The sequence below is a fragment of the Musca autumnalis genome, unplaced genomic scaffold (assembly GCF_047663935.1).
Source record: "Musca autumnalis isolate F117 unplaced genomic scaffold, ASM4766393v1 scaffold_3, whole genome shotgun sequence".
In the NCBI taxonomy this organism is placed as follows: Eukaryota; Metazoa; Arthropoda; class Insecta; order Diptera; family Muscidae; genus Musca; species Musca autumnalis.
In genome coordinates, this window is record NW_027411866.1 from 158,172,881 (window position 1) to 158,298,196 (window position 125,316).

At 36.6% G+C, this 125,316-nt stretch overlaps 3 protein-coding genes and 4 long non-coding RNA genes across 8 annotated transcripts in view; 3 read left to right on the forward strand and 4 right to left on the reverse strand.

The window, feature by feature from the left end:
- Nucleotides 1-13,229: 13,229 nt before the first annotated feature.
- On the forward strand, nucleotides 13,230-17,986 carry LOC141398002 (PHD finger protein 12). The gene is made up of 6 exons (XM_073975088.1): nucleotides 13,230-13,457; nucleotides 13,646-13,836; nucleotides 13,983-14,437; nucleotides 15,182-15,441; nucleotides 15,519-17,194; nucleotides 17,264-17,986. Exons 1-6 carry the CDS (start codon nucleotides 13,410-13,412, stop codon nucleotides 17,436-17,438), a joined length of 2,805 nt encoding a protein of 934 aa, XP_073831189.1. The 5' UTR covers nucleotides 13,230-13,409; the 3' UTR covers nucleotides 17,439-17,986.
- A 15,001-nt stretch (nucleotides 17,987-32,987) lies between these two features.
- Nucleotides 32,988-88,371, reverse strand: LOC141398009 (transcription factor grauzone-like). Its single transcript, XM_073975112.1, has 5 exons — nucleotides 88,174-88,371; nucleotides 85,800-86,178; nucleotides 38,086-38,422; nucleotides 37,791-38,021; nucleotides 32,988-34,441 (listed from the first exon to the last, which is right to left on the reverse strand). Exons 1-5 carry the CDS (start codon nucleotides 88,288-88,290, stop codon nucleotides 33,955-33,957), a joined length of 1,551 nt encoding a protein of 516 aa, XP_073831213.1. The 5' UTR covers nucleotides 88,291-88,371; the 3' UTR covers nucleotides 32,988-33,954.
- Nucleotides 88,372-99,546: 11,175 nt separating this feature from the next.
- On the reverse strand, nucleotides 99,547-100,954 carry LOC141398014 (uncharacterized). The gene is made up of 2 exons (XR_012411586.1): nucleotides 100,712-100,954; nucleotides 99,547-100,645 (listed from the first exon to the last, which is right to left on the reverse strand). It is a non-coding gene; the product is annotated as an uncharacterized lncRNA (long non-coding RNA).
- A 1,965-nt stretch (nucleotides 100,955-102,919) lies between these two features.
- On the forward strand, nucleotides 102,920-104,325 carry LOC141398016 (uncharacterized). The gene is made up of 2 exons (XR_012411587.1): nucleotides 102,920-103,160; nucleotides 103,227-104,325. It is a non-coding gene; the product is annotated as an uncharacterized lncRNA (long non-coding RNA).
- Nucleotides 104,326-112,750: 8,425 nt separating this feature from the next.
- Nucleotides 112,751-113,569, reverse strand: LOC141398017 (uncharacterized). The gene is made up of 2 exons (XR_012411588.1): nucleotides 112,986-113,569; nucleotides 112,751-112,929 (listed from the first exon to the last, which is right to left on the reverse strand). It is a non-coding gene; the product is annotated as an uncharacterized lncRNA (long non-coding RNA).
- Nucleotides 113,570-113,988: 419 nt separating this feature from the next.
- LOC141398019 (uncharacterized) lies at nucleotides 113,989-115,299 on the forward strand. Its single transcript, XR_012411590.1, has 2 exons — nucleotides 113,989-114,236; nucleotides 114,318-115,299. It is a non-coding gene; the product is annotated as an uncharacterized lncRNA (long non-coding RNA).
- Nucleotides 115,300-118,361: 3,062 nt separating this feature from the next.
- Nucleotides 118,362-125,316, reverse strand: part of LOC141398008 (uncharacterized) — a 9,341-nt gene continuing 2,386 nt past the window's right edge. The window contains exons 4-6 of one of the 2 annotated variants that reach the window (XM_073975110.1): nucleotides 125,192-125,316; nucleotides 124,927-125,130; nucleotides 118,362-119,084 (exon numbers count right to left, since the gene is read on the reverse strand). The exon at nucleotides 125,192-125,316 is cut by the window's right edge and continues 233 nt beyond it. In XM_073975110.1, the coding sequence (XP_073831211.1) occupies nucleotides 118,472-119,084; nucleotides 124,927-125,130; nucleotides 125,192-125,316 (942 nt within the window). In that variant the 3' untranslated portion in view covers nucleotides 118,362-118,471. Of the gene's footprint in view, nucleotides 119,085-119,262; nucleotides 119,915-124,926; nucleotides 125,131-125,191 lie in introns of those variants that run through there. The other variant, XM_073975111.1, reaches the window with a different exon arrangement.

Sequence of the window (125,316 nt, forward strand, 5' to 3'; positions counted from 1 at the left end):
ATCTTCCTGAGATTAGCCAGATCTTTCGACCACCAGACCGGTTGACATCTTCTGCCTGGGCAAGTGAGTGGGCAGGCGGTCTCATAGCTGTCCACCAAAACCTCTGTCACGTGATTCACTGCACTATTAACCTCTGTGGTGTTTGGGGGTATCGTGACACTCCCAGCTTGGAGCTTACTAGTTCATTGAATTTGTTCCAGTCGGTTTTCCGTGGATTTCTAAATGGTGGCTGTCGAATGCCATTAACAGAGACTTGGAAGAATATCTTCCGATGATCCGAAAAGGAGCATTCTTCCGATACCCTCCAGTCACTAATAATAGATTCGTCTTTATTAGTGAGGGTTATGTCTATAACCTCCCCCCTGATTCTATTTTGAAAAGTGTATTCATTTCCCCTGTTGCATATTCTGAGATTATATTTTAAGATAAAATCGAATACGGACTCACCTCTGGCATTTGTGTCTCTGCTGTCCCAGTGGAAATGGTGAGCATTGGCATCACATCCTAGGATGATGAGGCAAGTGCTACCCATCTCCTTGACAAGCTTCTCCACGTCATTACCCGGTGGGTCAGGGCTCTCGAATGGCATGTAAATGGACGAGAATATGGTGGCTCCATGGGAGCTGCATTCCATCCTTACAGCCGTAATATCACCTCCGCTGAAATTAGAGAGGAATATTAGTTTAAGACTCTTCTTAGCAACTACACAGGTTCTTACCTTGTCCCCGTTGGATGTGGCGAAGGTGGTGTAGTTGCTATCGTTTAAACCAGCAACCTTATTCTTGTATAAATAAGGCTCCTGGATTAAGACGATGTCAACTTCAGACTTCTTGAGGGCTAGAAGAAGTTCAGCAGCAGCCGCTTTGCAGTGATGCAGATTAATCTGCATTATGCGAAGCGGCTGCTGCCTCCGTTCCTCCACTACTTTCGTCCTAGGCGGAATCTGATCCATCCTAGACCAAAGAGTAGTTTGCCCTCACGAGTCCTTAAGTACTCTTGCCCCTGAGTGTCTATTGACACCCTGATGGCAACACCTCCATTTTCCGGATTGTGGCTGACCAGATTCCATGTGCTGGTCCGGAGATTGGGGTTTTGTCTGCCGAGTATGGTCAGTATGCGCGCGGGGTCCACAGGTGGAGGTGGCACCCAAGCTGACAACACCCTTCTGAAAGGGACCTCGTTGACCCCAACAATGGGTACTTTACACGATATGTTTTTTACATATGAGTTGTCACTTTGCATATACATTTTGTATGGCAGAAGTGACAACTCATATGTAAAAAACATACCGTGTAAAGTACCCCTTAGTGACGGAAATATGTAGGGATCTACAACCCGGCTTGCTTTAGGGATCTCTAAGAACAAAATGTAACGAACGGGGAGGAGAGACTTTTTATGGAAAATACCATTTATGCTTAATTAATTCATTTTTAATTGTTTCTTTCCAAAAGTAGTTTCTTCTTTATTTTGAGATTCTTGTTCCTTTTCGTTTCGGACTTTTTTTCAAATTCCAAGAAGCGAGATTTGATTGATTTCATTCTATGTCAGATTTAGAACAGACAAGGGAACTTTTAAAATAGCAATGTCGTCGAAGTGTAATTGTGGTGATATATAGTCACTGATTACCTCCAAACCCACCGATAGTCCAGATTGTCGTAAGATAGCAGCATGGCCGTAGTCGAAGTTACGCCATGAATTTAACTCCTTGAGTCGGAGAGCACTCTTTGCTGCCAACTCCTGTACCACGAGATTCATCGGATGAAGATCCAGTAATACATTGAGAGCAGCCTGTGGAGTGCTTTTCATGGCACCGGTAATTAGGAGAGATGCCGCTCTTTGAACGACATTAATCTTACGGAGAAGGGATGTCTTACTCAAAGCATTCCACCATACCAATGCACCATAAGTCAGAATGGGGCGAACTATGGCCGTAAAAATCCAGTGTATGACCTGTGGTTTCAAACCCCAACTCTTACCAATAGAGTTCTTGCAAGAATAAAGGGCTATAAGTCCTCTCTTGGCACGTTCCTCGACATTCCTTTTCCACGTTAGTTGGTGGTCCAGGATAATGCCAAGGTACTTGGCCTCTAGGGAGAGCTTTAGGGCCACTCCATCCAGCGTTGGTAGGGTGAATGGTTTGACTTTTCTCTTGTTCGTAAATAGAACCAGCTCTGTCTTAGATGGGTTCACCCCAAGTCCATTGTTGTGTGCCCATCTTGATAATTTGTCCAGAGCTCCTTGCATGAGTTCCGATAGCGTTTGTGGGAACTTCCCGGTGATCATTATGACCACGTCATCAGCATAAGCTACAGTCTTTATACGTAGTTGGTCAAATTCCTTAAGTATTTCGTTAATCACCAGGAGCCACCGCAGTGGTGATAATACACCTCCTTGTGGTGTGCCCCTGGTGACAGACTTCCGAATGGAGGTCTCACCGATATTTGAATTGATTATCCTGCCGCTAAGCATTCCATCGATCCAATTGATCAGTGTAATGGAAACACCTAAGTTCAAACGCTGCTAACGTATAGTTTGAGCCCATCATATTCCTCTCGATTAAACCAACGACTTCATTAAGTGCAGTCTCCACCGATCTGCCTTTGATGTAGGCGTGTTGGGCAGGACTAATAACACTGTTTCCAAGTTTGGACCTTATTCCTAGGTCAAGCAATCTTTCTAACGTTTTCAATAGAAAGGAAGATAGGCTGATTGGTCTGTAGTCTTTGGGAAGCGTGTGACTTGACTTCCCCGCTTTGGGGATGTATGTCACCGTGACCTCCCTCCACAGAACCGGTGTGAACGATAGACGTAGACAGGCCCTATAAATATGATCCAGGTGTGGTATCAACACCTCCAATGCATTTTGTAGCATAGCAGGGAAGATACTATCTGGACCAGGTGATTTAAAGGGCTTAAAAGTGTTTATCGCCCAAGCTATCTTAGTGTGACTTATGATCTCCTCGATGACACTCACTTCCCCTGTGGCTTGGTTACACATTGGTGGATCGGCTGAGCGATCTGGTGCATCCATGCAGTTGGGAAAGTGGGTTTTGGCCAGGAGATCCAGAGTTTCTAGACCGGAGTTAGTCCATGTGCCATCATCCCGCTTGATACTGCCGATGGATTTAGGGTCCTTCGACAGTACTCTACGAAACCTGGCTACATCCTTTACTCCCTCTATAGACTCGCTAAAGCAGACCCAAGATCTGCGTTTAGCCTTCTTTATTTCGCTGTTGTACTTATTGAAAGATACCTTGTAGTTCTCCCAATCTGTGGACAACTTCGTTTTGTTGGCTTTATTGTAGAGCCTTCTGCTAATCTTCCTGAGATTAGCCAGATCTTTCGACCACCAGACCGGTTGACATCTTCTGCCTGGGTAAGTGAGTGGGCAGGCGGTCTCATAGCTGTCCACCAAAACCTCTGTCACGTGATTCACTGCACTATTAACCTCTGTGGTGTTTGGGGGTATCGTGACACTCCCAGCTTGGAGCTTACTAGTTCATTGAATTTGTTCCAGTCGGTTTTCCGTGGATTTCTAAATGGTGGCTGTCGAATGCCATTAACAGAGACTTGGAAGAATATCTTCCGATGATCCGAAAAGGAGCATTCTTCCGATACCCTCCAGTCACTGATAATAGATTCGTCTTTATTAGTGAGGGTTATGTCTATAACCTCCCCCCTGATTCTATTTTGAAAAGTGTATTCATTTCCCCTGTTGCATATTCTGAGATTATATTTTAAGATAAAATCGAATACGGACTCACCTCTGGCATTTGTGTCTCTGCTGTCCCAGTGGAAATGGTGAGCATTGGCATCACATCCTAGGATGATGAGGCAAGTGCTACCCATCTCCTTGACAAGCTTCTCCACGTCATTACCCGGTGGGTCAGCGCTCTCGAATGGCATGTAAATGGACGAGAATATGGTGGCTCCATGGGAGCTGCATTCCATCCTTACAGCCGTAATATCACCTCCGCTGAAATTAGAGAGGAATATTAGTTTAAGACTCTTCTTAGCAACTACACAGGTTCTTACCTTGTCCCCGTTGGATGTGGCGAAGGTGGTGTAGTTGCTATCGTTTAAACCAGCAACCTTATTCTTGTATAAATAAGGCTCCTGGATTAAGACGATGTCAACTTCAGACTTCTTGAGGGCTAGAAGAAGTTCAGCAGCAGCCGCTTTGCAGTGATGCAGATTAATCTGCATTATGCGAAGCGGCTGCTGCCTCCGTTCCTCCACTACTTTCGTCCTAGGCGGAATCTGATCCATCCTAGACCAAAGAGTAGTTTGCCCTCACGAGTCCTTAAGTACTCTTGCCCTGAGTGTCTATTGACACCCTGATGGCAACACCTCCATTTTCCGGATTGTGGCTGACCAGATTCCATGTGCTGGTCCGGAGATTGGGGTTTTGTCTGCCGAGTATGGTCAGTATGCGCGCGGGGTCCACAGGTGGAGGTGGCACCCAAGCTGACAACACCCTTCTGAAAGGGACCTCGTTGACCCCAACAATGGGTACTTTACACGATATGTTTTTTACATATGAGTTGTCACTTTGCATATACATTTTGTATGGCAGAAGTGACAACTCATATGTAAAAAACATACCGTGTAAAGTACCCCTTAGTGACGGAAATATGTAGGGATCTACAACCCGGCTTGCTTTAGGGATCTCTAAGAACAAAATGTAACGAACGGGGAGGAGAGACTTTTTATGGAAAATACCATTTATGCTTAATTAATTTATTTTTAATTGTTTCTTTCCAAAAGTAGTTTCTTCTTTATTTTGAGATTCTTGTTCCTTTTCGTTTCGGACTTTTTTTCAAATTCCAAGAAGCGAGATTTGATTGATTTCATTCTATGTCAGATTTAGAACAGACAAGGGAACTTTTAAAATAGCAATGTCGTCGAAGTGTAATTGTGGTGATATATAGTCACTGATTACCTCCAAACCCACCGATAGTCCAGATTGTCGTAAGATAGCAGCATGGCCGTAGTCGAAGTTACGCCATGAATTTAACTCCTTGAGTCGGAGAGCACTCTTTGCTGCCAACTCCTGTACCACGAGATTCATCGGATGAAGATCCAGTAATACATTGAGAGCAGCCTGTGGAGTGCTTTTCATGGCACCGGTAATTAGGAGAGATGCCGCTCTTTGAACGACATTAATCTTACGGAGAAGGGATGTCTTACTCAAAGCATTCCACCATACCAATGCACCATAAGTTAGAATGGGGCGAACTATGGCCGTAAAAATCCAGTGTATGACCTGTGGTTTCAAACCCCAACTCTTACCAATAGAGTTCTTGCAAGAATAAAGGGCTATAAGTCCTCTCTTGGCACGTTCCTCGACATTCCTTTTCCACGTTAGTTGGTGGTCCAGGATAATGCCAAGGTACTTGGCCTCTAGGGAGAGCTTTAGGGCCACTCCATCCAGCGTTGGTAGGGTGAATGGTTTGACTTTTCTCTTGTTCGTAAATAGAACCAGCTCTGTCTTAGATGGGTTCACCCCAAGTCCATTGTTGTGTGCCCATCTTGATAATTTGTCCAGAGCTCCTTGCATGAGTTCCGATAGCGTTTGTGGGAACTTCCCGGTGATCATTATGACCACGTCATCAGCATAAGCTACAGTCTTTATACGTAGTTGGTCAAATTCCTTAAGTATTTCGTTAATCACCAGGAGCCACCGCAGTGGTGATAATACACCTCCTTGTGGTGTGCCCCTGGTGACAGACTTCCGAATGGAGGTCTCACCGATATTTGAATTGATTATCCTGCCGCTAAGCATTCCATCGATCCAATTGATCAGTGTAATGGAAACACCTAAGTTCAAACGCTGCTAACGTATAGTTTGAGCCCATCATATTCCTCTCGATTAAACCAACGACTTCATTAAGTGCAGTCTCCACCGATCTGCCTTTGATGTAGGCGTGTTGGGCAGGACTAATAACACTGTTTCCAAGTTTGGACCTTATTCCTAGGTCAAGCAATCTTTCTAACGTTTTCAATAGAAAGGAAGATAGGCTGATTGGTCTGTAGTCTTTGGGAAGCGTGTGACTTGACTTCCCCGCTTTGGGGATGTATGTCACCGTGACCTCCCTCCACAGAACCGGTGTGAACGATAGACGTAGACAGGCCCTATAAATATGATCCAGGTGTGGTATCAACACCTCCAATGCATTTTGTAGCATAGCAGGGAAGATACTATCTGGACCAGGTGATTTAAAGGGCTTAAAAGTGTTTATCGCCCAAGCTATCTTAGTGTGACTTATGATCTCCTCGATGACACTCACTTCCCCTGTGGCTTGGTTACACATTGGTGGATCGGCTGAGCGATCTGGTGCATCCATGCAGTTGGGAAAGTGGGTTTTGGCCAGGAGATCCAGAGTTTCTAGACCGGAGTTAGTCCATGTGCCATCATCCCGCTTGATACTGCCGATGGATTTAGGGTCCTTCGACAGTACTCTACGAAACCTGGCTACATCCTTTACTCCCTCTATAGACTCGCTAAAGCAGACCCAAGATCTGCGTTTAGCCTTCTTTATTTCGCTGTTGTACTTATTGAAAGATACCTTGTAGTTCTCCCAATCTGTGGACAACTTCGTTTTGTTGGCTTTATTGTAGAGCCTTCTGCTAATCTTCCTGAGATTAGCCAGATCTTTCGACCACCAGACCGGTTGACATCTTCTGCCTGGGCAAGTGAGTGGGCAGGCGGTCTCATAGCTGTCCACCAAAACCTCTGTCACGTGATTCACTGCACTATTAACCTCTGTGGTGTTTGGGGGTATCGTGACACTCCCAGCTTGGAGCTTACTAGTTCATTGAATTTGTTCCAGTCGGTTTTCCGTGGATTTCTAAATGGTGGCTGTCGAATGCCATTAACAGAGACTTGGAAGAATATCTTCCGATGATCCGAAAAGGAGCATTCTTCCGATACCCTCCAGTCACTAATAATAGATTCGTCTTTATTAGTGAGGGTTATGTCTATAACCTCCCCCCTGATTCTATTTTGAAAAGTGTATTCATTTCCCCTGTTGCATATTCTGAGATTATATTTTAAGATAAAATCGAATACGGACTCACCTCTGGCATTTGTGTCTCTGCTGTCCCAGTGGAAATGGTGAGCATTGGCATCACATCCTAGGATGATGAGGCAAGTGCTACCCATCTCCTTGACAAGCTTCTCCACGTCATTACCCGGTGGGTCAGGGCTCTCGAATGGCATGTAAATGGACGAGAATATGGTGGCTCCATGGGAGCTGCATTCCATCCTTACAGCCGTAATATCACCTCCGCTGAAATTAGAGAGGAATATTAGTTTAAGACTCTTCTTAGCAACTACACAGGTTCTTACCTTGTCCCCGTTGGATGTGGCGAAGGTGGTGTAGTTGCTATCGTTTAAACCAGCAACCTTATTCTTGTATAAATAAGGCTCCTGGATTAAGACGATGTCAACTTCAGACTTCTTGAGGGCTAGAAGAAGTTCAGCAGCAGCCGCTTTGCAGTGATGCAGATTAATCTGCATTATGCGAAGCGGCTGCTGCCTCCGTTCCTCCACTACTTTCGTCCTAGGCGGAATCTGATCCATCCTAGACCAAAGAGTAGTTTGCCCTCACGAGTCCTTAAGTACTCTTGCCCCTGAGTGTCTATTGACACCCTGATGGCAACACCTCCATTTTCCGGATTGTGGCTGACCAGATTCCATGTGCTGGTCCGGAGATTGGGGTTTTGTCTGCCGAGTATGGTCAGTATGCGCGCGGGGTCCACAGGTGGAGGTGGCACCCAAGCTGACAACACCCTTCTGAAAGGGACCTCGTTGACCCCAACAATGGGTACTTTACACGATATGTTTTTTACATATGAGTTGTCACTTTGCATATACATTTTGTATGGCAGAAGTGACAACTCATATGTAAAAAACATACCGTGTAAAGTACCCCTTAGTGACGGAAATATGTAGGGATCTACAACCCGGCTTGCTTTAGGGATCTCTAAGAACAAAATGTAACGAACGGGGAGGAGAGACTTTTTATGGAAAATACCATTTATGCTTAATTAATTTATTTTTAATTGTTTCTTTCCAAAAGTAGTTTCTTCTTTATTTTGAGATTCTTGTTCCTTTTCGTTTCGGACTTTTTTTCAAATTCCAAGAAGCGAGATTTGATTGATTTCATTCTATGTCAGATTTAGAACAGACAAGGGAACTTTTAAAATAGCAATGTGTGCAGTCCGATTCTATTTTTAGCTCGATGGTTGGGACTTCATATAATACCAATTGTTTAGAAGTTTTAGTTGTTTGATATGCAGGAAATGTAAGACAACATCACGACGACAGTTCTAACAACTTTGGTCTGTTCCAGAAACTGCAAGAATCTACTTATTTTTACTACGATAACAATTTTTCCTTTATGTTATCGGAAAAAATAGTAAAAATTAGTAGATTTTTGCAGTACTGGAACATACCAAAATGAAAATAAACAGGTGCGTAAATAAAAACACAAACATCATCTCTATTGGATCGATGGAATGGGTACAAATGCTGATGAAAAGATCGGATCTTTCACGACTTCCTTTGCATTGCTTCAAATCCTAATGAAAAGATCGGATCTTTCACGACTTCCTTTGAACCAATGCAAAAGATGACATGAAATCACGTCATCGCAAAGAACCCCTTCCGTCAAATTTTGCTGGGACGGCATGTGTAGGAAAATATAATAGATTTTCAACATAAGAAGTGTGTGTTCCCGTAAAAAATGCATAGATTGTAAAATGGCAAAGGAGTAAGAAAACTTAAAGAGCTGGGAGCAGATCATAAATTGCCTCACATATCATTAATATTATTCCTTTAATAATGAGGTGAAAACTTCTCTCTATCAATTACAAAAATTTACAAATATTTGTTACTAGTCTTTAATAAAGCTATAAAATAAAAAATATAAATTGTGTTTTTATTTGTATAACATTAAAAGAACGGCGGAGTTTTACACAAAATGATATTTGAACGAACGATTCATCCAAAGGAGCGATTTAAATAAAAAGAACATTTGAGTTAAATGTCAAACGAACGAAGGAACTATATGGAACGAAGGAACGATATTATGTCATGTTCACACGAGTGTTTCAATTACGTTGTTCGCCTGTCGAACGACGCACAGTGGTTCAGAATCGTTTTTTCCTGGTCAAAATTCTGTAACTTTTGAACGGATAGAGATATTTTCATAATTCTTTTTTTGTTAGACGGATAACACAATCAGCTTTCAGACGAATTATAAGCGGTCAAATTCGGTCTGGTAGTTGCAGAGAAATACAAGGTCAAATTTAAACTTTTTTAGTTTTTTAACTATTTTTCATCAAAATATGAGTGTTTTTGTGGTTTTTATATCTTCCTATGTATTAAAGATGATCAAACAACAACAAATAAACAAAATATTTACCAAAACAACTAAAAAAAAAACATTCGAAAAAATTTCGAAAAAATTTTTTTCAAATATTTGTAAAAAAAATTTTACCAAAAAAATTTAAATTTTTTCAAAAATTAAAAAAATTCTCCATGGTTTTAATAAAACTTATATAACTCGTATAAAAACTCATATACTCAAAAAAGTTGTAATTTGTGTCAAAAAAACTGTAATTCATATGGAAACAGTATAGAAAAACACACATTTTTACCCATGTAATTTCAATAAATTGAAAAAAGTGTTAAACGGACGGAACGGGACGGGTACAAAAGTATATATGGGCTGGAAGAGGAGACTTTTGGGCATCTTTCTGTGAAAACAGAACTTTGTTCTATGTTGTTCCACAAAAGTTCTAGTCCACTAAATTTGGAATTTAATAAAATTTAGTACCCGAGGAAAAATAAAATAGATCATGTTGTGTAAACGCTGTGGTAATTTACTAAAACGATTTTTAAAGGTCACAATCCTACCTACCTTATAAAAGAACAATGAACACAATAACTGTTATAGTTTCAGAGAAATAGCTTCGTATTTCTCTAGAAATTTGCAAAAATGACGTATTTCCCAAAAATGGGGAAAATGCTCGTCTTTAGGGGCACGCCACGCCCACACCTTCCAATATTTGGGCCTAACTTTTTGGTTTCCTTAGTTTCAATATGTTTACTATCGAATCCCATATAGAAACTAAATATCTTTGACAAAACAAAATTTTGATTTTTGACCAGGAAAATCGATTCCTGAACCATTGTGCGACGTACACGAATTAACCCGTTTCCACGACAACATTCGTAATTAACAGAAACATAAACAAAATTTTCTTCATTTTTGTTTCCTTGTTTTCACGAAAATTTGAACCGCAAACACATAAAATATACATTAAATGAATAGGAAAAGCAATAGACTTTCCTTCAAATGTAACTTCTATATTTAACTACACACATTTCATTCATTTTTTCCATAAATTCTGAATAATTTTGTATTTTCAATATATTTTTATATGTTTCTGTTTTCAAAATCAAAGAGACATGTCAAAACAATGTTTGTGTATACAGACTTTCAGTTATTTGTTTCCTTTTTGTTTCTGATTTTTTACGCGATTTTGAACTAATGGACAAGAAATGTGTGTGGAATTAAGAAGGAAACACAACCATCTTCCTTCTGCATCTATATAAAATGTTTAGTTCATTAATTTTGATTCATCTTTTTCCTTTGTTCTAAAAATTTTCGTGTTTTCAACAAATTTTTCAATTTTGAATTAAGACATGTCATAATTAATTTTTTCGATAAATTCTCTCATTTGTTAGGGATGGGACATACTTTTTCGTCGTTCAGAGAGTATTTCTAATCGAACAACGTAGAAAAATCGTCGTTCGTTCATAGAATTTTGTGTGGGGAAATAAGTAATTTATTCGTAGTTATGGGTCGAACAACGAATAGAGAACGAACGACGTACCGTGGAAACGGGCTATTAAGGAACTAGTTCCTTTTGATAAAAGGAACGAGAAAGATCGAACCGTTCAGTGAACTAGGTTGCCCAACTCTAATGTGAACTAAAGGAACTATATAAAAGAAAGAGCTGGGGCTCAATTCTGTTTCTATGAAAATGTGAAATGAAAACTTTTATAAAGGGAAAAACTGTCAAATGAAAAAAATTATAAAGGAAATATTTTTCATTTCATATTTTCATAGAACAAGAATCCAGCCCCTGGATATAGTTCCAATAGTTCCTCATTCGGAATAGTTCCTTGGAACTAGTTCGTTCCGGAACTACACAACTCTAGTTCTTAAGGGCTGTTTACACCATCTATCAATGTCGTATGAGATGTCAAATTTTCTACCTGCGAATGTTGTACACATAGTGTGACCACCATGAAAATTTTCATCTATCAAAATGATTTGGCAACTCATATGTACATTTTTCATTTAGGGAGCGCTCTATTTGATACGGCATTCTCGTATGTAAACATAAATTTATCAGCTGTTTTCTGGCTTTCTCAAAAACAAATTGAAAAACAAAATCGTTTAAAAAAGAAAATGGAAAGTTATGTATATTTAAATATTTAGAAAAGTAAATAAAAGGTGTTTATAATGTTATTTTCAGATCGATTGGTCGAAAGAAGCAGTCTTGGATATGATTGCTTTGTGGCAAAAACATGAACGCCTCTATAACCCCAAAAACCTATTCTACCACAACAAACATGTTAGATATTCATTTCCCTTCAACCATTAAACCAATTAAAATTTGCGAAAATTTGCAACTCAACAATAAATATAAACAATGACAAAAACAGCTGTTTTTATATTTATAGGTTATGTCATACGAAAATAACACTTATAGGTATGAACGCACAAATTGAAAGTTGTGTGGATGACGTCAATTTTGACAAACATAGAGAATGTCGAATGGGTGAAAGAAATGATAGCTCATATCACATTGATAGATGGTGTAAACAGCCCTTTAGATCGAGTTTCCCACTACAGCAACTTCAAAAAATTACTTTAGTATGGAATACTCGAAAGACAGAAAACTTTAGCTAATAGTACGCTTAGACTTATAAATCCACTCGATTTCCAATGTCAATTCCACTGGATTTTAGTTTACACATATTCTATGGTCCCGGGCCACACTAGAATAATTTCTCTGAAATTTTAACATGAAATTATGAGTCTCTAGATTGAGTTCCATAGTAGAGTAAAATCATGAAATTGCTGTAATGGGGAATTTGGCCTACGAACACCTAATTTCATGAAATTTTTTTATGAAATTTACTCTAGTATGGACCGGGACATGGGATTGACAGTTTCTAAAGGGCTGTTTACACCATCTATCAATGTCATATGAGCTGCCATTTCTTTCACCCATTCGACATTCTCTATGTTTGTCAAAATTGACGTCATCCATACAATTTTCAATTTGTGCGTTCATACCTGCAAGTGTTATTTTCGTATGACATAACCTAAAAATATAAAAACAGCTGTTTTTGTCATTATTTACATTTATTGTTGAGTTGCAATTTTGCGCAAATTTTAATTTTGGTTGAAGGAAACTGAATTGGTGTTTGGAGTTATAGAGGCATTCATGTTTTTGCCACCAATCATTTCAAAGACTGCTTCTTTCGACCAATCGATCTGAAAATAACATTATAAACGCCATTTATTTACTTTACTGAATATTTAAATATACATACCTTTCCATTTTCTTTTTTAAAAGATTTTGTTTTTCATTTTTTGTTTGAGAATGTCAGAAAACAGCTGATAAATTTATGTTTACATACGAGAATGCCGTATCAAATAGAGCGCTCCCTAAATGAAAAAATTACATATGAGTTGCCAAATCATTTTGATAGATGAAAATTTTCATAGTGGTTACACTATGTGTACAACATTCGCAGGTAGAAAATTTGGCATCTCATACGACATTGATAGATGGTGTAAACAACCCTTAATTAAACCATGCAACTAAAGCATAGTACACACGATCCAACAAAACTGACAGTCATCGAGGTCTATTTCGTTAATATCAAAGTCTAGCTGAACAATTACTTTCCTAATCACTAAATTATACCTTAAATGTTGTATTTCAATCATTTTTAGCTAACAAAAAGTTTTTATTTGCCAGAAAATTACCGTAAAAGTACGTTGACTGTCAGTTTTGTTGGACCGTGTGTACTATGCTTAATCATTCTTTCTAATACATCAAAAAGGCGTTCAAAATGTACTATGTCAATCATCCAATAAATCTGAACATAATGTGAAGCCCCCTTGCATTATGTTAGAAATTATAGCGGTTTCCGTCTAAAAACAACATGATTGAACACACTGAACAGTAATGTCAAACAAAATATCAACCAACGACGTCCAAGAGTCCTTCACTCTGATATATTTATTGTCGTTAATAGAAATAACCAACGATTATTTATTAAATTGTTAATAGAGAAATAACGTTTGGGAACAATGTCTAAAATGGAGAATATTCCTAATGCTGAATTAAGCATTATGGAGGTAAGTGAAGCCAATAGTAACACAGTAAAGTGAAAGCCTAGGTCTTGGCCAGTAATTCAACTGTGCTGTGTTGCAATGAGAGAAAAAAGTGGGAAAAGTGTGTACAGCTTTCAAGTGAATAAGTTTTGCAGATACCTAAAACAATTGGAATTGATGAAGTCTTAACCATATCTTTTAATATTCCATAGCAAATACAAGTTTTAATAAGACCACCGCCAACAGATGAAGAAAAATTAGGTGTACGACCGACGGCCACAAAACATCCATACTATAAGAGACCTGGACGTGGTCATAATCATGATTTGTGTGATGCATGCGAAGAAGGTGGTGACCTATTGTGTTGTGATCGTTGTCCCTCCAGTTTCCATTTGCAATGCCAGTAAGTAATGCGCAATCAGCGCTATAATGTTTTGTTTGTGCATGGTCGGTAATGATAATTCTTGCTTAGCACAATTGTTTGCCATGTACCACTCATAGATATATGTATGTATAAGACATAACCTTAAATTATGAACTGTGTTACAGTGATCCACCACTTACGGAAGATGATATACCCAGTGGACAGTGGTTATGTCATAATTGTCGCATGACATTAAAAACAGCACCATCGAATTCTTCAAAATCTAGTTCTGTGGAACGTACATCAACAACATCAGCAGCAGCTGTACAGGCCGCGGCTGCAGTAGCAGCCAATTCAAGACCTAATACTCCTTCCGCTGGCGGTGATTTGGAGTCTATACCTTTGAAAATACGTCATTTACGTAAACGTAGTAGTAGTCGTGCCTCGTTTTGCAGCGATTTAAGTAGTACCGAAAAATACTTATCAAAATTACCAGTAGGTATACAGCGAGCATTGGATCCTAATAAGAAACCCACACCATTGGATGAGCTAATCAAGGCAGCTAGTATATTAAATCCAAAACAATTTGAGCTGCCCAGAGAATTGGAGATTCATACACAATTTCCAGGCAATGATAAAAGTAAGTAAAAATTAAAATAATTATTATTATTATTGTGAAATCAGTTAGCTTCCGAGCAAGTGTAATTCTGGTAACTTTGTAAATTTTTGCTACGATGAATAGGATTAAAAAATTGGAAATATCAAACCACGTGCTATGGCAAGATATTAAAATGATTTGGAGAAATCTTGGCATCTAAACGAGTATAAAAATCACTCATGTCGAAGTTGTTTTTAAAATGTTATCTTTCTCAATCTTGAAAGCATTACAACATAAAGTCTTTTATGTTATTTTAGCTTTAAGTCCGTACCTCCCAAAATATGAAAATTTAGTTTCAAAACCATATTGTAAAAAGAATAGTTGCAATTCATTCTAATTGTTAATAAGGCCCTAAACTGAACCTATTCCGTACTATATAAAAGTCATATATTTTAGTAAATATCCAAATACTAGTTTCACCCACTATGAAGATCGAAGATTTATATACTTTGTAGATATTCAATTTAAAAAATCAGATTAAAACTAAATTATATAAACTACCGTTTATATCGCTATCTATTACGTTGAAGAGCTTGTTGGGCGAATAGGTACTTTTATTTTATAAACTACCGTTTATATCGCTATCTATTACGTTGAAGAGCTTGTTGGTCGAATAGGTACTTTTATTTTGGAATTTGAAGAAAAGTTACTCTGGGGAAGGATGTAGTTATTTGCCATTTCTGAAGAGAAATTTTTGAAACCTAAATTTCTCACTTTATTTTGCAGTTGAACCCATTCGTAAAAATGGCAATAATCATAAAAAGCCAAACTATCGAAGAAATACCAAACCCTTTGAATTGGATTCGCAGGGTTTGGTACCGCTACCAGCAAAAACATGTTTTTATTGTCATCGGTCGTGTAAAAAAGCCCCATTGGTAGCCTGTGATTATTGTCCCTTGTTTTTTCATCAAGATTGTTTGGATCCTCCAATGACGGCACTACCAACTGGATTATGGATGTGCCCAAATCATGTGGAAAACTTTATAGTAAGTTGAAACTTGAATCAAATGCATGATTAATTTGTTAACTAAGATCAACTGTCTTCTTTGTGTGTTTCCTGCAGGACAATAATTTATTGTCCAGTATTTCTGCTACAGAACGTGTACGCCTGTGGGATAAATTTTCACAGCCCTTCGATCATGAGGCAGTTAAAATGGACTTTTTTCGTCGGGTCCACATGAAAAATCCACCATTCCGTATTAAAGTACCCGTCAAGTCCAGAGAGACAATTGAAGTGCCGCCAATGGTAAAATATCACTATGAAAATCCACCTCCCTTGTTGCCCTCCTTGAGAGAAACTCTGCGCTATGACATTGTGAAAAGACGCAAATGTTTACCTAGTTCTCCAGAGGTTATATCAAAAGAAAGTGTTGCTGAATCCTTGGTTAAGGATTTGGAGGCGTTGAAGACAGCCAAGGCTAAATTTAGAGAAATTCAAAAGGAATTGGGTCGTGTGGAAGAGTTGAGTAGCAGCAGTAGCAGTGATAGTGAAGAAGAAGAACAAGAGGAAAAAGGGAATAAGACAACAAACGCTGAAAAGTCGTCACATGAGGATAAAACAACGCCATCCGCTGAGTCCATTGAAAAATCCGAAAAATCAGACAAAGATAATGAAGGTTCACAAGATGAAGAGGGGGCAATTGACAAATCTGCCAACAGCAAAACATCACAAAAATCGAAACGCACAAAAAGAAATTCAACAAGCCAATCCCAAACGTTGTCAAGTCTAAAGGAACCAGAAATAAAAACCGAAATTGAAACAATACCTGAAGAAACATATGAAAAGCCATCCCAACCTATTGTAGTCCCTACAGAGGATCACATAAAAAGTGAACCTCTCAATCAAAGTGCAGAAGATTCAGATGATGAAACAAAATATGATCCCCAAATTGATTCTGAACTTCAATATTTAGATGTGGATCTTATAAAGAAGTTGGCCTATCAGCGTTTGCAGCAACTAGTGCAAGATCATCCAGAAATTGTGGGTCAATATCAAAATCGAACTGCAGCAAAACGTATACGAGAGCTGACACAAACGCCGGCAGATCAACCAGCCGCTCCCGTACCATCAGCCATTCTCTCACCAACTGATGTTAGGCGTTTGAGTATAATGTTTACCGGGGAGACATCGTCGATATTGGCCCAACCCAATTCCGCTTCTGAAGATATACCTCAACTGCATCCCGCTTTAGCCACCGCTGCTGCCATTGTGGCTGCCGATGAAGAGGAACAGAAGTACACACCACGAGTCTATACGGAACAAGAGAAGGCCCATGAAATTGCCAGTAGACTTGAATTAAAGTTATTGCGAAGAAAAATACGTGCCAGAGCGGTGCTTACCCCACTGGGTGACATTCTTGAAGATAATCGTTGGTTTAGCAACATTGAATTGCATTCTTCATTCTTTATGCGCTACCGTAGTATCAACATTGGCTATGGTGATTCAAATATGGGAGTAGATGTCAACCTTTCGGTTATTGGTTATTGTCGTCGTGTATCCCCTAAGCATGCCACCATTTTTTATGATGATTTTTCCAAAACTTATGAATTGATCAATTACTCTGAATATGGTACAGAGGTTAATGGTCAATTATATTCCTGCGATTTTACTGAACCAAGTCCCACACCTGCTAAGAAACTAAAAGCGGAAGATGTTGAACTACAACGAAAGGTACAAGCCATACTGGACAAGAGAAGAGGTATACAACGGCATTATTTTGTACCGGATACTACAGCTAGGTATGTCTTAAAAATATTGGAATTTTTACTCTTGTGGATTTTATTATAAATCTTTTGTTCTTGTTATAGAATGGCCCCACCACCAAAACCGGACTGTAAATGTTCACCCTATGATGAAACACCCATGATAAAGGGTGCCTGGGAGGGAAGTGCCATTTTGCAGCATGGCTCTCTTATGCGTTTTGGTTGCTTGGCATTTGTCTTCTCAATACCTAAAATTGATACCTACAATGGTCAAGGATAAAAGCTCAAACCATCCTCGCTCGCTCCTCACCCACATCTCTCTACTTTTAACAAAATCATCTCACACACAAAAGTACAACAAAACAAAATTTTAAATAATTTTGTTGTTATTTTTTGGTTATTCTTGTTTTTTTCTGATGATAATATTTTAATGATTTTAAGCAACAATCATTTGTAAGTAGTTTTAATATGATTTTTTTGCTCTGTTCATGATTGATGATAACATGATTTTAGAATTGTTTTTTAAAAACTATTTAGTAGCGTTAGTTTTAATATATGGAAAAGGACAACAACAATTGTAGTTGGTATACAGTCACATGATACTGTATCCATGTTAGGATTTAAATGTATATACATAGATTTACTTATATACATGCTTATATGTACATAACAACATTTATATGTAGAATACATAACCTCCAAAATAAATAAATATTTTGGATATCACCATGATTAATTTCATTACTAATTTCACATTATTTAGAATAATGTTGTATTTAATTGATGATATCATTAATGAAAAATAAAATTTTAAGATTTTTGAAAATATGTACATATTTTTAATATATGGATGGGATCTAATATCAAATGGTTCTGCAAAGTTTAAATATCAAACAAGTTAGTGTTTTTTTGTGTGTTTTTTTTTTTTAATTTAATTATTAATCGAGCTGTATGATCGGGGATACATTAAAAAAATTTATATCTAGCGAAGTCCTAGACAAACCAAACACTATGGGACGAACGTATCGTAACGTAAATTTTCGTTATTTGGAGCCCCTATTTATATGTACAATATTGCAAATTTGCATTTGTGAATTTTTCTTGTTTAATATGGGTGACTTCCGAATCGTCAGTTGTTTTGTATTCGTGCATGAAACAAGGGGCTATTAGATCGAGTTCCCCACTACTGCAATTTCATTTTTTCATTTCATTTTCATTTATTATAAATATCAATACATAGGAAGCCTTATAAGGCCAATTAATAATGCATTGTACAGAAAATTCTATGCTAAAGTTGTAATTAAATAACTAAATAATCCATATATTTCATAAGAATTTATATAAACTCATTTTATATATTAGGCTCCCCAGCCAGATGAACATTGCTTAAAAATAAAAGACAATATGATGGTCCTATGGCAGCTAGCTAGCTCAAAATGTGAAAAAACTTCTTATCAATTTATTGGGATCAAACGACCATTAATGTAACCTAAGAGTTTGTCTCTGAACGAGTTATATGAGTACGAAAATAATTTAAGAGGGGTAGGCAAATAATTCCAAAAACGATAAACTCGAACAAAGAATGATTGTTCATAGATAACCGAATGAACCAAAGGGATATCGATTTGAATATTGCGAGTCGAGTTGATGAATGAAAATTCATTAACAAGAACTACAGGAGAAGACGTTTTCATAATTTTATAGAATTGTAGAACCAAGCGGAGGTTAATATAATCACGAAATGAACACCCCAGAAAAGTATATGCACATTGCAATGCACGGGTATGCTCATGCAATTTAATACCAAACACATAGCGTATAACTTTTCTGAAAATTCTTTCTATTCTATCAATACAAAATGACCATGTTCCAGAATAAATTTCAATTCCATAATTCATAAGGGACATTAATAGGGACTGAGCTAAATGGCATCTCACATGTCTCGGAGTATATACCCTTAAGCAATACAGCCTTCTTAAAATGAGACATACCTTATTACCAAGGTGGTCAATATGATCTTCAAAATTAAGATATGAATCAATAATAACACCCAGGCATCTAAGGGAGTGTACAACTTCTATCGGCTGGTCATTTATAAACAACTGATGGCACGGAAAACATCGATTTCGGGGATGAAAAATAATGGCCTTAGTTTTAAAATGATTAATTACAAGACTATTAGTAGTCATCAAGTTTGCAATAAAACCAAGGTGATCATTAATACAATTTTGAGTAGTGTGCGATGTAAACAGGAGATAAATGTCATCAGCATAGACATATGGTTGACAATGGGTATTTTGCATACTCGAAATAACGTCATTAAGATATACTAAAAAAAGAATAGGCCCCAATACGGACCCTTGAGGTACTCCCGAAGTAACCTCTCGAATTGATGAATTAATACCATTAAGAGAAACATATAGAGATCTGTCAGATAGGTAAGAATAAACCAGTCTGCAGGCGGTTTTGGAAAAATTAAAACCACTCTGAAGTTTTGATACGAGAGAGCAATGATTCAGACTATCAAACGCCTTAGACAAATCCAGTGAAACCAAAGTGCAGCTATTATGGGTATTTAATTGTTTTCTAACTGAGTCTGTCAAAGCCAATAACGCTGATATGGTGCTGTGGTTTCGTCGAAAGGCAAATTGGTTCGGATGAAAAAGAGAGAATTTATCACAATGTTCCAGAATTTGTGCTTTCATCAGATTTTCCAAAACTTTTGACATAACGGGAAGTATTTCATAAAATTACTATAGTATGGGACTCGATTTAAGAACCCCTAGTTTCATGCACGAAAACAAAGCAACTGACAATTCGGAATCAGCCCTATATTTCTTTCAAGCCAAGCAGGCTAAGTATCTTGTAAATTATTGGTTTGTTCCTTTACTTTTAAAAATGGTAACAGTTGTGAACTGCTATCATATAAATTGTATGATTTTTAAAGAAAAACGGAGAGTTTACAGACAACTTTCTGTAACAATTTGTACAAATTATAGTAAACTTTTTAGTAACGGGACAGACCTTATATTAGGGTTAGTGATTTTATCGCAAGTTTAATGCCGCCATCTATCTCGTCATAGAAATACTTCATGTACATTTGTAGTGGTTGGAGTCTGTGATATTTAGTTAGTATTGCCTTTTATCTCCAGATGGCAGGCTTCATAAGAATCCTTCATTTTTAGACTGGGTACAAATTTAATCAACTATTTCGAGTCATTTTTGCTAACATTTTGCTTATATTCCTCGACGGCGGGTACTTCGACATCATCCACCACACCACACGGTGAGATGCAATAGATTCCAGGAGCGGGTGCATCTCAAATGTTGCTCTGGGGCCTAATTACGACATTCGATTCGATAGAGAATTTGCTCGTGAATGAAAAAAAATCGAGCTATGAACACCTTTGTGCTCTCCAAAGAACACTAAGAAGGTAGACGGTAAAAAAATTTGTTTATTTTAAAGCAAAAACTAAAAACAAAATTATTAACGAAAAATGCTTCTTAAAAATTAAAAATATACTTTTCAATGCCAGAATGCGATTATTATATTTTTACAAAGTGGAATCTATTTCGGGTCACTATTACTTTTAATTTTTCACAATTTTCTATAATTTTATAGAATTTTCATGTTTTCATTTCATTTTACGAGAAACTTGCCGCACAACAACTTGTTTGTAATATTTTTGGTTTGTTCCTTTACTTTTGAAAATGGCAAAACCGGCAAAAGTAGTTAAAGTTGTAAACTGCTCCCATATGAATTGTATGGTGTCTGAAGTAAAGGAACGCTTTTCGAGTAAAAAGTGGTAAAACTTGAAGATTCTTGCATGTAAAGGAACGGAGCTTTGTGTTTACCATATGTTTCACCGTTCGATAACCGTATGTATCGATAACTTTTTTAAATAATTTCGATCGTACAAGGGAATCCAAATTTGTCTTCGAACAAAAACTCGCTCGATAACGGATGCGAGAATTAGGCCCCAGGTCTGTCAAATGGGCTGATATCCGTATCGTCAGTTGCTTTACAAATGACTGAAAATCTGCGAAGTATTATGTTTCTTAAAGCCGTTGTACTTAACAACTGCGAAGCTACGTGTTTCAAAACGTCAAAAATACGCATTTTTAACGCAGGTAAAAAGCAAACATGTATCATTTTTATTTCTGATATATTTAGTTGCATTTTCGAGGAACAATGCATGAGTTATTAATCCGATCGGATTTTATGTCTTTACGAATTTTCGTTGTTTTATATAATAGAGTTAAGTGAATTTTAAAAGGTCGGCTTTATAGCACTTTGTGGTTACGAAGTCTTTTTCTGCGAAGAAATCGTATATTTAGGAATAAATCCTTGATAATTAAAACACTTGGGATGCCAAGCGAGAACTTAACACCGCCATTTTGTCAATTTTTTTAAGCCCGTAGTCATGAATTTAATGGGAATTTATGTCTGTGCTGTGAGACGTCCGAAGACAAACTGCAAATGAAATATTTTGACGAAGTTTAAAGAACACTTGGAAAACGTTCATTTCACCAGACCACTCGATTTCATCACCTCTGAACGACTCGTGTCGCAATCATCACCAAATCCCGTTCAAATGTTCCGTTATATTTCGCTTATTTACCTTTATAATACATATTTTGTATAAACAGCGCTGATTTCACATGGACATATAAATGGCACACTTTATTTAAATTGCTTATGCCCGTAATTTCTAGCCCTAGGTAACCGGGTAAGTAGCTACCTATTAGTTATCTTTACCTACGCGTTTGGTAATTTCTACGTGTCATTTACCGAGGCGTGTAAATTTTGAAAACATGTGGTAACATTGATGATTTTCATTCATGATGTTTTACAATTTTTAACACATTGGCAACGATCAACCAGACAAAATCCTTGGTATAAGTAACACGGCCGTTTTCGACCCAGTAACGTTACCTATGGATTGAAATTATGACATTTTGCTTACACGGGGGATATCTATGAACTCATAGATAACTACGCGTAGAAATTACGGGCATTAACCCAGATAAAGCCACTGGTCGTTTAACCCAGATATGCCCACTGTCCATATGGACACACAAAATTCTTGCTAATTTTATATGTTATGTTTATCAAAGTACCGTTTATTTTGGTGATATACTCAGTACACATCTGTAGCTCTTGGGATATTATGTGATTCCATTATTTTGAGCTACTATTTTTGAGTTTTGAGGTCTAGTTCATCGAAGTTGCCACCTATCGCTTAGTTTTTACAATGATTTGCGTTATGACCGATTAATTATTGGGCAGTTTTACAACGAAAACATACACGATGTGGAGCCTACTACGAAAAAATTTTAACTAGATGCCGAAAAGGTTCTTTGGACTATATGTCAAATGTTTTGCGTCCCATAACTCCCAGTTATATGATAAAAACCTGTGTCCAAAAGTGGCCTCAAAAAACACTTTTTTCAAAAAAAAAATTAAAAAACATATAAACATACAGTTATTATTTCACATTTGCTTCTAAAATAATATAAAAATACTTTTAAAATGATCACGATCAAGCAATGGGTATATCTGGGTTAAACGCCTCAAAAAATGGTTGCAAAAATTGACGTTAAACTCTGTTTTTTCGAATACTTTTGTGGTTTTTTTGCATTTTGTTATAGTATTGTCTGTTATCTCTCATTTCACGCTTATAAAGCTTTATTTGACCTACGCATTTCCACGCAATCGGCCTAGAACCCTAGCTATTCAAAAATCGACTTTGTTGTAATTTTCGACTTTTGATGAAAAATTTAAATATGCGATAAAAGCTTACCCCCTGTTTTTGTAACTTATTTTTGTTCGTTCGTCTATATTCGTTATAATTTAGGCATCCATAGCTCAGCCCACAGATGACATACAGACTTAATTTTTCGTAGATGAGTTCCATATATGGTTAAGAATTCCTCATTTAAAAATCAGCGCTCTACATTTGCGCTAAGGCGAGTAAATCGATTTACAAAATTTGACAGTTCGTGTGAGAAGAATCCATTTTTTTTACAAAAACAGGGGGTTAATCATAAATGTAAAACCATGTTTATATTATAGCCTTTTGCAGGGTTAACCTTCTTCATGAGGATTTGTTTGACGTATATGTAATGGAATTGACATTTAAAACCAAGTGGGTTTGTTAAATCCGGTTATATATAAACGTACTATTAGAATCGTAAAAAGTCAGGGATTTGTTAGTAATATATTAAGAGTATTTTCTCAATCAAAAACCAAGGGATTGGCATATAAGGATACACCTATTGGCCTGTTCCCGTACTTTATAAAGTGGTAAAAGTCGTAAAAGTTGTAAAAGTCGTAAACGATTTTCATATAAATTTTGTGTACGGGAACGCAAAATGTGTAAAAAGTGGTAAAAATTGTAAAAACTTTTTAGTTCTGGAACAGAGCTTATATTACCCTCCAACGTTTTTGGCACTTTTAAAAGAAGGCCAGGTTCAAGGAAAACTATACGTTTTAAAGAAAAAAGTTATTTATTAAAAATGCCTAAAAAGTCTCAAAAATTTAATTTTCATAAAAAATTTTAAGTTTTCTCGCAAAAAATTTCTCGTTGCTAAGTGGGTCAAATCCGTGTTCATTTCTTTCAAATCACCTGTTATATTTGTAGGAAGTTGGAAAGTGAGGTTAGGTTAGGTTTAGGATGCGCAGCTGCCGTGCTGGCAGCCACTCCACTCGGAGACCTTGAGGTCCATTGTGATCATCCTGACTATTGAGGTATATGTGTTGTATATGGTGTGATGTGATATGATGTGATGGGAATGTAAGTCGGCTATGGATGAAGTAATTGCGGATCCGGCTATATGGTTATGTGTGCAAATAAATGGTGATGATGTGAAGTAGAAGTGTGATGTGATGTGATGTTTGTTATGGATGAGGCTGTATGATGTTACGTGTCTATAGATGATGATGTACGGTGATGGGTATATGGTGATTTGTGCATACGGTGATGGTGGTGTGCAAGAGACATGAGCTGTGATGTATATTCTGGGTATATGGTGATTTGTTCATACGGTGATGATGGTGTGCAAAAGACATGGCTGTGATGTATATTCTGGGTTAATTGTTGATTTGTGCATACTGTGATCATGGTGTGCAAGAGACATGGCTGTGATGTGTGTTCTGAATGGTGCTTTTTTTTGCCTGCAGATGGTGTTACAGGGGCTGTTGATGATGATGATGAAGTTAGCTGTATGGGAGAAGGTGTATTAGGTTGGAAAGACGGGAAAGGAGGGAAGTGGAGAGTGATGAGACGAGAGAGAGAGAGAAATAAAAAGAATGAGTGAATGTAGAGGAAAATACCAGATTTAGAAGAGGATTGATTATAAAAAGAGTATATATAAGACTACTCAAAGCCTATGTTGATCTGCCCCAGAGCCAATTTAAGCTCTTGCAGTAAGCTAACAGGACTATAGGGTCAATGGAGGAGAAGAAAGAGAGAGATTCAATCACATGCGCATCAAAAAGTTTATGTCTTTTGACCATCAGTCTAGGACACCTACACAGAAGGTGCTCGATTGTCTCAGTCTCCTCCTCATCCTCGCATAACCTACAATACTCAATGTTGTTGTCCTCCCACTTACAAGTCATAGATCTTATTCGGCAATGGCCAGTTATGACCCCTGTAACGATTCTGATTTCTGACTTGCAAAGTGAAAGAAGGGACGCTGTTCTACGCCCTGAGATTGCCGGCCAGATTGACTTAGATACCCTGCATCCAGGTATATCTTGCCAAATTCTTACGGTTTTCCCTGCGTAGAACTGCCTGAGTTTGCCGAGGAAGTAGCAGAGCGGTGGCTTTACGCAGTCCTCCACCCGTAGGTCCGAGGATTTGGAGCCACGCCTCGCCAATTCATCAGCTATCTCATTACTCTCAACATCACAGTGCCCTGGTACCCAACAAAAATTGACGTCCAAATTGCATGTTTTAAGAAAAGACCTATAGTTTTGAACAATCCTAGATTTGATGGTGTAGGATCCAAGCGCCTTTAAGGCAGCCTGGCTGTCCACGTAAATGGTTGATGTTATACCTGCATTGTGCGTCATTTCCTCTAGTAGCTCTAAAGCTTTTAAAACAGCAAAAACCTCGGCCTGAAAGACACTGCAGTCGTCGCTAAGTTTATATGAGCGGCTAATATTCAACTCTTCACAGTACACACCAGCTCCCGTACCATCTTCCATTTTTGAACCGTCGCACTGTGGTCCCAGCCTGCGACAAAAATGCAAAAATCGATGTCTACAAATTATGATTGTAACTATTCAAATCTATCGTAGACACATCAAATTTTAGTATTCCGGCTTTCTTTTTACAACTTCTAACCATACTAGCTAAAGCAGAGCCACAGAAGTGAACATTTCCATTTGAAGAAATTGAGACATTGAAATTTCCTTTAACGTAGTGACAAAAACGTAATGTGTAAAATTACTATAGTAAGAAATGGAAGTTAAAGTTGATGGTATTTTTATTATTTTTAATTGATAACATAATAAAATTGTATCTTTATTTTGTAGTAAAATTGATCCCTTTTGAAATGTATTGTTGTGAGTGGTTATTTATTTAATATTGTGAAAAGAAATAGACTTTTAGTACCTTGGATCCTCGCGGATCCTCACGTTATTTTTATTTAAATGTTCGTCTAAGTGTCCAGAATTAGGAAAAAAGTATCTCGTCTGCCGAAAGTTGCCGAGCGGTATTCAGTTTTCATTATACTGAGTATACTCGGAGTTTTGTGAATGTTTAGTATAGGGTTTTTGGGCGTTTTCAAGCAATCGGTGTTATTGTTTTGCATTTTGTTTCGATCTTATTTTATAAAAAAAATGATGTTTTTAGGGTTACAGTATGAATGTGTGTTTTCACATTTGTATATTTTTGAAATATGGTGTTCAAAAAACTTTGTCAATGCCAGCATGGGACAGACGGTATTCGAAGAAATTATGGCAAACCTTCAGGTGGATGTTGCGGGATATGATTTCTCTAAGATGTCAGATCGTATACACTATCTCTGCAAAGGAATTTTAAAAAATCTGGATACAGAACAAGAGAACAAAAAAATTTATAAGCATCATGCAAATTGGCTTGCCTGCCGTAGATTTAAGCTCCACACAAAAAAATTAAACAACGTAGAATGGTTAAATTGGCAAGCAGGAACATATGGGGGTCTTGTTTACTGTTTATATATCCTGGTACATTTTAGTCTATCTGGGAACTCTCCTAATCGAGATATCCTGTAGCTAGTATTTATTGTAATTTATAGTAGTAATCCTCCCGACTAAAAAATCAAATAAAACATCTTAGTTTCCAGATATTCCCTGTTTGAGACAATGTCCTGTTTACATATAATATAATCTGGTACGCCCTTGGTCCATATGTTAACCCACCTAGTAAGAATATTCTGTGCCTCATTTTGTTGATACTTGTTACCAGTTAATCTTTGTCAAGAATAAAATTCATAAAATGTCATGATTTTTACAAACGTTTTTGTAGGAAATTTAGGCCAAATACTTTAATATGCCAAATATCGGGGGTTAACATGATATAGGACTATACCAAAATGTGCACATATATTGATGAATTTTAATAAGAATGTATGATACAGATTACAAACTCGAAATGTCAAATTGCAATACAATCAGTTGGAAAATATGTCCAAAATCGTTAAATTATAAAAAACGGGAGGTACGTCTATATGGGGGATATACCAAAACTTGGACTTCTATAGACCATAGACATACTCAAAATGTTTGATACCACCAAAGAACACAAAATGTCCAATTACAGCGAATTCACTTCGAAAATATAGCCAAAATCGTGAAATTAATAAAAAACTGAAAGTACCGTTATGTGGGATCTATACCTATGAGTGGACCAATACTGACGATTTTTGGGGAAAATTATCTTCTAGTCACTACGAGTTAACGGTCAAATTTTCAAATCGATATCTTGATTAGAAATATTTTTGTCGCTCTCTCCCATACAAGCTAAACCACAGTGCGTCGGTAAAAATGGGTAGACGATCGGGCAGTGGTCTGTCCTGCTCCCAAGCACTTCTGTCAGGGATAAACACATTCACTTTGTGAAAGTCCAGGAATGGTGAAATATAGTCAGTATCACCCCCTCTGTCACATAGTCCAATCTGGCTGTCTATCCGTTTCAGAATACTAGCATGTTCAAGCTCTGACCAACGCCACTGATTTATCTCCTTAAGCCTCAAGGCACTCCTGGATGCTTGGTACTGTGTCAGAATGTCCAGTGTTTGGAAATTCAAAACAGCATTCAGGGCTGCCTGCCTCATTTATCTTCCTCTTCTTGGTGAATAGTACCAACTCCGTTTTTGCCGGGTTCACACCAAGACCATTGTTGTATGCCCAGCGTGAGAGTTTGACCGGACCACCTTGCATAAGTTCAGACATCGTAGATAAATATAGTTGAAATTCGATTATCACTGAATCGATTATCCGGGAACCTCCATTATCCGTGATAGAAAAGAAATGTTGGACTTTTTGCATTTCTTCTATTTTTCGTTATAAACTTCATTACCAGGGAGTAAAAACACATTTTTCAATTAATTTGATTAAGCAAACAAAAGGTAAACAAACGATAACTGGAAATTATCCCGTACTACACAATTTTAATACTTACGGTATCACAAAAACCATGGGACAAACTCAATTCAGATGAATCTGATGATGATGATATTATGTATCCTTCTAAAATATGGTGGATTACCGTAACAAATATATTAAAATTTGCAGATTTTCATATTATTGTACAATATTATGCCATTTTTACCTAAAAATATGTTCAAAAACTGCAAAAAAGCATTGCCTCCATTATCCGGGAAAATCGATTATCCGTAATGCCTCCGGTCCCGACCATCACGGATAATCGAGGTCCGACTGTATTTCCCACTTATTAGGATTACTACATCGTCTGCATATGCAACTACCCGAGTTCCGAGTCTTTCAAATTCCTTAAGTATCCAGTTAACCACCAGAAGCCAAAGTAGGGGAGATAGAACTCCCCCCTGTGGAGTGCCTCTGGTGACCGACTTACTGACGGAACTCTTCCCAATACTTGAATTTATAAGCTTACTTTCCAGCATGCTATCAATCCAATTAGTAAGGATAGAGGGGACACCAAGTGACTCTAGAGCAGAATGAATGGATTCGAGTTTCACATTATTAAAGCCACCTTCGATATCTAGGAAGGCAGCTAGGGTGGAACTCGAACCATCCAAATTATTTTCTATACAACTCACAACGTTATGCAGCGCTGTTTCTGTCGATTTCCCTTTGGTATAAGCATGTTGTGAACTGCTTATGATGTCATCATTCATGTATGATCTAATTTCCAAGTCTAGTAACCTTTCCAAAGTTTTTAGAAGAAAGGAAGAAAGGCTTATCGGTCTATAGTCCTTAGGTAACGAATGACTTGGCTTCCCTGCTTTGGGAATGTAGGTCACAGTTACCACTTTCCATAGTGCCGGTATGTGCGAAAGTAGAATGCAGGCCCTAAAGATCCTTCACAGTATGGTTACCAAACTAGTCGGTGCATTCTGAAGCATCGCTGGAATTATACCATCAGGTCCAGGAGACTTGTAGGGCTGAAAAGTACTAATCGCCCATGAAACTCTGTGATCACTTATTAGCTCGTCAACAAGGACCGAATCCTCCCAGGTGTAAGTCCTGCTCAAAGCCAAATGGAAATGGATCTCTGCTAACAGGTCAAGAGTCTCCGAAGCGGAGTTAGTCCAGGTACCGTCGTTTCGCATAATGCTCCCAATGGGTTTTGGGTCCTTTGAGATCACCTTGCGGAACCTCGCTGCTGCACTAACCTCCTCTACGGCCTCGCTAAAGTTTATCCATGAGTTTCTTTTGGCCTTCCTAATCTCACTCTTGTACTTGTTAAAGGCATCTCTGTAAAGATCCCAATCGGTACTGAGTTTAGATTTACTAGCCTTGTTATATGTTTTCCTACTGTTGTTCCTAAGTTTGGCCAAATCTTTGTTCCACCAAACTGGTTGAGCTCTCCTACTAGGATATGTTAATGGGCAGGTCTTTTCATACCACCCTCGAAGAATACCTGTGAGACCTTCAACCTGTCTATCAATTTCCTCCGCTGTGTGGGGCTCAGGAAGCTCACGCAGACTTGAAGAAACGAGAGAGTTGTAGTTTTCCCAGTTGGCTCTTCTTGGATTGCGATGAGGCGTTTGCCTTTTACTACTATAGCAGACTCGAAAGTGTATCGCTCTATGGTCCGAAAAGGAACACTCCTTCGATACTCTCCAGTCTGCTATAAAAGTATCCTCCATATTTGTAAGGGTAATATCAATGACTTCCTCCCTTACCCTATTCTGGAAGGTGGCAGTGTTTCCCCTATTACATACTCGCAAATTATTAACTAAAATAAAGTCGAATATGGACTCACCTCGCATATTGGTGTCACTGCTTCCCCAGTGGAAGTGATGAGCATTTGCATCACAGCCCATCACCAGTTTGCAACTGCCCATGGTCTCCTCCACCAGTTTGCGCACCAATCTGTTCGGCGGGTCAGGTGTCTCGTACGGCATGTAGACCGAGGCTAGCACTAAGGCCCTTTCGGTATCCTCATTTAGCCTCACTACAGTCGTATCGCTGTAATTGTAGAGTTGAATAGGATTAAGACTTTTCTTGGCTACAATACAGGTTCTTACCTTATCCTCACTGGATGCATAGAAAACAGAGTAGCGACTATCGTTTAGTCCAGAGACCCTATTTTTGTATAAATAGGGTTCCTGGACTAAAGCGATGTCTATTTCGGTTTCTGTGAGGGAGAGCAGGAGTTCGGCAGCCGCAGCCTTGCAATGATGCAAATTAATTTGCACCACGCGAAGGCCATGCTGCCGAACCTCCTTACTGCAACTGCGGAATCCGGAACCGAAGTCCTCCAGATCCGAAGTACAGTACTCCCTCACAGTTCCTAATATATCTCGCGCTCTCGTTGTCCATTGTGAATTTCATCACGGTTCCTCCACCATTCTTGAAGGACTTCACCAGCCTCCAGCTGTCCGTCAGAAGACCTCTGTTCTGCTACCTGATCATTTTCAGAACATCCGCCAAGTCTGATTCCGGCGGTGGCACCCATGTCGTGGCTGCGATCCTACGAGGTATCTCGCCCACAGGAACCGCGGATAGCCTACAGCCGTCCCATAGTGCACCGGAGTCCTCAATCGTTTGGATGAGGAATTTCTTAGATTCCTCATCCTGACAATTTAGAATCCTGATGCCCATATGGACGACTGCCCTGCCAAATTCCTGACATCTACCTCGTCTGAGGTAATCACCTTCCTCAGAAGAGTTTCCACCAGGAGCCAGTGGTCGTCGTCGATCATGCCGTCCGGATCAGATCTATCGATGATCGCAACCTGGAGGTCATCCGGGGCGATCATCTTAGCGGGTCTTGTTGGATCCCGCGTCCTCTCACCTGAAGGTTGTGGGGGTTTCAAACCTTGGCCGACTTGGGTGGTCTTCCCTGTTTGAGCCCTTTGAACCGTCTGGTGGGCGGGCCGAGTGACTGTTTGTCCGATTTTTCGCGGTCCTCTTAGCAATCGGATGTGGGTCCTCAGAAGATCTAACCCTCTTGACGCATTCCTGCGCAGATGTCTTCGATTTCCCACCCTGCTTTGAGGTTGATGGACCATCGGACGTGCCAGTTACTATCCTCCCAGCTGTACCAACGCCTTTTCTCACAGCGTCAGAAGGGCACGACTTACCAGGGGCAGGCGATCCTACAGTGGTCTGTGAGCCAGTCCTCTGTACAATCGGAGCTCCTGGTAACTCTCCGCTCTTCTTTGCCCCTGCAGAGCCAGAGGCAGTCGCCGACGAACCAGCCGAAGTAGGAGACACTCTGTGCGGTTGGTTGCTTTGCGTCGGTCCCTCTTTCCGCGCCAGATTCGAATCGGGTTTTGCCCGATCCGCTATCTTAGGGGCCGAGGGTATCGGGTCGCTAGACCCTACCACAGACACCGAGGTTGTCCGCAAAGGGTTCGAGCTGCCCGAAACTCCCGGTTTTCCTACGTTGCCTGGAAACGCTGCCTTCATCACAGCCGTTGGGCTGGAGACTGCTTCGTTTCCAGGGGTTGGAAGTTGGTCGATCGGAAGGAAGATCTTCTCGGCGTGAGGACATTTGCGCTCAAAACGCCTCACAAATCGAAGCTTCAATCCGATCTCCCGAAATTGCGCTTGAGTTACCTCAGCGGGATTCACGCCTATAAGCGCTTGCAGTAATAAATAGCCCTTTTATAGTTATATTTATCTTTCCTCTGTCTGGGCCCGCTCGGCTTGGCTGCCGAGGACAAGGAGTCTGCTGTCAGTTCCTCCTCTTCATCTCCTTTTACCAAGGCATCTTGCCTAGACAGGGAGGGCTTGTCGGTAACGACCGACGCTTTTTCCCCTGAGGGAGTAGGTCTCTCCACTGCTGGAACTATACCCCCTTGAGTGGCTGAAGGAGTTACCTCCTTGGACGATTGAGATGGAATGATTGTGACATCCATCTCGTCGTCCGTCAGAGGGAAGTCCTCCCAGTCCCACGGCGGGGGGCTCTCCTGGCTCAGTCGGAGAGTCTCATTCTCCTCCAGGCGACCGAGCAATTCCCTGCTCTGAGTATGTATGGCGTCGCTGACTACGTCCATTGTCAAAGTCGTCGTTTCGTCGTCCCCGCCCATGGATGGGGTCATTACTGCACTGGGTGCATCATTGTCAGTTGTCGTAGCCGGGGTCGATATCGAGGGTTGGTTGAGGTTTGTTGTTTTTTGGGGGTTTGTTATAAAATTCGAATTATCCATAGAAAATTTGATTAATGGGGGAGATGAGGACAGTCATGGCATAGCCCTCCTCTACCATGACTAGGGCGCTAACTACTCGCTGAGGTGCCCGAGGTGCCCTTTTAAACTGTCCTGCCATATGTGTCTACACAAATAACTTCAATAGATTTTGCTCTTGGAGATAGAGCAAGAGCGGGATTAAACAGAAAAACAAACTTACAAACATATCATATGATGTTACAACAAAAACAGTTGTTTTCTATGCCCACCTTTCATTTATATAATAAAAATAATTATTTTAAGAATTATCGTTCTTTATTTATAAATAAATAATGATAATTGTTATTCTTTTCCAGCATTCAATAGAAACTTTTCTTTGGAATGCCTAATTTCGAAAAATACTAAATTTTTACACGTACAAATAATTAGATTCGGTTTAATTCTCCTGCATCGGTGGTGTTTTAAGCTTCATCGTATGTGGATCTAAATTATAACGTTCCATTTTCTTTCGCCACCATTCATCGGGATGTTGACGTTTAACGTGAGCATACATATTGGCGCGTGAACGTGATTCTTTGCCACAATGCGGACATGCATACAATTGGGCACCGGTGTGTGTGGCCATACCCAGCAAAATGTTCGATGCCAAAGATGACATTCAATCATGGGTGCAAGTGATCTAGCATGTCATCTTTTTAGCATCTTCATCGATGAATTTTATATGAGCGTGGACCCCAAAAGATGACGTTCTTTTCTGGATCCTAAGCATGTCATTTTAACCAATGCGTTGACATGTCATTTCCACCAATGTTTTGGCATGTCATTTCCACCAATGATTTGACATGTCATTTTCGCCAATGCTTTGACACGTCATTTTCACCCATGCTTTGACATGTCATTTTAATCTATGCTTTGCCATGTCGTTTTCACCAACCCCTTGGCATGAAATTTTCATGTCTGGTTTGGAAAATGGAAATGCTGTATTGAAATATGATTTTCATGACAAACAAAACTCTTTATTAATTCAAACGAATTCATGAAATAGCTACAATTAATTTATCAGTTTAGTTTTTCAAAAGTTTACATCCAAAATTGCAATGTAATCACCACCGCTGCAACGCAAAAGATTACTTCCTCCGTTCTCCGCAACTGATATTCTTTCATATTACAAAAGGTTTTTTCAATTATCTTCCCATCACCAGTTCAGATTTCGACATGGACTCCAAATGCACTCCTTTAAGTATTTTTATTTCGTAAATTACTTTTATTTTATAATTTTGTTATTTTATAACAACATGGTAATTTATACTCTTTTGTTTAGTGACGGAAATATGTAGGGATCTACAACCCGGCTTGCTTTAGGGATCTCTAAGAACAAAATGTAACGAACGGGGAGGAGAGACTTTTTATGGAAAATACCATTTATGCTTAATTAATTTATTTTTAATTGTTTCTTTCCAAAAGTAGTTTCTTCTTTATTTTCAGATTCTTGTTCCTTTTCGTTTCGGATTTTTTTTTTCAAATTCCAAGAAGCGAGATTTGATTGATTTCATTCTATGTCAGATTTAGAACAGACAAGGGAACTTTTAAAATAACAATGTGTGCAGTCCGATTCTATTTTTAGCTCGATGGTTGGGACTTCATATAATACCAATTGTTTAGAAGTTTTAGTTGTTTGATATGCAGGAAATGTAAGACAACATCACGACGACAGTTCTAACAACTTTGGTCTGTTCCAGAAACTGCAAGAATCTACTTATTTTTACTACGATAACAATTGTTCCTTTATGTTATCGGAAAAAATAGTAAAAATTAGTAGATTTTTGCAGTACGGGAACATACCAAAATGAAAATAAACAGGTGTATAAATAAAAATACAAACATCATCTCTATTGGATCGATGGAATGGGTACAAATGCTGATGAAAAGATCGGATCTTTCACGACTTCCTTTGCATTGGTTCAAATCCTAATGAAAAGATCGGATCTTTCACGACTTCCTTTGAACCAATGCAAAAGATGACATGAAATCACGTCATCGCAAAGAACCCCTTCCGTCAAATTTTGCTGGGTATGTTCGTCCAGATTACGTTTCTCACGAAATACTTTGTCACATAAAGTACACGGCAGGTTCTTCTCCATCTCATGCCAATATTGGACGTGTTTCTTCCAACTACGTTGTGTTGTGAAATTACGACCACATATATCACATGATTTCGGCCGTTCCTCATGTCGCATACGATGTAAACGTAAACTATCATAGTTTTTATAAAATTTATGACATATTGCACATTGGACAGGTGGCTGTACGATTCCATCATGTGTTGCATAATGCTTCTTAAACGATTCTTTACATTTGAATTTTTTACCACAAATTTCACAAATATGATAATAGGTATCATTGTGTTCCGAATCAATGTGTTGACGTAGCTCTTGTTCTGTTTCAAATCTGTAAGAATTAAAACAAAATGTTAAAAATGGGATAGATATTTGATAAAGCAATGTAAGGTTGAATCGCAAAGTCTATATAAGGACGGTCAGTTAGACTACTTTTCACAATAAGCTTAGATTTTACGCTATTGTGATTTGAGTTTCCTTATACTCTCTTTTTATTTATACTATCACTGTTATGTTCTTACGGAGGTGGTCGATTGAATGAAAGACGATGTTTAAACATAACAATCAATTCATTTATTGAATAAAACTTTAAGTTGTTTTATGAGTTGAAATAAAGTATTAATTATGAAGAACAATGAAATATGACGAAATATGTACAGATGAGATGTCTATTAATTGGTGGTTGCAAAGTAACTGACTGACTGTGTACTGACAATGAGTAGAGAGAGATAATAACTTAAAACTACTGATGCATGCAACACTGCTATGATGCTGCCAGATTGTTGCATTTTATGTGGTAGTACTAGGGTTACCCTAATATCTCCCCTTTTAAGTTTGAACCTGGGTTCTGGATATTACTTCAACTGGTTGTCTTCTGTGGATGATTCTGGTTGATATGCTGTAGAATCTGTATACGGCAATTTAATGTTGAATTCTCGAAGTAATATGTCCAAAGGTGATAATTTGTTTGATGAAGCAGAAGTATCGCCTATTTTTGTTTGAAGTTGATCTGCATGTACCTTGATGCGACTTCCGTGTTTGGAATTATACTGACTTTCCTTTTTCTGATTTCTGTCCATGACTGATGAACATAGATTTTTATGAACGTTGAATACGTTGTGAGTTTTTCTTCTTGAAGATGCTTTTGCGGTCGCTCCTTCCTCTTCCCTTTTTTTGAGTGCCGTTTTGACATGTCTATTTGGGCTGTAATGAAAGTGAGCATTGAGTACTTGATAAACATTGTTAAATGACTTAGTTCCTGTGAACTTGATCTGATGACACCATTTCGCTATTGGAATATCCCATAGATTAAATTTCTCAATCCAATCTATGCCTAGGACATTTAATGATTCCAAATTTGAAATGTAACAATCCACAATTTTTGATTTTCCTGCAACTGACACTTCTATTGGAAAAAGTTTTGCAAAAAATGTGAGTTTATTGCCACCTGCATCTTCGGCGCTGTCTGTGGTTTCAAATGCATCCGGCTTTCCGATTCTTTTCCACGTTGATTTGGAAATTATGGTAATGTCTGATGCCGTGTCCAACTGTAGTTTCACTTGTTTTGAATTAATACTCACTGTGACATATTTTCTTAATTCCTTGAAGTGTACTTGCTTTGTTGACAATATAGTTTTTGTATTGAATTTTGATTTATTCTTCTTGAAATTCTGATGAGTCACACTGTTCTTCTTAGAATTTTGGTCGTGATTGGTTTTGCTCTGTTGAGGTTTGTTGTTGTTGTGTTTTGATTTGCTCTGCCTGTGCATGCTGTTGCAAAAACCATCTTTGTGACCAATCTGTTGACATTTGGTACACTTGTGCTTGGAGTAGGGGCAATGTTTTGCATAATGCATATCTCCACAATACCAACATGCTGTTTTTGGTATCTTTTGTTTTTGTTGAGGCTTACCAATTTTGTTGCACTGTTTTTGACTTCCCTCAATTAGTGCTGTGTCACTTTTCAAATCCAAAATGCTTTGTGTTTCATCAACTAGCTTTTCTAGGTTGACTACTTCCTTACTTTCATTGAGATGCCGTAATAAACGGATTCTGATGTCACTGTCTTGTGATGATTTAAGACCAAGTATGAATATTAAACACTTGAACTGGTCTATAGTTAAGTCATCCAGTTTAAAAAGTTCACACTGAAGATTGACACGACTGGCGTATTCTTTAAAATCTTCATTTTCCATCTTTGTAATTTGGAGACACTTATAACGTAGACTTACTTGTGTTTCTGTTCTGCCAAATAGTCTTGTAAGATGCTTGATTGTGTCTGCCAATGAAAGTTCTTGAGGTTGTTTTGGTAACACGAAATTCTTGAATCGTTCATGAATGTGATTGGACATTTTTCTCCACAAAAGTCCTACTTTGTCTGCATCGTCCAGTGCACTTGCTTCCCTTTCGAAGATGTGTTTGAAACGATTGTACCACGATTCAAATAATAAACCACTGTCAGGCTCATAGTGAAAATCCGTCATGGAATTAGCTAAAGATTCCATGAGGTGGGCTTTTGCCACTGATGATTCACCTGGAATTGATGATGAAACTGTGTTTGCACCTTGTTGTTGTCCAGCGATGAATTGTGTGAGTTTATTTAGTAATTCCTGTTGTTGCGCAAATTGTTCCTGCTGCTTAGCTATTTGCTCTTGCTGCTGTGCAAGTAATTTTACAATATTCGCTTGTTCCGACATGTCTAGATTTTTCTAGTGTCTGTGTTTTCAGCCGTTACAATTTTGTTAGAGACGCTGCCGTCGTATGTCTGTATGTGTGTACAGCAAAAATGATGAAATTCCAACGTTGTAGTGGTGTGTGTGTTGAGCTGAAAAAATTTATGTATATGTGAGAATGCAAACTGTTGTTTGTGTGAGTGTTGATCGCTGAAGATTTCTTGAAAATTCTTGTTAGAATATTCCTGATGAACTTGCGCCTGTGCGTTTTGATGTTTTCCTTGAAAATCTTCCTGCCACAACTGTTATTGTGTGCGATGTCTTGATGTTATTACGCAGCCTTGTTGAAACTTATATTTGTTCCAAAATCCTCGTCGCCAAATTGTTATGTTCTTACGGAGGTGGTCGATTGAATGAAAGACGATGTTTAAACATAACAATCAATTCATTTATTGAATAAAACTTTAAGTTGTTTTATGAGTTGAAATAAAGTATTAATTATGAAGAACAATGAAATATGACGAAATATGTACAGATGAGATGTCTATTAATTGGTGGTTGCAAAGTAACTGACTGACTGTGTACTGACAATGAGTAGAGAGAGATAATAACTTAAAACTACTGATGCATGCAACACTGCTATGATGCTGCCAGATTGTTGCATTTTATGTGGTAGTACTAGGGTTACCCTAATAATCACAATAAAGTATTTTGACAGCCAACGTAATAATCAAGCTTTTTCGCCGACTTTACATAGATCTTGGTTGAATCTATAAGTTTACAAGAAAGTCGCAAATCTGTTTAACCAGAAAAGAACTTTGGTGTTATTGTAACAGTTCTCCTTTAGATATAGAATGAACTGAGATAGCGTGTGAAAGAATTTCTACTCTACTCAGGTCATGAGAAAGCAAAACTAATGTATTTTCCCCCGGGCCTTTCCATCATCTGATTAAATCGATTTCAAGCTTCACTTGGTGTACACTATTTCCACGTATAATTAATACCTACTTCTTATTACTGCACACCAGACACTCCACACTTTTCGCACCATCCTTTTCCTCGATGTTATGTTTTTTAACATGAGTAGTGTATGCCTTAAAATTACGAAATTGCCTAGAACAATGGGGGCACTCATGATATTCAATAGCGGTAGTAAGCGACGGTTTGCTGGGATGTTCATTTAGGATATGTTTTGCCAAATCTTTTAGGTCATCCAGAACTTCATAGCATTGTTTACATCTGCAGAAGAAGAGATAAATTAAATTAAATTGTTTTAACGAAAATATATATTTGAATAACTTACTTAATTTTGCCGGAATTCTCATGCCACAGCAAATGATCAGCCAACGGCCTTTGTTTTTCAAACACCGTATTACAACATTTCATATAAGGACTTCGTGTATGGGCTATTAGAAAATGTTCTCTCAAATCTTTCCATGTATTAACTTCAACCTGACAGATATCACATTTCAATTCGATGCAGCTAGCGATTATTTGTTGTGCTGATAAATATTTCTTTCGTCTCGTTTTCTTTTCAAGATTCCTTGGTCCCTTAGTGGTGCCACTTTTTTCTTTCCTTCCTTTAGATTTTTTGGTTGTTTTCTTTTTACTTTTCCGCAGGTTTATTAGTGGCAAATCATCTGAAAAGAAACGGATTTTTTTTATCAATTTTAACGTGACATTGAGTGTGTCTTTTTAGGGAAGCCAACGTAAAAGCACTCCGAAGGTCTGCGGTTCGATCCCTGACCAGAACAACTATATTTTCGGCGGTGGCAAATCCCCACACCCGAATGTTGGCTTGTATTTGTATTTTCAGCTATGAAAAAAACGTCTATACAAGTGGTGTCGTAAGACACGCCGTTGTTGTTTAGTGTCAAGATCGTGACACCCGACCATGTCTAATGCCATCGTATTTTGACGTTGTACAGTGATAAACTAAGCAGTTCCATACCTTTTGCAATTTTAATTTAAATTCGAGGAAATAGTGGATTTCATGTGTGGGAAGAATATTCTGGTCGTGGTGATGCAGGAAACCAAGTTCAACAAGTGCGGCTTATATCTTTGTGATGGTTACAACGAACTGAGGAAGAATCACACCAGAATATCGTAAGCCCAATATTAGCCCGATTTTGGAAGGCCATATACGACCAATGGGGGAATACTCCACTCAAGCAATCGAAAATGATATTGAATCTTCAACAATAAACTAAACAAACAAAAAACAGCCGAGGCACGGGCGAATGGAGCTTTGTTAAAAACAAAAAAAAAAAAAAAAACAAAATTCCAATAACAACCTCACAGGCAACTGTGTTGGTGTTCTTTTCAACTCACAGAATTCTAAGAATTCTTAGTTGATACGTGCTGACATGTTGCAAAATATTTTGATTTTGGTGTTTCTTTGGAAAAGCCAAAAAGTGAGTGTGATTCTCATTCATATGCGAATACTAGACACTTAAAGAGTTCAGTTTTTCGCTAAAAAGGCATAATTTCAAAAACTGAGAAGCCAATTGATAATTCCCTTCGCCGGGATGAAATCATGATATTGGTAGCGATCAGTAAAAATTTTGCAACACTGTCAGTTCGTTTTGAAAAACATTACTCTGTGTAATAGAGGGTAATAAATGAAGTTGAGCCAATGGGGGAATACTCCACTCAAGCAATCGAAAATTAATAATTAATTTCATTTTATTTGTTTACGATAGGCAATTTGGCCTCGAGAAATTACTCGCAAATTTATGCTCAATTACTCGATAACGAATGTTGCATCCCAACTTTGAGTACTCAGGTCGAAACAACTCGATATCGAATCACATAATTAGGCCCCTGAATTGTTTTTGATGATCGAAGAACTTCTCGACCAAAAATTATGGACATATGTCCACGTTTTAAAGCGGTACCACCTGACGACGTTTTTAGCTACATTTTGGCAATTAAGGTTCGAAGTAATCAACAAACTTCTCCAAAGTCCATGTTTGGTTTAGCTTTTAAGTAATTTCGAAGATTTTATCTACGTTATTTGTCTAAATTTGCTGTCAATTGGAATTTACGGTTCAAAGTATGTACATGGTGCTCTTGAACAAATTTTAAATGGAAGGTGCTTACACCTGAGAAGTTTTTGCGGATTCTGAAACTACAATGTTCATAGATGAGAAAAATAAAAAAAAAATCGCCGCAGCGCTTTTTGAATAAATCGCTCAAAGTTCACATTTTTAGGGTTTTTAGGTTTTCACAATTTTACTTGGAAACCACAAGTCCTATCGAAATGGAACTAAAGAATGTTGTAGCGGTGAAATTTCTCTACAAGATTGTCTTTTACGATATTTTCATAGGTATTACCGTTTTTGAGATATAGAAGTTCAAATTGGGACAATTCATTGTCTCCTTATAAAACAATGTCATGACTGCAATTTCCCAACTTAAACGTATATATCTCAAAAATGGTACAACCTAGGAAAATATACGAAAGCGAATCTTGTAGAGAATTTTCACAGCTATAAGATTTTCTCTAGTCATATTTCGATAAGACTTACCGTTTTCCAGCAAATCGTGAAAACCTAACAAAAAACCTAAAACTGTGACCTGAACTGCAATATCTCAAAAATTGCAAAACCTAGGAACAAATCATAACGGTCAATCCTCTAGAGAATTTTCATCACTACATTTTCTTTAGCCCAATATCGATAGTACTTGCGGTTTCCAAGCAAAATCGCGAAAAGAATGTGAACTTTGACCGCGATTTATTTAAAAATCCCTCTTGCGATTTTTTCTTTCTTTTTGCATTTTTCTCATCTACTAACATTGCTGTTTAAGACTCCGCAAAAACTTCCCGGCTATAAGAGGTTTTTATACGATACAGTCAGTGCATTGTCTCAATTTGAACTTCTATATCTAAAAAATGGTAAAACCTACGAAAATAGGTGTGTACGATAACTTTCCCAGCAATAATTACTCAGTCAGTTCCAGCAACCTCTCTCAGTGAATTTTACTCTCTCAAGCAAGAAAAATTGCAGAAAGTTATCGAACAGCATTTTGCAAAAACTTGCAAGATAGTCAGCTGTTTGCGAAAATGTATGAAATTTGTTTTTGTTTCTTTTGATATTTTAAACCCAACGGGACAAAAACATAAATTTTAAAATTGCAGTTTACTTATTTAATGCTTTAATCCTATCCACAACGCTTTTGAATCTAAAATGTAAAAGTAGAATGTTCTTGGTCAAAAATAGTTGTGTCATTTTACTTTTTCAGTAATAATTATTCAGTAACTTCTTTTCAGAGAGTAAGAGAGATTTTACTCTTTGATACGAAAATAGAGAAAAAAGTAAAAAGACAGCATTTAGTAAACTTTAGCAAGGTAACAGTTGATTACCAAAACGAAAACACTGGCGCCAATGTAGGAAAGAAAAACTAACTCTAAAGCAATGAAAAACTTCTTCAATTTTCAGCAAAATAAACTAAAAATAATTAATATATTAATAAAACAATCAATAAATATAGCTGAATCGTAATATTTATAGTATTTTTCCACAAAAATAAGATAAACATTGAGCAGCTGACCATTAGCAGATGATTAAAAAACAGCTGATCGAACTTGCTAAATGTTGCTGGGAAAAATTCTTTCAGCAACTTTTAGCAATTTCTCAGCAAGCAACTGTCAAAATTGTTCTCTCACTTCGCTCTCTTTTACTGAACTTTTGTGTAAAAAGACAGTATTGAATAACATTTCGTAATAATTATTACAAATTATCACGTAAAAAGACACACCTAATGTTAACATTTCGAGTTGTTTACATTGAACAGGTGATTAAAAGTCAGCTGGTCAGCTGGGAAAATTTGTCCCGCAAAAATTTGCAAGTTCTCAGTCACAAATCTCTCCAAACTCGCTCTCTTTTGCTGGATAATTTTGTTATCGAACAACATTCAGTAAAAATTTGTACGAATTTGTACAAATTTTTAGGTTATCGTACAGACCTAATATCATAAATGTCAATCTTTTAGAGAATTTTCACAGCTACGCTATTTTCTCTAATCTCATTTCGATAGGACTAGCGGTTTCCGTAAGCCACTTTAGGCCGCCATCAGACCATCTGCTTTTTCACATGTATGACATCAGCTGTACCCAAAGTGACAAGATACATGTGAAAAAGCAGGGGGGGTTACTCTGTATTGCGATGCGTTTTCGTTTGGTATTTTGTTAACGCAAGATATTTGCATTAACGCACGATTTTGACATACGCTTTTGTATTACAGATTGCGGCGATGCCAGAAAGGAAAAAGGAACAAAAATGGTTGCGAAAGGACATATGAAAACGAATTAGAGACTCATTTAATTTCCTTACGCATCGCAATAGAGAGTAACCCCCCAGATGGTCTGATGGCCGCCTTAGCACATATAAGTTTTTTGGGCCTTATGCTTTTTAATTCATGTGTTTTCTTGCACTCAGTATTTTTTCCACCGCCACAAAAAAAAAAAAAAAAAAAAAAAAAAAAAAAAAAAACACTTACGACGCATCAAGACCGTTGCTTGTGCGTAAAAAGTAAACTAAGTGGTGTGCTTCCACTTGATGACAATTGTAATTTTATTTATTTTATTTGTTTGGAAAGGTTTAGCCCGCATATAACAATATTGTCCGATTTCAGATTATAAAAATTTATCAAATTGGCTGTAATTTATGGACATTGGCCCATGTCGTTGTATAGCCCCCATAAAACGGTATAGCCCGATATCAGATATTTTCAAGTTGACCGAATTAGCTAAAATTAGGTATTTGGGTTCCCAATTGTCAGAAAATTTAAAAGAAAGTCATTATTCCATATTAGTTAAGAATATTCCATGATGGAGGGTAAACAAGTTCGGTCCAGCCGAACTTAACGCTTTTTTACTTGTTCTATTTCCAATAAAGCCAAAGACATGTTAAATAATTGTTAAACAAAATTCATTTATTTATTATTTTTTAACATAAAAGTAAAAAAATAACCATACATTTATTCATAATTTCTCTTTATCAACTTAAGCGGTAATTGTACATACATATATCAAGAATTAAGATTTATAACTATAAATACAGTCAACCAAAAAAGTCTACATACACCCTATAAATCTCGAGTTTTAAGGGTAAGGAAACATTTTTATGAAAATCCAAGTTCATAGTTCTATTTCATATCCCTAATAAACAATATTACATCCCCCCATACCAAGTGCGGATATTATTCGAATGTTCGGCACAACTTTCGAAAACGATATCACTGTCGAAGGATTGGCAAATGTTTTTCGGGTGTACACAAGCACGTTGTTCTTTTGTTCGTCAAAAGTTTAAAAACGATATCATTTTCGAACATTTTGCGAATGTTTTTTCTTCACAAGAAAAAATGTTACGAGAAACATTTTTTACTTCGGAATTTTTTAAGTTTTAAAAAATTATTTTATGTAGTTCGTAAAAAATTCCCATTTACTTTTTTCAAATATTTTCGATATAAATGTTACGTATAATATTAAGAAGAAGTGATGATAAACACAAAAGGATACAAATACAAGACAACAATGTTTATAAACAGTTACACGCATTAAATCGCAAACATTACAAAGATGAAAAGGTACATAACAGAAATATCAACAGACGTCAGGTAAAGTTAAACATGTCATGTCCGCCAAAAATGCTTTTTCGGCACTATCGTAAAAACTATCATCTTTCCTTCACTAATAATATTATTGACGATATTCGAATTCGAAAATTTTCCTGCCACAAACTGAGCGACGGATGAATCGTTTTCAATTCGTTCTCGTGTGTCGTTTTCGAACAAAATATCCGCAAAACTATCGAAAAACATTCGAAAACGGATCGCTTGCGATAGCAATGGTATGGGGGGATACAACAAAAATATATTCCATAATACGAATAACGGTAAATTCTATAAAAATTAAAAAAATAATAGGGAAAAAGTGTACATACACCCAATGAAATATTAAGATTACCGTAAAATTTATGGAATAAGCAATACAAATTTTACATTTTATTGCTTTATCGAATCTCTCTGGTTGTCTATGATATATTTTAGACAAAATAGGAACATATTTGTACTTTAATTGTCGTTATTTAAGGTCAGACTTCGCGTATAGCTCGTTGAGGCGGACCCTTGCAGATTTCTTTGAGTTTTTCAGTCTAGTAGTTTATGAAACCTCAGGAAATACAGTGGGACTAATTATTTTGAGATCCTAGAGCGCTTTGAAGTTGTTCTTATGGATAATATATGCTCCTGAGCTTCGCTAAATATGCGAATTCCTGAGTTTTTCATAAATTTTATAGTTTTCACAGCTTTCCAAGGGTCAAATTACAAGCAAGAACCTTTTAATTACCGTGTAATACATTTTTGGACCTTAACTCAATCAGAAATGTACAACTTTATTATACAAACCCGCTCCTAAAGTTTTCAAAGTATCAAAATAAAAGCACCACCAAAGAATGCATGACATTTGTATGAAATTTTCACTGTTACCTAGGATGCCCTCGTATTATGATTGTTAGGGTCACTTGAAGCGCTAAAAATGTCGGATACTTTTACATTGCTGATTCAAGGGATGCTCGAGGATTGTACCAGACCTTATTACAAGGTAATTCGAAGGCTTCTGCATGTAATTTGCCCCTTGGAATGTTGTGAAAGCAATAAAATTTATGAAAAACTCAGGAATTCACATATTTAGCGAAGCTCAGGAGCATATATTATCCATAAGAACAACTTCAAAGCGCTCTAGGATCTCAAAATAATTAGTCCCATTGTATTTCCTGAGGTTTCATAAACTACCAGACTGAAAAACTCAAAGAAATCTGCAAGGGTCCGCCTTAACGAGCTATACGCGAAGTCTGACATTAAATAACGGAAATTAATCCACAAATATGTTCCTATTTTGTCTGAAATATATCATAGACATCCAGAGAGATTCGATGAAGCAATAAAATGTAAAATTTGTATTGCTTATTCCATAAATTTTACGCTAATCTTAATATTTTATTGGGTGTATGTACACTTTCTCCCTATTAATTTTTTAATTTTTGTAGAATTTACCGTTATTCGTATTATGAAATATATTTTTGTTGTATGTAATATTGTTTAATAGGGATATGAGACAGAACTATGTACTTGGATTTTCATAAAAATGCTTCCTTACCCTTAAAACCCAAGATTTATAGGGTGTATGTAGACTTTTTTGCTTGGCTGTATTTGTGAATCATATAGTAGAGGCGAAATATTATTTAAGCAATACTCAATGTTATGCTTTAGTGCTCCAGTTCATATTTTGCTTCTACAGAGCTATGCCAACTAAAGAAGTAAATGTCGCCTGTTTGGCGCTATTTATATCCATTTGTAGTTTTCCTAGAAATTCTCGCACACATCGCAATATGCACCAACTTCACTTCAATTTTGCCTCTTTCAATTTCCTATATAGCCGACGATATGTTGAATAGGATACACATTTTTCTTTCAACTGCTTGTAGTCCTGATACAATTTTTGCAAGTTCACTTTTTTAGCAGCTGAATAATGATGATAATTACGATTTTGGGAAATCAATGATTTATTGGCAAAATACGATTTGATGTGAGCCACGACATCCGCTGTTAGAATATTGTCTTTATTCAAGTTTTTCGATGATTTACCACGTTGATCTTCGAGATCGGCATTTGTCAACATTTTCCTTTGTACAGTACGTATAAATCCCTCCGTTTCGTCGTAAACATTGAGAAAACATTTCTTACATACAGATATTGTGGAGTCGCCAATGAATAGCTTGAATTTAAAAACATTATTGCGCAGTATTTTGTACTCGTAATCTAATTTTTTTGATTTCTTTGGCATCTTTTCCATTCGTAGAATCATATATTGAACACGCGAGGAATATCTTTCTAAATTCCAATATTCCGCGAAAAGTAATCGTCGATCGCTATCATGGATCTTTTGCCTGCACATCATACGACAGTCAGATAATTCTTTGCTCTGTCTGTTTGTTACTTTCTTACCACTTTTGTTGGCAGATATACTATAACAATGTTTTATTTTCATTTGGGATGGTATTTTTGCATTGATGGGCATGAGAAGACTTGTTTCACCTGCAAGTTAAAACATATTTTTGTTTAATAAGAGGCCGCAGATGTTTTAGTAGCATTTGCAACACTTTTGACTTTAGAAACAAGTGAAAAAGTACAAAATCGGACTGGGCCGAACTTTTTATAACCTCCACCACAAAATATTCAGAATTAATATGGAAAGGAATATTTAGTTTCCTTTCCTGTCTATAATTTTACATGAAGATGTTTTTCGGCCAGGATACCCCAAATGAATAAATTAGGTCAGAAAATTTATCTCAAAATGTCTTCATTCCGTCGGTACCTTTATATTGGTGCTATAACAAAGTGTGGAGCTATGTAGACAAATTCCTCAAAACACCTAAAATTGAGAGGTATAGTTATATACGGGCTATACGAGTACTAAAACTTGGACATGGTGTAGATGTTTTTCGACTACTCGGAACCTCAAATGTTTAATTAGTTGTAGTTAAGTAAAAAAATGTTGCTAAAATCCTTAAAATACCTAAAATCGGGAGGTACCGTTATATGGTGGCTATACCAAAATTTGGATCTATGTTGAAAATTTTTAGTGGAGAAGTGCTGTAACCAATGGGAACCTCAAATGTCAAATTACGGACAATTGGACATCGAAGTTTCCATAGTAATTTATATGGGACCCAGGGCGAATTTTCACAAAATCGATCTACAGATCAATCCAATCGATTAACAAATTTTACCAGTTCTTTGTTGTGGCTAAAAAACTAACCCTACAAAAATTTTTGAAAATCGGATCGGTTTTTAATATTAGCTATATATGTATATGGCTACATGGCACGTGTTAACATACATATTCCGACTGTGCTCAAACTTTGGCAATCTTAAAATCTAACAAAACTAAAGACTTAAGGCCTCCACTCACCTGTCAGTCATGCTGTCCGGCCGATGAAACCTTTTTGTATGTGTGTGCATGACAAGTGTGTAGCCGAGCCTTCAGTCAATTCTCGAAATCTTGAAATTTTCCTCCAGAAATGAATTAGTTTTACATTTTTCTTTGTTCCTTCACAAACTTTATTGTTTTTGTAGATTGAAGATCACCCAGACTGATGGTGTTCATTTTCAAATCAAAACTATTTTGATTTTCATCAGTCTTAAAAAACACACATACATTCTCAAATTTTCGAAAATTTACACATACTATCACAAATGCTGTCGGGCAGACTGATAGGTGAGTGGAGGCCTTTAAGGGGGTGCCACCTAAAGGAGGACGTAGGGTACCTTGTTGCAATCCCTGCTTAGGCGGCGCTATATCAGTGAGTCATAACAGATGGCACCCAACGTGAGGACCGAATCCGCGACCGAATGCGGGCCGGATGGTCAAATCTAGTGCCGCTTCAGGTTCATTATGACCATATCTATTAGTGAGTTTATTTTAGGAGACAATGGTGGTTGTGTCTTCGAACCGAATTTCATGAAATTTTTAGAAAATGTTCAGGAATACTTCCTGGAGAATATGTTACATATATATTTCTTGATGAATTTCGGAGGGTCTATTATTGTTTAAAAACGCGCTATAATTGCAAAACTTATGAACCCATCAGTTTGCAAATTGATTTGCGAGACAACGGCGGTTGTTTACCGGATCAAATGTTCTGGTACTGGTTGTGTACCGGTTCAAATGTTCTGGTACCGAAGTCCCAAACACGGTCACTTTTTCAATATGTTATATAGCATTTCCAAATTAAATGAAATCTTTTCCAAACCTGTATTTTTATTGAAAGAAAAAAAGCCAGACTATTTTGAAAAGAAAAAGAAATAAAAAATTATATGGGTTTCAGCACAAACTTTTAAAAGTGGGGGTATTGCTGTTGATCTGTAACATAATTTGAAGTCATCCTTTAACGTTTCCACAATGTAAATTACGGCATCCTTTGGCAATCGAAAATACACCTTAAACCTAAAATAATTTACTGACTATACAGATCTTTCCCACATGAGCTTCTAATTACAGTACATATGACAATTCCAATGGATTCGACTTGCCCCTCAAATATAGATGCCATGTCCTGTACATTTTCTTAATCATGAAAAAATAATTCCACTGAACTTATCATTTTAAAATAGTTTTTTTTGCGAATTGTGCCTTTTGGATTTAATAGAGTTCACAAGTTTGAAAAAACACTGATCGATAACACGTTTATCGACAACCCAGTTGGGTTGACACCAATGATACAACATTTCATCTCAGTTGTGCTGACAATTGACAACGCAATTCAAGTTTAGTGGCAATGCATAATCGACCCCTTATTTTTATTAAAAGGTTTTTATGAAATTGTATTAGATAGGGTTTTTGTGATTGATTCAATATATTGGAAGTTTTTGCGACTTACGGCTTATTGTTATAAAATAAATATGTAATGTTTTTTTATTAAAAATATGTTTTTTATTAATTTAAAACAATTAATATAAGTATAAATGAGAAATGTATGTATGTTGAGAATGTAGAGAATGTAATAAAAACTATGACAATCGAATGGAATAGACTTCTTTAGATACTGGGAGTGTTCCCATTTTTTTTAATTTGTTGCAATTACTTCTTCTTTATTATATAAGCACGTCAGAGTAATGTTCTTATCATACTTCCTGAAGTTATTTGGAATTGCATTTTTTAGTTTCTAACAATATTTTTCTAGAAATTGTTTTGTTTACAGTATTTTTAATTCGTTTTAATGCAGTTCTGAATTGACCCAAAAATTCTTCGTATGTAAGTCCTTCGGTTTTAACAGCATCTGTAAAGAAAAAATCGATAAGAGTTAGTTCCGTTACAAAGTTCCAAAGATTATAATGTACCTACCATAGAAACTGCACAAAAAATTGGCATATTGTTTTAACGATTTTTTGTTCTTTATGCCATCCAAATTGTATGCCATTATAATTTCTCTACCGAGAATTTTATCTACATTTTTAACTGAATTTTTCAGAATTTTCGTCATGACGGCAACCTATAAAATAATAAAAAATTGTTTTTACTTTTGAAACCCTTTTAGTAATTTAAAAATTAATATGGACTTACTATTTCTTCTCTTTTTTCAGTCTGTAAATTATTTTCCAACTCCTTTAACTTTTCTTCGCAAGAAATTGGGAACATCGTCTGAGAGGTTTCATATATTCCTAAGTTTCGCCGAAGTAAAACATTATGCTCCGCTAATATGTTTACCAGCTGCTCTTGTCGTGCAAAGATCGCACTCACTTGGTGTTTTATAGTTGAAATGTTTTGTTTAATGTTACCTATGTTTGATTTTTATATTATTTAAAATATGTGCATATTATGATGTATGTATGTATGTATAAAAAATATTTGTATATACTAAGGTATTTGTGACACCACTGCAAGTTAAAACTATTACATATGCCGGCGAACTACTCATCATAACATGATCAACGGAGGGTGACGTAGGGGATGAATGATACCAAGCAACGGTCTTGACCGGCTTTAACATGGCAAAGCCCAGGATTTATCTTGGTCCCTCTTTCATCTCAAGTGGACACTGACCTCCCCGTGGTGTCACCTGGGGAACTGCCTTTAACATGTGTCGCGCGTTCACCCATAAGAACGTTAAAAACTTGGGTTTGGGCGTCGGGTTAGTAACCCTCCCCTAGAAAAAACATCCTACTATGAAAAAACGAAAGAAAAGAAAAACAAACCCCTCTAAAGTTGACGAACCCCGCAAACGTTTTAAGGACCATGATCTGCGAATCTGCACCTGGAATGTTCGCATCTTTATAGAGAAGGTGCAGTCTTCGCATTGGCAGACGTACTTGAAAAGTACAAGGCCGATATTACTGCCATACAGGAAATACGATGGATTGGGAAAGGCGTCACAACAACACCTACAGGTGACGCACTGTATTATAGCTGCCATTACGCAAAGCATGAGTTTGGTTGTGGATTCGTAGTTAGTCGGAGACTAAAACATCTGGTATCCAGCTTCACCCCAGTGAATGAAAGACTTGCTGCAATTCGAATAAAAGCTAAATTCTTCAACATCAGCTTTATTTGCGCTCATGCTCCCACTGAGGAAAAGGACGAACAGACCAAAGATATATTTTACGAGCGCTTAGAAGAAACATATGACCGTTGCCCTGCCCATGACATTAAAATCATTCTAGGCGATTTTAATGCCAAAATTGGAAAAGAGAATATCTTTGGCCCAAAAGTCGGGAAATTCAGTCTCCACAGTGAAGCATCTGACAATGGTATGAGGCTGATAGACTTTGCAGCTGCAAAAAACATGGTAGTTAGCAGTACCAGATTTAATCATCTCGATATTCATAACGGCACCTGGCTGTCTCCAGATCAAAGAACAAGTAATCAAATTGATCATGTTGTAATAGATGGAAGACATTCATCCAGCGTGTTGGATGTACGATCGTTCCGAGGCGCAAACATTGATTCGGACCACTACCTTGTTGCAGCAAAGGTACGTACCCGTCTAAACGTTGCAAATAAAGCACGAACAGACACAACGCGGAAGTTGGACATCGATAGGCTGCAAACACAACAGATAGCCACAGCATATTCCACTCAACTAGCCCAATTGCTTAACGCGAGCACTCCTTGTCCCGATAACATAACAACACAATGGCAACATATTGCCCACTCCATGCAAACAGCCGCAAAATCCATACTTGGATTCCAGCGACCTCCACAAAGGAATTCATGGTATGACCAGAAGTGTCGTGCTGCTACCGAAGAGAAAAATGCGGCATATAGGGCTACTTTACAATCAGTAGCAACGCGTAGCGCACGAGAGAGATATCGGGAGAAAAGGAGAGAAGAGAAACGTCTTTTCCGCAAGAAAAAGATAGAAATGGAAAAGCGGGAGTGTGAAAAAATCGAGATGTACAGGAGCCAGAATGAAGTCCGAAAATTCTACCAAAGAGTGAAACATCAAACAGGTGGCTTTGGTACAGGCACATCCTCCTGTAGAGACCAGCAAGGTAATCTGGTAACAGATACAGATAGCGTGCTCAGGATATGGAAGGAACATTTCTCCAATCTGGTGGTATCCAATAGTAGCGAAGACGATGATACCACAGATCCAATCCCAGAAGATGGTATAGAATGTATACCGCCCGGCCAAGATGAGGTAAAAACAGCAATCAACCGGCTGAAGAATAACAAAGCAGCAGGAGCCGATGGCTTACCAGCCGAGCTGTTTAAAACCGGAGGCGACGCGCTGATAAGGCGTATGCATCAGCTAGTTAGCACCATCTGGCAGGAAGAACGCGTACCCGACGATTGGAACCTGAGCATCCTATGTCCCGTCCACAAGAAAGGAGATAAGACTGTATGCTCCAACTATAGGGGCATAAGCCTTCTCCCTATTGCCTATAAGATAGTGTCAGGGATATTGTGCGAACGACTAAAGCCAATGGTCAACGAAATAATTGGACCATACCAATGTGGCTTTAGACCTGGCAAGTCCACCATTGACCAGATATTTACCCTGCGGCAAATCCTAGAGAAGACCCAAGAGATGCAGATCGACACATTTCACCTTTTTGTCGATTATAAAGCAGCATTCGACAGTCCCCTCCGATCAAAAGTATTCCACGCAATGTCTGAATTTGGTATCCCCGCAAAGCTCATCCGGCTTTGTAAGATGACTTTAACTGATACTAGGTCCTCAGTTAAAATTGGAAAGAACCTCTCCGAAGAATTTTGTACCAAAAGAGGTTTCAGACAAGGAGGCAGCCTTTCGTGTGACCTATTCAACATTTTGCTGGAAAAGGTAATACGAGATGCAAATGTCAAAAGAAATGGCACAATTTACACCAATAGCCACATGTTACTTGCCTATGCTGATGACATAGACATCATGGGACGATCAGTAAAGGAAGTAACTGATAACTTTAGGAAGGTGGAAGCAGAATCTGCGAAAGTGGGTCTGGCGGTAAACGGCGAAAAGACCAAATTGATGGTGTCGACGCGCAAAGCGTCCATAGAGCTCGGACCAACCGTAGAAGTTGGTACCTATAATTTTGAGGTAGTTAAAGACTTCGTCTACCTCGGCACTGCCATAAACACAACAAACAACATCAGTTGTGAAATAAGAAGAAGAATTGTATTGGCCAACAGATGCTACTATGGATTAGGTAAGCAATTTAAAAACAAAGCCACATCTCGTCAAACAAAAATAACACTATACAAAACGCTGATACTACCCGTGCTAATGTATGGCTCCGAAGCATGGGTACTTGCGCAAGCAGATAAGGCAGTGCTTGGTGTGTTTGAGAGGAAAATTCTTCGAAAGATCTACGGGCCGATTTGCGTTGACGGTGAATATCGACGTCGTATGAACCACGAGCTATACATATAAGCTGTACAAAGACATGAATATAGTTAAACGTATCGAGATGCAACGATTGCGTTGGCTAGGCCATATCATGAGAATGAGCGATGATGAACCCGCTAAAAAGGCGTATGAATACATGCCACATGGCGGTGCACGCAGAATCGGCAGGCCTAAGCTTCGATGGAGCATACAACTGGATGAAGAAATGAAAAGGCGCGGTATTCCAAAAAGTCAAGCGAAAAACAGAGAGGAATGGAGATCTTTTCTTAGTTCGGTCTATGGAACAAATGTTCTGTAATGGGCCAACTAAGTAAGTAAGTAAGTAACATGATCAACGGATCGTTGCCACAAACTCTATACTAACATGTTCCCCTGGTTTTAGTCAAACTATCGACATGGGACCACAACGATGGTTTTGGAGTGAACCCATTTTCACGAACAAGACAAGAAATAAACCATACACCTTACCAATTCTGGATGGACCAATTTATAGACAGTTTAAAGGAAAAATCCGACCACACCCACTTTTTTAAATATGTTATATCTCTGAAACTACTGAGTCGATTTTCCTGAAATTTTCAGGTAGTATACCAGGCTACATATTTTGTTAAATTTCGGAGGGGGCGGGGCACCTACCCAATTTTTAAAAAAACGTTATTTTGAAAAGAAAAAAAAAATAAATTTGCGAGGCAACGGTGGTTGAATCACGCCCACTTTTTTAAATATGTTATATGTATCTCTGAAACTAAGCCGATTTTCCTGAAATTTTTAGAGAGTATACCGGGATGACCCCTATTGAAAATAGGTTACATATTTTGTTGAATTTCGGAGGCAGAAGGGGGCGGGGAACCTCCCCAAGACCCAATTTTTAAAAAACTGTATTTTTAAAAAGGTTACGAGCGTGTCGGTTAGAAAATAAATTTGCGAGGCAACGGTGGTTGAATCTCCGACCGTAGGTACCTATTTAGGGCCTAAAGATCCGACCACGCCCATTTCTTTAAATATGTTATATCTCTGACACTATTGAACCGAATTTCCTGAAAATTTCAGAGAATGTACAGGGATGACCCCTGGTAAAAATGGGCAATATATTTTGTTGAATTTCGGAGGGCTAGTGACCTCCCATAGGCCATATTTTTTAAAAACGCTATTTTTGTAAAACTTTCGGACGTATCGGTTTGAAAATGAATTTGCAATGTTGGTTGTGTCTCCCACCCTAAATCCTAATTTGGGAGCTATAGGTCCGACCATGCCTTTTTTGTGCCTCCGACCCTAGGCACTTATTTGTGACCACGCCCACTTTTTTTAATATGTTATATCTTCAAAAATTTGGAACCTATTTCCATGTCATTTTCAGATGATGTAAAGGGATGACCCTTGGTGGAAATATGCTACATATTTTGTGGAATTTCGGAGGAGCGGGTTATCCCCGTGCCCTATTTTTTAAATGTGCTATATATGTAAAACTTACGAACGTTACCCGGGTCTAAAGACCCGACAACTCACACTTTCTTCAATATCTTACAAATCAATCATGGTTCTCTTGAAGCAACTTTAAATCGAAGGTGCTTAAACCTGGGAAGTTTTTGCGGATTCTGAAACTACAATGTTCATAGATGAGAAAAATCGAGAAACAAAAAAATCGCCGGAGCGCTTTTTAAATAAATCGCGATTCAAATTGAAATTTTTAAGGGGTTTTTAGGGTTTCACGATTTTACTTGGAAACCGCAAGTCCTATCGAAATGGGAGAAAAGAAAAAGTTGTGGCTATGGACATTTTCTACAAGATCGACCTTCATGACAATTTCGTAGGTTTCACCGTTATTGAGATATAGAAGTTCAAATTGGGACAATGCATTGACTGTGTAGCTTCCTTATAAAACAATGTCATGGCTGCAATTTCTCAACTTAAATTGATATATCACGAAAATGGTACAACCTAGAAAAGAAATTACGAAAGCCAATCTTGTAGAGAATTTTCACAGCCAAAATATTCTCTCTAGTCCCATTTCTATAAGACTTGCCGTTTTCAAGCAAATCGTGAAAATTTAACAAAAAGGCTAAAAATGTGGACCTGGATCATAACGGTGAATTCTCTAGAGAATTTTCACAGCTACAACATTTTTTTTAGCCCCATTTCGATAGGACGTGCGGTTTCCAAGCTAAATCGTGAAAACCTAAAATAAACCTAAAAATGTGAATTTTGACCACGATTTATTTAAAAATCCCATCTGCGATTTTTTCTTGTTTTTGGATTTTTCTCATCTAGAACATTGCTGTTTCAGAATCCGCAAAAACTTTCCAGGTGTAAGCGGTTTTTCACTTACGAGTTAGTTAAGGTGCACCCTGCATGACATTGTTTTATAAGGAGGCGATACAGTCAGTACATTGTCCCAATTTGAGTTTCTTACTTACTTACATAGCTGGTCCATTACAGAACATTTGTTCCATAGGCCGAACTAAGAAAAGATCTTCATTCCTCTCTATTTGTTGGTTCGCACTCTGGAATACCGCGCCTTTTCATCTCATCATCCACTTGTTTGCGCCATCTATTCCTTGGCCTGCCAATTCTGCGTGCACCGCCAAGCGGTCCGTATTTATACGCCTTTTTAGCGGGTTCATCATCGCTCATTCTTATGATATGGCCTAGCCAACGCAATCGCTGCATCTCGATACGTTTAACAATATTGATGTCGTTGTATAGCAGATACAGCTCGTGGTTCATGCGACGTCGATATTCACCGTCAACGCAGATTGGTCCGTAGATCTTTCGAAGAATTTTTCTCTCAAACACACCAAGCACTGCCATGTCTGCTTGCGCAAGTACCCATGCTTCGGAGCCATACATCAGCACGGGTGGTATCAGTGTTTTGTAGAGCGTTATTTTTGTTTGACGAGATGTGGCTTTGTTTTTAAACTGCTTACTTAAACCAAAGTAGCATCTGTTGGCCAATACAATTCTTCTTTTTATTTCACAACTAATGTCGTTTGTGGTGTTTACGGAGGTGCCGAGGTAGACGAAGTCTTTTACTACCTCAATATTATAGGAACCAAATTCCACAGTCGGTCCGAGCTCAATGGACGCATTGCGCGTCGACACAATCAACTTGGTCTTCTCACCGTTTACCGCCAGACCCACTTTAGCAGGTTCTCCTTCGACCTTTATAAAGGTATCAGTTACTTCATTTACTGATCGGCCCATTATGTCTATATCATCAGCATAAGCAAGTAACATGTGACTATTGGTGTAGATTGTGCCACTTCTTTTGACGTTTACCTCTCGTATAACCTTTTCTAGCAGGATGTTGAAGAGATCACACGAAAGGCTGTCTCCTTGTCTGAAACCTATTTTGGTACCAAACTCTTCGGAGAGGTTCTTTCCTATTTTAACTGAGGACCTCGTGTCAGTTAAAGTCATTTTACAAAGGCGGATGAGCTTTGCGGCTTGGAGTACCTTTGAACGCAGCGGGCTGTCGAAGGCTGCTTTATAATCGACAAAAAGGTGGTAGGTGTCGATCTGCATCTCTTGGGTCTTCTCCAGGATTTGCCGCAGGGTAAATATCTGGTCAATGGTGGACTTGCCAGGTCTAAAGCCGCATTGGTAGGGTCCAATTATCTCGTTGACCATAGGCTTTAGTCGTTCGCACAATATCCCTGACACGATCTTGTAGGCAATAGGGAGTAGACTTATGCCCCTATAGTTAGAGCATACAGTCTTATCTCCCTTTTTGTGGACGGGGCACAGGATACTCAGGTTCCAATTGTCGGGTATTCGTTCTTCCTGCCAGATGGTACTAAGTGATGAATACACCTTATCAGCCCGTCGCCTCCGGTTTTAAACAGCTCGGCTGATAAGCCATCGGCTCCTGCTGCTATATTATTCTTCAGCCGGTTGATTGCTGTTTTTACCTCATCTTGGCCGGGCGGTATACATTCTATACCATCTTCTGGGATTGGATCTGTGGTATCATCGTCTTCGCTTCTATTGGATACCAGCAGATTGGAGAAATGTTCTTTCCATATCCTGAGCACGATATCTGTAACTATTACTTGTTTACCTTGCTGGTCTCTACAGGAGGATGTGCCTGTACCAAAGCCATCTGTTTGTGTTTCACTCATTGGTAGAATTTTCGGACTTCATTCTGGCTCCTGTACGTATCGATTTTTTCACACTCCCGCTTTTCCATTTCTCTCTTTTTCTAGCGGAAAAGACGTTTCTCTTCTCTCCTTTTCTCCCGATATCTCTCTCGTGCGCTACGCGTTGCTACTGATTGTAAAGTAGCCCTATATGCCACATTTTTCTCTTCGGTAGCAGCACGACACTCCTGGTCATACCATGAATTCCTTTGTGGAGGTCTCTGGTATCCAAGTATTGATTTTGCTGCTGTTTGCATGGAGTGGACAATATTTTGCCATTGTGTTGTTATGTTATCGGGACAAGCAGTGCTTTCATTATGCAATTGGGCTAGTTGAGTGGAATATGCTGTGGCTATCTATTGTGTTTGCAGCCTATCGATGTCCAACTTCCGCGTTGTGACTGTTCGTGCTTTATTTCCAACGTTTAGACGGGTACGTGCCTTTGCTGCAACAAGGTAGTGGTCCGAATCAATGTTTGCACCTCGGAACGATTGTACATCCAACACGCTCGAAGAATGTCTTCCATCTATCACAACATGATCAATTTGATTACTTGTTCTTTGATCTGGAGACAGCCAGGTGCCCTTATGAATATCGAGATTATTAAATCTGGTACTGCTAACTACCATGTTTTTTGCAGCTGCAAAGTCTATCAGCCACATACCATTGTCAGATGTTTCGACGTGGAGACTGAATTTCCCGACTGTTGGGCCAAAGATATTCTCCTTTCCAATTTTGGCATTAAAATCGCCTAGAATGATTTTGATGTCATGGGCAGGGCATCGGTCATATGTTTCTTCTAAGCGCTCGTAAAATATATCTTTGGTCTGTTCGTCCTTTTCCTCAGTGGGAGCATGAGCGCAAATAAAGCTGATGTTGAAGAATTTAGCTTTTATTCGAATTGCAGCAAGTCTTTCATTCACTGGGGTGAAGCTGGATACCAGATGTTTTAGTCTCCGACTAACTACGAATCCACAACCAAACTCATGCTTTACGTAATGGCAGCTATAATACAGTGCGTCACCTTTAGGTGTTGTTGTGACACCTTTCCCAATCCATCGTATTTCCTGTATGGCAGTAATATCGGCCTTGTACTTTTCAAGTACGTCTGCCAATGCGAAGATTGCACCTTCTCTATACAGAGTGCGAACATTCCAGGTGCAGATCATGGTCCTTAAAACGTTTGCGGGGTTCGTCAACTTTAGAGGGGTTTGTTTTTCTTTTCTTTCGTTTTTTCATAGTAGGCTTTTTTTCTAGGGGATGGTTACTAACCCGACGCCCAAACCCAAGTTTTTAACGTTCTTATGGGTGTTAAAGACAGTCCTCCAGGTGACACCACGGGGAGGTCAGTGCCCACTTAGGATGAAAGAGGGACGAAGATAAATCCTGGGCTTTGGCATGTTAAAACCGGTCAGGACAGGTTTGAATTTCTATATCTCAAAAATGGTAAAACCTACAATTAAGGTCAATCTTGTAGAGAATTTTCACTGCTACCACATTTGCTCCAATCCCATTTCGATAGGACTTGCGGTTTCCAAGCAAAATCGTGAAAATCGAAAAAACCCATACAAATTTCAACTCATCTATGAACATTGTAGTTTCAGAATCCGCAAAAACTTCCCAGATGTAAGCACCTTCCATTTAAAGTTGCTTCAAGAGCACCGTGCAATGAAAATACCAGATGTTATGCATAACGAAGCTTTGGTTTAATTGGGAAGCAAAAGTTTGGATTAAAAGACAACATATCGTATTCATTACGTATATAAGATGGTGGAATGATGACACAGTCGGGCCTTAGGTAGCCACTGGACATTCATTTGATTGAAGGGCACACATGCAATATTACAAATTCATTAGAAGATGCTGTAAATATTTTTGGACGACTTATAGTAAATTAGATATAAAGCCCAATCATAAATATCAAGTCCCCTGAGTTTCTCACTTTCTCCTTTATGTTGAAACGACAGAAAGACAAAATTCACGGGAAGTTTACGAGGGCGGGTCGGAAACTTCTTAGCCTATCAATGAAAGAGAATAGTTAGTTTTTCAAAAATATTTTTATTTTTCAATATAATCTCCTGAAACTTTAATACACTTAGTCCAACGCTTTTCTAGCAATTCTATCCCTTGATTAAAATAGTTTTCCTGAAGGTCTTCAAAATAGTGGTTTACAACTGTAATTGCATCTTCATTTGAAGTAAAACGCTTGCCAGCAAGGAATTTTTTTAGATTTGGGAACAAGTAAAAGTCACTGGGAGCTAAATCAGGAGAATAAGGTGGGTGGTCAAGCAACTCGTACTTTAATTCGTTGATTTTAGCCATTGTTAAAACACGCTTGTGCGCTGGTGCGTTGTCTTGATGAAAAATTATTTTTTGTGTTGTAAGCAAGGACGTTTTTCTCGAATTTGTACATTTAATTGATCCAAAAGGTTGCAATAGTACTCTGAATTTATTGTTTTGCCCTTTTGCAGATAGTCAATCAATAAAATACGTTTGAAGTCCCAAAAAACCGTTGCCATAACCTTACCAGCCGATTGAATTGTTTTTGCCTTCTTTGGGGCACTTCCTCCAGCTTCAGTCCATTGTTTGGATTGTTCTTTTGTCTCTGGAGTATAGTGGTGGACCCATGTGTCATCAACAGTTATGAAACGACGCTTAAAATCCATTTTATTTCGCTTAAAACGACCCAAATGAGAAATGTCCATTCTTATGCGTTTTTGATCGACTGTTGCGGCACCCATCTTGCAGAAAGCTTTTTCATCTCATCTGTAGTTCTTCATGCAAAATTAAATGGACTCGATCATTTGAGATGCCCATGATATTAGCAATTTCACGCACTTTTATTCGTCGATCATTTAATACCATATCATGCACGTTGGCTACAATTTCTGTTGTTGCTGCTTTTGGACGTCCACTACGTGGTTCATCTTCAATGCTTGTACGACCACGTTTAAATTCAGCAACCCAATTTTTTACTGTTGCATATGAAGGAGCACTTTCACCTAACACATTCACCATATCATTATGAATTTCTTGTCCCGATAAACCTTTTTTATGTAAATATTTAATGACAGCATGCATTTCTAATTTTTCCATTGTAAAAAAATTGCGGATACGTCTTTTTTGAACACCTGCTTCTATATGAAGGAGTTGCCAGATCGAAACAAAATTTAACATGTGTTCATAACAGAGATGGAAGTTTCCAAAATACTTAACTTTTTTTCTGTTTATACCGCGCTTTTTGTGCTAGGCTAAGAAGTTTCCGAACTGCCCTCGTACATTCATATTCACGCTGATTAATTTCTTATTATATATTTCTTATTTTGAATTAATTCCAAATAAAAAATAATTTCAAAAAAATTAAGTTTCAGTGTTTTATTTAGAAATGCACTTAAAACTAGAAAATAATTTGTCGCTTAGCTTCAATAATATATTCTTTCTCGTGATGGAATCTCTCAAATAAAACGCTTGCCGTTTAATTTTTCCACCATTTATAATTTAAATGCAAGCGTTTTATTTGGGAGATTCCATCATGAGAAAGAATATATTTATTGAGGCTTAGCGACAAATTATTTTCTAGTTATAAGTGCATTTCTAAATAAAACACTGAAACTTAATTTTTTTAAATTATTTTTTATTTTTAACTTTTTAGTAAATACATTTTTTTGACCACTGAGAACAAAATTATAGTCAATTTAGGCCGAAAATGTAGATAACAACTTTAAAGTGCCTGAAATCGTGTAGTACCGTTATATAAAGGCTATACCAAAACCTGCACTTATGTCCATAATTTTTGGTGGGGAAGTTTCTGTACCATTGGGATCTCCAACTGCCAAGTTACAGCCAATTCGGCCTAAAAATGAAGATAAAATCCTTAAAACACTTAAAATCGGGCCGTACGCTATATGGGGGCTTAGGCAAAAATGGGCCCATATTAATGTATTGTCATCCAAATCTGAAAAGATTGCAAAGTTTCAGTTCGATCGGTCGACTGCAACTGTGTTAAAAATGAGTTACTAGATTTGAACTAAATCGGGTGGTACCGCTATATGGGGGCTACAGGAAAAAATGGACCCATATTGGATTTGGTTTCATATTCATGTATTGTCATCCAAATCTGAAAAGTGGGCAAAGTTTTAGTCCGATTGGTCAACTGCAACTGTGTCAACATTGAGTTACCAGGGGGTAGATTATGAATAGTAACCCAACTCCAGTTGCGTTGTCGACAGCAAATTCAATGATTGAAATTTTTGTTTCCGCATTCAAATTCATACTTCTTTAACCCAGATATGCCCATTGCTTGATCGTGATCATTTTAAAAGTATTTTTATATTATTTTAGAAGCAAATGTGAAATAATAACAGTATGTTTATATGTTTTTTAAAATTTTTTTGAAAAAAGTGGGTTTTGAGGCCCCTTTTGGACACAGGGTTTTATCTTATAACTGGGAGTTATGGGACACAAAACATTTGACATATAGTCCAAAGACACCTTTTCGGCATCTAGTTAACGTTTTTTCGTAGTAGGCTCCACATCGTGTATGTTTTCGTTATAAAACTACCCAATAATTAATCGATCATAACGCAAATCATTGTAAAAACTAAGCAATAGGTGGCGACTTCGATGAACTAGACCTCAAAACTCAAAAATAGTAGCTCAAAATAATGGAATCACATAATATCCCAAGAGCTACAGATGTGTACTGAGTATATCACCAAAATAAACGGTACTTTGATAAACATAACATATCAAATTAGCAAGAATTTTGTGTGTCCTATATATAGGACGCTGGGCATATCTGGGTTAAATTAAATTTATAGTAAAGTTCAAAGCACTACACAGTGTCCGATTTTCCAAAAAACCTGGCCAAAAATCGAAAAAAAAATTTTATCAATTTACACTAAAAAGGGTCAGATATTGTTTATAGGATCCCAGTGCGTGTAGTTATGGAAAAATATATACATTTCTTGTTTAATAAGTGGGTATAAATGCAGGTCGAAGTAACTCTATTTGGAATTTGTTTTTTTTTTTTTCAATATTTAAGTTGTTTATAAATCTATGATAATATGCAAAATAAACATCAGTTATTAAATATTTTCTTTTTGTAATTGTAATGAAAGGTATGTGAAACGTATTTAAGATGTTCTGTGTAGCCAATGAATTGTGCGTTCTTTAATAATTGATGAGTTACCAGATTTGAACTAAATCGGGTGGTACCGCTATATGGGGGCAATAGGAAAAAATGGACCCATATTGGATTTGGTTTCATATTCATGTATTGTCATCCAAATCTGAAAAGTGGACAAAGTTTTAGTCCGATTGGTCAACTGCAACTGTGTCAACACTGAGTTACCAGGTGGTAGATTATGGATAGTAACCCAACTGCAGTTGCGTTGTCGACAGCAAATTCAATGATTGAAATTTTTGTTTCCGCATTCAAATTCATAGTTCTTTAAATTAAATTTATAGTAAAGTTCAAAGCACTGCACAGTTTCCGATTTTCCAAAAAACCTGGCCAAAAATCGAAAAAAAATTTATCAATTTACACTAAAAAGGGTCAGATATTGTTTATAGGATCCCAGTGCGTGTAGTTATGGAAAAATATATACATTTCTTGTTTAATAAGTGGGTATAAATGCAGGTCGAAGTAACTCTATTTGGAATTTGTTTTTTTTTTTCAATATTTAAGTTGTTTATAAATCTATGATAATATGCAAAATAAACATCAGTTATTAAATATTTTCTTTTTGTAATTGTAATGAAAGGTATATGAAACGTATTTAAGATGTTCTGTGTAGCCAATGAATTGTGCGTTCTTTAATAATTGATGTCCGTATTTGTTAATTTTTTTCAAGATCAATTTTCACAATGAATTATGAAAATAGTTGTGAGTAAGATCGAGTTGGGCCGTGTAATCTATCATTTCATAAAAAGGAAGGGTTTTTTACCAATTTCCATCGAAACATCCTGCACATATGTGATATTTTGTCTTGCAGGTATGTCATTCAGAATGTCAGAATGTAGTTAGGGTCACTTTCTGGCGTTTGGGTATAATTTGGAGTTTTGGTATATATTAAGACCTATAGTAAAATTTTATGGCGAACAAATTTCCAGAATATGTTGGTCTGATTCGATCACATTTTATAGGAGATTTTAAAGATTTGTGGAAAAAGGAACCAAAAGGACCCCTTTTATGACTCGCACGAGGGTTAATTTTTTTAAGAAAAATATTCCTCGCATTCTTGTCAGTATAGTATCCAAAGACATTATACACCTAAAGTGCAAGGATTCCAAGTGATCTTAACTCAAATATTTCCAAAACTGTAGAAATGGTGGAAGCTTGCAACCCAATTTTAGTTTCTTGGTTTTTTGGCCAAATTGATACCGATATTTTCTTGATATGTAATGCAAATAGAGAATTCTTTTCTTTGGTAACTTATAGTGAATAGCAGAGAACATTTTTGTCTTTGACGGCATTCTTCTAAAATGATGCTTTGTATGACAATTTTGCCAAAACTCACATGAAGTACGCCCTTAACCCTAAAATTTGTTTATAATTTTGAATATTTCTGGAGTTTAGGTAAGGTATAGAGTTTTGGTCTATTCTAGGACACATAGTAAAAATTGATGGTGAACAAATTTGTAGAATATTTTGATCCGATAAGATCACATTTTATAGGAGGAGGGACCAAAAAGACCCCTTAAATGACCGCCTGAGGGTTAAATAATATCAAAAATGTAATCAGCGGCCCGAAAAACATAAGAACCAAAGGTTAGGTCAAAATCCATTAATTTTTAGAGTTTTGGCCAGGTTTTTCGGAAAATCGGACACTGTGCACTGATATTGAATGAATTTAGACATAATTTCTGTCTTTCACTTATTCACTTATCACTTATTTTAATTGTATGATTTTCTCTTCTGGCAACGTAACTACAGTTGAGTTGCTATCCATAATCGACCCCCAGATTTGAAATGCAATTTAAATAAAACACCGTTTAAATACTATAAAAATGGACCAATGTTGGTTTTGATTCCATATTCATGTATTGTCATCTAAATCTAAAAAGTGTGCAAAGTTTCAGTTCGATTGGTCAACTGCAACTTAACACAGTTAAATGGTAAATGAGTTACCAGATTTGAACTAAACAGACACCAAAGCACAGTGGTGACACTTACATGGGAAGGTGTGACAAAAATACTTCTAGATAACATATCGAACTGAAATTTTTATCAATGGGTCCTCGTGGCCAAAAAACACTCCAACAAAAATATTGCAGTCCTACGTCCAAGATTTCGCGTAGTCCCCATGTAACGAATCATCTTGAATTTAAGTATTTTACTGTTACCAAGACATTGTTCAACCAAATTTGCTGTTATCCGGTACCAGGAGTTATTATTGCATAGTAAGGATCCCCACGAAAAATTTTCAGTATTGGTCCATGATTCAGTTTACTCCCCATATGATTTATATCGATTTATTTGGGCATATGTCAACCAAATATTCTAACCGAATAGGTTTTAATAATGAACTCAGAGTTCAGAATACCACCTTATAAAGAAATTTTATATCGGTCCACTTTTGACTACAGCCTCCTTATAGGGTTGCCATACTTTTTCGGTACTTTATAAACGTTAATCACCTTTTTCTGCAGCATTACTTGTAATAATGTATTTTTAGTCCTCAGTGCAGGAAAAATCTCCACGTTTTGGCGTGGCCCAACATTAGTGTGTCCCAAAAAAGAAAAATTATTTTGTTGAAGCGAACACGCCAAAAACTTTGTCTTTTTCTTTCACGAGTTTTCAATGCGGCTCTAAGCTACCATGACAATAGAAATCTCTAACAGTACAAAAACATTATATTGAACATAAATATAAGAAAGGATAATAAAAATAATTTAAAAAATGCAAAAAATATAAATTCAGCAACTAAAAAAGTGAGTTAAATTTTGGCCATAACTGCCAAAACCGCAAATTTCCGCAAAAAGTCTATACAGTTTTGAAATCAACAGGCGCTAGGCTACAATTTGGCACTAGTGGCCATTTGTTCGAATTTGTTGAAAGTGACTAAAAGTTTAAAGAAATCCATACATCTATATTAAATAATTTCATTTTTATCAATATTATAACCAAAATATTTGGCAACCCTTGCGAGTTAGAGGAATTTTCATAACTAGAAAAATGAAGCTTAGGCAATTTACTAAATGAGTCATCTTAAGTTAAGGCGTTAAAAATAGTCCTTTGTTTCATAAATTCGCTAAGAATATAAGTATTTTTTCTCATTTTTAAACACATATTTTTCTTCAAAATTAGTCATGTTCATGAGGCGTTTTCTCCTTAAGAACCGCGAAAAATAAAAAAAATAAGTTGAGTTTCGAAAAATTTGGAATGTTTTGAAGCTATTTGCATTTTTAAATTTTTGAAACGACGACATGAATTTTTTGATTTTTGTCGTTGGGCGCATCCACTGTGCAAAGCAAGTTAAATAAAACACTGTAAAAATAAATTTTTGGCCCATTTCATTGAACTATTCAGATCATTTATTTTCCTTTTTTATAGACTTTTTTTGAATACAAACATTGTGAAAATGTCTTTTTTTGATAATATTCAAAGCTTTTCGAAATTCCTTATTTGGATCTGCTGTCGCAAGTGATCGCAAGGCGTCCATTATACATTCGAAAACATTTGGATAGTCTTTCAACCGCTTCTTGCCATGCGTTCCATCTGTATTGAAATCAATTATAATGTCTGTTGACAAAACTTCAGAGATCGTCTTATGAAGTTGGCCTTTTAATAAACTTTTTAACTCATTAATCTGTCGAAAAAAATGAATGAAAATACATTGGACGAAATGGACAAAAAATGCTTTGAAAATACGTACATATGCCAAACGATTAGTTTCGTTTATCTGATCATTTAAAATACTCAAATCTGTGGAAGTCCTTATTGGAAAGGAATTTCTAATATTCTGCTTGTTTTTGTCCTGATTTACTATTTCTTGTGTCATTACATTTTGAGTGACTAATGCTGCCATGATTGCTTCATTGTTCAATAGTACTGCTGCCTTTAATTCATTAATGGTTTCTGAAATGTTAAAAAGTCAACAAAAATGTACGTCGTCTAACTAATTTTCTTCTCTATCTTACTATTTAATTCATTGAATTTTGATTCCATCGTCTTCACGATGTTACCACTACAGGAAGGTCGTTTCGGCATATTACTATTTTCTTGTGAGTTTTGTTTGTAAAAATCTGAAAAAAATAATAATAAAATACATGGAATGATAAACCTTTAACTGGTGAGTAGTGCAGTAGATTTTTACAGCCTGTTTATGTATGTTGATAAGAAAATGAATGCGTACGAACACTACCAAACTTTTGTTTTCGAAATATTATTCCCTTTGCTTTTGCTTCAAAACAAATTTAAAAAACAAAGACGAGTTTGGTAGTGTTTCGTGTACATTCATTTTCTCACCGACATATGTACATAAACAGATTGTAAAGCAATTTTGTTTAAAAAAAATATATATATATTTAAAATATTTTAAAGTTTTAAAAATCTTCCTTTAGATCGCAAAGTTTTTTAAATAATGAAAATGTTTCATGTTTGCATTTATTGAGTGTATTGATTTATGAATTTATTTCAGAAACTTTCTAAATTGCAGCAAACATTGTAAATAGGTGTTAAATATACACCATGTCACCAGATAAAGGTTAAAGAAATTAGTTTTTTTTCTTTTTTTTTTTTTTTTTGTTTAAATATGTGTTACTTAAAGAACTAATTTTAATACGTGTTATTGGCTACGTCGCACAATGGTTCAGCAATCGATTTTCCTGGCCAAAAATCTAAATTTTATTTTGTCGAAGATATTTAATTTCTATATGGGATTCGATAGTAAACATATTGAAACTAAGGAAACCAAAAAATTAGATCAAAATATTGGAAGGTGTGGGAGTGGTGTGCCCCTAAAGACAAACATTTTCCTCATTTTTCAATATATTGGAATTACATGGGTAAAAATGTGTTTTTCTACACCATTTCCCATATGAATTACAGCTTTTTGACACAAATTGACATTTTTTTGAGCATATGAGTTTTTATACAAGTTATTACGTTTTATGAAAACCCAAAGAGTATTTTTTTAATTTTTAAAAAAAATTTAAATTTTTTTATAAATCTTTTTTTTAAATTTAAAAAAAAAATTTCGATTTTTTTTGTTCTGGTAATTTTATTGTTTATTTGTTGGTGTTTGACCATCTTTAGTACCTAAGAAGATATAAAAACCACAAAAACACTCATATTTTGATGAAAAATAGTTAAAAAACTCAAAAGTTTAACTTTGACCTTGAATTTCTCTACAACTACCAGACCGAATTTGAAAGCTGATTGAGTTATCTGTCACCAGGACAAAACGATTCTGAACCACTGTGCGTCGATGAATCCATTATGGATGCGAAATGGAGCAACAAAGATTCGTAACATAAATCCTCGTATACTCGATCTACAATGTTTAATAAAAGCTGCCTAAATTCAGTTGGTTTCCAGTCAAATATTCCGTCCAATGTTCTATTCTAGGATGACGAACAAATACTTAAGAAAGAAATTTCTCTCGATTATCTTGATCTATTGAAATCCGAAATTTGAGGTATGGCCCACAGTTCCACAGACAAATGCAAATTGTACAATCTTTTCCTCTATTCTAAATTCAGTTGAAACCAAATCATCTAATTCTAACCTAAATTAATTTATGTTATTAGGCTTACTTAGCCATTCATATACAGCCACAGGAAATATATCTGGTATTTGTAAATTCCAATAGAAGTGGCCTCAGTTGTTTTTTGGAACATTTGAACAAAGATAGACCCAATTTTTTATTTTTTTCTAAAGATTTTGACACCCATTTCAGTTGTTTGCTAATGCCGAAATGAGTGCATCTTCCCGGAAAATACGTCTTTAACATTCGGGGGTTCTTTTTAACGCTCATAGGAACATTGCAATGTTGTTCTCTTAAAATTAACAATAATTCCCACAGCACTTTCTCCATGGCCTTTTCTGTTATACCAATCACTCAACTTCTCAAATAAACCCTTATTCTTAATATTGCCAACTTGATGTCCGGAAACACCATCCTCCACAATTTCCATAAACATATTTTCAATTGATTCACTTTCTTCCACACGTTCTTCAACCTCTTTATTTGAGAACTCGAAGCAATCATTTATCCACTTTTTTCCAAAGACTTTGTAGTATTTAATAACTCAGAAATATTAGCTTGGAAACATTTTTAATATTTTTATATTAGCACTTTTATATATCACTTTGTTTTAAACAATATTTTGCACTTTCACTAATGCCGCACAATATGGATGTCCGTTTTAAGGTGACTTCCAACGGCGCAATTTCCAACATATTTAATTAAATCGATGCCAAAAATTCTTTTAAAAATGAAATTGCAATAGTAACTACTCCAGGGTAATAATAAATATAAAATAATATTAATAATTATAAAAGTTGTATCTTATGGACGATCCAAAACAGTGCGCTCAGGATTGTTACTGGCTGTGTTATGATGTCTGTACAGCAGCAGAAAGTTCCTTTGGCCTGCAATCTGCCAACCAAAATATCGTGGTGTAGAATCCTCCTCCACGATACATCCGGAAGGGCATAAGAAAGATACTTCCACCCAGACATCCAAGACGTCATGCCATCCGACACCAACAGATTGTCAATAGCAGCAGGTCTGAAGCAACTGCATACTGGAGTGGTAAATCAAACCTTTGATGGATATTGTCTAAACAGAGTCCTTAACCAACATCCCTAGCAACCGAGGACAGTGAGAAACTTCTTCTCAGACCTCAGAGTGGTTCTACTCTAGCGCAACATAGATGCGGATTGAGAACCATTCCCAACTGCTACCAATTAAGAACAATCAGTTATGTGATAAAATGATCGAAATGGTATATATTCGGGACGCCTTTGATGATATAAAATGTTGTTTCGCAAAGGCCATTTATTTAAATAATATTTTTAAAATCCAACAGCAATTTCAATAAAATATTAACCAAGATTAGCCGAATCGGTTTCTATCTGAATAACTGGAACAATCGATCAATGTCCGCAATTATCGTCATAATCCACTGTGGACCTCTGGGTTAGGTCAGTCGTATAACATATATCAACCATACTGGCATTAATAACTTCCGAACATCCACACACCAACACACATAAGACTCATTTGTGATTTGTTGATAAGAGTCGCCTGAGGTTACGTTTTCCTCCCGACAGAGGAGTCATTTATGATCAGAAAATGAGCTCATATTCCAGCTTTTAAATCGTGCAGTTGGATCAAAAAAGACTCGAATTTGATTATAATTTTCAAAAAATGCTGGATGGGTATTTTCTATTGATCATTTCAAAAAAATTTCAAAAACAAATAATAATATGCCTGCTCCAAAACCTGCGAGAATCAACAAATTTTTACTACGATAAAAATTTATTTATTTATTTATTTATTTATTGAATTTATCATATATTGAATATATAATAAATATGAAAAAAAAAAAACAATTATAGCATTAGCAGCTAAGGCCATCAGCTATAATACTTTAACTAAGTTACATGTTTCTTTATAATAGGTGGGTATTAAATAGCTAATTTGTAATAAGATATGAATTTGTATACTGCTTCGACATTTTCCGTGGTAGGTGTTTTTAAAATATCCAGTCCTTTGCCATGAAGTATGTTGATATGCTGTTGATTTAGAAATCTGCATTGTCTTAGAATGTGTTCGACCGTACAAGTGTTATTACATTTTTGGCATTTGTTGTCAGTGTTTTTATCAATTAGATGCAGGTGTGTAGAAAGTGTATGTCCCATGCGCAGGCGAGAGAATATGCAGATTAGTTTTTTTCCAAGATTGCAGGGATAAATAGGAACTATGTTGTCAGGGTTTATGATATTATAGTGATGGTGTTGATAGTTTTTATATTTCGTTGAGAAAAGTTGACGAATTTCAGATTTAATTTGTTTTTTTAAGTCAATTTTTTCAATTAGTGCATCGGTCCGAAGAGGCGCCGAGCAGGCATATTTAGCGGCCGAATCGGCATATACATTTCCACTAAGTCCAACGTGTCCAGGAACCCAGAAAAGGGACATTTTATTTTTGTTATCTAATAATGTGTCTCGTATAATGTTAATAGAGATCCATTTCTCATTAGAGAAATTTGAAACCGCTTTTACAACAGATAAACTATCTGTAAATATAATGGTTTTTTATTTGACTCCTTGGCAATGTTATGTGCGTGTAAAACTCCAGCTGCCTCGGCAGTAAAAATTGAAGATGAATTATTTAGTATTTTAAATCCTAGTGTTTGTCCAGTTGTATTGACGACTGCATATGCAGTAGACCACATGTTCTTAGACGCATCCGTATAAAGGCAATCCCAATTAGTATGTTTTGATAAGAAGTCGTAAAAAAGCTGCTCGTATATTTCGTTTGGTGTATCTTTTTTAATATATTTAGTGAGACGTTGATCACATTTAACTTCAGTATACATCCAAAAAGGATATTTCGCTTTGTAATGTGGCAATTTCTCTTTGAAGTCCAGAATGTTATTGTGTATGCAATTATACATCACTGATGGTATTTTAGGTATCCGCTTGGCAGAAATAATTTTTGGTACTATTTCATCTATGATAGATGAATTGGTTGACAAAATTTTTGGTACGAGCATATTTATTGATTCGGTAAACCGATCTTCTAAGGAAGGCAGTCCTGATTCTATATAGAGAATACTTATAGGCGTAGTTCTGAAGGCATAAATGCTGGACCTAATGCTTTCATGGTAAGCAGATTTTATATGTTTTATAGTTGATTTTGGACTGTTTCCATACAGAAAGAGCCCATAGTCAATTTTGCTTAGAACAAGAGTTTTGACCAGATATTTAAGTGTTGTTATATGGGCATAGCTCCGTCCAGATAGATACTTGATAATATTTACTCTGTGTGCAAGACTCTTTTTAAGATTAAGAATGTGATTATTCCAACGGTAATTTTTTTCAAAAATAATGCCAAGTATTTTTAATTTGTCGACGCGAGGAAAAATTGTGCCATTAACCGATAATTCTGGAGGAATACATCTATGTTTCCTACAGATATGCAGTACTGAAGATTTGACTGGTGAAATTTTAGCGCCTGATGTTTTTGTCCAGGCGGTTATTTCATTAAGAACGTCGGTAAAAAGGGCGATAGTATCATCATTGTTTTTGTTGAGGCTCAGTATGTACAAATCATCAGCATACAAGCAGTGATATATTTTGTTGTGTTTGTTTATGATAGCACTTATTTGGTTAAACGCAATTTGAAAAAGAACAACCGAGAGTGGCGATCCTTGCGGTATTCCATTGTATAAAGGGTATTGTTGTGACAAATGGTTGTTTATCTTTACGCGAAAATGGCGATTTGTCAGGAATGACTTGATGTAATTTAAAATTTTTGATCCAATTCCCCACGATGCCAAGGCATCTAATATGACATGAGCCCATATGCGGTCAAAAGCTTTCTCGAAATCGATTGCTAATATAGAGGTGTGATTCTTTGACGACAAGCCCTTAGTTACAAAGTAATCAATATGCAACAAGGCGTCTGTGCAACCTTGCTTTTCTTTAAAAGCCACTTGGTTTAAAGCAACAAGTTTACGAGATTTTAGAAACCATGCGATTCTTTTCGAAATTATTCTTTCCAGTAATTTAGATATGCATGGTAGTAACGATATGGGTCGGTAACTGGAGAAATCCGTTTTAATCTTGTTAGGTTTGGGTATTGCTGAAACTAAAGCCAGTTTCCATGAGTGGGGAATTATTCCTGTATCGAGAACTAAATTATATAAGGAGAGTAGTCTAGAACAGCCATAATTAGACAGGTTTTGGATCATGCAATATGAGATGCGATCATGCCCCGGCGTACTTCCTTTAACCTTTTTCAAAGCATATGTTATTTCATTCAAAGTTATACTTTGCTCTATCATTGATGCATGTTTGTTACCAGGTGAGTTGGTGTATTTATTTGGCAAAGCATTTTTTGCATAGCAGAAATCCAAATGAAAATTGTTGTTAGAAGATTCATTTGACCAGCGATCTCCAAAATAATTTGCAATATCTGTTGGGTCTGATAAAGTGCCGTTATTTGTTTCGATTATTGTAAATGTATGCATAGAGCATCTGCTGGAAATCTTGTTTATTTTGCCCCATACAATTGATAGTGGCGTATCCCTACTTATTGTTTTTGTAAATTTTTCAAAACAAATGGTCTTTGCCTTCTTGTTTTCATACCTGAATTTTGCATTTGCTTTCTTGTATATAGTAAGATTTTCGAAACTTGGTCTTCTTTGAAAAATACGGAGTTTTTTCACTTTGTCATTGCGTAGTGTATTAAGATCTTTATTCCACCAAGGGACATATTTTTTATTTCTCTTAAAATGTTTTACAGGTATATTTCGACTTGCAGCAGTTCTAACTGATTTTGTAATAACTGCATTGACTTGATTAGGGTTACCGCCTAAGTATTTATTTGCTAAAATTCCATCAACCGTTTGCTGATATGAGTCCCAATCTGCCTTTTTGAAATCATACTTAAAAGTGGACGTGGTTTTCGCTGAATTTGTGTCCGTATTAAGTGTGGTGATGACAGGGAAATGATCGCTGTTGTACAGATCATTTAGTGTTGAACTTGAAATAACTGGTAGAAGGCCAGGTGAACAGCAAACGACATCAATGTTGGTAAACGTATTGTGTGTCGACAAGTGTGTTGGCTTCCCATCATTTATGATGCAAAGGTTATGAGTATTTATCGCGTTCTCAAATATAACTCCTTTTGTGTTGTTTTTGCTAGAGCCCCACAAGACATTCCAGCAATTGACATCGCCGACAAGTATAACTGGAGTATTTATATTTTAGAAAAGATCCAATACGTCGTTGGCTGCAAAATTCTCATTGGGGTGAATGTATAATGAGATTACTGTAAATTTAATTTTTAAGTTGACCTCAATAGCTATGTTTAGTAGTTTAGATGAGTTGAATACCCTTCTATGAGGTATGTTGTTCTTGATGAATATGGCTAATCCACCTTTAGCGGTTGTGTTATTGATGTGATTAGATGAGTATGCGATGAAATGTTTTGGTGGAATTGGGTTTGTTTGGATGGGTAAATGTGTTTCTTGCAATGATAGAAAATGAGGATTGTGGTCTTTGATCAGCAGTTGCAGATCTATGTAATTATTAATTAGACCTTTTATATTCCACTGGGCAATTTTGAAGTCAGTCATAATGGAAATAAAATAAAATAAAAAAAAGATGCGAAAAGAAAATTGACAGATATTATTAATATGTCATATCGATGTCACCATCGATTTCTGATCTTCTGGATACAATTTTTGCTGTAGGTATTTGTTTTTTGCAGATACATTTGATGTGATTTGTGTATTGTTGTCAGATACATTATTTTGAGAAGTTGAGCTACTCTGAGAGAGTGATTCTATTTTAGAGTGAAAGCTCTCTAATAGTTTCTCTTTGTTTATTGTAGTTTTTTGTGTTGTGGGTTTTGATTTTGAGTGTGAGCTTGAAGTGCTTTGATCTTTATTTGTTTTTGTTGTGTTGGTTTGTGATGATGATGTGGCCCAGTGGGAAAATGTAATCGATGGGAATCAAACGGGTAATACAGAGCCACTATGATTTATTGATTACCGAATACATTATTCGTAACACGGTGCATGTCCTAGGAAAATAATATATTCCTTTATAGTATGCATAGAAAGCATCGTGTAATCAATGGGTATATTCTTTTATAGTTCTTTAGTAATATATAATGGAATTCATATACTGGAATGCATCGTATTATGTATGTATTCTCTTTTTATAAATAATTTATACCCCCGTATGCCTTAAGTAATTCATTGCATTAAAATAGAAAACCATTAATTTTAATTAATTTTTTATTTATATTTAGAAATATAAGAGCTCTGTTCCTTTACGTGCAAGAATCTTCAAGTTTTACCACTTTTTACTCGAAAAGCGTTCCTTTACTTCTGAGACCACACAATTCGTATGAGAGCAGTTCACAACTTTTGCTACTTTTGCCGGTTTTACCATTTTCAAAAGTAAAGGAACAGACCAAAGGATTTTATGTAGTTAAAAAAGTATTCATACCCCCATTATTATAAGTCTTCTTTTGTTATAGTTTGGATTTACCGAACAGATATATAGCGTTCCGGTTAACTTGAAGTTAAAAGTGATGATGGAATTTTAGGGAGGAGCTTCTTGTCATTAACTTTCAATGTGAAAATTATATTTTTAAATCCTCAAAGTTAGTTTATTTTGCATTTTCAAATCCATCAGATAGTAAAAGAACACATGTAATAATGGCCCATAGAATACAAAAAAAGAATATTCATTCATTAAAAACAGAAATTAAAATAGTTCATTACATTTTTTTTACAAAATTACGTCTTTATTGTTACACGACACAAACAAAACTGGCAAATTTATGCTGCGACTTAAAGACGTCGGCAGATAACGGGATTACAAAAAAAATACAAAAAGAAACATTGCATTCCCTTGTCGTATCCAGTGGGAATGTAAGAGGTAATTAATATGAATTTTTTGTCAAGTGGAATTACTCGTTCGATTCTTTACGGTATATTATATAACGTATCTTCTATAATATATTTAATAATTTAACTTTTTGTCCAATTATATTCTTTTCTCGATTCTTACGGATACGTTTTGGAACGTATTGCTTATAATGCGTTAATAAATATATTTTCAATGTAATATGTTCCCAATTTTCCCACTGGGGGGTTTTGATGAAGTATTGCTGTTGTTAGGTTTAGTTGTTTCTGTTGTTTTAGTATTTGTTTTTGTTGAGTTTTCTGTACTATCTGTTTTCTTATTCTCAGTAACGGTACTGCTGTTTGCACTATTGGCTATCTTCTTTTTTCTTGCTGCGGTTGCTTCTTCTAGTGTTTCGGTTGGGATATCAAATGTGTCAGTTTTGGGAGTGTTTTGTAGAGCCTCTTTGAATGAGCATTTGTGTGTGGTTTGGTGTTTTAATACTTCTTTCCTTTGTTGAAACACGGGACATTTTTTGTTGTTTGCTCTGTGAGAGTGATTGCAATTTATGCAGTTGAGCTTCAAACAAGGTGTAGGATCATGAACAGTAGCCGAGCATACCTCACATATTGGATCATTTGTACAATATTTTTTGGTGTGACCCAGTTTAAAGCAATTTTTACATTGCATAGGATCAGGAAAATAAGCTTTAACCTTTATGCTTATGATTCCAATATCAATTGTATCTGGTAAATCATATAGATTGAAACTCAAGATACATGAAGGTGTATTGGACACTTTTCCATCTCGATACGATGTTATTTTTTTGCAATCAATTACTCCTTGCATTTTAAAACCATCTACTATCTCTTGTTCTGAAAGTTCGGTGAGCAGTTCACTCCTAACAAATCCTTTGATGGTATTTAGCTTGGAATGTAAAGCACATTCAATGTCACAAATTCCACCTAGAGTTTTTGCTTTTACGAAACGATTAGCTTGAGCTTCATTTTTAGTTAGTAGTAGTAGGTTTCCGTCTCTTGTGAGAGTAGTTTTAAGCAAGGGCTCACTAGAAATTCCTTTAATGGCTTTCGAAATCAAGAAGAAATTGTAATTTTTGATTGGTTTGTCTGGGTTTGTGGTTTTTAGAGTGACGTATTTAGGACATGCTTTTTTAGATCTAGGTTGCACTAGTTCAGGATAATCCAATGAATTTCCAAACTATATGATGTTTGGTTTTTTGGCCGTTTCCTTTTGGGGGAAGCCCCCCCCGGGATCCAAGATCCCGTAGTAATTTCCTCCGGAAGAGGAAGACGTAATTGTTTATCTTATCACTTGTCAAAATTTATTCAGCACCCTTTATCTCCGAAAAATATGAATGAGAACAAAAATGAGTTTGTAAGAAAAGTCTTTTTATGTGCAGTCAATGTTGATGGTAGATACGCGCGTAACACTAATCGACCGTTCACGATGAATGCTAAAGGTAGACTGGATAAAAATTTTTCCTTTATGTTATCGAAGAAAATAGTAAAAATTAGTGTTCTTGCAGTTCTGGAACACACCAAATGCTTACGACTGCTATACCTAAATAACGACGGGCCGTACACAAATATTTCGCCTTTCTTCCACAACAACGATCTCTGAGCGTCCGTATTACCCAAATACGTTGAGTACGAAATCACATTTAAAACACAAAATCCGCGAAAACTTAAACAAAACTTAATTAAATCTTTTCTTTCGTAAAATAAACCATTTTCCGTTGCGATTAATTGTATTTCAGGTTTTGTTGGGCTTTTGTTTTCAAAATACAAAACACGCACATATGTACATGCATACAAAACGTTCTGTCATAGTTGAATTTGTTCAACTTACAAAAAGTATACGCTCGACGTATTTCGGTAGTTCTCATAAGAATACATCGTCACCATAAATGCCCGAAGACGTAACCCACAAAATCAAAACTTTACAGGAGACACAAAAAAAAAAACGTTATGAAATGAAAAACTGTTTTATGGAATATTTATCTTATGATGTCGAGTATTTGGAATATTATCAATCCTATACGAATGGGAGTAATTAATGAAACCAAGACCACGGAAACACTTGGTTTTGGGATCCGTCATTACAACAAAAGCTGCTATATTATGACATTTTCCGAAATGCCATTTCTTGAATAGGATCGTTTTTTGTGAACGTAGAAGATTGAAATTTTGCCAGAGCATGTATTTTAGCTTTTTGTATCAGATCCCATTAAAAAACGAATTTCGATTTGCGTGTGGGTTACGTCTTCGGGCATTTATGGTGACGACATGTGTTCTACTTTTTCACCACACACGCCCTGGGTATACAGACGTATATAGGTATGGGTCTAAAGGAACAAAGAAAAATTTATTGGTCTGTTCCAGTACTGCAAGAATTTACTAATTTTTACTATTTATACCCTACACCACTATGTGGGGAGGGTATTATAAGTTGGTTTTGCCCAAAAATTTTGTAACGCATCGAAATAATGGTCGTAGACCCATACTTATATATACCAAAATGAATGTCTCGACGAGCTGAGTCGATCTGGCTATGTGCGTCAGTCCGTCCGTCCGTCCGTCTGTCCATCTAAACCATGTAATCACGCTACAGGTCGCAATTTTGATCGGATCGTCACGAAATTTTGCATGTTGATGGGGGTCCCGGAGGGGAAGAAGCCTATTGATTTTGGTGATGGTCGGATAATATTTAGTGGTCGGAAAGGGCAAAAAAACTTAGGTGGATAAAAAGACAACGTTTTTTCCAAAGCGAATATCTCAGCTTCTATATGGGGTATACCAAAAGCAAAACCTGACGATTAAAGAAGAAAATATCACCTTTCTAATGAAGTGCTCGTAGGTGATCAAACAACGAAGATATCACAATAGTATCAAATAAAAAACCAATTTTCATTTTTGCGATTTTAATTATATTGACGAATATCACAGCTTAAGTTCTAAACTTTCCAAAAGCAAATCCTGACTATGAAAGTAGAAGATCCCGTCTTTACAATGATGCAAACTAAGTCGGCGTAGGTAACCAAATGACGGAGATATCGCAATAGTCGTTAATACATCCCATTTATCCATTTTTTTGGAAATCACGCTACAGGTCGCAATTTTGATCGGATCGTCACGAAAATTTGAGGGTTAATAGGGGTCTCACAGATGAAGAAGCCTATTGATTTTGGTGATGGTCCGATAATATTTAGGGGTCGGAATGGGCAAACACTTATTTGGAGAAACGTCAACATTTTATTTCAAAGCCAATATCTCTGTTTCTTTAAGAGGTATATCAAAAGCAAAACTAGGCAAGGAAAGTAGAAAATATCACCTTTACAATGATGTAAAGTAGGTTGTCGTAGGTGGTCAAATATCAGAGATATGGCAATAGTCGATAATGCATCCCATTTTCCGATTTGTTTGTAATCACGCTACAGGTCGCAATTTTGATCGGATCGTCACAATTTTTTTGGGAGTGAATGCGGGTCCCACAGATGAAGAAGCCAATTTAGTCTGGTGATGGTCGGATAATATTCAGGAGTCGGAATAAGCGAAAAGCTTATGTGGAGAAAAGTCAAAGTTTTTTCTTTATGCGAATATCTCCGCTTCTGGTTAGAGTATTCCAAAAGGAATACCCGTCAATGGAAGAAGAAAATATCTCGTTTATATTGATGCAAACTATGTTGGCGTAAGTGAGCAAACCGAAATATTGCAAAATTCAGTAATAAACCCAATTTTTCCATTTTTTGTAATCACGCTAGAAATTGGAATTTTGGTAGGATAGTGATAAAATTTTGGGGGTAGATGGGGCCCCACCGAGGGTGAAGCCTATTGATTTTGGTGATAGTCGGATAATATTTAGGGGTCAGAATGGGGAAAAACTCATTTGGAGACAAATTCAAAGTTTTATTCTTTGTGAATATATTGGCTTCTATTAGGGATATTCCAACGGCAAAACCTGTCAATGTAAGAAGAAAATATTACCTTTACATTGGTGTAAAGCAGGTTGGCGAAGATGGTCAAACAAGGGAGATACCACAATAGTCGGTAATGCATCCAATTCCTCCATTTTTTGCAATCAAGCCACAGGTCGTAATTTTGATCGGATGGTCACGAAATTTTGGTTGCTTATGGGGGTCCAAGAGAGAAAGAGGCATATTATTTTTGGTGGTAGTCGTATTATATTCCCTAAAAGAAATGTTTACCAGTGAAAAGCTTATGCACAGGGGTAGTGGTGTAGGGTATCACATGGTCGGCCCCATCCCGACTATAGCCTTTGCTCACTTGTTTTTTCGATAACATAGAGGAAAAAATTTTATCGTAGTAAAAAATAGTAGCTTCTTGCAGGTTCTGGAACAGAGCATAAAATTTGGTCTGTTCCAGGACTGCAAGAATCTACTAATTTTTACTATTTTTTCGATAACATAAAGGAAAAATTGTTATCGTAGTAAAAAGTAGTAGCTTCTTGCAGGTTCTGGAACACAGCAATTAATTCATTTTTGGAGGAAAATGTCAACATTTGCTCTGTTCCAGAACCTGCACGAAGCTACTACTTTTTACTACGATAAAATTTTTCCTTTATGTTACAGAAAAAAATAGTAAAAATTAGTAGAACAAAGAAAAAATTAAAATTAATTCATTTTTGGAGGAAAATTTCAAGATTTCGAAAATTGACGGAAGGCTGGGCTACACACTTGTCATGCATGACTGATAGGTGAGTGGAGGCCTTTAGAAATTCAAGGAAACAACCATCTACAAACATTTTGTTCATCAATTTCAATAAAAACAAGTAAAAAAGTATCAGTCGGCTTTGCCGACAGAGATATGGTAAATTTCAAATTTCTTTTGTAATTCCATTGGAAGAAATATTAAAAAATTTTTTGCGAGCACATCCGCAATTTTTGGAACATAGATTAAGAAAAAAGTCGTGGTTTCAAATCTGTTCGCGTTCACAATATTGGATGCTGCGCTCCAAAGTTATGGGGGGTTTATTCCCTTATAAAGAACAAATATTTAAAAATTCCATTTTTGCTGTAATAAGAAAATGTATATATAAAGCGTTAACAGCATTTAATATCTATCCGTAGATGCCTAAATATTTACTAAATGTATTTTTTTTTTCGCGATAAATCAAGAAATACTGAAAAAATCTTGGAGTAAATTTAATTTATTCTAATTTAGAGTCCAAATAAAACTCGAAAAAATAAAAAAAATATATGAGACCAAAATATGAGACCAAAATGTTAAAGATAGGATTTATAACTGCCATATTACAGCAACAACAAAAGACGACAACTTATTGTTGGAATATTATTTCAAAAATATATTTTTTGTTCAATTCGAAAAATAGAAAAAACGTTTTTGGGAGTTATTCTACTACTTCGCTAAATTTCGATGCAAGGACTGACGGACTTTGCTGAAACTTCTTCAGGGAAAATGCGATGACAAACCCGAATGTGTATGTGCTTACTTTGATAAACAATAGGACTATGAAGTAGAAAGTAATATTGAAATAACAACCAAAGAAAAAACATAAAATTTAAAAAACGTATAATTCGCGAATTCTTTAAAATCAGTTAAGGCGCATGCGCTTCTGAGATACAGCGAGTGCATCTCTACCAATATGTAGCGATTTTTCCACTTTTCATTCAGCGGCCAAAGTGTGCTGTCAGCTGCATCTTACTGCTCAAAAAACCTTTATGTGGGTATAAATTGCGCGATGTACATAAGATTATAAGGCGCATCCGATTTCAGTGACCGCCTATAAAAAATACGTCATTATAATAAATTTTAAACAAATTCGTCAAGAACCGCGGGTGTGCTACCAAATTCTATTTTATATGAAATACGAATATTACTCCAGAATCTCGGTAATTTATGCTGCACAGTTTTGGAAAATAATATAATCGCGTATAAAGTATTCCATTTATGTAAAAATAACTAAAGGAAATCGCGGTTCAATGCGCGGAATCATCAAAATATAATTTTGCAGAATTTCCTACTTTCAAGGTATCTATAACCGCCGTTTTAGTGGATGGATTTGAAAGCGGAAGGGTTCATCAGATCCGGCGAGTAAAAAAACTAAAATCACGCGGGGTTCAAGGGTACCTGAGTCACAGTTGTAAATTTTGAAGCCAAAAAATATGTTTTTAAAGAAAATTTACGCACCAAAATTTCGACTTTGGACTCCTATTACTAGGAAGCTGTATGAAGCACACTCATGAGATATACATCAAGCGACGTGAAATCACGAGTTCTACAATCCTATAACTAGTTTGGGTAATTATCTGGTTGCGCCCTCCAATTATAAGAAAAATTCAAAAAACCCAGATTTCAAAACTTCAAAATGTCAGCATCGATTTTAGGGGGATGCAGTGTATATATCGAAAGGTCATACATTAGAACCATGTTGCCCAAGGGGTATTTTTCAATTCTTTCTTTGAGCTCAGGTCTGAATTTTCCGTGGTTTGACCAGAAACCAAGAAAGAACACAAAAAAGCTTGTAAACTTCAACACATTTTTACCCATTTTTTAATATTACCACCAACACAGTAATAAGTTATTTGTTATGTTTATTTTCATGCGACCCCGGCTAAAACACTTCAATTAATATAAATATATTCATATTGTATAAAATATATTGACAGTTCGCGACTTATTAAATGGTGAACCTCAACTTCAACGATTGTAAAACATTTTTGAATATTACCATATACCCTCAGCCTGTGCAATTGAAACACTTTTTTCACAAAAAAACGTATGTATTTAGGGGGGTTTCAAAATTTTGGTCGTATGAACCGACAAAAATGTTGATTAGGATTAAAGTTCAAAAATTTTGCGGAAAAGGTACTTAATAGAATGGGCCGACATAGACCATGGGGGTGCCATAGGGGGTTTTTACAACCTTCAGGCTGTTTTCTCACGAAGTATGGACTTGCCCCTGAAACAACTTTTACCATCGTAATTGAGGCAACGAATGTAAGTTGCTTCAAAGTGATTCAATAGCAGGTCTTAAAGTGAACTTATCCAAAATTTTGTGTGGGAGGTACGGGATAGAGTGGACAAATATAGTCCATATTCGAACCTGATCTATATCTGGTAGATATTATGAGAATGTGTAAGGTATGGACCAAATCGGTCACTCCCATCAAGAGTTATCGTGCGCACAATTTTTCCGAATATTTTTGAACTTTTGTGGGGTAGGTACCTGAAGGAGTGGACCGATATGGCTTATCTACGAACTTAAACTAAGGTTGGAAACAATATTACGAAGGCCAAATTTTGGCCGGAATCGGCATATCCGTTCGAGAATTATCTTGCGCTTCCACCCATAAACATGGTGTCATAGGGTTTGTTTTTCAACTTTCAGGCTATTTTTTCAGGAAGTATGGACTTGCCCCTGAGGAAACTTGTACCTTCGTATAGGGGACAGTGAATACAAGATGTTACAACAAAAACCAAGGCGATTCGAGAGCAGGCCCTAAACTGAACTTTTCCCAAAATTTTGTGTGGGAGGTACTCGAAGGGTTTACCGATTGAGTCCATATTGGAACCTCATCTAAGTCTGGTAGAAATTTCATAATGTGCAAAGTATGAACCAAATCGGTTACTCCCTTCAAGAGTTATCGTACGCGCAAATTTTCCGAACATTTTCGAACTTTTGTGGGGGAGGTACCGGAAGGAGTGGACTGATATAATCCATCTTTGAACTTGAACTAAGTTTGGACAAAATATTACGAAAGCCAAATTTTGGAACGCATCGGCAGATCAGTTCGAGAGTTATCTAGCGCTCCAAACACTGCACACGGTGTCATAGGGTTTTGTGTAACTTTCAGGCTATTTTCTCAGGAAGTATGGACTTGCCCCTAATGAAACTTACAGCGTCGTATAGAGGACAGCGAATACAACTTGCGCAAACAAAAATCAAAGCGATTCCAGACCAGGTCCTAAACTGAACTTTTCCGAAATTTTGTGTGGGAGGTACCCGAAGGAGTGGACCGATTGAGTCCATATTGGAACCTTATCTAAGTTTGGTAGAAATTACACGATGTGCAAAGTATGGACCAAATCGGTTATTCCCTACAAGAGTTATCGTGCGCACAAGTTTTGCGACAATTTTTGAACATTTGTGGGCGAGGTACCTGAAGGAGTGGACCAATATGGCCCATCTTCGAACTTAAATCGAATCTGGACAAAATATTTCGATACCCAAAATTTGAACCGAATCGATTGATCCGTTCGAGAGTTATCGTGCGCACCAGCCAGCCAGACAGACAGACGGACGGACATTGCTAGATCTACTCAAAATTGTCTGAAACGGATATCGTACAAACATACTTGGGGTCTAAAACCATTATTTCGATAAGGCACATTTTTGGTCGTATCAAAGTGTAAATACCCTCTTTAGCCTAAAGGCTGAGGGTATAAAAAACAAGTAAAAAAGTATCAGTCGGCTTTGCCGACAGAGATATACCCTCAGCCTGTGTATATTGAAACAATGTTTTCCCAAAATTCGTATGTATTTAGGGGGTTTTAAAAATTTTGGGCGTTTGAACCGACAAAAATGTTGATTAGCATTAAAGATCAAAAGTTTTGCGGAGGAGATACTAAAAGGAATGGATCGACATTGACCATTATGGAAGTGGATCTCCAGCCACTACATATGGTGCCATAGGGGGTTTTTACACCCTTCGAGCTGTTTGCTCAAGAAGTATGGACTTGCCCCTGAAAAAACGTTTACCATCGTAATTGAGGCAGCGAATGCAAGTTGCTTCTACAAAAATCAAAGTGATTCGATAGCAGGTCTTAAAGTGAACTTATCCGAAATTTTGTGTGGGAGGTACCGGATGGATTGGACAAATATAGTCCATATTTGAACCTTATCTATATCTAGTAGATATATTAGGATGTGTAAAGTATGGCCCAATTCGGCCACTCACTTTAAAAGTTACCATATAAACAAATTTTCCGAACATTTTTTAACTTTTGTGGGGGAGGTACATGAAGGAGGGGACCGATATGGCTTATCTTCAAACTTAGACTATGTTTGGACAAAATATTACTAAGGCCAAATTTTGGACCGAATCGGCAGATCCTTTCTAGAGTTATTTTGCGCTCCAACCACCTCACATGGTGTCATAGGGGTTTTTTACAACTTTCAGGCTATTTTCTCAGGAAGTATGGACTTGCCCCTAATGAAACTTGTACCGTCGTATGGAGGGCAGTGAATACAAGTTGCTAAAACAAAAATCACAGTGATTCGAGAGATGGCCCTAAACTGAACTTTTCCGAAATTTTGTGTGGGAGGTACTCGAAGGAGTGGGCCGATTAAGGCCATATAGGAACCTCATCTTCCTCTTGTAGAATGTTTACGATATACAAAGTATGGACCAAATCGGTTACTCCCTTCAAGAGTTATCGTGCGGACAATTTTTCCGAAAATTTTTGAACTTTTGTGGGGGAGGTACCTGAAGGAGTGGACCGATATGGCCCATCTTCGAACTTAAATCAAATCTGGACAAAATATTTCGATACCCAAAATTTTAACCGAATCGATTGATCCGTTCGAGAGTTATCGTGCGCACCAGCCAGCCAGACAGACAGACTGACAGACAGACAGACAGACGGACGGACATTGCTAGATCGACTCAAAATTGTCTGAAACGGATATCGTACAAACATACTTGGGGTCTAAAACCATTATTTCGATGAGGCACATTTTTGGCCGTATCAAAGTGTAAATACCCTCTTTAGCCTAAAGGCTGAGGGTATAATTAGAAAATGTTAACTTTCTAGTAACGATTCTCCATAGGCAAAATGCTAAAAATTTAAAAAAAAATTGTTATACTTTCATCTCCGTTCCAGATACATAGATACAAAAATGTGGCTCAGATCACATTAAAAAACGTTCTCAATGATTCTATAGGGTCAAATGTGAAAAAAAAATAAAAAAACATATGTTTTATTCTTTTTATCTCCGGTTCAAGCCAATAGATACCAAACCGTTAAAAATTCCGAAAAAAAACTCCAACTACACCAAGACGTTCCTTATACCCCGGTTACACTTAACCAGATTAACCGAGTGTGTTTGGGTATCAAATGTCAATTCCATAGCGCAACGTCAAATAAATTCTCATGAAGTGGGTTAACCCGGCAAAAAACTCTAATGTAACCGTACTATTATTTCGATTAATCTAAATAACATTCATCATATAAGTGTGAATTGAAATGCATTTATTCAATGAAATCCACATTAAAAATTGACTACAACTAATTTTTCGATTTTGTTATATAAAAATTTGTACAAAATTGTTTGAACTTATACTGTACTCGTATACTAAAAAATTATTATAGATTTCCACATCGATCATTTGGGCTTCCATCATATGGCGAATTGAAAGTACGTATGAATTTCATCTTCGTTCACTTTCATAGTTTACTTCTACAGGTTTGTGTGAATCACAAAAGACATTCCTAAGAATTTGTTTGGTCCTTTTCAAAATTTGTTACATTACTTATACGTATGTATTTATGTGCAACATATGTAGATTCTCCTCCAAGTGTTTAGTAAATTTCCCCTTTAAGTTTTGTAAAAATTCGCCGATATGTTGAATATGATACAAATCTTTTGTGGGAATTCTTATATAGCTGGTACATTTTAAACATGTTCACCTTTTCAGCAGCAGTAGCAGGAAGAAATTGTTGATCTTTGCAACTTTGAGTATCTAATTGTTCATTTGCAAAATAAGATTTAATATGTTCCACAACATCATTTGCTAGATTTATTTCCTGGACATCATCATTCGTTCCTTTTGATAATTTACCCTCTTGATTATCAATATTGATATCATCAGCATTATTTTCACATATTTTCTTCTGCACATTACGTAAAAACCACTCCGTTTCATTGTAAATGTTAAGAAAACATTTCTTACAAACATATACAATGGCGTCACTAATGAACAGTTTGAATTTATACACATGATTACGTTGTTTTTTGTGTACCTGATCCAACTTGCGGGATTTTTTTGAATAGTTTTCCATACGAAGGGACATATATTTAACGCGCGAGGAATATCTTATCAAATCCCAATATTCTGTGAAAAGCGACAATCGTTCAGTGTCACTTATCTTTTGTTTACACATCTTACGACAATCGGGTAATTCTTTGCTCTGTCTATTTTTTAAAAGTTTATCAGTTTTCACTGTTTCATCTGTAAGTCAAAGTATATTTTTTTGTTTAGTAAAATGTCCAGCAAGCTAAGGATTCGTAATTCAAATCTAAGGAAATGTGGTTGTTGTAATCACTTATCGATTTGTAAGGGAGGTGGTAGGGCCATTTTGTGGAAGGTAGATTTTTTCAAAATATGTGAAGGTAGTTTTTTTGAAAATATTTTTAAAAAAGTGACGTTCGGAGTACTAAACATGCAAGATTTCTTAAGAATACTTTGTACATTGATTTTAATATTAATTTACGATGAATTTTAGAGCTATGGCAGTGGACATAAAATACTTTTAAAGAGATATCCCGATTAACGTGCATTTTTTTAAATATGGAAATATTTTAAGTGAGTCGCAAATGTTCGAACACATCAAGAATATCCTTTCTGTTAAGGATACATTACAAAGATTATGTTTTCTAAGATTCCTAAAAAGTAAGCTGGTACCACAATATAATGAAATTTTTGAAGTAATTAAGTAGAAAAAGTTGCATTTTTTCTTAGAACTTTATACTCAATACTTATTCCCTATATTGACTTGAATATTTGCATAGTAGCTATATAACTTATCCTATTAATCTGAAATATGTTTTTACTGCATCTACTGATTTACATATGAAATCTTACCTTCAGACATAGAATTATCCATATCCATATAATCATCATCTCCATGATCTTCATCATCATAATCAGCTTCATCATCTTTAGTCAATTCATTTTCATTCAATACATCTCCGGTAATAATTTCATTATCTTCAACATTCAGTTCGCTTTTAACAAAATCTATGCAAGGTTCAAATATTGCATCATTTGCATAACTATTATCGGCATCCGCCTCAAGGTCCTCATTGCACTCTGTTTCTGTTTTCAATTTGACATCACCAAGATATTGACTGTGTAGTGTAGATTGTTTGCTGCTTACATCTTTACAAAATTGACTGAAACTAAATAGATGATCGTGACAATCCTGACAAATGGCAGTCGATATAACATCATTTTGAAGAATCTGAAATAAAAATTTAAATTTGATGTTAATTTTTTTGTAATTTTTAGGGGAAAATAAGAAATGGAAAGACTAATATTAATGGCAAGATTCAAAGTATTTTGGGAACAAGTTAAGTTTAAGGCCATTGACATTTCTACCGTCGTTAGCCCTTGGAGCCCTGACTACAAAGATATGCCTTTTTGTTGCGGAAGTCTATACTTTCCGAGATATGCGCATACAAAATTCTGCGAGTATGGACTTCTGTGACAGAAAATGTATATAGTTGTTATAGAGGCTTCGAGGATACCAAAAGTACATATGGCAAGGTGATCGGCGAGGAAGCCTTAAATTTGATTTCAGCAGTATGTGTCGTTTAGGGGCACTTCTCGGATCGGACTGAAATTTTTAAAATAGGTAACGGCCGGTGCCCGAGATGTGCCCATAAACACCCTAATGGTGTTCAAGTACGAAATTTCGGAAATGTCAAGACCCATATCTTGGGAAGTATGGACTTCCCCCCGGAAAACTATATATCATTGTGTTCAGGGTCCCAAGGGCTACCTAATTTCAGGCCGACGACGTTTAAGCCGCATTTTGGGCTTAACTCTAGTTTACTAAAAACTCTCTCTGAAATTTTCTCCAGAGGTAGATATTGTTGCGCCGATCACGGGAGTGTATAATTTTCTTGGGGGACGAACCCTGATACATTTTTCGAGGAACAATGTATGAGTGTGCAACTGAAATATTTTAACGAAGTTTAAGCAACGCAAAGCAACTGACGATACGGAAGTCAGTCCATCTCTTATCACATTTTGAGTATTTATAAAATAGCACCCAATTAAATATTATATCGTAGCAAGGTTTTATTCCTAACTGCAATTGTAGGAGTTGCAAGTAAAGTTCTTTAAGCTTTACCACTTTTTACTCGAAAAGCGTTCCTTTACTTCAGACAAAATACAATTCATATGGGAGCAGTTTCCAACTTTTACTAATTTTCAAAAGTAAAGGAACAGACCAATTGTTAACAATTTTTAATTTATTACACATTTTTTGTATAATTTTCCCTTTGTTTAAGAACGTTTTCTTGGTTCTGCTCTTTATCCCAAACTCTATCATCACTTTCGGCATACGTCTCGTTTAGGGGCACCTCTCGGATCGGGCTGAAATTTTCACCATAGGTAGTCCTTGGGACCCTGATAACAACTATATATTGACATTTTACTTTTTTTACTTGGGCAATATGGGTATCATTTTAAAGCTCGTGGTGAGTACTTTTCTTTGCAACTACGACTTTTGCTTCAGATTATAACAATATATAGCTTTTTCGGGAGGAGTCCATACTTCTCGAAATATGGGTCTTGAGATTTTACTATTTTTACTTGGGCAATATGGGTATCATTTTAAAGCTCGTGGTGAGTACTTTTGATTGCGTTTACGACTTTTGCTCCTGTTCATAGGAGAAAGACTTAAATCCCGGCCGAAGGCCGGCTACTAAAAGAAAACTTTTAATTTTGGAAAAACTTTTGTTCGCGTAGCCCAATTTTGCTTCTGTCCATAGGAGAAAGTCTTAAATCCCGGCCGAAGGCCGGCTACTTAAAGAAAACTTATAATTATGGAGAAACTATATATTTTTGTAATCTGAAGCAAAAGTCGTAGTAGCAAAGAAAAAACTCACCACGAGCTTTAAAATGATACCCATATTGCCCAAGTAAAAATAGTAAAATGTCAAGACCCATATCTCGGGAAGTATGTACTTCCCCCCAAAAGATATATATCATTGTGATCAGGGTCCCAAGGACTACCTATGGTGAAAATTTCAGCCCGATCCTAGAGGTGCCCATATATAAAATAATGGTGTTAAAGTAGGACTTTCCCGAAATGTCAAGACCCATATCTCGGGAAGTATGGACTTCCCCCTGGAAAGATATATCTAGCTGTGATCAGGGTCCCAAGGACTACCTATGGGATCCGAGGTGCCCCTAAACGAGACTTGTTCATCACTTTCTTTTAACATACCTTTATTTCGAGATATTTTTCAATTAGATTTAAAACTTCTTTATTTTCTTCTGTGAAAAGTTTTATAACGGATTCCTTCGGAATTGGAATTTCACGCAAACACAGGCGGCAAATCATTTTTACAAATAATTCTTTCGAATTATACCAAAAAATTAATTGATGTGTACATTTTCTTCTTTTTACAGTATTCACAATGAAGTGATAGCATGCGTAAAATACAAACGAATAAGAGTTGTACAATCCAGTTCATTTGAAAGATCTAGTTCAATAGTTCAGCTCTTTTAACTGAACTAGTTCAGTAATATAGTTCATAATTCACTATCCAGTTCAATCATTCGGATTAGAATCTGGTCTGTTCCTTTACTTTTAAAAATGGTAACAGTGGCAAAAAATGGTAAAAGTGGTGAAATGCTCTCATATAAATTGCATGCTTTTTAAAGTAAAGGAACGCTTTGCAGGTTAAAAATGGTAAGAAATGGTAACCTCAGGTAAGTAAAGGAACAGAGCAATCGTTCGCTTGATGAAAACGCATACATACGCCAAATACACCCAGCAAAAAGTTTGCATTCGCGGATGCAGTTGAATCACTACAAGTGTACAGTACAAGTTCCGTTGGAGTACATCTTTCTCTATGAATTCACTTATGAATTTTACAAGGGAGCGCGCAGCTTCCACAGCACACAGCTAGTATGCACTCCATTTTCGATCCAAATGACAGCTTTTGATATAGTTTTTTGGATTGAATTTAAAGGCACTCTTCGGATTGCATTTTTAGACAGTCTAAAGATGCAATAAAAATGCAAGCCATTGCAAAATATCCCAGAATAAATAAAATGCATTTATTATTTGTGTAAAACAAGAATACAAAGAACTTTATTATATAAACACGGTTATCCAATTAATCCAAGCGCGTCTGATTTTGCTTCATCATCCTAAAGATTTTTTATGTTGCCTTCCCATCACTAGTTCAGCTTTCGACATGGACTCCAACTGGACTCCCTCCGTCTCGTAAATTACCGCAAAAATGTTCGCAACTTAAGTTTTTATTTCTTTATTTTATAACAACTATAACAAAAATTTTCAGAATAAACGATTTCGCCAGCGGTGGGTAATGTTTGGTTTACATTCGGAGTCGTTTCGTGATTTCGCGCGGAATCATGCGACATTTATTATGATTTCGCATACAAAAATGAAATCATCTCATTTCGTAATTTCAGCGAAATCAACGTCCAAATCACAGTACACATGATATACAACCCTGTTTTTGCCTAAAAAAGTACCAAAAGTTGGTAGATGGTCAATTGTTGCAACAAAAATTTTAGTATCAAAATTTGTAAACAATGTGAAAAAATATTAAATTACCTTGTTACAATGCTGTTCTTCATTCTGTTCCCGTACTTTTTTAATGGTAATGTTAGAAAAAAGGTTTAAAGAGAAATGCAACATCAATCAAAATTTATTAGTATGATGTCTCAACGATAAAATCATTTTTTATTTTTTCATATGTTAGTACTATACACAATATCATGGTACAATAAGAAGGTAATTTCATGCTAACAGCTGATTAAAATTTTTTTTATATTTTGAATTTGAAGTACATTCATTGCCAAAGTGAATTTGACAAAAATTACTTATGTATGTGTGTACATGTACACATACATTCAGTAAATGACAGTAAACAGTTTCCGTGTGATTGTTTTAATTGAAATTAAAAAAAGTTTAGAAATTATCATACTTTTCGGTCGTCAAAAAACACAAAGGACGAATGACGGACATTTACATATGTAGGTGTACCTTCCGCTGTCCCTACTATTGTTGCAGGAATCCGTTATTGCTGATGACCCTGTGATGATTTAAATGAGCTTTATTTGTAGTGGCCACATCTGGCGTTGGAGAAGAAAGTTATATATAACTACAAGCAGAATCGCTCACCACAACCGAGAACAACAGAAGGCAGCAAAGTTACAGAACGTCACCAGCAGCAACTTGTAGCAGAAGATAGCAACATAAAGCAATAGAATTAGGCGAAAAATACATATATTCAGATCGAAATTAGATGAAACCAAATTTACGAGTTGAAAATCAAGACGACGAATGATCGATATCGATGGATCCAGAGAGAAAATAATGAAACCCAGCAACAAAGGGTTATCCAGCAGTCAGGATGGTGAAGGTTGCGGTGATGTCATTGGTGAGGATGTTACACGTATTCTCGTGCCTATATCCTACACTGGACAATAACTTGTGGGTGTCCAGTAATAGGTGTTGAAAACTGCAAAATTGCTTAATGAAACTGTTCTGGAAAAAGACGGCGCGAGTGAAAGTAATATGAAAAATGCAGATAATACTGTAAGCATGTAATTAAATTCGTTTTCTTTCTTATTTTCAGAAGCTGCTGGGAGTACAGACAAAATAAGAGATATGTTACCGTGAGAACCATCCTGATGACATACTCGAAGAACATCTATTGCAGCTAAGGAGCGGCAGCTGCCAGAACAAACCATAGTAGTTTGGACTCAACTCGTTTGGACTCAACTCGAATTTCTATAGAACAAGGATCGATGACAAATGTGCAAAACACATACCCAACATGAGCGCACGACACACTGCACTTTTTCAACTGCCCTGCCAAACCTACTCAACTAACTGTAGTGGATCTGTGGTTACATCTCAGCCACATCCTCAGAACTGGAGATGGCCAGAACCAGATTAAGCAGGAAACGAACTTACATACATATGTACATTTAATAAAAATACTGTTAATCAACAGACAAAATAACTTAATCCGTATTAAGAATTAATACGAAAAATCTACAAAAATTGTTGTGTATACGTATATGTTTTTATTAATAAAAATACACAAAAACAAACAGAAGTAAGATCTTTTGAACAAATGCATGATGGGAATAGTCTTTTTGCCAAAATCCCCAATCCTCCTAATTTGAAGTTTTGGATTTAGTCTTGAAATGGTTTTGATTAAGTCTAGAAATGGTGAAGAGGAGCTTATCCAACCATAACATTCTGCGCAGTTGAGAAACTTGTAGTTCTAGAAAAAGATCGACCGCTGACTTGCCCGTTGTATATATTTTAACGTATGCAATTGTTGGGCTAAGCTTTTGAAATTGTTGTTGCAGCCCTTTAATTGGTGCAGCCCAAAGTAATGAACTGAAACACTAACGACTATTGGCGGATGGCGTATGCTCGGATCGTTTTGAATTCCTTACTGTCGCCGCATATCGATATGGGTATTGTAGGGTCATCTTTCTCGTACAAAATCAAAAATTAAATTCATCTGTAGTCCCACCTGACCATGTGTATCCGGATCCAGTGAAATTGATTTGCTATTTTACGTGAAAAAGGGATTTCCAACATCAAGGCTTTGGCCAATGGAGAATTTGTTGTTAACCCAGTTCATGTTGTTGCGCCTGTTGAAACTGCTGCCTTTGTGGTGGATTCCTGCTCCACATCATTTATAGGTGTTGATAGTGGCCAAAATAGTTGCTTTAAAGTTCATACCAGCCGAAAAATAAATGGAGTATTTTAGATCCATTTAATACATTTAATAACAAATTATATTTTGTTTTTGTTATTAAATGTCATATCGTATTATTGTTGTTGTGTTTGACAGGCTCCCGTACGGACATACAGGGTTGTATTTATCAAAATTTGACAGATGCGACTACCTTTTATTATTCTACCATGACACAATATATAGATAATTTTACGGTAATTTTCGAAATAAAGTTGTAAAGTTCTATATTGTCGTATATTTTTGTTGATTAATTCAATTTACAACAACATGTTTTGAAAATTCATGTTCGATCAGCTGCGCATATGCATCTACCTTGATCATTGTGATATGTTTGAAATCCACAAAAAATAAGTATAAACATCGGGCTGTATTTCAGGATTTCGTGAAATCCTGTGGATTTTGGAGCGCAAGTGTAAACTTGGCATAAGGATCAACCAACTGTTTTTTTTTTGTAGGGATCTCTAAAGCAACTGCTTATAAATTGTATCTAAAGGAGGGCATTTTTCATAACTCCGTGTGGACTGCATCGAAGGATGTTGTGAAATCATAACTCCACATGCACAACTTCCAAAATTGTTTGCTGGGCAAAAACAATAAAATAATGTGATTCAAATCCTCTCACGTCACAAATCCACCCAAAAATGCAGTGTTGTATTCGATGTATGTGCAAAAAAATGCAACAATGCTCAAAGAGTACGAAAAGTTGCAACTGTTTTTACAACAGAGTTTGTCGTGTTTTTCACTTTTATACCCTGGTTACACTTAACTGGATTAACACAGTGTTTTGGATTTCAAATGTCAATTTCATAGCGCAAATGTCAAATAAATCCTCATGAAGTGGGTTAACCCGGCAAGAAGCTCTAGTGTAACTGTAATTTGAAAATCATAAAATTATTTATATTTTTACATTAGAACTTTTTTAACAAAAAGTACCATGTTACAAAAATGTATCCCTGCGCGTAAAATATACGAATATGAGCAAAGAGGGGACGATATCTCATACGAGAAATCGTACAAGTGTAAAACACGACTTTATTACATTTTCGGTAAATGTTTTCTTTGCCCACTATTTATGCATTTTGTCCCATATTTTTTGTTTTCCAATCAATCACAATACTGTTTAAATACTTGTTGTAATGCATCAATAGTTACAATTTTAATTTTTATAGACTATTTTTTTTGATATTTATGTGTTATTTGTATGTATACTTGAACAAACATCAACTGACAGTTTATATCCTCGAAAAGTTAAGTGTAACCAGCAAAGATTAACACACTGGATCTACTAAACCCAGTGGGTTAACCTTCAATAGTGTAATGCTTGGTTTACATTACGAAATACACTCGATTTCAACTGTCAATTCCTTTGCGTATACATCAAATGAAAACTCATCTGAAATCCATTGGATTTCGTTTGACGTTTAATCAATGGAATTGACAGTTGAAATCGAGTGGATTTCGTAAATGTAAACCAAGCATAACCGGGGTATTAGGCGGCCATCAGACCATCTGCTTTTTCCAATGTGAAATTATAAAGGAATGCCAGAGCCTCCTAAAGGGGAATTTGCAAAGAGGCTCTGACATTCCTTTATAATTTGACATTTGGGGAAGCAAGCAAAGCAAGCGACGATTGATTCTGTTCTGGCCTTAACACAGACGGAGGCGTCACCTCCCAGCAAAAAAAAATTGGAAGTTGTGCAATTGGAGTTATGATTTCACAACATCTTTCGATGTAGTCCAACAGAGTTATAAAAAATGCACTCCGTTCGATACATTTTATAAGCAGTTGCTTTAGAGATCCCTAGAAAACAAAAACAGTTGGTTGATCCCTGTCCGTCGCTGCCGACATAATTTCTTCAAAAGAGAAACAAGTGTGAATATATTTCGAAGAATTTGTTATAAAATAAAAAAATACAAACTAAAGTTGTGAACATTTTTGTGGTCATTTACGAGAAATTTTTAATGGAGTGGAGTTGGATTCCATTTCAAAAGCTGAACTAGTGATGGGAAGGCAAGATAAAAACCCTTTTAGGATGACGAAGCAAAATCAGTTGCGCTTGGATTAAATGGAGAACGGAGGAAGTACACTCAATTGTGATTGAATTTAATGAAAACTTTTTTAATTTATGTTTATATAATAAAGTTCTTTGTATTCTTGTTTTACACAAATAACACTGGTCAACACGACATTTGTTTCAACCGATGTTGTTGTTTCTAAATGAAATCAGCGAGTTATTTTCATATCCTGTCTCGGTTTTTCTCCATCAGCTCTCGTTCTTGAGATATAGCTCAAAATCGGTTTTTACGAGTTTTACCATGAATTTTGTTATTTCCGGATACAAACAAATATTTTTTTGTGGGTTTTTCGGCACTAACCCAGCAAAATTTATTTGAAGTTGTTCGTTGTGAAGTAGTGATTGAATAGCTTTTTTTGAAGCAGTCCACGCAGAGTCATGAAAAATGCAGTCCGTTCTTCACATTTTGACAATGTCCGATTTGAATACATTTCAAAAATTTTTCACATTTTAGAAATTTCAAAATTTTGCAAAAAAAAACTTAAAAAGACAAAGAACATAATTTGTTTATTGTTAAGGGTTGTTTACACCGTCTATCAATGTCGTATGAGATGCCAAATTTTCTACCTGCGAATGTTGCACACATAGTGTAACCACTATGAAAATTTTCATCTATCAAAATGATTTGGCAACTCATATGTAAATTTTTCATTTAGGGAGCGCTCTATTTGATACGGCATTCTCGTATGTAAACATAAATTTATCAGCTGTTTTTTGACATTCTCAAACAAAAAATGAAAAACAAAATCTTTTAAAAAAGAAAATGGAAAGGTATGTTTATTTAAATATTCAGTAAAGTAAATAAATGGCGTTTATAATGTTATTTTCAGATCGATTGGTCGAAAGAAGCAGTCTTTGAAATGATTGTTTGGTGGCAAAAACATGAATGCCTCTATAACTCCAAACACCAATTCAGTTTCCTTCAACCAAAATTCAAATTTGCGCAAAATTGCAACTCAACAATAAATGTAAATAATGACAAAAACAGCTGTGTTTATATTTTTAGGTTATGTCATACGAAAATAACACTTGCAGGTATGAACGCACAAATTGAAAATTGTATGGATGACGTCAATTTTGACAAACATAGAGAATGTCGAATGGGTGAAAGAAATGGCAGCTCATATGACATTGATAGATGGTGTAAACTGCCCTTTAATTATAATAACAGCAATATGTTTGCATCCATAAAAAGTAATTTGTATACAAAAAATAATAAAAGTGATTTCGAACTACATCTTTGTTTGTAGCCAAAGAAGTAGTTGAATCATATGTTGTTGTGATTTATTCACTACAAAGAACTAATGCAAAATGTGTGCTTAAGAAGTAAATCAGACAGTATCCTCACTGCACCATGCCCTTGTAAAAATCATGACTTCTTTCATGTAAAAAGATGTAGTCCGAAATCACTTGCACTCATGATTTAACTACTTCTTTGGCTACAAACATTTTGCTGGGAATATATTAAGGAGATGTTGTACCATGATGAAATTATAAGTTGGCGTAAAACGGCCAGCTGATTGGTTTCAATCTGTCAAATATTTTGTTATTGTGAATAAATTGTATGAAAACGTAAACAAACATTTTGACATATTGAAGAATTTTCGGCCAAAATAGAGTTGTTGTTGTGCTACTTACGTGACCTGTTAAATAGATCTTGTGTTGTACGTTCGATGCAAACAGTTTTTGAAATAAATGGATTACCTTGTTTATTGTGATACGTAAAAAGTGGTGCAACTTTTGGTACTTTTTTAGGCAAAAACAGGGTTGTATGTCATGTGTACTACCATGGTAGAATAAAGTAAAGGTAGGCCACAGCTAACAGCTGATTACAATTTTTTTCTTTTTATGGCCTAATCTGTCAAAAGCAGGGTTGACATTTTGTACTGTTTTTGACATTATGCAATCATAAGGTAGATGTATCGCTGAATTGTCCCAACAAAAAACTTCAGTTGTAACACTATATCCATGGTATAAGTAAAGAGGTAGATTTAAATGAAAAAAATCTGTAGAACCCTTGTTTTTCCTGAATTCCTAAAACTTCAAAATTAAGCAACAAGTGGGTTTGTTTACAACGCCAATTTTGAGCATTTTATAAAAATCGCGAAAAATGAATGAAGGACCAATGTTTCTCCGCATAATCAAGTTGTGGATATGATAAAATGTTTGTTTCAATGATAACCTGACGAATTATTTCCCTAAAAATGTTCCAAAAATAATTTTAAAAATCATTGAATTCGATTGTTTTTAAAATTGTTTGGCATTTTATTCAAACACCACACACACATACACAGTTTGTGTATATTGTTTTGAAGTTTTAGGAATACTCGAATGAAAAAATTTAAATTCACATAAAGCTTTGGCTAACCTTTCTTATTAAACCATGACTATATCTTAAAATTGAAAACAAGGACAAAAAATATGTATTCGCGTGGCAAAATAAAATTGTTGATTTTTTAGCAAAACTTACGAATGAACAATTTATCAAATATTGATATTAATTTAAATTTGTTCAAAAAGTATGGGAATGTAAAAATTACAATTTTTGTAAAAATTCTGCTGACATTTATCTGCAAATCGGATACCAGCAATCACGATGTCAGATTAGCCAAACTTGTCAAGTAGAAAATAAGTGAATGACATTTTTTCACTGTCATAAGTTTGGGAAGAACTTTTGCTATTTTTGGAACACTTTTCCAACAAGAATATTCTGGAGCCTAGCTAAAGAAATATTTTTACACTATATGGCACTTTTAACATATAAAAAGTTAAGCTTTAAGTTCCATATGTTTTTGTAATACGGGATAGCTATGCAGGTACATCTACCATTATTATTGTACCATGCCATTTGACGTTTTAAGCCATGGCTGCAGGGTGGCATTTCTCAGTGATTTTCATACCTGACCTACCTCTACTTTATTGTACCATGTGTACTGCGGTTTCGATGTTGATTTCGCTGAAATCACGAAATGAGATGATTTCATTTTTGTATGCGAAATCATGATAAATTTTGCATGATTCCGCGCGAAATCACGAAACCCCTTCGAAATCACGAAAAGACGCCGAATGTAAACCATACATTATGAATTTTACAAGAGAGCGCGCAGCTAGGATGCACTCCATTTTGCTTCCACAGCACACAGCTAGGATGCACTCCCTTTCCGATCCAAATCACAGCTTAAGATGCAGTGCTTTGGATTGAATATATATTCATTCTTCGGATTGCATTTTTAATCAGTCTAAAGATGCAAGAAAAATGCAAGCCATTGCGAAATATCCCAAAATAAATAAAATGCATTTATTATCTGTGTAAAACAAGAACTTAAAGAACTTTATTATATTTATTATATAAACACAAATTAATTTGAGTGTACTTCCTCCGTTCTCAATTTAATGCAAGCGCATCTGATTTTGCTTCATCATCCAAAAGGTTTTTTATGTTGCCTTCCCATCACTAGTTCAGCTTTCGACATGGACTCCAACTCCGCTCCATTAAAAATTTCCGTCTCGTGAATTACCGCAAAAATGTTCGCAACTTAAGTTTTTATTTCTTTATTTTATAACAAATTCTCCGAAATGTATACACTCTTGTTTGTCTTTTGAAGAAATGTGTAGGGATCAACCAACTGGTTTTTTCTCTCTACAGCAAATGCTTATAAAATGTATCGAACGAAGTCCATTTTTCATAACTCTGTTGGAATACATCGAAAGAGGTGTGAAATCATAACTCCAATTGCACAACTCCCAAAATTTTTTGCTGGGCATAGGAAAAGATGTACTCCAACGGCAAATAAACTGTACACTTGTAGTGATTCAACTGCATCCGCGGATGCAAAGTTTTTGCTGGGTAATAAATGCATTTTATTTATTCTGGGATATGTTGCAACGGCTTGCATTTTTATAGCATCTTTAGACTGCTTTTAACTTCAATCCAAAACACTGCATCAAATGCAGTGATTTGGATCAAAAATGGACTGCATTCCAGCTATGTGCTATGGAAGCAAAATGAAGTGCATCCTAGCTGTGCGCTCTCTTTTAAATTTCATAAGTGAATTCATAGGAAAAGATGTACTCCAACGGCAAATGTACTGTTCACTTGTACTGATTAAACTGCATCCACGGATGCAGTTGAATCACTACAAGTGTACAGTATGTTGCATTAAAAATTTCCGTCTTGTTAATTACCGGAAAAATGTTCCCAACTTTAGTTTGTATTTTTTATTTTATAACAAATTCTTCGATATATATACACTCTTGTTTCTCGTTTCTCTTCTGAAGAAATGATGTCGGCAGCGGCGGGTAGGGATCAACCAACTGCTTTTGTTTTGTAGGGATCTCTAAAGCAACTGCTTTTAAAATGTATCCAACGGAGTGCATTTTTCATAAAGGCCTGCGTACATAAGCTGCCTTGCCTGCTTACCTTGCTTACTTCTGATAAAAGAATAAAACAGAAAAGGGCAACCCAGTTCGAAATTTCCTCGGCCTTCTTTATTCTTTTATTTTTATTATGTCAAAAATGAAGCAGGAAAGCAAGGCAATCAGACAGAGCAGCTTATGTACGCAGGCCTTAACTCTGTGTGGACTGCATCGAAGGGTGTAGTGAAAGTTTGTTCCAAAGTCCCGGCCACACTAGAGCAATTTCAATGAAACTGCATCCGCGGATGCAAACTTTTTGCTGGGTGAATTCATAGGAAAAGATGTACCCCAACAGCAAATGTACTGTACACTTGTACTGATTAACTTTTGCTGGGAATTGTATCATGAATTGGTGAATTGATTGATAACACAAGAATGAAATTCCCCGCAATGTGATAAAAACCACTGAATTTGGCAATCCTGGCTGTTCGTTCTTTTCAGCAATTTAGCGCGTTAAAATCGTTAAAATAGCTATTATTGTATTTAAAAAAAGTATTGTACATTTTACAACAAAAAATATGTGTTTAATATAGATGCAAAAATTTGGAGTGAAGTGTTGTGAGAATAATTCCTATAAAGAAACATGATATTTTGACTTTTATTTCTACCCAGCAAACCAAATGTCGGATGTCCGACATATCGGAACAATTTCGGAAGCACATTCGTTCAGATTTCGTATCGATTTCTATACGATTTTTCGTAGATGAATTCGTACAGATTTCGTTCAGATTTCGGAGAAAATGTCGGAAGTAAATTTCCCTTCGAATATGCTAATGTTTTTCTTCCGATTTCGTTACGAATTCGGATCGATATGTCGGAAACAAATTTCCCTTCGCACAACAACCACCTTTTGTATATATCTAACAAACAACATTTTAGTTTGTTGTCGAAAAACAAAATGGTTGGTTATAAAATTCGCATATACATTTTTTAAATATTTTGAATATAAATGCAACATATAATAATTCAAGCTAGAGATGATAGACATAACATATTCGTACACAAAGTTTACATTGTGTTATGTGTGCATTACCTCGGCGTTCGATTAGGCCAATTGACCGACTACGAGGACTCCTCAGGGCTAGGGAACTCAACCCGCCAACCGAACCCAGCACACTAACGTCGAAAGAGGGGGTACATTCTATTACTTTTACTTCGTCCTAAAACCATACAAAGGGAAACTTCACGCCGGGACCTTGCTGGAGTGAGCCCGCACTAGCCCACCCTACCTGGGTCCAGCATGTCCTTACCTTGCTTTCCTCTGGACCCCCACAAACCACACTTCTCCAATCACACTCTTACTTCACGCCAACATCCCCCAAATGACACAAAATTAGCAACACATTATTATTTAAAATTTAAATACTAACACATATTGATTTATTGGGCAAATAATTAAATCTATTAAACATTTAAAATTTCTAATAATTTCCTCATAAAAGATCGCGTAAAAATAACAAACAAAAATATGAAATAGAATAATAGATAAGAATAATACCTGGATTTCTCTACTCAAATAAAAATGGCTTCAATCCTCTGTGGAAGAAAAGCATTAAACCTTTACCTTGTCTTTCCGCGCGCAAAAATCGCGCCTTTTGACCTTTACTCTACCACCTAAAAGAGCTCTCTTAACTGGGTATTTTGCCGCCAAATCCTATCGGCACAAAAATCAACTCAACAAGGATTCGAGATAATCCTCTTGCAACACACTCAGCCTTTTGTTAAACTACTCCTGGTATTTTTCCCTTACAAATGCTTATTTCCTTAAAACTACGCAAATTTAGTTATTTTCAAAAATGATTTCTTTTAGATTTTTTATCTCAAAAGTATTGATTATATGATTTTTATATTAACGGAAAAATTCTCTCTATCATCTTCCTTTCAGAACCGCAGATACTGTAACTGGTCTCTGGTTGATTTCTCTTCAAGACGTTACCAAAAAAACGCACACCAAATGATGCAGACAAAAATTGGATATACAAAAAAACAACAACACAACGGTAAGACACCTTTTACCTGGTATATGACGTTACCACAAATTGATTGGTTTAATTTTCTTTCTTTACAGCTCAAAGACGTTTTGAAAGGCGAACTCTTCTACGCCAAAATTATCATCAAATGCCACTGGACTCTTTACGTGATTGGCTTGTCTTAATTTGCAACAGCAGCGGTGGATAGGACACGATAAATGCACCAGGATACAAGTCACGACCGACCCAGTCCAGCCGAATAATGATGCACAGTGACGGACTTAACGCTTAGGTCTTCTCCAGGCACCCGTCTCACAACTAAAATGTTTCCACGCTCTTACTGGATTATTACCCGGCACCAATGAATTACTTCCTTCCACCCTGCCACCAGGAAAGAGGTTTGTTTCTGCCGTTGTGTTGAACAAAAAGCGCCAGCCTCCGCTGTCTTCTTGGACGACTGGTAAACCGCCGGAAAATCTCTGTTAAAACACACAAACATCACCACTTACACATTTATTTGTGACATCACCACTAATTCTACTCACAATATTTTAAAATAAAAGTAACGAACTAAACGTTTATATCTTTGATTCACTGCCGTCTGGGCGTAATATTCACTCGGGTAACGTCTGAACTATGATTTTGGGTTTTCCTTTGTTCACCTCCTTATATAGCCCTCAATTTAGCAACTCCCGCCAGACGCTAATTTTCCATGAAACACCATTTTTCTTCATAATTTTTCAATTTTCTTTGCTGGCTGTTCTTCTTATCTGTCAATTTCCATCTATTCATTCGGAATTGACATCACTCTATTGTGAATACCCCACCAGCTGACAACAGGTCTGTCTGGTTACTTTCCCAGCAAGAATTGTCCGGCCAGAACTTTCTCAGAGAGTTAGAGGTTTCTATTCTCTTTTGCTAGACAACGGTAAAAAGTAAACCGACTGACTTGCGTAAACAGAATAATCTGTCCGGCAATGGAGGAACCAAAGGAATCAAAATGTTGTATATTATTAAAAATGAAAATGACCCAAAGAAGGATTTTCCCTTTGCAACTTTGTTCTTCAAAAAGCAATACAATTAGGCTTGCTATTTCCACAATAAAATTGTTCTTAATTTTCACAAACCCAAATCAACAAAAAAATAAAAACGGAGGTTTGGTTCTCCCATCAAGGAACATTTACTATCAATCTAATGGCAACATCGCCTTCCCCGCACTTTGCCTGAGATACTGACTACTGTATTATTCTATTTCCCAATTTTCCTCAAATTTCATATTATTTATATGTTAAAGTAGAACCGTTTACATGTGCGTTCATTTTCTTATTTATAGCGCATTTACACCAACCTTACTTCCTAAATTCACGCTTACCAACACTACTGTCTACACTCCGAAAACTTCCTACTCCCAAAAAAAACAACCCTGCATGTTGTCCTATTTCGGCGTAGCGATCCCTATCTTACCATATCCACATTTCTGAACACGCTAACAACTAGAACTTACATCACAATCATCAATACGCAATTTCTACAAAACTATAAATATTTAAACTGTTCAACTTTTGTTGACATTTTCCGACATTTGTCTAGCGTTTTGACCGAATAATATATGTGGTCAATAAAAGGAGGGAAAAAAATAAAAATTATTTAATCTTTCGGCTGCCTACAAATCTCCACCCTCGTTAACGCCGTATGAGGCCGGCCAATTTTTGTTGTTGTTGTTCGCTGCTGACACCTGGCCTGCAACAAAACTTCAAATTCGGCAAGGAAAACGAGACGAATTTGAAGTTTTGTTGCAGGCCAGGTGTCAGCAGCGAACAACAACAACAAAAATTGGCCGGCCTCATACGGCGTTAACGAGGGTGGAGATTTGTAGGCAGCCGAAAGATTAAATAATTTTTATTTTTTTCCCTCCTTTTATTGACCACATATATTATTCGGTCAAAACGCTAGACAAATGTCGGAAAATGTCAACAAAAGTTGAACAGTTTAAATATTTATAGTTTTGTAGAAATTGCGTATTGATGATTGTGATGTAAGTTCTAGTTGTTAGCGTGTTCAGAAATGTGGATATGGTAAGATAGGGATCGCTACGCCGAAATAGGACAACATGCAGGGTTGTTTTTTTTGGGAGTAGGAAGTTTTCGGAGTGTAGACAGTAGTGTTGGTAAGCGTGAATTTAGGAAGTAAGGTTGGTGTAAATGCGCTATAAATAAGAAAATGAACGCACATGTAAACGGTTCTACTTTAACATATAAATAATATGAAATTTGAGGAAAATTGGGAAATAGAATAATACAGTAGTCAGTATCTCAGGCAAAGTGCGGGGAAGGCGATGTTGCCATTAGATTGATAGTAAATGTTCCTTGATGGGAGAACCAAACCTCCGTTTTTATTTTTTTGTTGATTTGGGTTTGTGAAAATTAAGAACAATTTTATTGTGGAAATAGCAAGCCTAATTGTATTGCTTTTTGAAGAACAAAGTTGCAAAGGGAAAATCCTTCTTTGGGTCATTTTCATTTTTAATAATATACAACATTTTGATTCCTTTGGTTCCTCCATTGCCGGACAGATTATTCTGTTTACGCAAGTCAGTCGGTTTACTTTTTACCGTTGTCTAGCAAAAGAGAATAGAAACCTCTAACTCTCTGAGAAAGTTCTGGCCGGACAATTCTTGCTGGGAAAGTAACCAGACAGACCTGTTGTCAGCTGGTGGGGTATTCACAATAGAGTGATGTCAATTCCGAATGAATAGATGGAAATTGACAGATAAGAAGAACAGCCAGCAAAGAAAATTGAAAAATTATGAAGAAAAATGGTGTTTCATGGAAAATTAGCGTCTGGCGGGAGTTGCTAAATTGAGGGCTATATAAGGAGGTGAACAAAGGAAAACCCAAAATCATAGTTCAGACGTTACCCGAGTGAATATTACGCCCAGACGGCAGTGAATCAAAGATATAAACGTTTAGTTCGTTACTTTTATTTTAAAATATTGTGAGTAGAATTAGTGGTGATGTCACAAATAAATGTGTAAGTGGTGATGTTTGTGTGTTTTAACAGAGATTTTCCGGCGGTTTACCAGTCGTCCAAGAAGACAGCGGAGGCTGGCGCTTTTTGTTCAACACAACGGCAGAAACAAACCTCTTTCCTGGTGGCAGGGTGGAAGGAAGTAATTCATTGGTGCCGGGTAATAATCCAGTAAGAGCGTGGAAACATTTTAGTTGTGAGACGGGTGCCTGGAGAAGACCTAAGCGTTAAGTCCGTCACTGTGCATCATTATTCGGCTGGACTGGGTCGGTCGTGACTTGTATCCTGGTGCATTTATCGTGTCCTATCCACCGCTGCTGTTGCAAATTAAGACAAGCCAATCACGTAAAGAGTCCAGTGGCATTTGATGATAATTTTGGCGTAGAAGAGTTCGCCTTTCAAAACGTCTTTGAGCTGTAAAGAAAGAAAATTAAACCAATCAATTTGTGGTAACGTCATATACCAGGTAAAAGGTGTCTTACCGTTGTGTTGTTGTTTTTTTGTATATCCAATTTTTGTCTGCATCATTTGGTGTGCGTTTTTTGGGTAACGTCTTGAAGAGAAATCAACCAGAGACCAGTTACAGTATCTGCGGTTCTGAAAGGAAGATGATAGAGAGAATTTTTCCGTTAATATAAAAATCATATAATCAATACTTTTGAGATAAAAAATCTAAAAGAAATCATTTTTGAAAATAACTAAATTTGCGTAGTTTTAAGGAAATAAGCATTTGTAAGGGAAAAATACCAGGAGTAGTTTAACAAAAGGCTGAGTGTGTTGCAAGAGGATTATCTCGAATCCTTGTTGAGTTGATTTTTGTGCCGATAGGATTTGGCGGCAAAATACCCAGTTAAGAGAGCTCTTTTAGGTGGTAGAGTAAAGGTCAAAAGGCGCGATTTTTGCGCGCGGAAAGACAAGGTAAAGGTTTAATGCTTTTCTTCCACAGAGGATTGAAGCCATTTTTATTTGAGTAGAGAAATCCAGGTATTATTCTTATCTATTATTCTATTTCATATTTTTGTTTGTTATTTTTACGCGATCTTTTATGAGGAAATTATTAGAAATTTTAAATGTTTAATAGATTTAATTATTTGCCCAATAAATCAATATGTGTTAGTATTTAAATTTTAAATAATAATGTGTTGCTAATTTTGTGTCATTTGGGGGATGTTGGCGTGAAGTAAGAGTGTGATTGGAGAAGTGTGGTTTGTGGGGGTCCAGAGGAAAGCAAGGTAAGGACATGCTGGACCCAGGTAGGGTGGGCTAGTGCGGGCTCACTCCAGCAAGGTCCCGGCGTGAAGTTTCCCTTTGTATGGTTTTAGGACGAAGTAAAAGTAATAGAATGTACCCCCTCTTTCGACGTTAGTGTGCTGGGTTCGGTTGGCGGGTTGAGTTCCCTAGCCCTGAGGAGTCCTCGTAGTCGGTCAATTGGCCTAATCGAACGCCGAGGTAATGCACACATAACAGATATGGCGCCCAATCGAAAAAAGAAGAGAAATAGGCTAATGGCGCGGGGCAAAATGGCGGCACAAAGTGACGCTATTAGGCAAAGGCGTTGTTAGTCAAGTTAGTATATGTACAGAAAGACCAAAGTACATCCAATAGAAGACTAGAATGTGAAAACAATAAACCAAATGAAATTGAAAAAATGTCATGGTTTGACCTGGATGTAATAGAGCATCCAAACTGATAGTACGGTTTTGAAGTGCAATATTATATCCAGAACGACAAAGATATCAATTTCACCATAGTACACCGAATAAGAGCTATAACTCGTGAGTTCCTACTATTGACCACGACCGTAATGTAATTATTCGATTTTTTTATATTTTGATCCGTTAAACGATAGTTGATATAGGAAACTATAGAATGGAAAAAAATGCAAATACCTTTTGGCAAGAAGTATCCAGAATTGAACATTTTGCAAGATTCATTTATACGTGAACAGCTTCTGAATTACTTTGAAAAGAAAGTCATGTGGAATATAGTTACTGTTACCTGTTAAGATAAATTGTGACTGGATCTTCATTAACACGACCCCATGGGGGAACACTGTCATTTATAATGTCATACGAAAAACAAATAATATACCACACAATGCTCTATATGAACCTCTGAAAATACAATCATACCTTCCACGATTATAATATATGTTTTAACTTGTTGAATAGTAGAAATAAATGTGTTTATATATGTTTTAAGTGTTTTGGTGGTACATCTATATATGAAAACAGTGATATTAAGAATCACATTACTAAGATTGTCTCTGAATATCAAAATTGGTTAATCTGATGAGATAACGTGGCACATAAAAAGATCAGTGAAACATATAAGACTTGTTAGTCCATTTGATATAGTTTGGGTCATGAGCTATTACACGCGCTATCAGAAAAAAACAACTAAAAGAAGTAGGCCTGAGACATTTGACATCAATAGATCGGTTTATTTTCCAGAACACAGTAAACAAAGAAGAACAAATATGGCCGAGAATAATAATAATAATGGCATGAACGGTTTTCAATTTATTGATATGGCAAATTCCATTTTAAGGCGGGATCAAAACAATGGTAATGGCAACAATAATAATGCCGTAACACAAGTTGGAGCTGAAAATGATGATATTTTGGACTCTAGTATTAGAAGTTTAGTCCAAAGTGAAGCAGCATCGGTTCAAAAATCTTTGGAAGAGAAAGTTCAAAGTCTAGTTCAAAAAGAAATGTCAGATGTTCGTAAAATGATAGAGAACTTATCTAAAAATGTCCAGGATTTAGCAGCAGCGGTTAGTGTAGTCCCAAAATCTAATCAAGAGAACCAAAACGGTAAAGAAAGATCCACTAATAGTGCTTCCAATAGGTCAGCAAATAACTTGGCGAATGCGACAGCAGAAAGTAGCTCGGCTAACAACAATATGAACTTCCTCAATGAAACTCTCAAGATCAGGGTAGACAAATTAGGACTCAGTTTTAGTGGGGATCCTCGAGACATACGAGTCAATGATTTTATATACCGCCTTGAAGAAATGCGTAAACAATACAACATTCCATGGAACGAAGTACTGAGAGACTTCTCATTTTTAGTTACCGGCCAAGCTAGGGAGTGGTATTGGCTTCATAGGCAAACATACGTAAATATAGATTGGGAGGGTTTAAAACAAGCTCTGCTAAGTCAATACCAAAGCCCCCAATCCAAATTTGACATCCTGAGGGAACTCCTAGAGCGTAAACAAAAACCCAATGAATCGGTGAATGCGTATTTTCATGAGATGGGGCTTCTGCGATCTAGACTTATGCAACCCCTATATGAACATGAAATTATTAAAATTATAAAAGGAAACGTCAGGGAAGACATAAAACGTCATGTTTATCAAATGACGATTTCTACTGTTGAACAGCTTCGTATAGAATGTATCGAGGCAGAGCGAAATTTTCCTCGCCGCGATACAAGGCCTTTGCCAGCACCCCCACGTCAAATAAGGCAAGTTAGTGAAATATATGATAATGAGGCCGAATATGTCTCTGGCGATTACCAACCAGAAAATGAGGACAATATATCTGCCTTGCGTGTACAACAGCAAAGAATGCCAGTAACCTGTTGGAACTGTCGTGAGCCCGGACATGTTTTCATGGAATGCCCTGCTGAATACAGAAAACTTTTCTGTTATCGGTGTGGGAAACCGGATACCACTACCCCTAAATGTCCACATTGCCAGGGAAACCCGAAAAGGGGCGTGGAGAAGGCAGGAATTTCACGTCCGACGGACAATCCTGTAAATCAAAACAAATAAATTTTGGAAACGTTAAGATTTTAAGTAACGATAGAAATAAGAACAATGTAGTTAGGAATAAGATTAATATTAGTAAAGATACCTTTTATGCCGGAGAGCGACATTATATGCCTTTAGAAACACGTCAACAAAATTATGAAAGGGTCAAAGATCGAATTTTTAATTCAGAAGTCAAACCAATACCTAAGAAAGTGATGAAAATGCGTGAAAAGTCCTTTCAGTGGAGAAAACAAAAACGGTGTTTAGTTGAATCTATTCAAACAGTCACCAAACAGAAAAATGATCCGCGAGTTTTTGCAGAAATAAATATTATGGGCAAACCTATTCAAGGCTTGCTAGATACAGGAGCGTCTGTTAGCATGCTTGGAAAAGACTGTCAGAAATTGGTTGAAGAATTAGATATTCCCATAATTCCAATGAAGAGCAAAGTAACAACAGCTGGAGGAATCGCATACACAGTACTAGGCAAAATTAATGTAGCGGTTAGTTATAAAGATATTGAAAGAGAGATTAGTCTATTTCTTTGCCCAGAACTGGAACAAAAATTGTATTTGGGGATTGATTTCTGGCGTGCATTTGAGTTAGCACCGGAAGTATTAGGTGTGGCTGAAATTGATTCAGAGAAAGTTCAGCAAGACATGATCCAAGATAAGTCCACATCCAAACTAAATCCGCACATTTTGACAAAAGAACAATCGGAAAGGCTAGAGGAAGTTAAAAAGAGCTTCATCACCTTCGAAGAAAAAGGTCTGGGGTGTACAACCTTGGAGAAACATGCGATAAAGTTGATTGAAGGGGCGGAGCCGGTGAAAGATCGTCACTATCCGATGTCACCTGCTGTACAGGCCATAACCTACGCTGAAATAGATAACATGCTAGCTCTTAAAGTGATTGAGGAAAGCGATAGCCCGTGGAGCAACCGTACTACAATCGTGAGGAAGCCTGGAAAAAACAGATTCTGCCTCGATGCGCGCAAATTAAATAAACTAACGGTCAAAGATGCGTATCCGCTACAAAATATCGAGGGTATCCTGAGTCGAATCGATGAAACCTATTTTATTAGTAGCGTGGATCTAAAGTATGCATTCTGGCAGATCGAGCTTGAAGAAGAAAGTAAACCGTACACCGCTTTTACAGTCCCAGGTCGTCCATTGTACCAGTTCCGCGTGATGCCATTCGGCTTGTGCAATGCCGCACAAAGATTGTGCCGACTGATGGATAAAGTCATTCCACAAAGGCTTAAAGAGAATGTCTTCGTGTACTTGGACGACCTACTGATAATTTCGGGTGATTTTGAAACACACATGCGGTTGTTAAGTGAGGTGTCAGAATGCTTACGGAAGGCCAACCTTACTATTGGATTAAAAAAGTCGCAATTTTGCTTTAAACAATTAAAATATCTAGGTTTCATCATCGGTGAGGGAGTCCTGAGAACCGATCCGGATAAAATAGAAGCGATCAGGCGAATCAAAATTCCGAAAAATCAGCGAGAAGTCCGTAGCTTTCTGGGAACAGCCGGGTGGTACCGGCGTTTCATAAAAGACTTTGCATCGATATCTGCACCTCTGACCGACACCCTCAAAAAAACTAAAAAGTTCAATATAGACCAGAAAGCGATAGAATCGTTCGAAATGTTGAAAAAAGCGCTTACAACAGCGCCAGTACTTCGTCACGCAGACTTTTCTAGGCGATTTTTCATTCAGTGTGACGCTTCTGAATACGGCATAGGCGCAGTGTTGTTCCAATTGAACGACCACGGCGAAGAACACCCAATAGCTTTCTTTTCACAGAAGCTGAATTCATGCCAAAGGAACTACAGTGTCACGGAAAAAGAATGCCTCGCTGCCGTGATGGCCATTAAGAAGTTCCGCCCCTACGTAGAATTAATGGAGTTCACCGTGATAACTGACCACGCAAGCCTCCAGTGGTTAATGAACCTGAAGGACCTAAGCGGACGTTTGGCACGATGGTCTCTCCAACTCCAGAGCTACAACTTTGAGATCGAGCATCGAAAAGGAAAGGACAATATTGTCGCTGATATGCTCTCTCGGCTTCCAACAGCAGATGAACTGGATGTAGATCAGGTGTTCGACTTCGAAACAAATGAATTCGACAGCGAGGAATACCAAGAACTACGTGAAAATGTAGAAAAAAATCAGGAACGACTCCCAGATTTGAGAATAGTCAACAATATGATTTTCAAGAAAGCACTAGCTACATCGGATAATGAAATGCACGAGTTTCAGTGGAAACTATGGGTGCCGGAAACATTAACACATACTTTGATCGAACAGGCACACGAACCACCGACGGCGGCTCATGGAGGTTTCCACAAAACCCTAAACCGTCTGAAAGAAAAATATTACTGGCCTAAGATGTCATCTCAGGTGCGACAATACGTATCCAAGTGCACGACATGCAAAGAAACTAAACCAGCTAATGAGTATACCCAACCTACCATTGGGAACGAAGTTGTCACCGACCGTCCCTTCCAGAAACTCTACATCGATTTCTTAGGTAAATACCCCAGATCCAAAAGCGGAAATGCATTTATTTTTATTGTCGTAGATCATTTTAGTAAATTCACGTTCCTAAAGGCAATGAAGGAGGCAACTGCGTCGAATGTGGTGAAGTTTTTGATCGAGGATATATTCAGAAAATTTGGGGTCCCTGAAGTCATCCACAGTGACAATGGAGCGCAATTTATAGCCAAATCGTTTAAAGAAATGATTGAGACCTATGGTATTAACCATATTCAGACAGCCCCGTACTCCCCACAGTCGAATGCTTCGGAACGGGTAAATCAGTCAGTATTAGCCGCGATTAGAGCATACCTAGAATCCGATCATAGAGACTGGGACTTATACTTGACCGAGATAGAGTGTGCATTACGTACCTCTGTACATACGGCCACTGGGGTGACTCCATTTTTTTCTTTATTTGGGTACAACATGTACACCCATGGGGCAGATTACAAACTTGCCCGAAAACTCAAGTCCCTAGCTGACCATGAAATATCCCAACTAGATCGAAAAAATAGGTTGGAACTCATACGTGAAAAAATCAAGCAAAACATGCATAAGGCATATGAGCTAAGCGCTAAACGGTACAATGTGAGGGCCCGTCAAGTTCAATTCGCCCCCGGTCAAGAGGTCTTTAGACGAAATTACGCACTCAGTGATTTCGGGAAAAATTTCAATGCCAAGTTCGCTAGAAAATTTATGAAATGCCGCATAACTAAACCGGTAGGTAATAATATGTATGCCATAGAAGATGTGCAGGGGCGACCGCTAGGTACATGCCATGCAAAAGATTTAAAAAGGTAGATTTATTGTCTGAATAGGAGTTATATCACAATCAACATGACGTCGAGTAAATATGCAATACTGTCTTATTTTGGGAAGTTGGTGCGAGATGGGGTATCTAACATGCCGTAAGACACCGAGCTATACGCTCATGACTATGGTTTACAAGCTCTCTGAAGTGCCCAAGAACTCCGAAGCAATATACCCGAGCTATGTGTGTACAGTTCGAGTAATAGGCAAAAAGAAAAAAAAACATAGAAAATAAGTTGCTGTAGGAACACATGTTTTAGAAAAAAATCCTTACGTTGTATTTAGGAAGAAATATTAATCAGTTGCAATCCTCGATATTTTATTCGTTTGCGAAAGTAAGAATTTTCCCACCCTTTTTTCCTATTTTTGGGGTAGAGAATGGGAATCGGAAAAAAAAAATAATAATAAATAAGGGAACAGTCTGCTTTAGCTTAGTCCTTATACCATACGTATAAATAAACCAAGAACGACTGTCACGTATTGAGTGTCTAATCGCAATTCGGACGTCTAAATTCCCCCATAACCCAAACACGGTATCAAAAAAATAAAGCAGTAAGCTATTCTTAATTGTAATCAGAACATTTCTCTGTATGCAAAGATATGGGGCGTTACCCAGGGTTAGGATCCGTATGGATTTGATCACAAAAAAAAAAAATAACCATAATATATCAAAGGGAGTCAACGGTTTCATGAAAGTCACCCGCGTAAATAACATTTGTGATATCTGTGCATATATGTGCTATATACCCCATAATTAATTACCCCTTGTTAAAGAGCAGTGTGTGTTCTACAAAATACGTATATGTATATGTTGGAAGTTGTATTTTTTTTACGACAAACAAAGAAAAAAATAGAGAATCGCACCAAAGAAGAGTAATATGTTGTACACACACACCCACACACACACCAACAACATAGGGTGGAAAGTTTGCGGAAGAATGTAAAAAGTTTCTTGCCAAAACAGACAGCTAACTTTTCTATCTATAAGTGGAAGATTTTGGTATAGAGTGTGAGCCATTAGAATCCCATTAATGTAAAGACAGAGGGAGAAGATCACTACAGAGAACACACATCTAATAAAAAAAGTAGTAGAATACTCCACTCAAGCAATCGAAAAAAAAAAATAATTTTATGCTGATCTACAGTTATAAGATGAAAAGAGGTTGAGTTTCTATAAAACCCAAGTCCTCGCCCGGCAAATTCTGGAATAAAAACATATTGTAAGATGCCAGATTCTGGTACTTTATAATATAAACATAATCCAGGCGAAAGACATACCGTCAAGAGCTCAGAGGTTTAAGTAGAACGGGACAAGTCTGTTCTCTATCTAATAACCTGACTAATAGTTTCTTGTATGGCTACTACAAACCGGTGGTGGCAGATGGAACAAATTCATGACGTAAAACCACGCAAGGCATGTTTATATAAGGTGGAAGTGACAATCAGCGGTTTTCATTTTTTTTTTGTAAATTTAGTTTTCAAAATGTAATAGGGTCTTCTCATGAAATTCGAAACGTGTTACCATAAAATAATGTTTTCCATCCTAATCGTGTAATGAAAAATGCCTACGAGTGTTCTGAATGCGTTATATTTACATTTTGATTCAAATTTGATCTATTTTAGAGGTTTTCAAAATGTATTTATGTTTTCCTGGAAAATTTTTTTGGAACGACCCTATTATTCAATATTTTCTTGGACAATTAATTTTCAATAATAACCATGTAGTTTTGTAGATTTGGTAGTTGTTGTAATTCATACATATACCTTATATAAATTTGCCTTGAGATCATGTAGGTAGACCAAGTATTATATGTCCAAAATATTTTAGACGGAGGTAGTCTTTCCTGTATGTGTACCATATGGGTTGGATTGGGGATGTTTGGCATGTAGTCTTTTACGGGAGAGAGTGTCAATATTCATCTAGGCAATACTTTCAGTAGATTTGAAATATATTATAAATATATGTCGGGCAATATAATATGGTTTCGATTATATGGAGGTGGTTAATCTGCCATGCCATTCTGACAGGTTCGGCATCACATTATAAGGATATCTTGCTTGAGACCACTGAAGTATTCTCCTTGAATATATATGTTCAAAAATACTCAGGTACATAGTAAAGTTTCAAAGTGAACTGTAGGAAGTTGTAAAGTAGTAACTTAACTAGGGTCTCCAGCCCGTTGGGTCTTAGTAATTGAAAGCGGTCAAATTGAGATTGCAAGCACTGAAGATTGGAAGACATAACAGCATATTATTTAGGGGCAGATGTCATAAAAAAAAAACACCGACAGATCGGGTTTTGTTTCTTTGTGTTGTATGCACGACCACAATTAATTAATAACCTTCAATTCATTATGTTAGGAATAATTCTGGAAAGAAGGACGAACACAAAAAAATAAACACTGTCACTAAGAACCAAATGAATAAATAACACACACTTCACATGTATTAGAACAGTCTATTTTGAGCAAATAAAAACATTGGATGGTTATGACATGCTACCTTTAGATTACATAAAACATCGGTGAGGCACATAACACCACATAGACACACATCCACATACCGCAAATAGAACTGGGGGTAAATTCACGTTGCAAGATGCAAAAAGGCGCCGTTCCTAGGGAAACGATAGGTTAATGCCGTAGTCGCTGAAATATAACCAGTTTTACTTACAGGCTTCAATCATAGTGCCCGGCATGAGACTGGCAGGGTGTGGGAGTTCCCCACGTGGAACGTAGACGTACTGCCATGCACATCGATGTCTTCATTGTGACCTCTAAGACCTCGAAGTTTTGTTGCATGGTCAAGCGGGGCTCCTCAGCTGGTGATGTTACCAACCCCTAATGATCATATTCAGGCGGCTCGTGGTCGGACTTGGCAAGAGGATGAGAGCATAAATGAGTCCCATGCTGGAGTGCCTCCCAATTATTCAACTTACATGCCAGTTTATTGTATGTCCAAGGGGGACATGACGTTGATTAATGATTCAGTAGAGGGAGTGTGGGGTGTCCACAAATAAGTTTAGTGGCGTCACAATATATGTGCAGCGGTTGTGGTATTGCAAAATTCGTATTATTCCTTTCTTTTTGTTAAACATGCTGCGTTTCATGAAGACCAAACAAGCTGTGATTTCGTTTTTTTTTTTATAGTTGGTTGGCGGCGCAGAAAAGTTCGTGTTCCCCATAGATAAAATGCAATTCTTGTTAATTTCTTTTCTTTGCACGTGTGCTTTTTCATAGAGGCCAGAAAATTCTGACAACGAGTGATGTGGAATATGCATTAATTGAAATTCAGGTACCGATTATCCATGTGAACAATTACTTGTGAATACAAGGGACACCTAATTTCAAGCGGAACTTAGCGTAAATTCCGACGTAAGCGTAGGCGTATATAAAAATAATTATTGTTTTTTTAGAAAAAAAGCGAAAGCAAAAATATCCTCCTATACAAAAATAATTATATAGATGTATTGATGGGATTAATGACGTAATAGGGAATTTTCACCAAATACCATAAATTGCCGGCGTTAGGCGTAAGGGGCTGAAATTTTGAATGAAACCGTACGATTTGTTGGAGATCAGTTATTTTTTTGTGTGTTGTGGAGTGTATCCTGACAATTCACAATAAGCTGACAATTGATGTCAATAAAAAAATGGAAAACCGCCATGAAAATTCCAAATGAAACGAAAAGGTAAAGGAAAATTGGTAATAAAAATGGTTTTCTCGGGAAAAATAGCATTTGGCGGGAATATTCTACCCTTATAAATAGCCGATGAGAGATAGACAAACCGTCATTTTGCAGCAGCGGACGTTACATACTAAATCCTCGTCAGTGTTAATAAGTGCCAAACAGATATAACCAAGAGTGGCAATAACATAACAAAGTAAACAAATTGTTTAGTTCAAAGTAATAAACGTTTTATTGTGAGTAAATAAAAACTGGTGTAGCTTTTGTTACAGTTGTTGATTGTGGTGTTTGTGGTGTTTTGTTCTTTTTATTTAAAGAATCTGCCGTGGAACTGCTGATTTGGTGTTGCACTGGCCTTCTTATTGATTTTGACAAAGGCCAGTGCATAAACTTTATCTCCATACACATAGTCTGCACACGACTGTGTCTATATTGGATGTTTTGAGCGTTGATGGGTTTTTTGGTTGGAGACAGGAAATTACGATTCTCGTCTGAAGGCCAGGAAGGAGAAAATATTTATTGGCCCGCCAAGTGTATTGTGCGAGAAAAGAACCACTCCAGTCGTATGTGATAGCCCCTCCTTTTGATTGAAAGGTGCGCTAAAAATAAAAACCCAAACCAATCAGTATACCGAAAGAGGCGATTATAAGGTAAAGTGTCTTACCGTTAATGTGTATGTCCGTCCTTGTTGGTCGAGTGCAAAAAGATTATAACAAGCTGGAGCGTTGATTTCAGCTGCTAAAAGAGAAAAAGAATATCGATTAGAAAAGAAATCTGTTTGAAAGAGGAAATAATATATTTACATATAAAAGAAGAGCATTTGATGATAAAAAGAAAGCGTATTCCATATTAAATAAGGTCATAATAGTGTTTAAGTTTTCGTTCAAGTAAATTGCTTATTTTTGTAAGGGAATAATACTACACGGAAAAATAGAGGTAGTGTACAGGCTGAGTAAATCAAAGAAATAGGAAAGATATTAGGACTGCAGATAAATTCTGTTTGACAACATAGTGGTTGTAGTTCCGTCTAATTGAGCTCCATTAGTCGAAGGTAAAGAATTAAAGTGTGCCGATTAATTAAGGCGAATTTGCAGGACTAAAAAAATTTCTAGGATCTATGATTGACTCCAAATGAGCCGTTATTGAAGATATTGCGAAAGATAGTATTATTTCTAATTGGAAACTTGGAAAGATTGTTAACAGCATAGGATTTAAGAATTTGTTCAATAACTATAAAATTAAATGTTTTTTTTTTTTAATAAAAATATGTTTGTGTAATGTTCTGTGAAGGTATATAAATATGGTTGTTTAAGTCAATTTGAGTGGAAGGTGATTGGATGAGGTAAGTGTAGGAGCGTGGTGTGTGGTTTTTGGGGTCCGAATAGAAGATTAGGGGAGCCTTCGGACCATGGAAGGGAGGTCCCCGTGTAAATGAAGAGCGAATTAGGCATGTTATTGTGGAACGTTCAACAATCATGTTAGTCCTCTGGGATTGATTCGGCGGGTTGAGTTCCCATGACCATAGGAGACGAAAGAGCTAGTTGGCAAGCCAAGAATCATCGCCGTGAAGGAGGTACATAACAATTGTTCTACAAAATGATGACAACAGTAAAAATCATTAGATATCTTTGAAATTATAATCTTCCAATAAAAAATATAACAGGGAAAATTTATCAATAAAAAAAGAGGCATCAGAGAAAATTTTTTTCCTTCGATAATCATGCGAAATTATTCCAAAATCGTGCAGAAATCTTTACGAAAGTTCGGAAGATACCTCAGATTTTCATACGACATTATTCCGAAATCGTTCAGAAATCTATACGAAAATTCGGAGGAAAAAATTCGAGTTCCGAATTTCCCAAGGATTTTCTTCCGATTTCGTTGCGAATTCTGACCGAAATCGATCCGATTTCGCTCCGACATTTCGTTCCGAAATTATGTCAACCACTTCATACAACTTTCGTTAAGATATCGTTACGATTTCGGATCAGATATCGGACGTAACGTTCGAATTTTGTTCCGATTTCGTTACGATATCGGTACGATTGGTTTGCTGGGTAACCAGAACGCAGTCATGTTTGAAGTCGGTAATAGTGTTGATAATTGTTGTCCGTTGTACACCCATCCTTACGCATATCAAATTAGTCGTCAGTTTCAAAAAATCTATAATTCCTTTTGGGAAATATTAAACAACAACAAAAATAAAGGTAAGTCAAATTATTTTATTTCCTAAATTGATACATAAAAATGAAAATGCTACACGTAGCAAACATCAAAGTGGCAAAAAGTATGGCAGTGGATTTAGGCGAATTCCTCAGATGAAAGAACTGCGTTGAGCGCGGCCGAGTTCAGTTCCAGAGTGGTATGTGCTATGTACAATCTCCAATGAGGAGGATTAGTGAAGAGCCTTCGCTATGGCGACTGAAGAAAGGTTTGTCTGTGCAATTCGCCTCTGCTAGCACCCACGCATTCAGTAGCGACACTACTCTGCTAGATTTTATAATCTTTTGATACCATATTTTTAATTAATGACATATTAGGATACTCGTTAAATACTTACATAAACATGACATAGAGATTCCTTGTAATTCTAACGGTTTGTATGATTTCACACGTTCGATAACATCGCTGATCGTAAATTGTGGTGTAGCCTGCTCGGATGGGAGGAATGTTATACGACGTTGTAAACGTTGTATCATCCTTCTTTCCCCGATAAATTTAACTGTTGCCCACAATTTGTTTAAACATATAAAAATTTCCAATGCTTCAACAGTAATTTCTCGAACTCTTGAGTCCTCAGAGTTAATACGATGAAGCTAACCACGATCGTTTGATAGGCCTGTCGCCACTGCTGGTGTATTATACCATAGCTTCGTCAGTATCTGAAGGACCGAATTATTTAATTATGTACCAATATTTCATTACTTCAGATTGTCTAGTGAGTTTTTTCCTTGCGCGCTCCTATCTGTTGACTTAATGTTAATACGATACGAAGCTAATCACTATCGTTTTATAGGTCTGTCGTCGCTACTACGGTATTCTGTGCAGCACTCTTGCTTGAATTGAAACCTTGGTTATCGGCTTACCCATGGTTCAAAAAAGTACCCAGTTTAAGGGTTACGAAGCTGTGTCGTTTGTTGAATTGATATGAAATATATGTTTGCCTGGACACAGCTTTTGTTACAGACTGTCAAAATGACGGTATAAACCAGTATCCATTTATTCCTCGTAAGATCATCTTCTTTTGCAAATATGTAGCTATCAATTTGCTTGGTCCGCACGGATAAAATGTTGCCTTAGTTCCACAGTCCCTTCCTCTTTATATGGCTGAAATACTCGGGAAATGTAAGCCAGCATTACGCGTATAATTTAGATGTTCTGGTCAAGGATTAAACCGCTGACCTTCTGAGTGAATGGAGGACGTGCTTACCACTACACCACGGTGGCTCCCAAATTAAAGATGTACTCGTAAGGGATTTGTGGCAGCCGTAACTACTCTCAAACCCCCCTTCTTCCCCATTATTTTTACAAGGGCATGTCGCACTCAATTTGTAGTTATTTTATGACCACTAGAATAACTAGTTATTCTAGTTAAAAAGTAAGGTGAAAAAAATCTATTTTTAGAACAGTTGATGTAGAGAATTTGTTTTTAATTTCATCACACTTCTTACTTTTATTTTATTTCGCTGTCTGCCCGAATTGAACCCACGAACCCTCTGATTTCTAGCCAAAGACACTACACACTATGCCACGCACACGAATATTAAGTCCGTGTTTAGACACACGGGAAACTAAATTCAGTTTTTAGGCAATAGGGGGTTGGAAAGAGTATTGAGGAGCTCTTTCCTCTCCGCTCTCTCCCAAAAACTCAATTTACTTTCCCGAGAAATTTGTGTGTCTAAACACAGACTAAGGGTTGCTTAAGAACTTAAATATGCAGTACACATGTGCACCACGAACTGTTATTTTTTAATTAAAACAACTCGCGTGCCGACGGTGAGCGTTGAACACACAACCGTAGGATTTATAGTCGGACACACACACTCACTGTGCCACCGTCGTCATTACTTAGTGAGGAGTAAAGTAAGTAGGTTTGCCTTGTAAATTTTTTAAGAAGTAACCCATTACTTTTCAGATTACTTGTAATGCGAAAAGAAGCTTGTTTACATTACTTTGTAAGGGGTTACGTAATGACTACCGGATCCAAATTTTTGCTGGGTATGACCATTAAATGTTCGAAATATGTATTTGGAGGACTATTGCTAGCGGTGCTTTATATTTTACAAATATATGAGTGGAGTCCCTAAAATGGATTTCTAAATTTTCTAAATTCGCCAACAATAACAAAAACAACATTTAAGTTCATGTAAAAAAACTAGACCGTATATTTAACATTCTTACAACTAAAAAAAATCGTCAAATCAAATAATACAATTTCAAACTGTTTAGTTTCTTGTGTTTCCTCATCTTCCTACACCGAAGTTTCAACAGCTACCGAAATTACTTGCTCCTCTCCTTCTGCCAAAACAGTCTTTTTTTGCTCCTCATTATTATTGGGATTTTGTTTGATTTTATAACGTTCCTGTTTCGATCTTAACCATTCTTCAGGATGTTGACGTTTCACGTGAACATACATGTTCGATTTAGAACGCGATTCTTTGCCACAGTGTGGACATGCATAAAGTTGGGTCTCCGTATGTGTTGCCATATGTTCATCCAGATTACGTTTTTCACGAAATATCTTTTCACAATAACTACACTTTAGGTTTCGTTCCAAACGATGCCAATAACGTTTGTGGCGACTTAAATTCTTTTTTGTTTGAAACAGTTTTCCACAAATATCGCAGGGAAATTCCGTATCTTCGTGTATTGTCAAATGAACTTTGAGGCTGAAGCTATTTTTAAGCCATGCTCCACATATGGAACATTGAGCTGCTGGTTCCACAATGCCTTGATGTTCATCGTAATGTTTTTGAAAGGCGGGCTTCGATTTAAACTTTTTACCACAAATATCACAAATATGTTGATAGATATTATTGTGCACGGATTGGATGTGATTGCGAAGACGATATATTGTTGAACATCTACATTGGAAATTAGTTGTGTGAGAAAGACAAAAAATGCAGTTAACAATTAAAAGTGACAAACAACAAATTACTAAACTTTATTGAAACTAAACATAGTACTTAGTATAATTCATGCGGTAAAGTTAATGTAATTATACACCCTTTGTTTGCTTATACGCAAATAAAACAAATTTAATTTTGTTCTTTAATTAAACAACATTTATAAAAACAGCAGCTTAATTTATTTACACAAAAAATTATCATACATTTTTAAAACATCATGTTGTTGTTGACGATATTTTTCTATTTCTGGATGTTCTGTATTCGGATCTAAATTTAAACGTTCCACTTTCGATTGCCACCACTCATTGGGATGAACTCGTTTTATGTGTACATACATATTCGAACGCGAGCGTGATTCTTTGCCGCAATGAGGACATGTATATAACTGGGCTCCCGTATGTGTGGCCATATGTTCTTCCAAGTTACGCTGTTGTCGAAAGACCTTATCACAATAGGTGCAATGTAAATTACGTTCCAGCTCATGCCAGTACTTCATATGCCGGCGCAATGTGTGACGAGTTTTGAATAATTTTCCACACACATTACACGAATTGGGATGTTCCTCATGAACGAAACGATGTATACGTAAACTGTGTTGATTTTTAAGCCATGATTTACATATGGAACATTGTACAGCCGGTTCAACGATGCCTTGATGCACCTGATAGTGTCGTTTAAAGGAATCTTTACATTTGAATTTTTTACCACAAATGTCACAAATATGCAATGACATGTCCTTGTGAAAGGAATCAATATGACGGCGTAATTGATATTCGGTTTCTAATCTGTAGGTGGGTAGGAGGGTATACATTTACTTGTTTAATTTTTTTTCATTATATTGCAATAGACTAACATACATACATACATATAAAAGAAATCGTACATACATATATGAAACGGTGAGATATACATATATAATTATAAATGATAACATGTAATTATTTTTACTAATGTTATGTGCTTTGAAAAATTAGTGCTATAGTGTTTATTCCCAAGAGTAATTTGTTCAAGTAATCTGCAAGGGTTACATATGAGACACCAAAAAAGATATCAACATGCAAAAACCAGGACTTCTACCGTTTTACTTTAAATGTTATATATTCATATTACCCTAGAAATTCTGTTCGTCTAGATAACGAATATACATGGGGAGACGAGGATACTGCCAACAAGGCAGCATAACGTGTCTTTAGCCTCTCAATGGGCCAAAGCCAACGAATATTCACCCAGTTTGGATGTCACCAGCAACCCTTTTGGATCTTTTAGGCTTATCTTAGGAAGTATGGACTTGTCCCGAAAATATTTCGCCGTCGCTAGAAAAACTTGTTGCGAACAATTTCAAACGATCCGAGGCGAGTTGTTGTTCTTTACTTTTTGCAAATATTCCATAATAAAGCGACTCTAGTAGTTTTCAGTGTTTTAAAATATTAATTTTAAAAGAAGTTCACTTTTTAAAACTTTTTTTCGTGCGGAAAATTCCGAACGAAATGTTCATGATTGTCCTAAATATTACATACTAAGAAAAAATAGTTACATAGACTAAACTTAGATCTTACCAGGTTCCCAATTCTAAATACTAGTTAGAGTTAGAGTTAAATAAGTACTCAAAGAACTTTGATCGATATAAAGCGAATCTCTTCAATTTCCCAGTTCGAATCACAGTGTTAAGACCTTTAAACTTGTGGCTTTGTATCAAACCAAGCGTAATGACATACAGTGCCCAAAATAAATATAGGTTCGCATGTAAATTTCTAATTTTTCCATAATTCAGAGGACTTTTATTGGATTTTATAATTTTGTGTTTTGGAGTTAGGAACTACCCATGATGTCAACATATAAAATATTTGGTTTTATTGCAAAATAAAAATTACTACATTTTTTTCATTATTTTTTGGTGCGAAATTTTATTTCTTGCCGTCAAAGTAGTGTTGGAGAACTCTCGAAGATTTTTGACGTTTAAATATACGCCCAATTTATGAAACTTTTTTTAGGTCAAATACCTAGGTACAATCCTGGATTCTCAATTGAGATGGAAAAGGAACGTCGAGGAACGGACGAAGAGAGGTATGATCGCACTCTATTCATGTAAGAATTCGATTGGGAAAAGTTGAGGGTCCAGCTATTATACACTGGTTGTATAATACTGTTGTGAGACCCATCCTATCCTATAGATGTCTTGTCTGGTGGCATGCGCTTCGACATAAATCGAACTCTGGCAACATAGACAAGGTGCAAAGGGCAGCCTCGATCCTGATAACTGGAGCTTTAGAAGTATACCACAAGCAGCTCTGAATGCGATGCTAAACCTCTTGCCCACGAGACTTAGCATCAAAGGTCAAGCAGCACGAAGTGCCCTAAGGCTACATGAATTGAATCGTTGGCGTGACAGCACCTATGGTAATGCATGCATTCTTCGGGAGCTAGGGCCAAACCTTAGCTTGAATCAGCAGGAGAAATTCAGCGACTACTTATCACCAATCCATAGATTTGATGATTTTGAGGTCGTTATCCCTAGTAGAGATGACTGGATCCGTTGTAACCCTCCTCTGGACGGTCTGGCTTTCTATACAGACGGTTCCAAGATGGAAGAAGGTACCGGAGCTGGCGTCTACTGCGAGAAGCTTTGCCTCGAATACTCATATAGGTTGAACAGCGACTGTAGTGTTTTCCAAGCAGAAATCTTCGCGATCAAAATGGCCGCAGAGTTGATAAAAAGTCTGGATGCTGAAATCTTTGAACCGGTGACTATCTTCGTTGATAGTCAGCCGGCTCTTAAAGCCATCAAATCCCCCAATATCAAGTCTGAGGCCGTTCTTGAGTGTAGAACTGCTTTGGCGAACCTCACTAACGCTGTCCGACTCTGCTGGGTAACGGGACACTGTGACATTGTGGGAAACGAGAAGGCAGATGAACTGGCAAGACATGGATCTCAATCAACAAGTCAAGCTATCACCGAATCACCGAATCTTTCAACAAAGAGAACAACTTCACTTTTACAATCCCACGGCAGCGGGTTCTTACGTACCGGATTGACCCGAAACCAAAAGTGTTTCGGCCAGCGGCTGCCAACCCAGCATTATATGCTGCTACAACAACAACAACAACTTCACTTTTAAGTTTGAGTAAATCAGAAATCAGGGTATTGACGGGAGTCATTACCGGCCATTGCAACATCCGAGCTTTTATCGGCAAATGGCAGGATGATGGCATGGACTATTGCAGGCTCTGGGAAGATGAGGAGGAAACGGAGACGATCGAGCATATTTTATGTCGTTGCCCGATGTTAACTCGAAAGCGATATAGATTAACAGGAATACGCTTTCCTCCAAGCTTAACCTTCTACTCAAACATGGAACCAACAATCATAAACAACATCATCAAAAATCTGAATTGGCTGGGACGGCGCGACCCATAAGCGTAACTACTTCTCTGATAGTTTTTTCCACCATCGCCAAATAAACCACCCTCTCTTTCTTTATTATATCTTCATTTTTTCTTTTTAATAATTCATTTATTACTACTTTCCAAACCACACCCTTTTTTCTTTATTCTTCTCTCTTTTCTCTTCTCTTGTCTTTTCAGGTAATTCTGAACCTCTTTTTTTCTTTATGGATGATCACAATGGACCGAAAGGTCTCCGATTGGCGTAGTCAATATATATATATATATATTGACCACACATCCCCAAACCTAACCTATGAAACTTTTTAACAAACTAGATTTATTTATTTTTGCCTCCTCTTCCCTGTTAAAAATTAGTTTCTTGAAAACTTTTTTAAAGTGTTAGTTTTATCTGCATTTTGAAAATAATTTGGAGACTAATTTGAAACTAAAAATGCAATAAAATTCATCTGAATTATGAAAAAATTAGAAATGTACATGTGTACCTATCTTTATTTCGGGCACTGTATAACATCTCAACGCGAAATTCTAGCAATTGCAGATATGCAACTATGGATAAAACAGTAAATCTTTTACACCAACCACATTTTAAAGTCCACACATTTTGTAGCTTCAAAAATATGTAAAACAATAATGGATAATGAAACTTATTACAACGGGCGAAGGCACTGAAAGCTATAGCTTCAGATGTCACGACACATCCTCCTCAGTTGTAAGTAATGAAATCATCAATTCCCAGTACTGATCTGAACGTCACCACACAGATTTTGTGGTTTTTCAAAAATTTCAAGCCACAAAATATGGCTTGGGTTAGAAACATCAATGAATTATCTCAATGAAAACTCCTCGTGAGTTTTCTCACTCTCTACGTTAATTTGAAACGGCAGAGAGAAAAAACTCCCGGTGAGTTTGTATTAAGAATAACCCCAGTTTGCTTCATTAATTGCTCTGTTCCAGAAACTACAAGAATCGACTAATTTTGGAATTTTTTTATAAATTTGTAAAAAAAAAATTAAATATAGAAAATTTTTCCACAATAACAGTTAGTAATTCGCTTCTATATCCATAAATTGGGAGATATACAATCACCCTTATTACGGTTGGCGTAGTCGTAGACGTTCAAGTGACGTAGACGTTGTCGTAGGCGTAGACGTTGGCGCAGTCGTAAGATACATTTTTATATGATGAAAAATTATATACAACGACATTTTTTGTCTTTTATAGCATTTTATGTCCTTAAAAAATCGAAAGAAATACATTTGTAATTTCCAGAACGCATTTCTTGGTTTAAATACAACATTTATTTTTTTTGATACGACAAATCGGTATTACGTATGGCGTAACACGACAAATTGGTATTACGTATGGCGTTGAAATACGAGGAAAGAGTCGTGACCGATTTTGTAAACGACAGCATATAAAAATAAAAACAAATTAATTTCAAAAGAATTTTTTGGCAATGATTTTTAAAATATATTGGAAAATAACTTTAATAAATACAAATTTTTCTACTTTGATTCATTTGCGTAAGATAAATTTCGTGTCTTTATCAGATGACAAACTTTCTATTGAAAATTTGTTAGAGTACTCATATAACGATTGATGCAATGTAAATTTCTTAGTTCTTGCTCAAAAGATGATTTCAAACGAATTGTTTTACAATTAAAAAATATATATTTTTTAAATTTTGTATGAGAAAAAAATTGTCGTTGTCGTAAATGTTACGTGGTACCAACAAATATCCCTACGACAACGACTACGCCAACGACCACAAAAACGTCTACGCCAAACACTTAATTTGATTGTAAAAACTATAGGGTTAGTTTTTCTTCTGAATTAAAAGTTTAAAAATGATCTACTAATAATTCTAATTATGTTTGTTACCAAAAGAATTCTTTAAAAATTGAAATTTTTGCTTTTTTGTTCAAAAACATACATAATACCAATTAGACGTTACGACACGTCAGCTTGCAATTTTGGATACGACAACGCCAACCGTAATAAGGGTGAATGACTTATTGAATATAACAAATTAAAATATGGGGGGTTATTCCGGACGAAAAATCTCCGTTTCTACTTGAGGCAGAAAGTGGAAAACTCACGGGGAATTTTTGTTCAGATAAGGAGCTCTAATTTATACATAAACTATTTAAACGCAATACTAATCACTTTAAAAATCTCTAAGCTTACAGTCCGTTCCACACGGATAAAGTCATTAGAATATTTATATCTTCAAGCAGAAGAACAATCAAATGTGATGTTGAAAATTAATGGCTATAATACTCAATATATTAATTGCAATGAAATAAACAAAAAGTGTTCACAATAAAATCACTGACTTTATCCCTCTGAAACGGATTGGCAACTCTCATTAATATGACTGGTTTCAACTTACCTTTTATTACATATTTGACATTCAACATCTTTATCCTTACTATGGGTACGTAAATGATTTTGGAATATGCTATAGTTACGGAATTGCTTAAAGCAATGTTCACATTCATAGGTCTCTAGTAAATCAACATTATCGGGATGTTGACTGCTAATATGAGATGTCAAATCTCTTGAATTGGAAAATACTTCATTGCACAGTTTACATCTGAAATAATTAAAGAAATTAAGATTAAAAATATTAAAAATGAATATTGTAAACAAAATACTTGAATGAATCTGGATTTTTGTGCCACAATAGATGTTCAACAAGTGGGCGTTGTTTTTCGTAAACGGTATCACAACATTTTATATACGGTGTACGGGTGTGGGCCAACAAAAAGTGTTGTCTCAA

Coding starts and splice junctions, on each gene's coding strand:
- LOC141398002 (XM_073975088.1), top strand. CDS start 13,410: ATGTCTAAAATGGAGAATATTCCTAATGCTGAATTAAGCATTATGGAG. Junction 13,837..13,982: donor AGTTTCCATTTGCAATGCCA/GTAAGTAATGCG, acceptor ACTGTGTTACAG/TGATCCACCACTTACGGAAG. Junction 17,195..17,263: donor GTACCGGATACTACAGCTAG/GTATGTCTTAAA, acceptor TTCTTGTTATAG/AATGGCCCCACCACCAAAAC.
- LOC141398009 (XM_073975112.1), bottom strand. CDS start 88,290: ATGATTTGCCGCCTGTGTTTGCGTGAAATTCCAATTCCGAAGGAATCC. Junction 86,179..88,173: donor AAAAATATCTCGAAATAAAG/GTATGTTAAAAG, acceptor TTTTTATTTCAG/ATTCTTCAAAATGATGTTAT. Junction 38,022..38,085: donor GAGAATTCCGGCAAAATTAA/GTAAGTTATTCA, acceptor CTTCTTCTGCAG/ATGTAAACAATGCTATGAAG.